General features: G+C 30.7%; 3 protein-coding genes across 9 annotated transcripts; all 3 read right to left on the bottom strand.

Annotated features, from left to right (window-relative positions):
- Positions 1 to 8,322: 8,322 nt before the first annotated feature.
- LOC122270486 (uncharacterized) lies at positions 8,323 to 39,917 on the bottom strand. The gene is made up of 13 exons (XM_087168904.1): positions 39,777 to 39,917; positions 38,776 to 38,903; positions 37,145 to 37,263; positions 35,010 to 35,170; positions 34,821 to 34,919; positions 31,452 to 31,548; positions 30,014 to 30,077; positions 28,007 to 28,068; positions 20,247 to 21,242; positions 17,575 to 20,084; positions 10,744 to 10,814; positions 9,713 to 9,788; positions 8,323 to 8,469 (listed from the first exon to the last, which is right to left on the bottom strand). The coding sequence occupies exons 1-13, from the start codon at positions 39,915 to 39,917 to the stop codon at positions 8,323 to 8,325; spliced, it is 4,671 nt and encodes a 1,556-aa protein (XP_087025030.1).
- A 21,899-nt stretch (positions 39,918 to 61,816) lies between these two features.
- LOC107436614 (uncharacterized) lies at positions 61,817 to 85,989 on the bottom strand. The gene is made up of 13 exons (XM_043047970.3): positions 85,816 to 85,989; positions 83,650 to 83,852; positions 81,805 to 81,955; positions 80,907 to 81,034; positions 78,125 to 78,243; positions 75,151 to 75,311; positions 74,965 to 75,063; positions 71,711 to 71,807; positions 68,805 to 68,868; positions 65,244 to 65,310; positions 64,135 to 64,205; positions 63,184 to 63,259; positions 61,817 to 62,120 (listed from the first exon to the last, which is right to left on the bottom strand). Exons 1-13 carry the CDS (start codon positions 85,987 to 85,989, stop codon positions 61,950 to 61,952), a joined length of 1,581 nt encoding a protein of 526 aa, XP_042903904.2. The 3' UTR covers positions 61,817 to 61,949.
- Positions 85,990 to 99,274: 13,285 nt separating this feature from the next.
- On the bottom strand, positions 99,275 to 142,081 carry LOC107436671 (diacylglycerol lipase-beta). Of its 7 annotated transcripts, none has more exons than XM_016048482.3 (13): positions 141,809 to 142,081; positions 134,503 to 134,632; positions 130,755 to 130,877; positions 129,043 to 129,202; positions 123,408 to 123,548; positions 122,668 to 122,822; positions 121,836 to 121,926; positions 118,427 to 118,550; positions 116,947 to 117,085; positions 114,231 to 114,855; positions 112,816 to 112,938; positions 111,826 to 111,905; positions 99,275 to 99,538 (listed from the first exon to the last, which is right to left on the bottom strand). In XM_016048482.3, exons 3-13 carry the CDS (start codon positions 130,847 to 130,849, stop codon positions 99,391 to 99,393), a joined length of 1,881 nt encoding a protein of 626 aa, XP_015903968.1. In that variant the 5' UTR covers positions 130,850 to 130,877; positions 134,503 to 134,632; positions 141,809 to 142,081; the 3' UTR covers positions 99,275 to 99,390. The 7 variants fall into 7 exon arrangements, with proteins under 7 accessions (XP_015903968.1, XP_015903953.1, XP_015903943.1 ...); XM_016048467.4 differs by lacking the exon at positions 141,809 to 142,081 and adding an exon at positions 137,293 to 137,433; XM_016048457.4 differs by lacking the exon at positions 141,809 to 142,081 and adding an exon at positions 136,817 to 137,170.
- Between the last annotated feature and the right edge of the window lie 2,098 nt (positions 142,082 to 144,179).

The raw sequence follows: 144,179 nt of genomic DNA, 5'->3' as shown, positions 1-144,179 counted from the left end.
GTCCTAGATGGCCATAGATGGCGCCACTTAAAACATAAGAAAAGCACCTTCGACCTTAAAAATTCGCTTGATTCCCGTACAGGCTTGCTGGTATTGCTAGCTTGCTGGTATTGGCAGTGGCATAAGTAGCAACAACAGACACAGTAGGATTATTATCATCGAAATTATCGAGAACACCTCAAAGGATTAAACCTTATTTATCTTTTAGTGGTTAATACACTGGTGGAAAAAAAATCCCAACAGCAAGAAAAAATTATTGCAGAGTTATGAAATTTCAGCAATGCGTTTGTCCGAGTAACATATTTAATTGAATAAAGCTTCAAGATCACATGTTAATGCAATTAAGAGAAAAACCATTAACGTGAAATACCGGTACATTAATAACCGGTGTAACCACTAGAATTTTGAATGCAAACGGGAATGCATTGCGTCATAAAGATGTCGTATGTCTCTTTCTATAATGGAGATCCATACCTGTTTATCTAGCAGTTTGTGGATGACGTTGGATTTGTCATCCAATGACGTCCCATACGTGTTTGATTGGTGAAGGATCGGGTGTTCTAACAGAACAAGGCAACACGTCGTCATTGAGCATATTGGATTACAGACGCAGTATGAGTGTGAGCGTTATCCTGTTGGAAAGTATCCAAGTATTCCAGAGAAGGCTGCTCATGAACGGCAACAAAACAGGTTGAATCATCATGTTGACTTACAAATTTGCAGTGAAGATGCGTGGAATAACCACGAGAGTGCTCCTACTGTCATAGGGAATTGCTCATAACTACTCCAGGTGTAGGTCCAGTGTGTCTAGGCCGGAGATAGTTGGAAGCTGGTGCTCACTTGGTCTCCGTCTAACCAATATACGGCTTGTTACATGACCCCAAGGCAGAACCGACTTTCATCAGAAAACACGTTAGATCTCCACTCTGTACTCCAGTGAGCTCTAACTCGACATCACTCACGTCGTAAACGGCAGGGGCTCGGAGTGAGTGGAATGAAAGCTACAGGGCGTCTCTCTCGGAGCTGTACCTGAAGTAGCCGATTTGTAACAGTTCGTCGTGTCTCAGCAGTGCCAACTGCAGCTCGAATTTCTGATGCAGACGCAGTACGGTGTGCCATAGCTATACTCAGTAACAAGGCGGTCTTATCTCTGAGTAGTGTCACGGGGCCACCCAGAACACAGTATTTTTAAAGCAGTACCTTCACTCGACCACAGCTACAAACAATCATGCACAATGTATACATTTCTCTCCAGTCTATTTGCAATTTACCACCTTCCTGTTGCTCCATTGCACAACCACGTTCAAAGTGCTTTCAAAATGAAGATGCTTTCTAAAGACATTCTTGACTAACAGCTACTCACTATGTCAAACGAAACGAACGAATGTTTAACGAAAAAAAACGCTTACGAACTATAGAACACGTATTTGAAGCAATCCTGATTTGCATGTTCACGGTGGCGCTTCTAGCGCCAAACTCATGAATCAAGCGCGAAATTTGAATAGACATCAACTTTTTAAGTTGTATAAACAAGCCTACTAAATTTAGTTTATCTAGCACAACTCCTTTTTGGTGTTTGTGAATTTTTTTCAGTAATAACTTCACAGGATTTTAATCATCTGTATGACTTACACTCTTTCCATTTTAACTCCTAAACTTTCATCTTCATTTCTTTCTCAATTTTTAGATACTGTGGGGAGAGTCATATCGACAATGTCAACATTCATCTATGAAATGGTACTCCAATATAGAATCGAGTTAACATGTCCTATATACTAGTGATTGGAAATGTATTTTTGGAGTGATAGATACACTACAGTACTCCCCCACCAGAATTTTATCTGTGACAGAATTCGGTGAATGAGATACCACTAGATGATTCATTGCTGTTTTGTGAGAAGCTGGGGAGAGCAGTATTAAGAACACCGTACTTTTTGCTGATCATGAGAGCTGTATTAAGTTCGCGGTCGTGGTTGCTCCTTTGTGGTCATTAGTAGTCGAGTGTATGCAGGCCGACGTTGTGTGTGATTGAGACTGAGTAGCAACATTGCGAGCAGGTGGATAATGTCGCAGTCACAAGTAGCTAGTTAACTGATTAATTTGGGCAATCCATCGAATTAGGGGAGTTTATTTTGAAGTGGGAATCTTTGTCAAGGTAGGCGTGCTCTCATCAATTCCGAAGGTCACCAATGTGTCATATTGACAATGTCAGCATTCATCTATGAAAAGGTACTCCAACATAGAACCGAGTTAACAGGTCTTATATACTAGTGAAATGAAATTATATTTTTGTAGTGTTAGATACACTAAAATACTTTGATTCTCTTGCTTTGAACCTAAATTTGACTTTAATTTAACTTTGGGATTTCAGATTTTGCTATTTTAACATCTGATTATAAATTTGTAATTTTAACATTTAATTATTTATTTGTTGTGATATTTCTCTGATTTTATTTGATTGTTTTTAATTGTTACATTTATATTTGCTGTAGAATCCTTACATGTCTCTAGTTGTATGTTATAGCTGCGATCCTGCAAAATTTTTATGGCATAATTTTTTGAATTGGTATCTTTCACCGTATGCGTTTCAATAGGGGGGAGGGTGGGATATTGAATGCTTACTCTTGTATCAAACAATTAAGTTTTTTGAAGATATTCCTGGCAATTAATAACAATAATTCGTCGACTGAATTTGACATTTCTTTAAATTAAGCCCCCGGCCCCCTCCCCAAAAATAGCTATATTGAGATTCGGATTAAAAATATTTACTAAATCATTGTATTAGTTATTTAATAGTGAAATAATTGACTAGTAAGATTTTATTTATCTTAAATGGGTTCAGATACTTTTTCTTAAAAAAATATCTTATTTTTAAAAGACAATTAGTAGTATTTTTGCAATGATTTTTTAATGTTAATGTGATGGGAAATTTTTTTTTTTTTTGTTACCCAGTTTTTTTGTAAAATTGCATAAAATAAAAATAAGTAGAATGTTTAAGCAAAGTAAGGTAAAACAACGTTTAAGAGCACAAAAAATTTTAAGAAAGCAGACAGCTGTTTCGGATGCTCAAAGGGCAACCTTCATCAGTGCAACAGAGAGAAATAAGAGAAAACAGCGTAAATATATATAGAAAGATGACGTCACAAGAGGGTTTAGAGCAACGGCCAATAGGAGGGAAGGGCGAGTGGATGACGACGAATAGGGAGCAAGGAACAAAAAAAAAGGGGGGGTTAGTTAGGTTTAATCATAGATTTCCAAACAGGAGAAAGATAAGGAACGCTAGATAGGTCATTGACCAACAGTTTGGAATTTTTGAAAATATGAAAAGACTCGTAAAAATCTAAATTAAATATTGAGGAACAATTTTGAATGACTTTAGAAGAAGAAAAATTAAAATTATGATTAGAGTCCCAACAATAAAGTTGGGACTCTAATCATAATTTTAATAAACAACAGCCACAGTGCTTTCGATGCCAGGGCTTCGGCCATACTCAGAGAACTTGTACCAGCCAGCCTCGATGTATGAAATGTGCAGAAATGCACTACTCGTACGAATGTGTTAAGGATAAAGCTTCTCCCGCCAAGTGCTGCAACTGCGAGGGAAATCACACCTCCAACTTCACTGGGTGCGAGGCCCGCCCCAGTCAAAAAAGACCTCAGACCAAGCCCACACCTGCAACTACAGCTCACAGATTAGTTTCACTAGTGAAAGAATTGCAGGAGCTACTCAAAAATCAAGAAGTGACAAGATTACTACAATCTCTACTCAATGGGGACTCCCCATCTCAATGATGATCATCCCACCTTCACTCAGCCCTACTCCAATGATGAACTGAACTTTCTCAGACATTTTATTTCGAACTTTCTAAACATATGACTCCCAAGCATATGTCTACTCAGAATCGATGAATCGGTTGGTGGCCCTGCGGGCCAAATACTGAGTTCCTACTCATACCAAGCACCAAGCGCTCCGCACCATAACCAGGACGGCCGGGTCGCTGTGCTAGCAGAGAAACACTAAATACACAATCACAACTCAAACCCTGTAAATATCTTGTAAATAATGTACATAGCTTATTTTACTTTCCCTGCTCATATTTTATAATTGTATTTTTTATTCTTATATTCATTTGACAAACAAGAATTAGTTCAATGTGCTCTATATCATAATCTTATGACTTCGGAGTTCGCTCCTACCCCTCTTCATTATTGTTTGTCTTATTATATTATATATGCCTTTTAAGCTCATGTTTTACAGAATATGATGAATCGGTTGGTGGCCCTTCGGGCCAAATACCGAGCTCTCACTAGCACCAAGCCAAGAAGAGAAGGAAGAAAAAGAAGACCAAAGCAGCCAAGAAAATCAAAGCCTCTCCCCCAGCTAAGCCTACTGCCTGCCAACCACCTTCCACTGCTCTTCCACCGCCGGAGTCACCCCCACCAGCCCCGATGGAAACCACCGAGGAAGCTCCCACTGACGCTGCACCTTCCAGGCCCTTCTTAGGGCCAGCAAATAAAGCTGAGAATAACACTAAATTCCTGAAAGTGCTTCTTCGTGGCCTCCCGAGGGACTTCGATCCAGATTTAATTTCCCTTGAATTAGGGAAATTGAATATAGAGACTCATAAGATCATCCAGTTCAAGAGGAGGGTGGGTGGAGCCTATCGGCTCCTCCCACTTTTCCTAGTGATCCTACCCAGGCTGACCAACCACACGAAAGTGTTCTTCACAGACAGAATCAAAGACATCCCGGTCAGCGTTGAGCGGTTCTACGGCGGCCGTCGGCCGATACAGTGTTTCCGCTGTCAGGCATTTGGACACACACAGCTCTCTTGCACAAGCCCTCCAAAGTGCATGAAGTGTGCCGAAGGGCACCACTCATTTCAATGCAAGAAGCCAAGGGACACTCCTGAAACTTGTTGCAATTGCAACAAAAATCACACCTCCAATTTCTCAGGGTGCGAGGCCCGCCCCTGTAGAAAAAATCAAAGACAGAAGAAGACCACCCCAGCATCATCTGCACATAGAATGGTCTCCTTAATTAAAGAACTACAAGAATTGCTTAAAGACGAAGAAGTCTTGTCGCTTCTCCAGTCACTCTTACCCCAATCTTCCCTTATTGCCACATCATCTTCGATGAAGAAGTAGATAGCCCGCTGGGCTAGGAACTTTGAAAAATAGAATTGATATCGGATATCGGTTATTTCTCTCTGTTGCACTGATGAAGGTTGCCCTTTGAGCATCCGAAACAGCTGTCTGCTGTCTTAAAATTTTTTGTGCTCTTAAACGTTGTTTTACCTTACTTTGTATTCCAGCACAAAGGTCGCCCTTTTGTGTATTTAGAATGTTTAAGCGTTTTTTAAAACCTCTTATAATGAATGATTTTTTATGCATAGTTACCGCATTATAACGACTTACACTGAAGCCAATGAACAATTGTGTAACTTTTTGTAAACTTGTAAAATAAATATACAATTTCCATATTTTCCACAATTGACGAGTAGTAGAAACACTTCCATGAATCATCAGGCAATCAAACTGCTTTTTCTCTCGTTTCTCTATAGTCATTTAACAGATTTATATAACGGTTTTGTCCCTTTCTCTCTTAAATATATTTTTACCTCTAACGTGCAAAATTTTCTTGCCTTACTGCCTGAAAAGGTTTCTAAAACTACGCTTTAAGAGACGTCTTTACAGAGGATTTTTTAAATTAGGTCCATATTTTCAAAAGTGCCATATTTTGGAAAAAAAAGAAGGTAGATTTACATACTTATATCATAATTCTAAAGATACGATTATAAGCAAAATAGGTTAAACATTTATATAGCCCTAATATATAAGAGCGAAATTGTAAATGTTTTAACCCTTTGTTGTTGTATTTTGCTGACACTTTATGGAAATGTGTGGTTAAAATCAGTCGCAAAGGGTTAAAATAATAATAATATATAGTGTTTTTTTCAAACTAGCTATGTTTTAAAATATTTTCCTGCAAATACATTAGTCTTTAAGAAAACAAAAATATTAAAAAAACTTTCATAAATATGATCTCATCACCGTCTTTAATCATTGAAAGAAATGCAATCTTGCGAGATTTATGTTTAGTTTTTTTTCGCCATTTTTTCCCTATAACTATATTTTGCAATCATTTTGTATGTATCACTATTTTGTAATTATCTTTGTAATTATTCTCCTATAATACTTATGAACAAAATCAGCAACAAAAACTCTAGGTCAGAACAATAACTCTTTCATCATTTGACTAACTGATTGATTGCTTCTGATCATTAATATTTCATTAGAATTATTGGTGTTTCATTTCCAACTGATTGCTCGATAATCCTATCCATAATTAATCAAAATGCAAATTATTAATTAATTTGGAGAAAACGTTAATATTAATTTTATTTTCTTGATGGTTCTTATTTGACAGAATGGTACCTAATTTGCAAATTTCTCTAACGTGCTTCAACATGTTGAATGCCATGGGGTCACCGGTGACCGACACTGAGTTTGTTCGTAGTGCCACAGGGGTCACCGGTGACAGGCAAAACACATAATTCGTGTAAATTTTTAAATTTTATATTATCGAATTTTATAAATTTTTAATTTTTTTAAATATTTTTTTATATTATTGTTACTAAAATGGTTTTAAGAAATAAATGCAATATAGAACACACAGAAATAGTTTTATTTATATACACAGAGATGCCAATTTGATCCGGACAGCGAATAAATATTTTCAAGTGATAGTTTATTATTTGTGATTCTTGGTTTAATAAATTCACTTTAGTAGATTTTTATCCACCATTATTTCAGCAAAATTTTAAACATAATTTCAAAATATCCAAATGAAAATAAATAATTAGAAGATAACTTTAGGACTAAACAATGACGAAGTTCTTTTTTTTTTCAATATTTTGCTTGCATTTTGATATTTTGATTTTTTTTTTCAGCACTTGAAACTTCATGACTTGCGTTAGTTTTGCCTAAACTCACTTTTTTCTTTCTTTTAAATTTTAAATTAGTAATGGAGGTAAAAGAGAATTTCCGACGGAAAGATTCTCCCGGGGTATTGCGTCCTCTTTAGACATGGACATAAGTTTAACCCTCTGAGCGTTAGTACCGACTGTTTTAGAATTTTTAGTTGCAAGCTTCCTTGCAAAAGAAAAAAAAAAAAAAAAAAAAAAACCCGGTTTCCTCAACGTTATTCTAGGGGAAAGTGGTGCGTAGAAGGGGAGTGGTTCAGTGGAGAGTGGTGCATAGAAGTTGTGTGGTACAATGGGAGAGTGGTGAGTAGAAGGGGAGAGATTCAATGGGAGAATGGTGGGTAGATGGGGAGTATAAGTTCAATAGGAGGAAATTCTTCCGCGCAATTTTATCCAGGGACTCAACGCTTGGAGGCTTATTTAGTATCATACACGGCAATATTTTTACTTGTGTTACAAATAACGCAAGTAAAAAGAAAAAGAGTACATACTGGTAATTCGTTACTTTTTATATTTTATACTTATACTTGTTTCTTCGTTACTTTTTCTCGAAAAACGCACTGCAGATAATTATAAAAAATAATCAAAGAGTCCATTCTCTTATTAGAATTATATATGCAAAAGAAATTTCATGTTTATTAAAGTAATAATTTTTTTTATGTCTCTTTAAATACTTTTAGGCAGACACGGGTATCTCTCAACAAAACAAAATACTTATGTTTCAATATAAAACCAGTTTTAGATAAATCACGCAGTGTAACTATATTATAAGAAATTCCTCAAAATGGCAATTTTCGAATTAGAATTACATATGCTATTGAAATTGCTAAATTTTTTATTGAATAACGTTTTTAAAATTTTTAAAGAAATATTTCAATGCAAATATGTTTTTTTTTTCGGAAACTATGTCAGCCACATTCTAACATCAAAAAAAGTTTTAGGAAAATCATGTCGAGCAAAAAACTATAAAAATTAACACTTTGATCTGCTACCAGGCAGAAATGGGTATGGCACCCACATTTAAAAAAAAAGAGTTTAGAATTTTTGTCGCCTTAATTTAAAATTGTAAGAAAGTCACGAAATGTCCAACTTCATATTAGAATTACATATGCAATGTGAATTACGTGTTTTGAACTAAATAATATATTTTTTTTAAAATTCATAAAAACACTTTTAGGCATATATGGGTATTTGAAGAAAATATGACATCAATATTTTAGACCAGAAACCAGTTTTAAATTATTTAAGAATATAGAAAATGGGCATTATGTCCACCCTCATATTAAGCAAAGCCAGCAAGGCAATGGCCTCATGCAAGGTCAGAAGATTTTTTTGATTAAAGATTTTGAACTGATGAGTATTTGAATCGTCCTCTTCTCCAAAGATGACATACGATGTTTGCAAGAGATTCAAAAAGAGAGATGAAGCCCAATCCCAGCCACAGTCCCAAATATCCTCCAATGTAGCTGAATAGTTCCACACTCTATAAAACGAAATTCTGAATTTATTACAAATTAAGTATTAGTCATGCATTAAAAAATAATTTTTTGTGTTCCGAAAAACCCATAATAATAAAAGGAATTCCATCAAATCGTTTTTTATGTCTTAGTCACTCGGAAATATTCGATAACGTTTTTTGTCTCGCTTAAATATAGTAAGAGAGAACGGTGTTTGTCGAATGTTAATCATAACGCTAAACTTAATTTCTACCTTTTAGCGATTAGAAGGGAAATTGAAGCGCACGAGCTGTGAGGTTCAAATAACGTTAACATTATAGATAGGGGGAAGGGGGAACCATAACGCTTTGCAAAATCTCTCAATTAATTTACTTCCCCAATCTGCACACTTTTTTATGTTGTTCTTGACAAGAGTTTTAAAAATATATTTGAAGGGTGGTGATCATGGAAAAGGAATATGTTTTTACTTTGTTCAAGAATTTAAAATTTATAGTCTGCTTCCCCCGAGCACATCCTTGATTGTCTAAAATTTTATTTCATTCTCTTACGAACATATTTGCTCGATAGAGGAACATTTTGGAGCAATTTTGGTGTGTAACTTTGTCAAAGCGTTTAGAGTCATGGATTTAATATAGCTGAGGCTATATTGTGAAGGTTTAGAAACAACAGCAGCAACAAGACGTATAGTATTCGGAACGTAACTTTCTTTTTTAGTGTTCAATTGTTGCATTTATTTATTGTTAATTCTGAAAAATAAACATTGTTGAAGATCGTTGCATATTTATTTATTGTTAATTCTGAAAAAATAAACATCGTTTAAACATGTTGCATTTATTTATTATTAATTCTGAAAAATAAGTATCGTTGAAGAACGTTGCATTTATTTGTTGTTAATTCTGAAAAAATAAACATCGTTGAAGAACTTTGCATTTATTCATTTTTAATTCTAACATAATAAGCATCGTTGAAGAACGTTGCATTTATTTATTTTTTATTCTGAAAAAATAAACATCGTTGAAGAACGTTGCATTTATTCATTGTTAATTCTGAAAAATAAGTATCGTTGAAGAGCGTTGCATTTATTTATTGTTAATTCTGAAAAAATAAACATCATTGAAGAACGTTGCGTTTATTTATTGTTAATTCTGAAAAATAAACAAACATCGTTGAAGAATGTTGCATTTATTTATTGTTAACTCTGAAAAAATAAACTTCGTTGAAGAACGTTATTGTTTAATATTTTCTGAAATGAGGGTGACACTAACGTACCTGATATTGCTGGTTATAGATTTGACGTCGTAATCGAAATCTTTCGAAAGAGAATGTTACTTTTATCTGTTTTAACCTGAAAGAAAATATGATAAAATTATTATTTACATAATAAGTAAATAATAATTTTACATAGCCATTCTCACAAACTATTTCTGAAATTCTCCGTTGTTTTATTGATTAAATTTTTCAAATGAAAAATAATAAAGATAATTTCGCTCGACGTCTGTTTTTGATAATTTTTCGGAAATAAAATTTTGTGAAAAAACCCTTGTATCATAGAAATATTGAAAAAGCAAAATACTAACGAGAAATTCTATTTTAAATTTTAAAAAATTTAAAATGACACAAAAACAGATATTGTGTAACTCATTATTATGTTTTTCTCCTCGAATAATATTCAATTTTCATAACTGCTGTGAGTTAGCAACAGTTGCACATGACTGTTAGGTCAAGTTTAGCCTATCTTAAACCGGCGCTCTCTGTACTAATTATGAAAATGGCGCAAAAGTTCAATCTACATGGAAAAAAGCCACAGCTTTGAGAAAACAAAAGAGTTTGTGGTCTAATTTTTTAACATTTAAAAACTTACACCAAAGCTGCATTATCTGGGCTCATAAAAATGTGAAAAAATACTAATTAGACATTGATTTTGATAATTTATTCTTGGTTAGAAAGATCACTAATTTCGCCAAAATTAGTTATTTTTAAAAATGTTTAATAACTTTTGAAATATTTATATTATTTGTCCATTCTATAGCTCATACAATTCGTCTCGACAAATTATAAAATATAATTTTTGTAAATATAAGCTTTTAAATTAATTCTAATTAGGAAATATAGGCTAATAAATATAATATAATCATTAAATATAGTTAGAAAATATAAGCTTTGTGTCAAGTTCAAGGCACTTAAACTGTGCCTATCACCATTTTCCTTGGCGAAAGAACTTGGAAAAACCATGTTAAGTAACTTATGGGGAAAGAGTTAAGCCGAGCCATAAGTTGAAAGCTTTTCTTAAATGTACTTACCTACAATTTTCTACCGATCCATAAGCGTAAGAACTATTTTCCAATTCATTCATTCTATCGATCATTGTACACTGAAAAAGAGAGTGAATGTTTGTTGCCAGTAGTGGAAAACATTATGTTTAACTAAGATTTCGATAATAATTCTTTATGTGAAACAACTACCGCACCAGTAGCATTTCGATATTAGAATATCTTTTTAATATTTCTCTAGAAATGTTCAAAATTTCATATCCCCCTTTTCTCTCTCTCTCTGTATATATGTTGCTGTTGCTAATCTCGGAATCGTCTATATATATATATATATATATATATATATATATATATATATATATATATATATATATAAGCAATTAACACAACGGTAGATTTTAAAATATTAAATTATAGCATTATTTATTTAACAAATAGCATGATTTGTAAATAAAGGAAAAAGTTGATTTTAATGATATTTTATTTGTATACATTTTCGTTTTATTATAGCATGATATCCGTGATGCAGCTGATTCGCAAATTGACGTATAAAATAAATTAAATTTTAATATATATATATATATATATATATATATATATATATATATATATATATATATATATATATATATATATATATATATATATGCTGGGGGATACAGCTATCGACAATGTCAACCGTCATCTCTCAAAGGGGGGATAGCCTGACAGATATCTTCTCGTAGAATCGAGTCAACATGTCTTACATACCTGTGAATTTAATAATTGTAGCGATATTTACTCAACATTATTATCCCACCAGAATTTTTCTATTATAGTATTCGATGAATGAATACCACTAGTTGATTCATTGCTGGCTTGCGAGAGGTCGGGTAGCTGTTATAAGATCACCGGACTTTAAATGCTAGTCGTAAGAGCTGTATTAAGACCACGGTTGTGGGGATGTGTTGCTATTATGGTTACACAAGGCAAGGAAAACATTGCCCTAGACAAATCAAGGGTTAAGCTCTTTTTTTATGAGATTTTTTTAATGCAATGCCCTGCTGCTTTCTTTTCCCTTCCCTTTTTTTAGCCTCAGAACACCACGCAAAAATCTACCTACCTTCATTTAGAAACAAAGGAATACTCTGCACAGCACTTTTTTTCTTAATACTTGATGCAGAAATATCCTTCTCTTTTAAATGAATAAAAAAAGTGAATTTGTGATGCAAATGACCGCTTGCTATTAATTACTTTTGTTTTTTACTTTTTTCTTAATATTTGATGCAGAAATGTTTTTCCCTAATAAATTGATATTTAAAAATAAAAAAAAAAAAAAAAAAAAAAAACTAAGAATTTGTGATGGAAATGACTGTTTGCTATTAATTACTTTTATTTATGAATTTTTTCTTCACACTTGATGCAGAAATCTTTTTCCCTAATAAACTGATATTTAAAAATAAATAAATAAATAAAAACTAAGAATTTGTGATGAAAATGATCGCTTGCTATTAATTACTTTTATTTTTTACTTTTTTCTTAAAATGTGATGAAGCAATGTTTTTCCCTTCTAAATTGGTATTTAAAAATAAATAACCGGTCTACCGGTCTAAAGTTTGCGAAAATTTTGAAATCTACAAAGAAAAGGTGTAAATTCAAATGTTCATAGAACTGCGAAAAATCATTCAAATTGCATGAAAATTTGATATGTTCTAAAGTGAACCCTCTACAGTTAGTTACATATAATCAAATTGCAATACTTTGTTTTTTGCGAACTGAATCCAGCTTTTCATCATGAGTTGTTTTAATGTCGAAAATTTTTTTTGTACTTTCTGTTAATTGAGAATAGTTATTTGAACCATCCTATGTAAGTTCTCAAAATTTCAGATCGATTTCATTTTATTTTGACGAAGTTATAGAATTTTGAAAAATATGTGTACTTTTCTCGATTTTTGAGCATTCCACATATACAGTCTTTTGGTCTATACATCTTCTACCAAAGAACTTTTTAATTTTAATGTTTTCTATATTTTCAAATAATTAATATTTATTATAAAACAAATATTCTTATTCATTATTGTAATTATTAGTGTTTATATTTATTGTTTATATTTATTACTTATATGTATTAGTTTTGCTGCGATATTTTTACTTTACATTAAATTAAAATAATAGTTATAACAATAATTACATAAATAATTCTAAAAAAATAATAACAATAGTATAAAAAATTTGCTTTTTTACTAAACTATTTTATTTACAACAGGTCAAATATTTAACATATTCTTATTCGTATTTTGTAATTAAATAAATTAACATTTAAATCTTAGATTCCTCGAACCATCCACCTTTTGCTTTTATTATAGCCCTACATATGCGTGACATTCGTTCTAACAAACCATTAATCACTTCAAGTGATATAGAGTTCCATTCCTGTTGCAAAATGTCCCATAACTCATTTCGATTCGAAATATCAGAGCATCGAATTTTTCGATCCAAATGATCCCATAAAAGTTCAATCGGGTTACAATCAGGACTCTGAGCTGGCCACGTCATAATTTTCAATCGGTCTTCGTTTTCTTTTTTTTTTTAAATTATTTTTGCATAATTTTGACGTGTGCTTGGGATTATTGTCTTGCTGAAATACAAAATTAGGACCGCCAACTTTTTCACCCGAAGGAATAGCATGACATTGCAAAATAGAATGGTACTTTTTTTGGTCCACTATTCCATCTATTTGAATTAAATCTCCTACAGTATCGTTTCCAAAACATCCCCAAACCATTATGCCACCCCCTCCGCGCTTAAACGTTGGTCGAATGCAATTTGGTTGCATTCGTTCTCCTACTCGACGCCTTACAAACATGCGACGTTTGGTCCCAAAAATGTCAAATCTTGATTCATCAGTCCATAGTACACTTTTCCAATCTGCGATTGACCAATGCTGATGTTTGCGAGCACATTCTAATCGCAGTATTTTATTTTTGGGTCTAAGAAGAGGTTTCTTTGCTGCGACACGAAACTTTTCGCCAGAATACGCCAGCTTTACGCAAACGCTGTTTTATTGTTGAAGTTGAAACTTTTTCTGAACCTGGGAATAATTTACACTTCAGTTGTGCAGGTGTATCGAATCTATTTTTTAAACTTGTAACAATAATTTTTCAATCATCTCGATTTGATGTAATCTTCAGCCTTCCGGAATGTGTATGATCAACGTAGAGTCCTGTTTCATTGAACTTTTTAATTGTAGAATGAACGCATGCTAATGAAACGTTTTCTAATGCAGCGATTTTGTCTATAATGTGACCTGCTTTTCTTAATGATACTGTAGCTGCACGTTTTTCAGTTGATATTTCTTTTTTAGGAGACATATTTATAACGTTGCTTCAAATAAAATAATTCAATCGTAAAAAAATTAGTCAATGAAATTTTATAGTACATTCTCAGGGCCGGATTAAGACCTGTTGAGGCCCTAAGCACTGAAAATATTTTGGTGCCCTCCCCCCCTCTAACAATAAAAAATATATCTAGTACTAAATCACGTTTTAATTCAAAATATAAAATCAAATTTTTTTTGTAAAAAAAAAATATTTATTCAAATTAAATAAAAAAAAATTTTTTTAAATAATATAATCAATTGAAAACTTTTCAATTAATATTAAAAAAATAACTTATGTTTGTGTGTATGTGCAAAAAAGCAAACACTTTGAATAACTTATGATCTAAAGTTTGAACTTTTATTTACTAAGTCTCAAAATACTTTAATTTAGAAAAACAGACACGTACTTTTCCTAAAAAAAGCATACCTTTTTCTTTTCTTCAATAGATTCGAATTCTTGACTCTCGAAATAAATGACCATATCTCGAGAATTTTTCAAACGAACTAAAAAATTTTAGCACACAATAATAAAATTCATTTACCTAAAAATAGTTCCTTGTCGAAAATAATTTGTAAGAAGTATTAATCATTTTATATTATTTTATTTATTAAGAGAATAATTGAAAAAACTTTAAATTGAAAATTTAACAAATGTCATTTTAAATGACAAAATACAAAATTTAATCTGTACTAAATCAATTAAATAAACCTGAACTTTCAATTTTAAAAAAGTTATATATTTAACATTTAATTTCTCAAGTACTTTTCGACAGATTTTGTTCAAATTTTGTATTTTACTATTTAAATTAATATTATTTAAAATTATGTAATAATTTGTTTTAGGTTAATGAATTTTATTAAGTGCACAAATTTTTCAATTCGTTTCAAAAGTTCTCGAGACATAGCGAAATGCTTAAAAACTGCAATTAAATAAAGGAGCCCAATTTTTCAACCTAAAAAAACTTTTGGGATCTTAATTTCCATGTTGTGAATACCATCCATATTTTGAGAGACAAATATCCAAATTCAACAACATATACATATGTTTTCGCTTTTCAACTTAAAGCAATTCTAATAGGGTAAATACACCGAAGATTTATTACTATTATTAGTGAATATAACCTTTTTCTCGTTTTCTTGATGGCACAGGAAAACTACTCAATAATTACCAAGGGGTAAGTAACAAAAATATATTTAAATAGTTAACATGATAAATACGGTACAATGGTTGACTTTTCTACTACTACATTACAATAGTGATGTGCTTGCTTTTTTACAAAATCTTAGTTTGCAGTTACGGTTACAATCTAATGATAAACTCCGCCATCTATCGGTGGTTCAATAACACAGGGTTCCCACTCTATGATGAGATTGAAATTCAAGGACTTTCCAGGACTTTTCAAGGACCTCAACAAAATTTTCAAGGACCTTAATCTAAGACCAATTTTAAAAATTATTCTCTTCTATTTTACTAGAAGCAATAATGCTTGTTGTGGCAATAATTAATTTCAAATATAATACCTAAATGCTTTGCTTATATAGAGAGAAGAAAGTATATGTATTATGGACTAAAATTTATATTTTTTCAAAAACAACCATACTGGTTTTACATATTAATTCACAAAATCATTTTCAGCACAATCTATAACTAATGGTAATGAGGTGTTAATGGTGAAATCCTTTAATCCTGTGCATTTCCATGTGAAGGCTGCATGAAAGACAGAGCTAAATCTTAGGTATTCCATATTCCATGACTATTCCATAACCTCCACCTCTCCTCTATTAAACATCGTTTCTGAAATTATTCATCCATAATTCACACAACCTTCTCTAAATGTTATGCAGCAACAATTCTTTCTGAAAATAAAAATTAGAAGGAACATATCCCATTTTCACCATGTTTAAAAGCATTATTCGTTATGTGTAATCCACAACTGCCAATGAATATGACCTGGTGGGAATATTTCTCTTTTAATTCACACTGAAGCTTCTAATAGAATTTCCAATTGACATAGGGTCCATCCATGGATAATTGAAGTATTTTAGAGAGCTTTTAACCATCATCCATGCATTTGTAAAAAGAGGACAAAATATTTTCTGCAGTTCCATGATCCATAAATTGGGAAGTAAGATACTTAGTGTAAACTTTATTATCAATTCCTTACCATAATGTCCATCTGCTTAGATTGTAGAGACTGACTTAACGTCTCATCAAAGAGTACAGCGTAGCAATCAACATTCTTCAGCTCATTTATAAGAATCCCATTGAAGTATAGTGCCAATCCAAAGGAGCCCAAATAGGCTCACTTTGTGGCACTACAAAAAAATTGTCTCGCTATCAGCAAATCAGCTATCAGCAAACATTTTGGAGAACAATTTACTAATCCCTTCACAGGAGTTACATGAATAATTACTAGTGATGCATTTCAGACTCCAGAGAATTTCAGCATCAAGCACATTCCTTTTGACCAGATAAGAAGACAATGTTACCTCGGCCACTAAAGTTTCTGTTTCACATGGGGCACACGATGTTGAAGGAGTATTTACACCAGATGAATTAGATGTTGATGTCTTTGGAAAAAGAGAACTCAAGGCATGAGATTGCTTTTTTGTTTTACCTTTCTTTGATGTGTGATTTCAGAGCAGATTCTTCCATTTTCGCGATATCGATCTCCTTCATGCATAATCGGCACTTGGCTCTGAACTTCTTTTCGGGCATCGATAAAATCCATTCTTTATAAGCTTGATTATCCATCCATTGGGGATTAAAATAGCACTTCCCAGGCATAACTAGTCTAAACTACATAACACAAATACGAAGCCGTGCCTTTGCGAATACGCTTTACAATAAAGGTTTGAAATGACGCAAATGTAAGGACAAGTGAGGATGGTAAAACGCCAAATTTATTGAAAACTACAAGGTATATATTGTTACGAAATTCGAGAGTATTCCAGTTTCGATGAGAAAAAAGAAGATCTAAGCATATGCGACAGAAGATGAAGTGGAGTCTCGCCCCGAACGCATTGATTGTCTGCTGTGCTCAGTGCGCTTGGCAGACACCAAGACGCTAGGCCCGGTTAGAAACGGTGGCGTTAAAAACCACGTGAGAGAGCTCGGGAACAAAACAGAAAGAACCAGGAAGATCCGCGGGTGTTTTATAAAAAGGGCCGCCGGCAGTATTGGACAAATTCAAGGACCTATCAAGTTTTTCAAGGACCTAAGACGTTTTTCAAGCACTTTCAAGGACCTAAATTTAGCACAAAAAAATTCAAGGACTTTCAAGGACTCTCAAGGACCGTGGGAACCCTGTAACATGTATTTCTACAAACTCCCCATCATGGACGGGGACGTCCATAATATCTAGTAAGATTAAAGGAAAAATGACAAATAGAAAGAAAAACATTAAAGTTCAACATGAATCAAATTTTTAAGCATTATTTAAAATTTCAAAAGGATATAACAGTTGAACGGGACGTCTGATCCGACTTCCACTAGTCCTTACGAGACAGCTCCGGACTTTGCCATCCCGTCCAGGGTAGACTTCTTCGATTACTCCAAGGCTCCAAAGTAATTTATTCTTTTGGGCACCTTCGATCAAGACAACGTCCTGGACTTGAAGGTTCCGTTGATTTTCTGAAGTTGTCAACCGATGCGCAGTTTTTAGGAGAAGAACATACTGTTCTTTCCATTTGGTCCAAAAATTTTGTAAGAGTCTCATCTGGAACAGTTTCCTTTTGATTAAGGAAGAACGATTTGAGTGTTCAAAAAGAGTTCCGGTGTAATATAACGGAAGCTCGATTTTCTTCTGAGGCAATAAAAAATGAGCAGGAGTCAAAGGTTCGGGTTCATTTAAGTCAGAATAAACGAAGCTTAAAGGGCGTTGGTTTAACACTGATTCTATATCTGTTAAGATTGTTGTTAATTCCTCAAAAGTAAGAAGAGATTTAGATAGGGTCTTGCGTAAGCATTCCTTCACCGATTTCACTAATCTCTCATAGAAACCTCCCCACCATGCAGCTCGTTCCATGATAAATTTCCACTTGATCCTTTTATTTGCTATAAAATTTTGAATCTTTGGATCTTGAATCAAGTTAAAAATGAGTTGAAGTTCTTTATTTGCGCTTTTAAAGGTTTTTGCATTATCGCTATACATGGTTTGGACAATTCCTCGTCTGGAAATAAACCTACGCAAGGCTAATATAAATTTTTCTGTACTTAGATTTGAAACTAATTCTAAGTGTAACGCTCTTGTTACTGCGCAAGTAAACAAACATATATAGGCTTTTTCAGGAGTATTCGATGTTTTAGCATATATCGGACCTGCAAAGTCCACCCCGCAAACTGAGAATGGTGGAGATTCTGAAACTCGATCTTTAGGTAGGGGACTGGTTATTTGTTTAGCAGGTAGAGCTGAATATTTGCGACATATTATGCAATTCTTTATTATTTTCTTTATAAGCTGCCGACCTCTAGCGATCCAAAACCGATTTCTAATTTTAGAAAGGGTGGCAGAAACACCACCATGAAATATTCCTTCGTGGTCATTTCTAATCAACAGTTCCGTAAATTTACATTTATTTGGAAGTAAGATAGGGTGTTTTTGTTCAAGATCAAATTCCGAATTTTCCAATCTGCCTCCTATTCTTAAAACCTTTTTATCATCCAAAAAGGGGGCAAAACTTCTAATGGAAGAATTCTTGTCAATTTCTTTTTCACTTTCTAAGGCCGATATTTCGGAATGATAAGCTTTTCTTTGCTCAAATTTTATCCAAAACTCTTCTGCTTCTTCAATTTCAGATGATGTGAGTAGTCCCTTAGTGGTAGATTGTTTTCTTATCTTTGAAATAAAACGTCTAATCCATGCTGTTATCCTCAAAAATTTTAAAAAGCAACTATAATTCTCCGGATTAATTCTTAGGTCATTGGAAGATGTACTAAAGCAGAAACTTGGAATTTCCTCTTTCTTCTTTCTGAATTCCAGGAGATTTTCTTCCAGGGATGTTTCAAAAGTCTGAGGCCAACTGTCAACACGTTTTTTGAGGAAAGGGGGTCCTTCCCACCAAAAAGTGTTGTTAATCAATTCGGATGCTTTTAGTCCTCTCGAAACTAAGTCTGTCGGGTTTTCTTTGCCGGGGCAGTGGAACCAATGTTCAGGATCTGTTAATTGTTGAATCTTAACTACGCGGTTTTTTACGAAGGGTTTAAATCGGTTGGGTAAACCTCTAATCCAGAAGTAAGTGATGGATGAATCAGTCCAAAATTTTTGTGTAAGTTTAAGCTTTAAGTTTTTTACCAAATTATTGCTCAATCGAGCAGCTAAAAGGGCAGCCATCAATTCAAGTCTGGTTAATGACAGACTTTTGAGGGGAGATACTCTACTTTTGGATGCAACAAATGATGTATATATCTTATCTGAGTTTGTAACAATTCTCAAATACGCGACACAGCCGTATGCTTTCAAACTAGCATCAGAAAATATGTGTAGCTGTATATCCTGTATACTATCTCCAAGAGCATCCCTTAAATAGTAACGTGGTATTTCAATGTCTTTTAATTTTTTAACACCATTGCACCAATCCTGAAAATCACGAGCAATTTCTTGAGGGAGTTCTTCATCCCAATCAATTCCAGCGCACCAAACTGCTTGAATTAAACACTTTATGGTTACTACAAAGGGGCTCAAATATCCTATTGGGTCGAATATACGACCAGCAGCTTTCAGCAAAAATCTTTTTGTGTGTCTCCCTTCAGATAAAAATTCGATAAGATGTTTAGTATCAAAATAAAAAATGTCTGTGTCACTATTCCACCCTATCCCAAGTACTTTATGCTCAGAAGGTATTAAGTCTGAATTTTCTATGGTGTGATCAATTTGAATGTTATTAGTTTCCCATAAGTCTATAAGAGGTTTCGAATTTGAATTCCATTTTCTAAGTTGCATACCCGCATCTTCAAAAATTTTAATAGCTTCCTGACTGAAACTAAAAGCTTTATCTACATTATCCTCGCATCCTATCACATCGTCCACATACAATGATTCTCTTATAATTTTTATAGTTTGAGGATATGTTTTTTCATAATTCTTCAAATGAAATTTTATAGTTGCCGCAAGAAGGAAGGGACTAGAAGTAAGTCCAAATAAAACACGAGTAAATCGATAAATTTTAATCTTACCTTCATCAAAGGGAGGTTCCATCCAGATAAATCTGGTCGCATCTCGATCTTCCTCCACAATTTCGATATTAAGGAAAGCTTGTTTCAAATCTGCAACAAAAGCTATCTCTTTGTTCCTAAAATTTATTAGAATATCAAAAATATCATTAGTTAATTTGGGACCAGTGTATAAACAATCATTTAGCGAACAGGATTCAGCTGAGTGAGACGATGCGTCATAAACAATTCGAAGTTTTGTAGTTTGTCGCTCTTCTTTAATAACCGCCCTGTGGGGAAGATAAAATATAGTTTTATCATTTGAATATTGTGTGTCAGGAATTTCTTCAATAATACCCTCTGCAAGATATGATTCTATGGTTTGTCTATATTCATTAAGTAACCAAGGGTTCTTTTCGAATTTGTGTACAAGATGGTGGAGTCTCTTAAGGGCAACATCATAATTTGATTTTAAGTTGTCAATCAATTCTAATTTCCAGGGCAATTTAATTTTATAACGTTTATCAAATGTAATGGAAGACTCAAACTCTTGAACTATTGTTTCTTCCTCGTTATCAGTAATAGGCGAATCAGGTAAGATCCCAATGGACTCAAGATCAAAAAATTGTCTAATTAAAGTCTCATCACCTCTGTTAACAACTACGTTCATAGCGATTAGACTGTTTATTTTATTTATGTGTCCATAAATACACCAACCGAAGATTGTTTCTACCGCTACCAATTTATTTTCAAGTCTATGGATTCGGCCAGTCACTATATCAAAATAAAAATCCGATCCGATTAAAATCATAACATCTTTAGTTTCGTTTTGAAAATCATCCGCAAGTTGAACTGTTTTTAAAAATTCGTAATCCTTAACAATGTTTTTGTTTGGAGAAGGCAGCTGAGTTGCACAAATAGTGTCAGTTTCTACGGCTTCTATATCTATTTTATAATTAGGATCTTCCCTATTTCTTAATCGGATGCTAACTACATTAAACAATTTAGTTTGGGGTTGCTCTGATCCAAAAGAATTAATCGACAATTTTTCTTTTCTAATTACTGGCAAATTTAATCTTTTTACCAATTTATTTGTTATGAAAGTCCGTTGACTTCCATTATCAAGAAAAATTGTAACATTTTCTTGTTTGTTTTTATTTTCCGCAATGATTGAACAAGTTTGTAATAAAATGGGATTCGAATTTTGTTTATGTTTTAATTTATTCTCGCAAGAAGAAATGGCCGAAACAATTTCTAAATTTTCCTTAGAATTCTCTCTATCGTTTAAAGTTTTTGTTTGTTTATTTTCCTCTAACTTAAAGCAAATCGCTTTTGAGTGTCTCCGATTACAAAAAACACATTTCTTCTTACTGTAACAATCAATTAACCGATGATTTGGTTTTAAGCAAAGAAAGCAGAGTCTCTGCTTAATCAAAATATTTTTTCTTTCTTCTACTGTGAGAGTATCACATTTCTCAGATTCATGGTCACCCCCACAAAATACACATTTATTAATTCTCGTTGCGGTCGCGCATAATTCATGAGCGGATGTTATTTCTTTTTGTGGGTGCGGCCTTGATCTAAATTTATCTTCTTTTTGATTATTCGAACATTTTATATTTGCAATGGCGGTGGTTTTTTCGCGACTTTTTATTTCTTCACTTAAAAATTTTAGAAGGGCTTTTAAATCCCAATTATCCCCCTTCTCTTTCCTACTAAAGTCTAAAGTTATTTCTGATGGGAGTACCTTTAAAATTATCGGCGTTAATAAATTTCCATAAGATGCCGAATCAATTCCTAGCGATTCTAAATTTCTAATTTCGATTTCTACTCGATCGAATAATTTTCGCAATCCAAAAGTATCAGAGTTATGTTTTATTGGTGTAATATTCAATAATTGGCCTAAATGAGCATTTATAAGCAAGTTTTTCTGTCCAAACCGATCTTTCAACAAATTAAGAGCTGCTTTATAATTATCATCCGTTAAAGAAAATCCCGAAATTGCTTTTGAAGCTGCTCCTCCAACAAAACTTTTTAGATAAATTAGTTTTTCAATATTTGAAAGATACGGATTTTTATCAATTGAATTTTCGAACTGGCCGATAAATTCCAACCATGAATTTGGATCTCCGAAATATTTGTTTACAGTTAATTTTGGTAGTTTTATCGTGCATTTGTTTACTTCTGTTTGATTTACAGTCTGAGAGCTAGTTACACCATTTAAATTAGAACTAGTTGAGGGAGTGGCACTAATTTGCTGAATCTTCTGTTTAATTTTACATTTATAGTTAATCAAATCTTCTACATATGTTTCAGAGGATTCAACTTCCTTTTCGATATCTTTAACATCTAGTTCTTTCATTATCTCTTTATTTATTAATTTTATGTTCAACATTTTCTCACTTAATTGTTCTAAAGATGTTTCTAATTCATATATTGTCAAATTATCAAAGTTTTTATCTAAGTTAGTGAGAAATTTAGTAGTAGAACTTTTCAAAGCTCTTCTTTTCATTTTAAGTTTTTCTATATCCATGATATATCCAAATATAATATTTCTCAATCAAAATAAACTTACCCCTTTTTTCTGGCTTTCTTTTATCCACTAAAATTCGATTCTATTCTTATCTTCAGTGCATTGCCTTTCTCGGCATCGATGCACCAGTTTCGCTTTTCAACTTAAAGCAATTCTAATAGGGTAAATACACCGAAGATTTATTACTATTATTAGTGAATATAACCTTTTTCTCGTTTTCTTGATGGCACAGGAAAACTACTCAATAATTACCAAGGGGTAAGTAACAAAAATATATTTAAATAGTTAACATGATAAATACGGTACAATGGTTGACTTTTCTACTACTACATTACAATAGTGATGTGCTTGCTTTTTTACAAAATCTTAGTTTGCAGTTACGGTTACAATCTAATGATAAACTCCGCCATCTATCAGTGGTTCAATAACATGTATTTCTACATATGTAGGTAGAGGAAGCACGTTTGCCCGATTTCATAACTTAAAAAAATATCTTCTGCACCAACTAATCAGCATATTTTAAGTTTGGCCCTCAAACCATTTAGATTGAGATCTAGCAAGTTAAAATCCGATCATTAAATCAAGAGTTATTCAGGTTTTTTACTTTTTTTATTTTACGCACTGTATATAATAACACATAACTTTTACAAATAATAATGCTTTTCATTATTCCTTTTTCCTTATTAAACCTAATATATTAATAATGATAGGAAGAGAAATGAAGGGAAAAAATAGTGATGAGTAATTTTATAAATGCAACAATTATCTTAAATGATCCCATAAAATTTGGATTAAAAATCAGAAATGAACTTACTTCATAATAACAACTCACTCTAGATTGCATCTGTGGAAAACAGAACTAATTATATAATAGAATTATTACTATTTTGTTTAATATTTTGGACATTCTCGTAGTTAGTTTACCTGTCAAAGTCAAAGGTACAGAAGAGCTTAAGAGCAATAAATAACTATCAATTAAATCTTAATTTGACTAGTAAAAACATGACCTTTTAGAAAAAATGATAGAAATCACTTAAAACTACTGCATAAGTGATAGCAATAACTTTGGTCTGAAAAAGCTGTTACAGTAAATAAAAACTTTGTCCTCAATAAGTAAATAAATGCATAAACAAAATACTTTAAATAACTATAAATTCAATGATCAGATTTTCATTTACAAAATCAGAACATTCGTGTTTTTATAGTACAAAACAAAAACATAAGTATGGCAACAATGAATATAGTCTGAAAACTAAACTTAAATAATAATCAGTAGAAAATAACAAACCATAATTTTTTTTAATTTATTCACTTTTTTTCGTGTTACGATATTTTTTATTCCTGTATGCATACACGTACATAATACCACATTAGTTTTATAGAAAATAATTTTAGGATTGGAAAAATATAATCCTTAGAAACGTAAACAGAAGTATTGTATGTAATTTTATTAAACCAACATTTATCTTAAACCTACTAAAATCTATTTTGCCTAAAAAAATTTTATGTATTAAATATTTTACATATTCTTTACAACATTTAAAGACAAATTCGTAAAATAAATCGAAGTAAAATGCGTGTATTGTTACCTAAAATTTTTATTTTAAATCGAATAACTATTTTAATTATAACGTCATAGAATGAAATTTATTTCGATAAGATCAATCATTTAAAAAATTTAATTACTTCTTGAAACTTATAATACGGCATCATCCCCTCTTAAAAAATGCGTCACATTGTATTTTTAACAAAAACTTGAAATTTGTTTTTATTACTTTTGAGTATTATTGTGTAATAGCATGCTTAAAGTGTTAAAAAAAAATTATATAATTTTTAATAATTGTAATTTTATTTTTACATTTAAGTTTAATTAATTTTTTATTATTAAAATATAATAATTCTTTAGGAAAATTAAACTCTTCACTTATATTGATTTAGACACAATCAATGTTGATCGATAAATAATAATTATTGATAAAATTATTTGAAGGGTTTAGCTACTACCTGAAGCAACATCAGCTTTACACTATTAAAGCATGCTTTCAAAAGCAATAATTTAGAATAATGTTTTAGTAGAATAAACTTTTTCTGTGCATTCATGTAGGATTCAGTGCACTCACATTCTGTGCATTCACGTATACACAGGGGTGTGTAAATACGAGAAATTAATTACTAATAGTAGCATAAACAATGTTATTGGTTAAAAATTATGTCAATCAAGAAACTTTTCTTTTCCTAGACCTCCCACTTTCTCCAATCTTATAAGTCACCATTTATTTGTATCTCAACCCCCCCCCCCGCGAAAGGAGGACAATTTGAATTTTTCTGAGATATGCACCCTTTTTTCTTTGGAAAAAAAAAAGAAGGGGGAATGAGTCCCCTATAGGATGCTTAAAGATATCTGAGATGAAAGGATGTTCTCTGTCTGTAGTAAATCAATTGGTTACACTTGTCTTGTCTTTAAAGTGTTTCTTCTCAGAAAATATTGGTGACAATCACGGTGGTCCTTTTCAGGAACCTTCGAATTCATGGAATCGAATGCTGGCAATATACAGCTTTTGTTGTTTTACGTCGGGATTGTTTGTTATAGGCAGAAAACAAGATCAGGTTAAATTGAACCACGTTTCCCATAAGTCTGTTACTTATAATAAAATAACAGGGAACAACAATATTTTTCCCACTCGTTTTTGCAGAATGACCAATTTTTATTTTAAGAAAAAGTTAAATGGATAATGGAAATACCTTAACTAATTATTTATTTATTTCAATCTGATTTACACACAAGCTGCAAGTAAAAATTAAGCACAACTATTAAATTTTTTTTTAGTGACAGAAATAATATTATTATATTCAAAATATTTACGTGTTCAGATTATCCTCATAATAAAAGTTGATGAAATTACACACATATATTGCATATATATATAATCATTATCGTTAGGGATTTTCCTTATTAGTCATTAAACATATTTTAAAATTCAATTAATAAAAATATCTTTCTTAAATTTGCTATTTATTTTTAATTTGAAATTTTCAGTACTTTTCTTATTTCTTAATTATAATTTTTACAAATTTCGTTACAAGATGCACAAAATATAGTTTACTTGCACTAAACAAAATTCAATGATTGAAAATTTGATTTTATTGCTACTTATTTCTTACATTTGCTTTCAAAATTAAATTAGTTTTAATGGGTACTCTTCTTAACGTATTTTTCACCGTCAACGAACATCCGGTTCACATTGAGAATTTACACATTGTGCTCAACTTTTATAACATTTGTATTTATACAAGACTCTAAGGATTTTTTTTTCACATCAAAAATCACATTTTTTACATCATACCATTGCATCAAAATTTTGTAAATCAAATTTTTTTTCATAAAAATATCAAATTGCCGGAGTATTAACTTGCTACAACTGCGAAAAATATTCTGTAAACATGAATCGTAGCAGTATGTTATGGAATCATTGTAATGGATAAATAAATAGAGCTTTTATCGCATAGAAATTCACTTCCTAATTTCATTAGAAGACCGAAAATTTTGATACAAAACATCTTTCGTTTTTTTTTTTCTTTTATTATGTGAAATTTCGTACTTAGAAATGGTTGTTATCTACTCTTAAAATGGAAGCTCAAAATAATAAATTTATTATCAATGTTTCAAAAAAAAAAAAAAAAAATTATGTACTGCGAACATTTAGTTAGACTTTGTGGTGCCCCCCTATCCTCTGGTGCCCTAAGCACGTGCTTACTGTGCTTAATGGTTAATCCGGCCTTGGTTACATTCTTCAAATTAACAATAAACATCGTTTCGTTTGCAAGAGCAAACAAATTTTCGATGAAAGGTGACTGTTCGGTCTTAAGCGAAACGCCATCTGTTGTAATTGTTTCGAACTTGTCAGTTGCTCTTGAGCTCTTGTTTGAGCCAGTCGTGGCTACCATTGCAATAGTGCAATGATTTTGGTTTGATTATTTACATTGTTAAATAAAGTATTGTTTGTTAAACTTCTAGTATTCAATGAAACACCTCATTGTGTACAATCGTGTACCGTGACAACTATGAGACATTGTTTTAATTATATTCATAATAAATTCTTTGTAATAACAATAATTACAATAATGAATAAGAATATTTGTTTTATAATAAATATTAATTATTTGAAAATATAGAAATTATTAAAATCAAAAAGTTCTTTGGTAGAAGATGTATAGACCAAAAGACTGCATATGTGGAATGCTCAAAAATCGAGAAAAGTACACATGTTTTTCAAAATTCTATAACTTCGTCAAAAAAAAAAAAAAAAATCAAATCGATCTGAAATTTTGAGGGCTTACATAGAACTGTTCAAATAACTATTTTCCATTAACAGAAAGTACAATTTTTTTTTTTGCAAGTTTGGCAATTGTTCAAACTTAACAAATTGTTTCACCATAAAAACAACCCATGATGAAAAGCTGGATTCAGCTCGAAAAAAACAAGGTATTGATATTTGATCATACGTAACTAGTTGTAGAGGGTTCACTTTAGAACACATCAATGAATTGAATGATCAATTTGAATGATTTTTCGCAGATCTATGAACATTTGAATTTAGACTTTTTCTTTGTAGATTTCAAAATTTTCGCAAACTTTTGACCGGTAGTGTACATAAAAACGAAGAATTTGTGATGCAAATGTTCGTTTGCTATTAATTACTTTTATTTTTTACTTTTTTCTTAACACTTGATGAAGAAGTCTCCTTCCTTTCGGAAAAGATTTTTTAAAAAAATTACTAAATAAATAAAAAATAAGAATCTGCGATGTAAGTCATCCGTTTGCTGTAGTTATTTCTTATTTTTGTTTTGTGCTTAAAATTTGATGCAGAATTTTCTCACCCTTCTGAATTATTTTTTTAAAAAATGAAAAAATAAGAATCTGCTATACTAATGTCTTTCAAGATTTTTTGTTGACTTTTTATTTCTGTCTTAAAACTTTATGCAGAAGTATCCTTCCCAGCTAAATTAATTTTTTTAAAAAATAACTAAGAATTTGTGATACGCATGTCCGTTTGCTCCAATACTTGCTACAGAACTCCACCTCGTCTTCTGAATTGATTTAGATATAGTACGGGGACATTCTGTAAAGCAAATTTATGATGTTTTTTATCTGAGTTACTGTACAGTGTTTCACGCAAGCGAAAACAAAACATATTAAAAAGAAATATCATAATTGAGAAATTCATAATTATACAATGTCTCTTTACCAAACCTGAATCAAATTCTTCTTTTGAACCATGCTTTTCACGATATTCAACTTCATATTTTTTCTCACTTAAATAAGAAAAATATAAATACTATTATCTTGGAATAAAGCAATAAGCATAAACGCACAATTATAAAGAATAGAGAAGAATTCTTAGTTGCAAGTTGCATGAAAGTAGATAGCAACAAAAACAACAACAACAACAATAATAATAATAATATATATATATATATATATATATATATATATATATATATATATATATATATATATATATATATATATATATATATATATATATATATATATATATATATATATATATATATATATATATATATATATATATATATATATATATATATATATATATATATATATTACGTTACGTTTTTGAAAAGTGCACTTATGAAATTAAATAATTTAAAATAAATAGTAAGTGAAATAAAAAAAACGCGTAATTAAAAAAAAGCAAAATTAATGGAATAAAGTATTTTTTCATTTTGAGGAACCGTAAAAAGAACGTTTCACTCTTATTGGTTTCAATGATTCCTAATCAGTTTTCGTAATGGGTACAACCGCTGCGGTAACTTGTACTGTTTTAATTGGAACAAAATATGCTAATAAGAAACCAAAATAATTCACACAGACTTTCTTTATGGCTCTTTAAAAGGGATCAGAAGTGAGGATTGTGGTGTAAATTTTGACTAGTACGAATCACCGTTAAGTTTATCTGGTTTTCATCAATATTAAAATTTTATATTAAAATTCAACTTTATTATTTTCACTTTATTTTGTAACCTTCGTTGAACAGCCGACCAGATTTCGAGTGTACGACTACTAATGTTCAATTTCGCAGCCTTCTAATTTGAACCAAATTCAGAAGACGAGGGGGAAGTGCTGGGAGGAATTTGCCTTCGTTTTGGACTTTTTAATGGAACTAACTCGCATTTGCGTTACATAGAGAGGAAAACCTCGAAAATCTCCCACGGTTAGCTTCATGCAAGAGGATTCTAACCCATGATTTGTCTACCACTGAGTATGTCTTTCATGAGCACTGTGGTGTGAGCCAGCCATCGCTGGAATTCGAACTCGGTTCACCTCACTGGGAGGCGAATGTTCTATCGCCTGAGGAACCACGGCTCAAACCTTATTAATTATGGCTTTTAAATTATCCAGTATGATATTATTACCTTGCACACATCCAGTTTTGGAGCCAATCCAAGGCAACTAAGAAATAAAACGCGCATTTGTACTTAGCAAGAACGTTCCATAAAATGACCTCATCTTCCTCTATTTATGCTTCTATATTCATATTTTGTAAATATGGCTAACCTGTTAGAAAAATATTTGAAATTATTTTTGAAAGATGCCAGTACGGGAAAGTACATATGAATTTGCTACTCGATTTATATTTCACATTTTGTTTTTTATTCCGTATTTTCTTGAATTTTTATTATATATTTTTTGTTTTATATGTTTTGTTTTGCATTTTTTGCTTAATTTGTTCTTTTTTCGTTTAAAATTTTTTGGCGCTTTTCATATTAATGTATTGATGTGTTTTGGTTTGACTATTTTAATATACTATTATAAAGCACTTTTTTGAGGACATAATCGTGTGAGGTGATGACGAGATTATATCTTTTTTTATTTTGTTTTCCTTTTTTTAATTTTTCAATTTTTCATTTTTTTAAAAATTTTTTAAATACTTTATTTTGTTATTTTTTAAATTATTTCTCCTTTAAAAAATATATATATTCCTTTCAACGTTTTCTCTCTCTGTCTCTGTATATATATGTCTCTGTATATTCAGGTTTAATTAATGATGATTTTTTTTATTCCTGATTGGTTGCTGTCAACTGAAGTATAATCCTAAGGAATCGTAATTAATAATCGTTTTTTGCACAAAGATTATATAAAAATCATATAAAAATAATCATAAAACCTGTACTCCTGTAAACATTTTTGTACATTATTTTGCATATCAATAATGAAGATTTAGGAAATACTTACTAGCAGGCAGGCTGGCATTTCTTTGTACAGTTTTTGATAATCTCATCTGTAGCCGTAATTTCATCTGCAATATTTAAAGTACGTTTAATCAATCTATACTTGTTCGAGGATTACAATCTCTATTCAGCTTTAACAACAATTAAAGAGAAAGATCCCGTGAATAATTTTATAGAAAGACTTTGTTTTAAATAAATGATAATAATTAATAAAAATATATATATATCTATTTATACGGCACGCTAGTTTTTTTATCGATAAGATAACGTCAGTTGAAAGCACTTCCATTGATATTGCAATAAACTTTCGTTACAAAGATTGCTGATATAACAATAACTCCCTCTACTACAAAAATATTTTGTGGTACCGTTGAATTTGATGTTGTTCTCCATTCCATGTTGTGATATCCTCTAACTCTAAAATAATAAACCTCTGTGGAGCGACTTTTTTTAATATGATGTATTATGATATTTTAATTTTTAAATACTGAAAAAAATTCGTATTTTTTTAGTATTTTCTGACAAGAGAATATTCACTGATGATTTTATGCTTGTCCTTTTTACTAATGTTGAAAGGACTATTGTTCAGATTTCAATACAACACCATTTTTTACATAGGTTAAAACCACCCAAAGTTAATGCCTCCCTGAGCTGCTAGATGTTACAGATGCAGCGAATTTAACAGTTTCGAAGTTATGAGCATGTTATGCTTAAATATTTAGACAATAAGGATGAAAGTAATTATAAAATACAATCGATAAAAGTAATTATAAAACCAAACAATACAACTACTAGTCTTGAAGTTATGAATATGTTATGCGTAATGAATAGTAATAAAGGTGATAAATCGGTAAAAGTAACGATAAAAATAAACAATAAAACTAACAGTTTCGAAGTTATGAGCATGTTATGCTTAAATATTTAACCTATTGATCTATGAAAGTAACGAAAAAACTAATTTATAAATCTACAAGTTTCAAAGTTATGAACATGTTATGCTTAATTAATAATAATAAATGCGATAAAAGTAACGATAAAACTAAACAACAAATCTAGCAGTTTCAAAGTTATCAGCATATTTTGCTTAATTTTTAGACGATAAGTCGATAAATCGATAAAAGTAATTATAAAACTGAAGGATAAAACTATCAGTTTTGGAGTTATGAACATGTTATGCTTAATTAATAATAATAAAGACGATAAATCGATTTCATAAGGCGATAAAAGTAGCGATAAAAATAAACAATAAAACTAACAGTTTCAAAGTTAAGAGCATTTGTTATGCTTAAATATTTAGACGATAAGACGGTACATAATTATCATATATGCATTAATAAGTAAAACTTCAGAGTGATGTTTGCTCTAAAAATCAAGAACAAATAACTTATAACAAATAACTTAAAAATCAAGAACAATTTACTTATTTATGTATTAATACTTACATTCACAAAGCTCTTCTGTATGAGAATAGAAAACGTTGGCTCCAACACATTTGTCCAACGATCTGACAGTGGTCAATTTACAATGTTCAATACACTCCTTTAAAATTTAAAACAATAGTTAATTCATTCTGAAAATGTAGTATTAAATTTACTCAATTAGTGTTTAAGAAGCATTCTTTTAATACGTTATATTAGCACTTTACAAAATTTAGAAGCATATTTTTCACCAGGTTAAAAAATCGCAACTGTTGCCAATGCCGCTGTTTTGGATTGTCAATTTTGCGTTACCATTGCGCAAAAAACTGTAAGACATAATTCGACATTATGGATATGTGTCGAAAAATATACAGAAAATGCGATGAAACCATCTATGTGCACCATGTAAACCCATTTACGTGCGCCTTCTAAAACTATCGATGTGCACCATCCAAAACCATTCATGTGAATCATTTGAAATCATTTATGTGCAACGATTCTGACGTCATATATTACGAATTTCCCTTTAACAGTTCTTTTTCCTGTGGAAGAAAATTTATGGAAGTTTCTTTACGTTCTAAATATTTTTCTTTCTTTATATAAAAAAGGTGATGAAAAATTAGTAAATCATTCTACAAATAATCAAAACTAATATATAAGATGTAAATGTATATCCAAAATAGTATATTTAATGCTTGAAGAATTTGATTGTAAAGCTAAATTTCCTTTTCTTAATACTAATTATTTTTATAAAATTGTCATTAAATGCAGAAAATGAATGTAAATAAAAATATTTTTTACTAATACACTATCTGTGTCGATAAAAACCATAAGCGCGGCCACTGTTTTGGGTGAACAACTTTACGTTACATTTTGCTTTGCTGCGTAAAAACTATAAAACTTATACCCAAAACCTTACGGTAACCTTGTGTTGGAATTATTCTCACGAAAATGTTTGTATTAATAATCTTTTTTTAAATATAGCAAAAATATTATTGCAGTTTCAAACCCTTCATCCTGAAAGGATTAGGAATTATTTCTTAAAGTTTTTTTAAAAAGTATTTTCACTTAGGTAAAATGGTCACTTAGGTCTATAATGACGTTTTAGTTGGCCTCACACTAGCGATAGGATCAAATAGGAGATGGAAGTGTTTCAAAATTGGAAAATATTTTCTCGATTTTATTCTAGGCACAAATGCACATGTTTAAGAAAATGGAAGTAGAAAAATATGAGCCATTTTGTATCAAATTTAGCAACTAAACAAGGAATTTCGTTCTTACTTTTCCTTACTTATTAAAACACTACGCAAATCATTATGGGCTAAGTCCCGGTCTTCGGGTCGGGATCATGACACATGTAACTTCTTCGGCGATGCTGTATTCAGATTTATCATTAAAAAAAAGTGAGTTTTAAAGTGCTTATAGAGTAAGTTTATTACAACGATTATAAGTTTTTAGGTCAAGTGGCAACCTTGTGAGAACAACTATTGACTCTTTAAATCTTTTCAAGAAAGATAAATTCAATAAGATGTTCCAAGTGATTTATGCAAATGGACAAATGGACGATATCACATTACGAATTTATGTTCGTACTGTGTTTATTGCAAATTATTGTTCTTTTTCTTAAAAAAAGAACTATTGTTCTTGTTTTTAGAAAAAGAACAAAAAGATAAATTTAATAAGATGTTCCAAGTGATTTATACAAATGGACGATATCAAATTACGAATTTACGTTCGTATGTGTTTATTACAAATTATTGTTCTTTTTCTTAGAAAAAGAACAAAAAAAGAACAAAAAAGATAAATTTAATAAGATGTTCCAAGTGATTTATGCAAATGGACGATATCACATAACGAATTTAAGTTCGTAATGTGTTTATAACAAATTATTGTTCGTTTTTTTTAGAAAAAGAACTATTGCTCTTTTTTTAGAAAAAGAACAAAAAAAAGAACTAAAAAGATAAATTTAATAAGATGATCCAAGTTATTTATTTTAATGGACGATATCACATTACGCATTTATGTTCGTAATGTGATTATCACGAATTATAGTTCTTTTTTTCTTCTTCTTATTTCTTTTTTTTTTAAAAAAAAGAGCAAAAAAAGAACAAAAAAGATAAATTTAATAAGATGTTCCAAGATCTAAATACTAATATTAAGGTTGTTTTCAAAGGTTTTCCTGTCATAAAGATCAACGTTAATAAAAAAACACATAAAAAAACACACGTTAATAAAAAAGCAACAAAAACATTCCTGTAATTTTAAATTGTAATTGTAAAATAAAAAAGCCTTTGTGATCCAATTTTTGTAATGTTTGAAATGTTATTTCAGCTATACATTCCCAGATGGTAGGCAACCGAAATGCAAACTTTGTATTTTTCATTTTTGGTTGTCATAAAAATGTTGAGTAATTTATCCTTTTTTAAACATAATTGAAATATTAGTATGCGAAGTTTGTTTTCTTAAAGATCAAATAAAGGTATGATAAAAACTTCACAAAATAGGAAAGTCCTATCTTTGTCCAGGTTCTTATTTGTGTTAAAAACTTAATGATCTGACCAATCTTCACTTTTACAGTGTTAACTCAAGTAATCCTACTTTCAGTGATGGTCATAAAATCTAAAATAAACCTTCAGGAGGTGAATTTATTCTAGGTTTGAGAACGTTTTCTATTCTTGATTTGCAAATGATGATTCATCCTTGATATCAGAAAGTTTCTCTACCCTTGTTTTGTAAGGGCAGGCTCAAACCCGAAATAAAGGGGCTGCTTATGCAAGCTTAATGCGAATCTCATACCACGCAAACAAGCATAGTTGAATTAAACATTGTTTCAAATTTGCGTGGTTCATTTTCTAATAATTTATAAACTTTGTTGGGTTTTGTGATAAATGTTGTTACTGACATTAAAATCAATCTTACACTGATGACTGGGTTGTTTTGGAATCACAAAATATACAAAAAAAAATATATAAAGCTAAATTAATTGTTTTTAAAAAATTTTACAAAAAAATTACGTAAGTTATTTGTTTACTATAAATCACGAGCATAGTTTGAAATTAAAATACAGAAGTTGTTCACATTATATCACGAAATAGTACTTTCATATCGTTTAAAATTAAAATAGACAAGTTATTTGTTCACTTTAAATCACGAGATTGTACTGTCATAAAAATACACGAGTTGTTCACCTAAAAACACGCGATAGTAATTTGATACAGTTTAAATTTGAAATACGTAAGTTATTTGTAGACTTTAAATCACGAAATAGTACTAAAATTAAAATACATAAGTTATTTATTCTCTCTAAATCACAAGATAGTACTTTTATATAGTTTAAAGTTAATTCCAGTTCAAGGTAATCAGACAGTGGATTTATGAGCTAACTTAACTTACTGATTGTGTAAGAGGTCCAGTCCCATTTTTTGCTCTCCATGAAGAAACATAGTCGTAGCAGTTGGTGCTGTAAGGTGGTTTAATTCTTATAATTTCATTCTGAAGCAGAAAGTAGCAAAAAGAATTTGTTTTTTATGAAATAATTTTCTAGTTTAATGTCAACTAATATTGAATAAAATCAGTGATTACCAGTGAAACATCACCATTGTATTGCTTTCCTCCTTCCATAACGTATCCCTCTACAAATGGGTTTACTAACTGCATTCTGTTATGAACAACTGCATGCACAATAACTGGATCAAATGTAAAGAAGTAGTCTTCGGGTTTAGTATCAATGATCAAGTATATTTCTAAGGAAAGAAAAATGGGTAAGAACAGAGTTTAACCCGGCCATCCAAAACACAAAACTCTATCAGCAAAAGATTATTAAGTACCCTCCTCTTCGTTAGTGGTAAAAAGTTTAGGTTTTTGTGGTATAAAGGTAAATACTGAAATATCACTGTTGAGACAAATGAGGTTTTTTTTTCTCTGTGTATCTTTTTCCGTTGAATCGATTGAAATCAATTTGGGGAAATAAGTCCAATAGTTTGGAAGTTATAAAGGTTTTATGTTCAAAAAGAATATTTGAGATATGTTTAGAAATGGTTAGATTGTATCAATTTTCACATCTGGCACTGCTGTATAAAAAATGTAACGCCTTATGTACTCTATCAGGCTGAAACTAAAGAAACCATATACGAAGCAGTAAGAAATCTAGAAATGCAGTCTATTTCTAACTTAAACTTATTTAAATTTTTGACATTGCTGCGTAGTTGCTAACTAGACAAGTGAGGTAACATTTAATGTTTATTCTGTTACCCTTAACGATATGAAATGAGGCTTATCGACCAGTTGAAAAATGAATTTGTTCTTTTAAATCAAGAATCTAAAAATTACGGCTATTGAGCCAGAACAGGCTTACAAACATCAACCTTCCGGCCAACTTTTTTGGCTCTATTGTATAATTGAGGCGTTGAACAGCATACCCATTTTTGGGTTTACGGCTATCAATATTCAACTCCACGCCCTTGTAATTTTGAACTCAACTCAGACAAGGACTGCATTGTTACGACCATGGAAAATTGTTTGATGGCATCACTAGCATTTGCGTCAAAGTCATGGAAGGGAAAACCACAAAACCCCCCACGGTTAGCTCCACGGCAAGGGGATCACTGAAAATATTGTACGTTAGCACTGTGGTCGGGGAAAGCTGGGAGCAGAATATGTATCGACCAGCCCACGGTGGAATTCGCTTCTGTGTCATCACATTGGGAAACACGCGCTCTTTTTCCTGGGCCACCAGACTCTGCTTTTTAGCTGCTTGGAAAATTTTTGAAATAGCTATTGCAATGAAAAGGCCATAAATTTTGCTGGAACTTATGAGATCAATTTTGAAAATTGTATTGCTATCCATCACAGAACTCTAGCTGAAATGTGGAGCATTCTAGCATTCTAACCTCAAAATTTTGTAAGTGATCGAAATTTTATAAATCCCACTCCTACATGCACAAAAGCAAATTGCATAAAAATGATTGACATGTCTAATAATTTATTCATTTTCAAATATTTTTTTCAAAATTTTTTTTAAAATTGATACTAGGTTCTTAAAAATTTTTTTTTGACATTTTCTTTTCATGTTCAATCTAATTTTGTAAAATAGATTCATTTCTTTCTTAAAGCTTCTGCATTGCTTAAAAAAAGTCCTCGCATACATCTCAGACAGCAGTGCAATCTTCATTTTAATGTCAGCAACAAGGTTTTCAAATGATTAGCAGATAAACCATACAAGCTTGAAACAGTGTTAAATTTAACTATGCTAGCATACTCGTTTTGAGTTTCTCATTAAGCTTGAATAAACAACCCTTTTATATAAAGAGCGAATCTGTCTTTTCAAAACTAGGCTAAAAAAAACCTTCTGAAATCGAGGTTGAATCATTATTGTCATATTAAGAACAGAAAGCGTTCTCAAATTGAGGATGAATTCTGTCTCTCAAGGTTTATTTTATATTTTATGACCATCACTGAAAGAAAGCTTATTTGCGCCGGTTTTTACATACTTATTTTAGCATTTTAAAAGTGAAGGTGGCCCTGATTATTAAATTTTCAACACAAAAAATGTCGCATTTGAGAGACTGGATAACGTTAGAATGAAAAAAGAAAAAGCTAAATTTTAAAAAATATGAACATTAAGAGATATTTTAAAGCTAGGTTATGCCATGGATTCATTCGTAAATGAAAAAATAATAATAAAAAAGAAACGTTCATAAAATATTTTGAAGACATACTTAACGAATTCGCGTAAATTTCTTCTTCAAAATCCGGTTTTTCTTTAGCTGAAGCAATGGTGATGCAGATATTGGGATAATTTTCAACATCAGTAAAAGGTGTCCCGGTTAAACTGTCACTGTAAGTAATTGAAATCATCTTAACGTGAATGTTATTCAAAATAAAAATATGCATCAAATGTAAATGAGTGTTCATGTAACAGATCAAAAATATTTGAATATATTTTTTGCCGCTCTCACAATATTCAGAAATTCCTATTTGAAATCTGAAAAATTGTAAAAAAGAAATACTTTGTTTTCCTCATGTTTCAAGGTTTTTACATAATTTTTTTTTAAATCTCCTCTACCATGGTATTGGCAAGTTTTTGCTATTTCTCCCCTATAGTATTACATCTTTGTATCCCAAATGGCGGCTCAATTTCAGATAGATGGGCCAGGTTGTTTGGGAAGTAAAGGCAGTCTGTGCACCCTGCTGACCATATTGCCACAATCATGCTGTTGGTCGTGAAGTTGTGAAGCAATAACCTCCATGACTCCCCTCCCTACTTGGCCGAAACGGGCTGTTGCAGCAAACTGGAGAGGTTGAAAAGTCATATTTACCGAAACCATGGTAACAGAAAGGTAAAAATGAGGAGAATGAGGAAATCGTGTAATCTTGAGACACCTATTCTATTTGCGAGGACTATAGCTGGGGTATTTAAACCTTTTTACATTTGAAATTAAGTTTTTTTATTTTTACATAATTAAAAAAAAGAGTCGTGATGGCACTGAACTATTACAAGAAAAGAAATAGTTACAGAAATGCGTTACTTGATTAAAAAAATTGAAATAAGAATTAAATTGAGACCTTAAACGAAGCAAAGTATGGTTTTGTAAGGGCTACAAGGAAACATGTGTCATTTATCATTAAAAACCTTCGCAGGTGGAGAGCTAGGGGTCGTAAATTCGATCCCTAGCTCTCCAGCTTGCCTCATTCATCTCTAGCTCGGCAGCGTGATACACAACCGGCGTGCAGATTAAGTCCGTTACGACTGAAAGTCTATTAGCAGATTGTGTTGTTAAAGTTTTGAGAGAGGTGTTTAAGCTCAGAGGCATAGACCAAGTCACCTAACAAGAGAAAAAATGACATGGAATACCCACCTTGGCCGTTAAGATATAGCTCCCTGTAAAACGAGGCCAGATACTTGGCTATGGTTAGGTGATATTATATGTGCCATTTAAAATAAGGGTCCATTGAATAAAAACATTGTTACAAATTTATAAGTATTTGGTAATGATAAAATAATTTAAAAGCACATGAAAATAACTTACTGTGTTTTTAAATTATACGCAATTTGATTATACTGTGCATTTATGTTATTGAAGTGCATTCTAATGATTAAAAAGGCTTATTTAAAGAGTTATAAACTAGAAAGTTATACACTACATGTTTAAATTTTTGTCACATTTGCCATAGTATTTTTTTAAAATCATCTCCGCAATAGTTTTTAGGAAATATTCTACTGATTTTTGGCATCCTGGGGATACCAATGTATATGAATGATGCCTTCGACCAACTATTTTAATCACTATATTTCCGTTGAATGCCTCCATGGCATTCAACGTGTTAATACACATTACTTATTTCTTACCTGCAACCCTTTGCACTGCGACTACCGTATGCCATCTCGCAATCAATATCCATTTTCGGAAAAAACTCAACAGCTTCGAACCAAGATCTCGAGTCTGTCACCTGATCGTATTCATCCCTTTTTGGTATCTGCAAATGGGTTCATACTATTTATTAATTTTTTTTACTGTTTATTCCTTAAAGAAAAGACTATTTTTAATTATAAAAATATAAAGACAGGATAATAGAATTTTTATTTAAAAAACTAAATTCTTTCATGTATTTGCAATAACTAAGTTTAGATCTTAAATGTTTCGAATAAATATTTTTTTGTTAAGAAAGAACTAGGCTATAAAAGTAAATGATGAATAAAAGTTTAAGTGATGGAAATGACATGAACTAATGTATGAAAGAATCGGTAAAATTAATTAATTAATAAATGGGAAAAATCTATCTATGAATTAATCAATAGGTGAATTAACGCGTTCGTGAATCAGCGAATCAACGAAGAAGACTGTAAAAAGGACGAAGCAGGGAATGGAGGAAAATCAGCGAGAGCGGTTGAAACAGCGAATCTATTACTGTAAGTGGAAAAACGTATTTTGAATCAGTAAACTGGTGAAACAGTTTACAAATAAAGGATTAAAGTTTTGTAAACCAAAAGCTATCTTGACGACAGTTGTAACAGCACAAATTAGCAAACCGGTGAAACAGTTTATATATAACGAATTAAGATTTTATAATCCTAAAGCTTCTGTGACAACAGTTGAAGCACCACGAATCAGTATAACAGCGTAACTGCTTACAAATAAGGAATTAAAGTTTTATAAACTTTAATAGGATTTTGTGACGACAGTTGTAACACCACAAATCAACAAACCAGCGAAAAGTTTACAAATAAAGAATTAAACTTTTATAAACCAAAAGCTTTAGAACAACAGTCTTAACACCACGCAAGGATGTTATTAAAAGAAAACTATCATGAATTCATTAAAGAAATTCAAATGCTTAATGCATACTTACTCCCATTTCTATTGCAGTATAATTACGAGGAACTCCTTCTACTGCACGAATACTGAAGCAGTACAGGGGATATTTTTCGCAGAACGTTATGGGGTCTTCAAAAAATGTACATGATGCATTGCGTTTGGCACAGAATTTCATTCGACTGAATCTAAACAGAGGGAAAAAAAACTTTTAATGGAAGATAGTCTTAAAAAAAAAGTATTCTTAAACTTTACTGAATTCGATAGAATGCATACTTAATAATATATTTTAATATTTTCCGAACTATGAATCAAAGCTGGTATAAGTATAAACATCTTGTATTAATATGCGTGATTTAGTACCGGGTATCCCAGAAATTACTGACTTAAAAAAACAATTATTCGTTTGACGCAGATGGGACACCGGTGTCCTTTTATATATATATATATATATATTTCTTACGGTCTAATAGTAACTATAAAAATCTGTTGGATTATAGGAATTATATTTTAAATATCAATTTAAGAAAAAAGTACTTAGAAATTTTTTTCATTCTTATAAAATTTATCAATAATTAATTTTGTAAATTAAAGAAATTTCAATGCTCAATAATTCTTTCGGATCTAAATGACTGCAAATAAGGCAAATATGAAAAATTATTGTTGGATGTGAGCCGTGCTTTTAAGTATTTACCTTTCACGCAGAAAAAAGCACTAGTGTTTCTATACTGCATCTTATAATCATAAATTGTATAAATGCTAAACGTAATATTTTTCACTTATTTTGACCTAATACAAATTAATACAAAATAATGAAAAAAAAGTATGAAAAATATGCTATAATAAAAGAGACATCAATGTACTGTTTGCTGCCTTCTGCTCAAGAAACCACTAATTGTTCATATCAAATTTAAAAAAACAAACAGTTTTTTTTCTTTACTATACGTTCACCTAAAGATGACAAACTGTAGTTAAGAAACTATAAAATAATATTTTGCGATGAATCTCTGGCCATTAAAACCGCATTGAGCTTTTTCAGACCCATTCTAGTTGCATGGGTCTATGCTGCTTTTGTCCTCCTCCGTGTTGTTGATTATTCTCTTTTTTGTTTGTTTGAATTTACGTCGCACTAGAGCTGCCAGTGGGCTATTGGCGCCGGTCTGGGAAACGTCCCTGAGGATGATCCGAAGACATGCCATCACAATTTAGATCCTCTGCAGAGGTGATGGCACCCCCACTTCGGTAGCCCGACGATCTTCACGCGAAGTCGAGCACTTTACGGTAGAACAGTTTAGCGAGGACCAATACCGCACACTCTCGGTCCCTACACAGACTTATCCAAGTGGTCACCCATCCGCCCACTGTCCACAGTCAGTGATGCTTGGCTTCGGTGGTTGATTATTTTGAAAACACTGTTTTAACTTTTTCAAGCTACCAGCGCCATCTATTTACAAACATAGTATCTGATTTTAAAACTTGAAAAGAATGAAAAGCAGCAAGCCATGCATTATTTTGCTTTTTTTTTTCCGTTTTATTTAATCAATGTTTCATATTATCGTTCATTTTTTGGGAAAGCTTGCTAAATTTAAATGCATTTCAATGCCTAAAGAAATGAAATTCGATGTCAAAAACATCTTGCAAAAGAAGGTAAAAAGTAACATATTTGGAATTTTAAATTGAAAACATATTTTTTTTAAGAGATTAAAAATTTATAAAAAAGCTAAAAGTTACTACATTTAAATGCATTTTAATACATAAAGAAATGAGATTCTGTGAAATTTTAAGTCAGAAACATATTTCTGAAAAAAAAAGTGCAGATACTTAATATTTGGAATTCTACATTAAAAATATATTTAAAAAAAATTAAAATTAAAACTTATAAAGAGGCAAAAAGTTACTAAATTTAAATGCATTTTAAAACATAAGGAAATGTCATAAAAGAAACATCTTGTTAAACAAATAATGAGAGAGAAAGCAAAAATCATGTATAAAGCAATTAAATAATACTACAATTTCAAAGGAAAGTTGCGCAATGCTGCAGAAATTCCATAAGAAAATTGAAACTATTGGAATACAAATTAGTTCGGTCCGTTTTCAAAAGAGGGCTCAGGCTGTTATGAATGTTTCATAGTGACAGCTGGTTTCGGTGGTTTCAGAGAGGTTAGACATCTGTCAATAATATTCAGTTTATATTGCTTTGAATATCATTCAAAACTCCTAATTTTTACTTTGTTGAATATGTCAAATTTTGTGGTAATTTTATGTTTTTACTTTAATTGGAAGAAAAATGCAGCTGAAGCGCATCGAATGCTTGTAGAAGTTTATGGTGACAATGCTCCAACTAATAAATTATGTAGGGAATGATTTCGACGTTTCAAGAATGGTGAATGAAGAATGATGTCACTATGTGAATGGTGAATGATATACTATGAGCTGCTACAACCTGGTGATTCCATTACGGGTGGTCGGTATAGGCTACAATTGATTCGTTTGAGCCGTGCATTTCGAGAAAAACGGCCGGAATACGAGCAAAGACATGACAAAGCTATTCTTTTGCATGATAACGGTCGGCCTCATGTCACAAAAGTCTTAAAAAGTTATTTGGAAAAGCTCAAGTGGGGTATTTTACTGCCCCCGCCGTATTCACCGGACATCGCTCCTTCTGATTACTGGTTATTCCGACGGATGCAGCACGATTTGGCAGGTCACCGGTCCACTTCTTTCACGGAAATCGAAAATTGGCTCCTAACTTGGATCGCATCAAATGACGAAACAATATTTCTACATGGAATTCGAAAATTGACTGAGAGGTTAGAAAAGTAGCAGCCAGCGATGGACAATACTTTAATTAAGCTGTTCATTCATTTTGTTCTGAAATAAATGCTTTTTTGACCACAAAAAAAAGGACCGAACTCATTTGTACTCCCAATAATAGAATCTAAAGAAAGTTGGAAAAAACATATTTATAATTCTGCATTAAAAAATGTTTTTCTTAGTAAATTAAAAAGCGAAAAGTTACTAAATTTAAAAACATTTTAATACGTAAAGAAAATGTTCATGTCAGAAATATATTGCAAACGAAAGTGAAATATGACATATTTAAAGTTCTACATTAAAGAAATTTAAAAAAAAACTTAAACAAACACTACTAAAAAAATTAAACAAGCACAACTAAAAAATTAACAAAAAACTATTTTAAAAGATAAATAAAGGTATACAACAAATTTTAAATAAAAATTGTGATCGCTTTATTACGATCACTGGTCACCCATTGGTCAAATGTTTTTTTTATTTTCTGGATTGACTCCGTTAAACGCCATAACATTTCAAATCATGGGTTTCAAAAACTGTCTCAATGGATGTTTGTCGTCGGATTGGTTTTCAAATCCTGCCTATGTACGTGTTTCAAGACGTCACAAAATACTTTTCCTTCTTCAGTATTCATATTTACAGGTATAGGACAAAATAATAGGAACACCTGTGAAAAAATGAAAATATTTTATTAATAAGGAGTTGGGCCACCTTTGGCCTGAATGACAGCTTGCATTCGACGTGGGATTGACAAATAAAGGTCTTGAACAAAGTTCATTGGAATTTGCAGTCATTCCTCCTGCAGGGCTGTCTCGAGTTCAGAGAGTGTGCGCGGAGGAGGAAACCGAGCACGGACTTTTTTCTCCAAAAAACCCCACAAAGGCTCAATGATATTGAGATCAGGGGACTGAGGACACCACGTTAGATGGTCCACTTCATCATTATGCTCATTTATCCATGTTTGAACACAGTGAGTCGTGTGAACTGGGGCGTTGTCAATTAGGAACACAGGACGTTCTCCCGGAAAGAGAGTATGAAGCATAGGGTGAAGATGATCTGCAAGAATGCTTCGGTAATGGTCCCCTTTGACCACCCCCTCAAGACAACGAGAGGCCCCAATCCACGGGCAGATATAGTGCCCCACACCATCACAGAACCACCTCCATGTTTCACGGTTGGAACCAGGCAGTCAACATGCAATGCTTCTGCCGACGTTCGCCACACGAACACACGTCCGGTGGTCTGGAATAGTGTAAAAGAGGATTCGTCAGACCAGATGACTTGATCCCATTGCAGTTGTGTCCATTTTAGGTGGTCTTGGCACCACTGTAGTCTCATCAAAGCATTCCGCGCTGAAACTAACGGTTTTGGAATAACTACTCTGCCATGAATGTTAGCAGCATGCAACTCCCTTTGAATAGTTTTCATGGATACAGGGTTCTGAAGGTGGGTATTCATCTCGGATGTTATCACCGGCAGTGTAGTCTTGCGTTTTCGAGCGACGATCCTCTTCAACACCCGTCTATCACGGTCTGACAACTTCGACTTCCTGCCGCTGTTGTGCCTCGCCGAAGACACAATACCCAACTTTGTGCATGCCGACAGAGTCCTTGATACAGTAGTCCTTGAAACACCTACAAGGTTCGCTGTTCTGGACACGGACGCTCCAGTCAGGCGAGATCCGATTATCATGCCTCTTTTAAGGTCAGAGAGGTCGGACATAATCTCGTTTTGCTGGAAACAGATTTTTCTCATGCAAATCTCACACTGCCAAATGCTAGACAGATACCTTGCCTTTCATCACCACTAGGTGGCACATTCTTGCGACACGTGCCCGCCGCTTATTGGACGGTCGAGAACGATTCCATTCTTTCACAGGTGTTCCTATTATTTTGTCCTATACCTGTATATTGAAATCACCGTCAAACCAGTAATTGTAAGTTAATAATAAAAAGAATATAAAAATGCTTTAAACTATTGTTATGTAAATACATTAAAAATGCCTGCTGGTGAAAATAATAAGAAATAAAAGTTATAACAAGCTTTTTTTCAAACCATTGCGGGCTAAAGAACACTATTATAATTATTAAAAAAAACGAAATTATCAAACAGCAGCGGTAGCCATAGCAACGCAATGACGACGCTGCTCACTGTTTACTATCACTGTTACTCTTGAACACATTTGAAAAGTGTGATGACGTCTAAATAGGGTGCGCGCGCCATCCAACACAAGACAATACCCATTTTGCCAATGAGTAAAAATTAAAAACGTATGAAGAAAGTGAAAAACTACTAAATTTAAGTGCATTTTAACACAGAATTAAAGAAATGCGCATTGCCTATTTCTGCTGCATAAAGTAATGGCGGGAAGATCGACTTCAAAAGGGCTACTTTCTTCCACGTCTACAGTTGTGGGATACGTAAGATAATGTTGCAGAAAATCGTAAGTTTGGTAGAAAAATCCTATGAAACAACCTAAGAATATCACTGCATTCCAAACTAATTTTTTCCCTCTACCACTTTTCATTTTTTCTCTTCTTTCCTGAAAGAAAATCCACAACAATTATTATTTTATTTCTTAACCGTCGTTGAACAGCTGATACAATTTTGGGTTTACGACTACTAGTATTCAACTCAGTAGCCGAGTAATTTTAAACCCAACGCGGAAGACAAGGGAATTCCTGAATCAAGTATTGGGAGAAATTTGACTTCCTGGAAGATTTTTTGATAGAATTACCTTGCATTTGCGTTACTTGAGGAGGAAAACCACGGAAACCTCGCACGGTTAGCCTGACTGCAAGAGAAATTTTACCCATTATCCGCCTACCACTGAGGATATTTTACGTCAGCACTGTGGTCTAGGCGAGGGGGGTGCGGAATTTGTATCGACCAGCCATCGCTGGGATTCGAACCCGGTTCGCATCATTGGAAGACTAACGCTCTTTCCCCTAATAGTTGCGTCTCATTTAATATTTTTTTTATGTTGATATTTTTCTAAATGCAGTAGTCATTTTGTTAGAAAAATGCATAACAATTTTAATTTTATGTGCACACAAAATCTTATGAAACAAACTGTATTATGAGTTAAACAAAAATTAAAAGTCAAAATTTAAAAGTTTGATGAAACAGGCTGTTTCATAATTTTGTTTAAATTTACGCTGGTTACTTAATATTTATAAAATTAACGCATACGAGAGATGTTTTTTAACAACATTAGGTGCGTTCATAAAACCTATTTTTTTTTAACTGTAGTATATGTTTTTACCAACTTTGCTATAATACTTTCTTTATTTACTAATTTTTCCTCTCCTCTTATATGCATTTCACGAGCTTAGGCGAGAATAAAGAGTTTAAAACTGTTGTATCTAGAAACATTGGTATTTATAATTTTGTACCAGCAGCTGGAGAAGAAGTGAAGTGATTATGCCTAACCAAGTGATTAAAATCAGATATTTTTCCTTACCAAACGAATGGATATTTTAAATACAACTTTTGCATGCTTCACTTTATGCATGAAGTTTAAAGTCAAGTTCTAAATCATTAAACGAATATCTTTGACTGTAGTTCATAATAGTATATTGGAAGTAATTTGCACCAAATAATAACAATTGTAAAATGGTAAATAAGATCAGATACTGATGTAAATAACTTTGTCTTTAATATCACGAAGAATTACAATAATAATAATTAAAATAACAATAATAATTAAAAATTGCTGCTGCCTTCTGGTAACAAAATATCCAAATTTTGCGACCCCCCCCCCCAAAAAAAAACAACGGCCTACAATTGCCATATTAGTTTTTTCTTTCCTGCTTTAAATTACAAAGAAAAGCACAAATGTAATATTAACAGTACAGGTAAATACCTTTTAATTAGGAATGCAAAAATATTTATAGGACTACACCAGCTTACTTATAACTTACACCAATTTTATGCTGATGACAACCAAACCAATATGAAAATTAATGTGGGAAAACTGGATCCAACCATGTGATTTTCTGGCCAATTAAAATGCACCGACAACAATGGATAGCTGAGACATCATCCTTAGATTTTTATGTATAGTGAGAAATTACAGTAAAAAGAAATACCTGTATTGATAAAATAGGTTGATCAGTCATTATGTCCGGTTGGTCAAAATTGATTACGCAATCACTTCGTTTCTTGATGTCGATCATCGAAATAGTCTTCAATGAGGGAGTGGAACTTCCCGGCACTGTATGCGGATGATTGACCTTCTTCACAATTACTCTAATTTTTTTGACGGCTTGACGTCTTTGTTCCATGACCTTTTCCTAATAAAAAATATGCTTTTTATGATGATACGTAATTATACTGCTTTTTTTTATTGAAATACCAACATTAATATATATTTTCAAATGCGAAAGAAATAATATAAAGCCACAGTAAGCATCCACTATAACGACAATTAATTATATTAGACGATTTTGCCATTATAATGAGCTTGTCTCTATAAGCAAATACACAAACTTTGGTAATAACACTACTAAAAAAATTTTAAATGGAGAAATTTACCTCTTTTTCGTTTATTTTGGGTAGTTATTCCAATTTAAAATACATATTTATACACTGGTGTGCAAAACTTAAGCAACAAGTGGTTGTTCGGCCACAGCTCCCCAACAATGTATAAGATAGCCATGAAATTGCAGTATAATATATACGTAATTCAGTAGAAAGAATATTTGTATGCAAATTTTAGAAATAAAACGTCGCAGTTGATGTAAGTGTACGTAAACCTTGTGGGTCAGCGCGCGCAGGTCAAAGCTGTGATAAAAGGATGAAGAGCACCGTAGTTAAAGACATTCGCTGTAAGGGCAAGTGATTTGTTTTGTGAAACATGTCTTCAAGAAATCATTTAGACGACTTTACTCGAGGAAGAATGATTGGGAAGCTTGAAGAGGGACGTAGTGTGACCAGTGTCGCCGAAGAGTTCGGGATCAACAAAAGTGTTGTTTCTCGTGATTGGAATGCCTTTAAAACTACTGATACAGCTGTTCGGAAGGTAGGTGGTGGCCATCCAAGGAAAACAACACCAAGAGATGACCGTTACATTGTCCTCCAGGCGAAAAGAAACCGTTTTTAGTCAGCGAGCGCCATATCTCAGCAACTGTGCACAGCCACAGGACGACAAGTATCAAGATTTACAGTGGCCAGACGCCTCCACAAAGGTGGCTTATTTGCTAGACGTCCTGAACGCTGCATCCTTTTAAAAGTTAGCCATCGGCGGCATCGTTTAGAGTGGTGCAGAGAACACGAAACCTGGACACCCCATCAATGGAGTCGCGTCCTCTTCACAGATGAGAGTCGTTTTAGTGCTACAACCGATTCTCAACGTCAGTTGATCTGGAGAGAGGTTGGAGCTCGATTTCATCCCAATAACATCGCGGAAAGAGATCGTTACGGTGGTCTCGGAGTTGTCTGGGGTGGCATTATGTTGAACGGGCGGACTGAGCTTCAGATCTTCGACCGAGGTTCTGTTAACTGGAGACCGCTACTGCAATGAGGTAATCCTACCCCATGTGCGTCTGTTCCGAGGGGCCATTGGACCAGACTTCATTTTTATGGATGACAATGCCCGGCCACACCGTACTGCTAATGTTCAAGAGCTACTGGAAAGTAAAGATATCGCACGAATGGATTGGCCAGCGTACTCTCCAGATCTAAATCCCATAGAGCACGTTGTGGGATGCATTAGGGAGACGTCTTGCGACGCGACGGTATCCTCCTGGTAACACCTATCAGCTGAAAGATGCGTTAAAGGAGGAATGGAGACGTTCACCCCAAGAACTCCTGGATAATCTGGTGCTTAGCCTGGAGAGACGATGCCAAGCAACAATCACAGTAAGGGGAGGGCATATCCCATACTAGGGAACATCTGCTAGTTGTACTTACGCTTCTTCAGGCAATCATGTGTAGCGCCACTATATGTCAAATAAAGCCTTTTTTTGTTCCATACCCTACTTTAAGCTTTATATTCATTTCTGCGCCATTATTCTTTTACCGTCAATTAAGTAGAACAGTGAATGTTGAATAGTACGTTGTCATAATGCGATGTAAAGGAGCATGATGGATAAATGGCCAATAAAAAATCAACTCTTTTGAAGTGGATGGTAAGATTTATAAAAATAGCAGAATTAATTTTCTTTTGTAAGGCCGAAGATAATATAACCGGTGGTGGCACGCACATTGCCTGATAAATTTAAGGTATTAAAATAGTCACAAAGAAACAGTACACGTTTTTCGATTTTCTGCGTTCATTTCAGACATAAATAAACCTTTTTCGTACAACGCTGTTCACTTAGAGAGCAGAAAAACGTAATTCCCTAAAAGGTTTTGACGTAATAACGAAAGGCTAATAATTTTGACTCGCTATAAACGTGCAAATTTTGTATCTTTAAAATTAAGGATTTTAACATTGATTTGGAAATTTGCTGTCATAGCGGATTTCGAGTAGTATGCAATGCTTGTTATATCGAGCTTTTACCATACTTTTTGAATGTAGAGTATTGCTAATCAAGTCTAGAATTAAAAAAATAAATAAAAGTCATTTTATAATTGTAATTAATTAAAGTCATTTGAACTAAAATTGATACTTCTTACCACGAAACATGATAGATCTTTCCATGGAATTGATACTTCTTACAATGGAACGTGATAGAGCTTTCTATGGAATTGATATTTCTTAGTATGGAATATGATAGAACTTTCCATGGAATTGATATTTTTTAGTTTGGAACATGATAGAACTTTCCATGGAACTGATATTTCTTAGTATGGAACATAAAAGAAATTTCAATGGAATTGATATTTCTTAGTATGGAATATGATAGAACTTTCCATAGAAGTGATATTTCTTAGTATGGAATATGATAGAACTTTCCATGGAATTGATATTTCTTAGCATGAAATATGATAGAACTTTCCATGGAATTGATACTTCTTGGTATGTAATATGATAGAACTTTCTATGGAATTGATACATCTTACAACAGAAATGATTTTTTCCATTCTCAAATCGTTATGTTATAATTTTAAAGATACTAATACAAACTTGATCATTTTATTTCTTTGCCATAAAGTTTAAAATAAAAGATAAATACAGAAATAGTTTTAGCATCAATTTTAAAATACAAAGTGTTCAATTTGAGAGTGCATATTATTAGATTTTAAAAAGAATTTCAAGTTATTCACTTTGTAATTATGAGTTTTTTTCTTTCTATCTAAAATGAACCGCTAAAAATTTAGCTCCTTAAAATTTTGAGTGATTGATAATTATCAACAGTGATGACGTTTAATTTAATGGAGTTTATTGGTCAGAAGAAAAATATGCAAAAAGCTTTTAATTAGTTCAAAATATTTTCCATTAATGAGTAATGAAAGAAAAAGAAATTTCAAAGTTATACTAAGTGGTGAAAGAGCAGAATTGAGACTACACAAGCAGATACACTACAGTTTGTTTAGATTATAATAAGGGGGGAACTTTTTCAGAAACGGAACGAAGACATGTGGAAAAAATTACAAACAAGTTATAACAAATAAAAAAGGAATTTGGTTATAACAAAGGTTATAACAAAGAATTAAGTTATTGCAAAAATAATCAAGCAAAATAATGGAAGAGAAAAAAATTAGTACTGTAGGATAGTGTGAGTAATGCTGGGGCTGCGAAAAATGAAAAAAAAGTTAAAACAAGAAGTGATTCACAGAAATTTAGATCAATATCTAGAAGCCAGAGTTGAAAAATTTTATCAGACGGGAAAAAAAGTCGAAAGAACCGAAGCTGTATTATGGCTGTTTCCTTGGATTTTCCGCATTTTTTACACTGCGTTAGTTCTATTTATATAAAGCAGAGAGTTAACCTTTTTTTCACTTGAATTTATTCTGTATTTGAACTTATATATAGTCATAAATAACAAAACTCAATAAGCGAAAAATTTCAAAATTCAATTAGATGAAGTTCAGAATAAAATTTATAAAAATTCTAAATGCACTCATTGCCACAAAAATTTGCGCAAATAGAAAAAGTTGCCTACACTTTACAGCAGCACACTTAGTGCAGCTCAGGGTGAAGCAACGCACTCAACAGCACATCTCAGAGTGAGAATTTATAAAAATTCTAAATACACTCTTTTCCACCAAAATTAGCACACCTAGAAAGAGTTGCCTACTCAGTACAGCAGCACACCGCTTCTGTGGGTGTGATGGTAAGGAATGCCATCACATATGACACATGATGAACCCTTTCCACTGCACCATGACAATCCAGTGGAAAGTTTAAGACACCCTTTAGCCACATGAGCTGACATTCGAAGTAGGCTCCCAGAAGACAGTTTTCAATAAAATAACGCTCAGCCACACACAACAAGGGTGTCACAGGAAAGCCTTCAGCATATCATCACCCTTTACTCGTCTGCTTTATCCCCAGATTTGTGACTGAATGAGCATATGTGGTACTACTTGGGACGGCAAATTGACCAGCCTCCGAGTTTTGTCAATTTAACTGCATTTTACAGCAAGTTTGGAACGAGATGTCGCAGGATATCATAAGGGACTTGTATACTTCAATGTTCGACCGTATTGCATCCTCCATTCACGTTAGAGGTAGCCAAAGAGGATACTAAAATCTCAATACTAAAACCTTTTCTGCAATAAATGATTATTTTGCTTCGATTTTTAATCTCCTATTTATATCAACGTTGTACTTACGAGAGTAAAATTGCGTTTTATTCTGACAATTCTTTCTAGGGGAGGTAATTTTTATGGTAATGAGTATATTATAACTCAAAAATTTGCTTATTCAAAAATGTTTTAATTGCAAAACAGTTCACCTTTTGGTTTTTTCTTAAGGTCCAGAGCGAGTCCTTGAGGTTCTTAAGTCATGACCTCTCACTCAATCCACTACTTTAAATTGACTTTTTTTTTTAAACAGAATACAATTATTCGTATGCGTGTAACACATTAACTTCTTTAAGTGGTTCATTCAATTATTTTCTAAATAAATTGAGAGTATATAAATGTTTATTTTTCTTAGGTCAACGGAATAATTGATCTTCAAAATACGTGGATATGCTTCGACTAACTTTTAAGACGCGAAATCAATATTTTTAGAGGCGCACATACGTAAATTTTATCTTGTAACAATGTATCTTTTTTTCTGCTAATTAAAAACACTGTCGTTTTTATAATAATGAACTACGGTGACCTTATTATACAATTATTGAAGCAATTTGATTATCACGCTAGTCATATTTGATCATATGCAAATGGTGTTAACCCAAAACACTTGAATAACAATTCAATAATCAATCATCAGAAGAATGCTTCTAGTTTGGGATTGGGCAATTAACAAACTTGAACGTTGAATTGTATCTTCATCATTAATATGATACTTAATAAATAAGTCATGTTGATGCTTTGGCAAAGCTGTAAATCTTTTAAAGAAAGAGTAAATACTTAAAACTTATTTTCATAATAATAAGCAAACTAGTTCAGTTGAATCTTTAAACATGAAAACGGCATTCAAATTTGAAGGCCTTATTTTGAAAAAAATTTAAGGCAAAAACGTTTCTTATGAGACATCAGACACTTTCTTTTTAGAAATGTAATTTTAGAGGTTGACAAGGGTAAAAATGGTTCAAAATGGTTTTTATGGCTGTGAGTATATTGTGATTGACATATTTGCTTATTAAAATGCTTCAATTGCAAAACAGTGGTAGGATAATAATGCTAGATACCTAACATCATTATAATAACAATTGATCGTACTTACTTGATTAAAAAATTCATTCCCTTTAAAAATATATTAATTGGAAATAACAGTCTCGGCTTCTACTGTTTCATCTTGTTTTATTTTTCATCTTATTTCACTCTCAGGGACTGTTGTTTTTCTAGTTTTGTTTTTCACTTTTATTTTTTTTCATTTCTCGATGGCAACTTTGCTTTTTATATTTCAGATTAATTTCGCTTCTCAGTTTCGTCTGGCAAGCCTCCAGCTAGTCATGTAGAGTAAGAAAAAGTACACATTGAGGGTTGTAAATTGATATGTAGGAAAGAAACAATAAAAATGCTACCAAAATCTGCAGAACCACGTCTGCAGATTTTGCACCTTAGCAATTAACCTTAGTTATCTTGTTAGGAAAATGGGAATGGGTTAAACATCAATATTAGTTTGATCATGTTTTGAACATTCTTCTCTTTTTCCTTCGGCAATTAATCAGGTTTCGATGTCTTTAGCTCCACCTTCTATATATCCGTTGAATTTAAACAGGAATTTATGTCTTTATTTTCTCTCTCTTAAATGTTATTTTTCGAGCCTCTCAATGTCCTTTTATTTCAATTTTTGAGGAAGTGTCCTTTTATTTCAATTTTCAATTTTGAATTTTTTTATATATGTTACCGGCAAAGTATGAAATCCGACATTGTATAGAATGCCTAAAATTAGCCGGCAAAGTATGAAGTGATTTATATTTCACGCATTTCCTATGCATTCTATGGATTGCCAAATGAGAAACCGGAAAAGTATAAAATACATCTCCCATTCGTTTCAAATATCACTTGGGAAGGCTCGTGACTTTTAACGCGTGGCTCGTGATTTTTGACTAATAACAAAAATTATTTTTTTACTGTGCTACATGGGAATGGAGAAATTTAGTGAAATGTAATTCAAGCCTGCCATGTTGCAACAAGTAGGTTAATTTCATATTTTTTTATATGAAAATTTTGTTTCCCTTAATAAGAAAGGCTTAAATTTTGTTTCGCATAACTTTTTAATTTTCTTTCCTCATTTTCAATAAATGTTTTTCAATGGCACTCTCAGTATTTTTTCAGAATAACATTTTTATTTTTGAGAAATGCATGTTACTGTGAATGACCGAAATCGGTAGTTTTACATTTATTCGATATTTTAATACTTACTGACGATAGATTAGAAGAAATATCAGTGTAGGGTATACCGGGCAGTGGCACTTTACCGTAAAAAACATCAGTGTAGGGTATACCGGGCAAATGTATACCTGGCAATGGCACTTAACTAGAACTAGTATGACTGGACCTCTGGTAAATGTCCGAAATATATTTGAGGACTAGTTAAGCGCTATTGCCTGGTATACATTTGCCCAGTATTCCCTACACTGTTGTTTTTTAAGGTTCAGTGCCACTGCCCGGAATACATTTGCCCTTTATACCCTACACTGATGGTTTTTTAAGGTCAATTGTCATTGCCCGGTATATATTTGCCCGATACTCCAAACACTGATGTTTCTTCTAATCTATCGTATGTATGTATTAAAATATCGAATAAATGTAATTATATTCACGAATAAATTAATATCAAATCGGATGTAATAAATCTTTCGGACATTCACCAAAGCGACTATGTGATTGTCAACATTCACCGGTAAAAGTCAACAACCACCGATTTCGCTCATTCACAGTAACATGCACATCATTTACATAATAACCTCATCAGGACGTTTATTTCATACTTTGTCTAAATAGCATCCGGTATTGTATAGAATGCTTAGGCATTCCATACAATGCCTAGGCAAAGTAATGTAATACTTCTCACATTTCATACTTTGCCTGAAAACGTCAAGCATTCTATACAATGCCTAGTCATTCTATACAATGCCGGCGTTTCATACTTTGCCGGTAACATATATAAAAAACAAAAACAAATTAAGGGTGGTAATTGAAAACCGAAAGTCAAATTTTTTCCAAACCTAACGATGAAAAATGATACCAAAACTCCTTTCATCTTGGAATTTAAAGAGCGTTAAAAAAGATGAAACTTTTTACTTAATCTTCTGTCATAGCGCATTGTAAAACAAAGATACCAAGCATCAGTGTTTCTGGTTTTTAGATGTAAGGGTCGCCGGAATAGTTTTGTTGGTAAGACGTTGGGCTCATGTTCACGAGAACGTTTAGTTCGAATCAGTTCTGTGGAAAAATCCACGTGTATTAAATGGTGGCTGGTGCGCGTTACAATCTGTCGAGATCATAAAGTCCTCCAAGTTCCCATAACAAATCAGTACCTCTTGGGGAACTGAATGGACCGATTGGAGGTAGGTCGTTCTCTGGTTTAAGACAAAATTATGATTCATGAATGAATGAAGTGTGATTGGGTTTTCCCTATAAAACGGGCTGTGACGTGTGTGTTGAAAGTCGTATTCTTGGCCATAGTTAACTTTGCTGAAAATGTAAGAAATGCTCGCTCTGCCTTAATTCGCTTGATTCAAATGTAGGCTTTCTGGTATTGGCAAGTGGCATAAGTAACAACAACAGACACAGTAGGAGTATTATCATCGAAATTATCGAGAGCACCTCAAAAGATTAAACCTTATTTACCTTTCAGTGCTTAATACATTGATCTAAAAAAATCCCAACAGCAAGAAAAAAATATGGCAGAGTAATGAAATTGAGAGTGATAATCGAGACTGAGTAGCAACAGCGCGAGCAGGTAGATAATGTCGCAGTCACAAGTAGCTAGTCAACTGTCAATGTGGACAATCCATCGATGTAGGCTTATTAAAATCGATGTTGGAGTCTCTGTCATGGTAGGCGTGTTCACACTGAGTCTAGAGGTCGCCAATGTGTGAAGAGTCATATCGAACACGTCAACATTCATCTATGAAAAGGTATTCTAACATAAGAATCGAGTTAACATGTCTTATATACTAGTGAATCAGAATCGGATTTTTGTAGTGGAAGATACACTACAGTACTTTGATTCTCTTGCTTTGAACCTAGATTTGACTTTAATTTAACTTTGGGATTCTAGATTTTGCTATTTGAACGTTTGATTATAACTTTGTAATTTTAACACTTAATTATTTATGTATTGTGATACTTGTTTGATTTTACTTTCATTAATTTTAATGCCACTTTGTGATTGTAACATTTTAATTTGTTGTAAAATCTTTACATGTCTCTAGTTGTATGTTATTGCTGCGATCCTGCATAATTTTTATTGCATAATTTTTTGAATTGGTATCTTTCACCGCATGCGTTTCATTTGGGTGGGGGGGGGGGGAGGAGGGTCGAATATCAAATGCTTTCTCTTGTATGAAATAATAAAATTTTTTAAAGATATTCTTGGCAATTAATAACAATAATTTGTTGATTGAATTTGACATTTCTTTAAACTAAGCACCCCCCGCCCCCCCCAAAAAATAGCTATATTGAGATTCTAATTAAAAATATTTACAAAATCATTGTATTAGTTATTTAGTAATGAAATAATTGACTAGTAAGATTTTATTTATCTTAAATGGGTTCAGATATTTTTTCTTGAAAAAAAAGAACATCTTATTTTTAAATGATAATTAGCAGTATTTGTGTCACTTTTCTTATGTTGATGTGATGAGAAAAAAAAACTTTTTTTGTTACCCAGTTTTTTTTTGTGAAATTGTATAAAATAAAAAGAAACATAATGTTTAGTGTTAAAACCTCTAATAATAAAAGATTTTTTATGCATAGTTACTGCATTATATGGACTTACACTGTAGCCAATAAACAATTGTGTAATTTTTTGTAAAATTGCAAAATAAATTTAAAATTTTCATATTTTTACCAATTGAGTCGTAGAAACACTTCCGCGTATGTTCAGGCAATCAAACTGGTTTCTCTCTCGTTTTTCTATAGTCATTTGACAGATTTATGTAACGTTTTTGTCCCTTTCTCTCTTAAATATATTTTTTACCACTAACGAGAAAGTTTTCTTGCCTTACTGCTTGGAAAAGATTCTAAAAATGCGCATTAAGGGAGGTCTTCACAGAAGACTTTTTAAATTAGGTCTATATTTTTAAAAGTGTCATATTTTGAAAAAAAAGTAGATTTACATACTTGTATTATAATTCTAAAGATACGATTATAAGCAAAATAGGTTAAACATATATATAACCCAAATATATAAGGCCGAATATGTTAATGTTTTAACCATTTGCGATTGTATTTTGTTGACACTTTATGGAAATGTGTAGTTAAGATCAGTTGCAAAGGGTTAAACTAATATAGTGTTTATTTATCTATCCATGATTTAAAATATTTTTCTGAAAATACATTAGTCTTTAAGAAAACAGAAATATTTAAAAAAAAAACTTTCATAAATGTGATCTTATCCCCGTCTTTAATCATTGAAAGAAACGCAATCCTGCGTGATTTATGTTTAGTTTTTTTTTCTCAATTTTTTCCCTTTAACTTTATTATTTATCTTTGTAATCAATCTTCTATATTATTCTATTGATGTTTTGAATTCATAATTCGAATTTTGCCTGAATCGGCATAATATAGAAAATAAAATAATGCGATTTAACTGAAATTTGTGAAGAGTGTAAAATTGTAATTAAAAAAATGTAAATAAAATGGGATAGTTGTCTCGAATAAATTTTAAGTTGTAAGGCATAGAATTCTTTACATCGATTTAAGGAATGTAATTTCAAATGGCAAAATACAAAATTTGAGCAAAACTGGTCGAATAGCTCCTGAGAAATTGAATTTAAAAAAATATGACTTCTTTAAAATTTGATTTTTCACGAACTATTGAACTTCATATAAAGAACAATTTGAGTTGATATGCGAAATCTGTTTAATTCTATCTGCAAGTTCATAATATTTCTAATAGAGTATGATTGTTTCCGCGAATGACCCACATCAAGAGTATGTCGACATTCACCGAGTCGCTTTAATGACTGACCGAAATATTTGTTATATTCGATTTAATATAAATTTATTTGATGATATTATTACATTTATTCAATATTATACTATCTGTTGCGGATAGAGTAGGAGAAACATCAGTGTTCGGAGTACCAGTTAAATGTATACTGGGCAGTGGCTCTTAAACCTTAAAAAAAATTAAATAGGGCATACTGGGCAGTGGCATCGAGCCTTAAAAATCATTAATGTAGAGCATACCGGGCAAATGTATACCGGGTAGTGGCATTTAACTAGATCTAGAATATATTTCAGACATTTACCAAAGCGACTATGATTGTCAACATTTGCCGGTGGAAGTCAACAACCAATTTAAGTCATTTACAGTGGTATCTTCTTTTTTATTATTGGTATATATTTTATATTGACTGTCTCGCTTTAATTTTATAAGGAAATAAATATGAAAGTTCTGCCTTTATTACTTTTAAATGATGTGTCAAATTTAAGGTAAAGTATCCAAAGCTGTTATACGATACAAAAAAACCATAAATAATAAAAGGTTGTCAAAGCATATATATAAAAATCAACCACAGTTTCAAAAGGCTATAAAGATGTCAAAGTTGACGACACTTCACTTATTTTTCCACTGAGAATCCATTACTGATCAACCTCTTACAGATGCAACCAATAGAAATGCGTTTTTATTTGGGACTGGAGTACAAATTGTCCAACAGAAATAGGGCAAACGGAAATAGATTGAATAATAATGAAACACTGATCTTTTTCAGCCTCTGACTTGGACATCTATATTCCATGTAAAAAAAATTTGGAGATTTGAAAAACAGATTTTCATTATTTTTAATATACCTTTTCGTAAAGTTTATGTTAGAGACACAACTTCTAACACGTTTTCTTTTTCACATTTGGTTTTTAAGTTACTAAGTACTTATTTTTTTTTACTGAGTTTTAACACTTTAAAAACAATATGTATGAGTTGAATGCTTGACTATCTCTAACAGAACAAGAAAGCCTTTTTTCTTTATTTGTGTTTTTTGCCTAAATTGTTAATTTAAGGAGGAAACAGCTCACATCCATTTTGTTTCACTAATTATTAAGCTAGTGTTTAGGTGTATTTTAATTAAACGAACTTAATTTATGAATGAGTTTCGTATGCTTCAAATTTTGCGGAAATTCTATTACTGTAGGTCATAACAGATATTGAACTATCTGAAATCTTTAAATCACCATAGTACCATAAAAAAACAAGAAGAAAGACAAAATGTTTCTCTTTCTAAAATGATTCTTATTTTCTCCCTTCTCCCGTTTTTCGCGTAATAATTAACAGGGGGAATAACTAGAATAACAGGGGGAAATTTGCAGATAAATAATTTAATAAATAAACAAAGCCGATAGTTAAGCAATTTTACAATGGTGCTTTCCCTCAATTTAAAAGTTCAATTTTCAGCGTTTTAAGATGTTTTCAGCAAAGTTAAAAATTTGCCCTTTTCCTAAGTGCCCCTTAAAAGACGGGCAAATAATGCTGCTTTTTTCTAATTTGCCCCTATAATACTAATAATGCCTCCTGTCTAAAGGAGCTATTATTTGTATTATAGGAAAATCGAGCGACTAGCAGAGGAGGACAGGTTAAGAAATTATCCGTGCATTGCTTTGTAAAACATTGTATTGTATTAAATCAGTATGTATTGTATTCTATTACACGATTATATTTTTTAAAATTTTTTATAACCGCCGTTGAACTGCCGACCCAATTTTTTGGGTTTACGACTACTAATGTTCAACTCCATAGCCCTTGTAATTTTGAGCCTAATCCAGAAGACAAGGGAACTCCTAGATAAAGTATTATGAGAAATTGTCCTTCGTGGCGGACTTTCTGATGGAACTAACCCGCATTTGCGTTACATGGAGAGGAAGACCACGAGAACCTCCCATGCTCAGCCTAACGGCAAAGAGACAGTAACCCATGAACCGTCTACCATTGAGGATATTTCACGTCAGCATTATGGTCACCGGATGCGGATTCGTTCCGACCAGTCATCGCTGAGGATTCGGCTCACCTCATTGGAAGGTGAACGCTCTATCCCCTGAAAAATCGCGGCTCTATACCATTGTATTGTATTAAACCAGTATGTCCGTATAAAACATTGTACATACTGTATTATTAGTACTAGCTTTGTAAAATCGGCCACGTGGCCCTAATTAATAAAAGGTTTTTGCTGTTTCTTTATTCAAAGAGAAAACTAATAAGTCGATTTTTTTTGTTGGTCTTTTCTGTGAAAACAGTCAGTAAATGAATGCAAAAATATGCAATTTAATGATAATACACAAATAGATTAGGTTGTGTACTTAATACGTTTAGTTGTCTACGGGAGAAAAAATAAAAAATATCTCATTAATGTATATCCAAATATTAAGGACACTTTAACACGCTATGCATTACTAATCAGTTTTCCTTAAATGGTAAGAGTTTTATTTAAATGAATTATCTCCATAGAAATTTTCATGATCGATTTTTGTTAAAATATCTATGAATAATCAGTCAGTATTTATAATAATTAACAGGAGAACCAAAAATTACTTAAAATGAGGCACTAGATATAGTCTAATTACAGCACAATGCCTATACATTCTGCTGAAAATCAGCGTTAAAAGGACGCCATACCACGGGAAAAATCTTTCGTTGCTAAATCTTTTTCACAACATGACTAATTTAAAATTTTAAGTAGAGAAAAAGTGAGCTCAGAAAAACCTTATGCAAGCCATGAAGTTTAAAGAATTGAAAATAAGTTTTCAAAATATCAAAATGAAAATAAATAATCAGAAGATAACTTTAGGATAGTCACTTCACTTTTCACATCACTCGCTTCAATTTCACGATTATCACTTTCACTTTTTCACTTCTACAAGATTTTAAGTAGAGTAAAAGTGAGTTCAGACAAACCTTGAGTAAGCCATGAAGTTTTAAGAATTGAAAATAGATTGTTAAAATATCAAAAGAGGAAAATAAATAATAAGAAGATAACTTTAGGATTACGCAATAGCGAAGTTCTCTTCCAATAATTTGCTTGCATTTTGATAGTTTGATGTTTTTTCTTCAGCACTTGAAACTGCATGGCTTACGTTAGTTTTGCCTAAACTCACTTTTTTCTTTCTCTTAAATTTTAAATTAGTAATGGAGGTGAAAGAGAATTTGCAGGGAAAAGATCATCCCGGGATATGACGTCCTCTTAAGACACGGATATTAGTTTAACCCTCTGAGCGTTAGTTCCGAATTTCTTCCGAATTTTTAATAGCAAGCTGCCGTGCATTAGAAAACCAGTTTCCTCGACGTTATTCAATGGGAGAGAGGTGCGTAGACGGGGAGTGGTTAAATGGAAGAGTGGTGAGTAGAAGGGGAGTGGCTCAATGGGAGAGTGGTGCGTAGAAGGGGAGTGGCTCAATGGAAGAGTGGTGAGTAGGAGGGGAGTGGCTCAATGGGAGAGTGGTGCGTAGAAGGGGAGTGGCTCAATGGGAGAGTGGTGAGTAGAAGGGGAGTGGCTCAATGGGAGAGAGGTGAGTAGAAGGGGAGTGGCTCAATGGGAGAGTGGTGCGTAGAAGGGGAGTGGTTCAATGGGAGGAAATTTTTCCGAATAATTTTATCCAGGGACTCAGCGCTTGGAAGTTTAATTAGTATCATACATGGCAATATTTTTACTTGTGTTACAACTAACGCTAGTTATTCGTTACTTTTTAAATTCTGTACTTTTACTTGCTTCTTCGTTACTTTTTCTCGAAACACGCAGTGCAAATAATTATGAGAAATAATCAAAGACTCCATTCTCTTACTAGAGTTATACATGCAAAAGAAATTTCTTGTTTTTAAAATAATCCTTTTTTTTTTAAATTTTATGTTTCAATAAATACTTCTAGGCAGATATGGGTATCTCTTAAAAACATGGTACTCATGTTTCAATATAAAACCAGTTTAAGATAAATCACGCAGCTTAGAAATATTATAAAAAAATCCTCAAAATGTCCATTTTCTAATTAGAATTAAATATGCAAATGAAATTGCGTAATTTTTATTAAATAACATTTTAAAGAAAAATTATTCAAATACTTCTATGCAAACACAGGTATTTTCGAAAACTATCTCAGCCACATTCTAATATCGAAGAAAGATTTAGGAAAACCATGTCGTGCAAAAAACTATAAAACCAAACATTTTGATTTACTACCAGGCAGAAATGGGTATTTTTTTGGAAAATATGACACCCACATTTCAAAAAGAAATGAGTTTAGAATTGCTGCCGTAAAAAAAGTCACGAAATATCCAGCCTTATAATAGAATTATATATGCAATGTAAATTCTGGATGCTGTGCTTGCTCAGAAGTAATTCAGACGCGCATTCCTCAAATTTACCCTAACTGCAGAAAAAAAGAAGCACTCTACTTCATTAGGGAAGGAGGGAAGGAGTTTTGAATTTAAGTGTAAGTTTTTAAAAAATAGTTCTTGTTACTGAATAAAGCTACTAAGAATATTTAAATTCCTCTCCTCTGTCATTTTAAAAAAATCCGACAACATTTAGATGATTTTTCAGTTTTATTAATACTTTTTGTAAATATAGACAAAACATTATGAAAAAATAAAATATAGGTTTAAATTAATAACAAAACAGGATGTCTAAGTGTAAAATGCATTATAGAAAATCAAGAAGCAAGTAAGAAGAAGCTATTTGGAAGAAGATTTTTTAGATTGAAGATTTTGAACTGATGAGTATTTGACTCGTCTTGTTCTCCAAAGATAACATACGATGTTTGTAAGGGATTCAAAAAGAGAGATGAGGCCCAATCCCAGCCACAGTCCCAAATATCCTCCAATGTAGCTGAATAGTTCTACTCTCTATAAAACGAAATTCAGACTTTATTACATTTATAAGTATTAGTAATGCATTAAAAAAGAATTTTTTGTGTTCAGAAAAATCCATAACAATGAAATGAATTTCATCAAATTGATTTTTTATGCCTCCAATTTTTACTAGTCATTCGAAAATGTTCGATAATGTTTTTTGCCTCTCTTAAATATATTAAGAGAATGCTAATCATAACGCTAAACTTACTTTCTACCTCTTAGCGGTTAGTAGGGAAATGTAAGCGCACGAGCTGTGAGGCTCAAATAATGTTGACATTATAGATAGGGGGAACCATAACGCTTTGCAAAATCTCTCAATTTACTTCCCCAATCTGTACACTTTTTAACGGTATTTTTGACAAGAGTTTTAGATTTGAAGGGTGGTGATCATGGAAAAAGAATATGTTTTTACTTTGTTCTAGAATTTACAAATTATAGTCCCCCGAACACATCTTTGATTGTCTAGAATTTTCTTTCGTTCTCTTTCGGACATTCTTGGAGGACATTTTCGCTCTCTTGGAGGACATTCTCTTGCGACCAATTTTGGTGTGTGACTTTGAGCGTTTGGAGTCATGGATTTGATATAGCTGAGGCTATATTATGAAGGATTAGAAACAACAGCAGCTACAAAACTAATAGTAACTTTTTTTTAGTGTTTAATTGTTGCATTTATTTATTGTTAATTCTGAAAAACAAACATCGTTTAAGAAAGTTGCATTTATTTATTGTTAATTCTGAAAAATAAGCATCGTTGAAGAACGTTGCATTTATTCATTGTTCATTCTGAAATAATAAGCATCGTTGAAGAACTTTGCATTTATTTATTTTTAATTCTAAAATAATAAGCATCGTTGAAGAACGTTGCATTTATTCATTGTTCATTCTGAAATAATAAGCATCGTTGAAGAACTTTGCATTTATTTATTTTTAATTCTAAAATAATAAGCATCGTTGAAGAACGTTGCATTTATTCATTGTTAATTCTGAAAAAATAAACATCGTTGAAGAGCGTTATTGTTTGATATTTTCAGAAATGAGGGTGACAGGAACGTACCTGATATTGCTGATTATAGATTTGACGTCTTAATCGAAACCTTCCAAAAGAGAATGTCACTTTTATCTGTTTTAACCTGAAAGAAATTATGATTAAATTATTATTTACACAATAAGTAAAAACACGCAATGTGATCTTTAGACATTCTTACAAACTATTTCTGAAATTCTCCGTTGTTTTACTGAGTAAATTTTTTTAAAATGGAAAATAATAAGCATTATTTTCATCTATGCCTGTTGTTGATAATTTTTCGGAAATAAAATTTTGTGAAAAAAGCATTGTAATACAGAAATAATGAAAAAGCAAAATACTAACGAGAAATCTTATTTTAAATTTTTTTAACAATTTAAAATGACACAAAAAACAGACATTGTGCAACCCAATATTACGTTTTTTTTCTAATAATATTCTATTTTCATAACTGCTGTGAGTTAGCAACAGTTTTTCATGACTGTTAGGTTAAGTTTAGCCTATCTTTAACTGGCGCTCTCCATGCCAGTTATGAAAATGGCGCAAAAGTTCGATCAAAATGGAGAAAAGTCACAGCTTTTAGAAAACAATAGACTTTATGGTCTAATTTTTTAACATTTAAAAACTTACATCAAAGCTGCATTATTTGGACTCATAAAAAGGTGAAAAAATACTAATTAGACTTTGATTTTGATAATTTATTCTAGGTTAGAAAATTTCGCCAAAATTAGTGATTTTTAAAAATGCTTAATAACTTTTAAAATATTTAAATTATTTGTCCATTCTAAAGTTCATATAATTCATTTCGACAAATTGGAAAATATAATTTAAAATTATAGCTTTGTTTCAAGTAAAAGGCACTTACACTGTGCCTTTCATTATTTTCCTTGGCGAAAGAACTTCGAAAAACCATGTTAAGTAATTTATGGGTAAAGAGTTAAGCCGAACCATAGGCTCAAAGCTTTTCTTAAATGTACTTACCTACAATTTTCTACCGATCCATAAGCGTAAGAACTATTTTCCAATTCATTCATTCTATTGATCACTGTACACTGAAAAAGAGAGTGAATGTTTGATGCAAGTAGTGGAAAACATTGTGTTCAATTAAGATTTCGATAATAATTCTTTATGTGAAACAACTACCGCACCAATAACATTTCGATATCATAATATCTTTTTAATATTTCTCTAGAGATGTTCATCATATCCCCCTTTACTAAAAATCTACCTATCTTCATTTAAAAACAAAAGAATACTCTGCACTGCACTTTTTTTGTCTTAATACTTGATGCAGAAATATCCTTCTTTTTTAAATGGATTCTTTAAAAAAAATGAATTTGATATGCAAATGACCGTTTGCTGTTAATTACATTTATTTTTTTACTTTTTTCTTAAGACTTGATGAAGAAATGTTTTTTCCTTCAAAATTGATATTTAAAAATAAATAAAAACTAAGAATCTGTGGTGCAAATACCTGTTTGCTCTGATTTAGCATCATTATTTTATTTTTGTCTAAAAACTTGAGGCAGAAGTATCCTTCCATTCTGGAAAGATTTTTAAAAAAATAAGTAAATAAGTAAAAAAATAAATAAAAATTAAGAATTTGCAATGCAAGTCATTCGTTTGCTGTAGCTCTTTGTTATAATTTTTATTTTTGGGTCAAAATTTGATGCAGATTTAGCTCTTCCTTCTGAATTGATTTTTAAATAAAAAAGAAAAAATAATAATCTGTCACACCAATGTCCGTTTGCTATGAGTTTTTATGTTATTTCTTTATTTTTGTCTTAAAACTTTTTGCAGAAGTATCCTTTCGGTCTAAATTAATTTCTTTAAAAAAAACTAAGAATTTGTGATGCTCATGTCCGTTTGCCCCAATACTTGCCACGAAAGTCCACCTTGTCTTCTGAATTGATTTAAAAACTACAAGAACATTCCGTAAAACAAATTTTTTATGTTATTTTTTTATTCGAGTACTTTACAGTGTTTCACGCAAGCAAAAACGAAACAAATATAAAAGAAATATCATAATTGAGAAATTCATCATTAAACAGAAATAATGAGAAATTCATAATTAAACAATGTCTCCTTACAATACTTGAATCAAATTCTTCTTTTGAACCATGCTTTTCACGATATCCAACTTCATATTTTCTCTCGCTTAAATAAAAAAAATAAAAAATAAAAATACTATTATCTTGGAGTAAAACAATAAGCATAAACACACAATTATAAAGAATACAGAGGAATTCCTTGCTCAGAAATGTTGCAAAATAACATAACATAATAAAAATAATATAATAAAAATAATTTAATATTAAATAAAATTAAAATAAAGAAAATAATATAATAAAAGTAATATAATAAGAATAATATAATATTAAATAAAATAAAAATAAATAAAATAATATAAAAATAAACATAAAAAATTTTAAAAAAATTAATAATAATTTCGGTAAAAAAAGACAAAAGATGTGCTTTCTAATATTGCATCAATATAGCCAAAGCAAAATATACCAATACAATAGTGCGATATATATTATTCTTAAAAGATTTCCTTCTATTCCAACCACGAACTCATTTGTTCGGGTCGCATTCATTTCATCGACAGGTCAGTTCCCGACACCACTTCATCGACAGACTATTCCCTCGACTTGGTCATTTCGTCGACGGACCGTTTCCTCGACAGGGTCGTTTCGGCGACAGGCTATTTCGTCGATAGGGCAATTTCGTCAACAAGTCATTTCGTCGACAGGGTCATATTTCGTCGTGAGGATCATTTCGTCGACAGGGTCATTTCATCGACAGGGTCATTTAGTTATTTTATATAGTTAATTTTGTTTGTAGCTACGATTCACATTTATTTCATTCAAAGTTGTTTGAATATTTGTGTAAAGATTCTTAAACGTGAAATTTTCTGTAATTGATTTTTTGCTGCTCTACCTTTGAAATTAAAGTTTGAATGAATGTAATAAGATTTTATGAATCCCCTAAGGGCTCATGGCGGAGGAGTAAGCTTCTGTTTAAAGTAGTTTTCAAAATGAAATATACATGGCAGCACAAAGTCACGTGATTATTAAATGTTAATATTTTTTTTTCTGTATTATGTAATTTAGTTCTCTATGTGTTATGTCTGAATAAAGTTGTGTTATTAAAAACGTCATGGTAATTTCAAAGTGATTATTTCTCCAAGAAGATTACCTTTTACACATTTGTTCTATTGAAACCATGCATTTATTATGCTAAAGTTAAGTTTTTGAAAAGTGCTCTTATAAGTAATTTAGAATAAATGGTAAGTGAAATAAAAAAAACGTTGTGTAATTAAAAAAAAAGCAAAATTAATGGATTTAAGTATTTCTTCATTTTGAGGAACCGTAAAAAGAACGTTTTAGTCTTATTAGTTTCAGTGATTCCTAATCAGTTTTCGTAATGGCTACTACCGCTGCTGTAACTAGTAATGTTTTAATTGGAACAAAATATGCTAATAATGAAACCAAAATAATTCACACAGGTTCGTTGGTAATAGGTTTTTTTATGGCTCTTTAAAAGGGATCAGAAGTGAAGACAATTGCTTGATAGTGGTGTAAATTTTGATTATTACAAATCACCGTTAAGTTTACCCGGTTTTAATCAATATTAAAACTTTATATTAAAATTCATCTTTATTATTTTCACTTTATTTTGCAACCTTCGTTGAACAGCCGACCAGATTTCGAGTTTACGACTTCCAATGTTCAACTCCACAGCCTTCTAATTTGAACCAAATTCAGAAGACGAGGGGGAAGTACTGGGAGGAAATATTCCTCCGTTTTGGACTTTTTGATGGAACTAACTCGCATTTGAGTTACATGGAGAGGAAAACGACGAAAACCTCCCACGGTTAGCTTGATGCCAGAGGATTCTAACCCATGATCTGTATACCACTGAGTATATTTTTTCGTGAGCAGTATGGTATGAGCCGGGACACCAGCCATCACTGGAATTCAAACCTGGTTTACCTCACTGGGAGGCGAATGTTCTATTGCCTGAGAAACCACGGCTCAAACCTTATTAATTTTATTACCGTCATTGAACAGCTGACCCAATTTTATTGGTTTACGACTACTAATGTTCAACTCAATAGCCTTGTAATTTTGAACCCAATCTAGAAGACAAGGGAACTCCTGGGTCGAGTGCTGGGACAAATTTACCTTCGTGGTGAACTTTTTGATGGAGCTAAACCGCATTTGCGTTACATGGAGAAGAAGACCACGAAATCCTCCCACGGTTAGCCTGATGGCAAGGGGACTCCAACCCATGATCCGTCTATCACTGAGGATAGTTCACGTCAGCACTGTGGTTGCTGCAAGCAGTATGCGGAATCCGTATCGACTGGGATTCGAACCCAGTTCACCTCATTGGAAGGCGAACGCTCTATCTCCTGAGCCATCGTGACTCAAACCTTATCAATTTCATTTTATTTTATAACCGTCGTTGAACAGCCGACCCAATTTCATGGGTTTACGACTACTAACGTTCAACTCCGTAGCCTTGTAATTTTGAACCAATCCAGAAGACAAGGAAACTCCTGGATCCCCCAGAGGTATTGATTTGCTGTGGGAACATGGAGGACTTTGAGACTCGACAGATTTAACGTGCATCAGTCACCATTTACTACACGGGGAGTCTTCGGTCGGCGAGGATCGAACCCACGACCTCTTGGATATGGGCCCAGCGCCCTACCGACCAGGCTATCCCGGCCCCAAACCTTATTAATTATGCATTTTGAATTATCCAGTATAATATTATGACCTTGCACACATCCAGTTTCGGAGCCAATCCAAGGTAACTAAGAAATCAAACGCGCTTCAGTACTTCAGCAAGAACGTTCAGTAAAATGACCCCATTTTCCTCTATTTATGCTTCTATATTCATATTTTGTAAATCTGGCTAACTTGTTAGAAAAATATTTGAATTTTGACAGATGCCAGTGCGTGGAAGTACATATGAATTCGCTACTCTATTTACATTTTGTGTTTTATTCCGTAATTTCTTAAATTTTTTAAAATTATTTTTTGCTTAATTTGTTCTTTTTTTGTTTCAAATTTTTAAGGTGCTTATTATATTATTTTATTGATGTATTTTGCTTTGACTATATTAATATAATATTAGAAAGCAAATTTTTGAGGACATAATCGCTTGAGGTGATGACGAGATTATATCTTTTCCTTATTTTGTTTTCCGGTTCTTCAATTTTTAAATTGTTTATTTTTTAAAATTTTTTTTAAATATTTCATTTTACTATTTTTTTTAATTATTTCTCTTCTAAAAAATCTTTATATTCCTTTCAACGTTTTCTCTCTCTGTATATATGTATATATATAAATATATAATATATATATATATATATATATATATATATATATATATATATATATATATATATATATATTCAGGTTTAATTAATGATTATTTTTTATTTTCTGATTAGTTGCTGTCAAATAAAGTATAATCATAATCAATGTCAGCTAATATCTTTTCGCACAAAGATTATATAAAAATCATATAAAAATAATCGTAATACCTGTACTTATTAATACTTCTGTAAAAATTTTTGTGCATTATTTTGCATATTAGTAATAAAGTTGCCCCTTGAAAATTTAAGAAATACTTACTAGCAGGCAGGCTGGCATTTCTGTGTGCAGTCTTTGATAATCTCATCTGTAGCCGTAATTTCATCTGTAATATTTAAAGCACGTTTAATCAATCTATATTTGTTCGCGGACTACAATTTCAATTCAGGTTTAACAACAATTAAAGTGAAAGATCCCGTGAATAATTTTAGTAAAATACGTTTTTTTAAGTAAATGATAATAATTAATAAAAATACACATTTATTTATAGGACACGCTAACTTTTTTTTTTATCGATAAGATAACGTCAGTTGAACATACTTCCATTGATATTGCTATAAACTCTCGCTACAACTATAGCTGATATAACAATAACTCCCTCTACTACAAAAACATTTTGTGATACCGTTGAATTTGATGTCCTCCATTCCATGTTGTGATATTCTCTAACTCTAAAACATTAAACCTCTGCTGAACGATTTTTGTATTATGATATATTATGATATTTCAATTTTTAAATAGGGAAAAATATTTTTTTGGTCCTTTCCGACAAGAGAATATTCACTGATGATTTTGTGCTTATCGTTTTTACTAATGTTGAAAGGACTATTGTTCAGATTTCAATACACCATTCTTTACTTAGGTTAAAACCACCCAAAGTTATGCCTCCTTTTGCTGCTAGATGTCACAGATGTAGCGAATTTAACAGTTTCAAAGTTATTAGCATGTTATACTTAATTATTTACATAAGGCGATATATCGATAAAAGTAACGATAAACCTAAAATATAAAACTACCAGTTTCGAAGTTATGAGCATGATATGCTTAAATATTTAGACGATAAGCTGATAAATCGATAAAAGTAATTATAAAACTAAGCAATAAAACTACCAGTTTTGAAATAATGAACATGTTATGCTTAATTGATTAATAATAAAGGCGATAAATCGATGAAAGTAATGGCAAAAATTAAGCAATAAAACTAACAGTTTCGAAGTTATGAGCATGTTACGCTTGAATATTTAGGCTATAGATCTATGAAAGGAATGACAAAACTAAACAATAAAACTACTAGTTTCGAAGTTATGAACATGTTATGCTTAATTAATAATAATAAAGGCGATAAATCGATCTAATAAGGCGATAAAAGCAACGATAAAAATAAACAATAAAGCTAACAGTTTCAAAGTTATGAGCATATTATCTATACATAATAATAAAAGCGGCTGTGTGTGTGTGTGTGTGTCTGTAATCACAATATATCGCCCCAGAAGCCTCGCCCAGGCTCGAAACTCGACACATAATTGTGTTTTGACATAATGAAGAAGTATTTTTTTTCTTTTTCAAAAATTTGGATTAGTTTTTTAGTTATCAGTCATTTTGTAAGAAAATCTATGCTTTTTCGTCTTCAAAGAGCCATATTCAAAAAACTATTAAAAAATGCATATCTCTTATAAATGTATGCTAATGCGAACCTTACAAATGAAACATTAATTTTCGACAACTTAAACCAATAATATACGAAGGAATTAATAATTTAATTGTAAGGTTCGCATTAGTTTACATTTATCAAAGTGGATAAAACTTTAACTTTTGTACTAAAAATGTGGCAACATATTAGATACGTAAATAGAACGCTACGCTTTGATATATTTATCGCTGTTCATAATTGTTATAATAAGTTTTTCTTCTTCTTTCCACTCTCTTTTTTTTTTCTTAAGCGAAGACGATAAGGGAAAATTATACTTGAGGATGCCCCTTGGCGAAATTGGTGACTTATGTTTGGCGCTATTCCTGTTTGCGCGGAACACCGTGGTAACAGAAATAACGGCCGAAACATAATGATATTTCAAAAAACATTGGAAAATTTCAACAAAACATCGGATAAAGCTTGCAATGAACCCAATATAAGCAAAATTAATAAATCCAATAAAAAGGATTTTGAATCGAAGCAAAAATTAATGGAGTAGGTGCAGAAAGAAAAGGAAAAAAACAACAACTCACTTCTTCATTAAGCTTGAATATTCTCAGATTTAGGTGCACAGAATTATCTAATAACAGTTAGATACTGTCTAAATTTATCGTGAATAGAATCTGTGTACCTCCATCGTCACATAAATTCGGCGAAATATGAATCGAAAATGGCGTTTGTGGTACCGAACTGGTGATGACATTTTTTTATAAAGTCCCTTTTTATGACTGCCCACATACCTTCGATCTTATTGACCAGAAGTAAAAGTAACCTTACCAGCCGGTATCTAACGAAGAACTAATGGACCTCTGAAATTACGTATACCGTTGAACATTAATAACGCTAAAATCTAAACCGTTGAGAATCACGATTGGGTTTCAACATCGCCCAGCTTGGCGATCACAACTTGGCGAGAATCAAGGGGCACCCTCAAATATAGTCTACCCGACGTTAATTTTTGTAGCGATATAGAAATAGAAATTGATACCATAAAAAAATTATAGAGAAATAGATACCATAAGAAATTAATTCGTTTTCGTGTTCTTTTCATGTATTTAAAGCAACTTTTGTATGCTTTTACAATTTCTGAGGCCTTTTTTTAAGAAAAAAAAAACAAGTCTCCACCTGATAGTTATATTATAGGTTAGGTTACCATAGCAAAGTTACATCTTCAAACATCCTCAAGAGCTATAACACATCTGCAGCAGAACTGGATATGAAGACAAAATTGCAGAACAGAAACACTTTAATTGTCCACTAATCTTCAGATTTCCTGCTATGTTTTAAAAAACTTTATTTGTGGAAACCTTTAGCGTGGCGGACAGCTGGCCGCCTTTGCGGCTAGTACTTAAATATTAAGACGATGAATAATTATCATATATACATTAATAAGTAAAATTTCTTAACGATGTTTGCTCTAAAAATCAAAAACAAATGAGACTGTAAAATTTTACTTATTTATGTATTTATTACTTACGTTCACAAAGCTCTTCTGTATGAGAATAGAAAATGTTGGCACCAACACATTTGTCCAACGATCTGACAGTTGTCAATTTACAATGTTCAATACACTCCTTTAAAAATTGAACAAAAAGTTAATTCATTCTGAAAATGTAAAATTAAATTTACTCAATTAATGTTTTAGAAGCATACTTTCAATAAGTTATTTTAGTACTTTACAAAATTTAGACGCATATTTTTCTCCGGGTTGAAAAATCGTAAGTGATGCCAATCCCGCTGTTTTGGATTCTCAACTTTACTTTACCATTGCGCAAAAAAACTGTAAGACATAAATTCGACATTATGGATATGTGTAGAAAACTATATATCAGAAATGCGATGAAACCATCTATGTGCACCATCTAAACCCATTTATGTGCACCTTCTGAAACCATCTGTATGCATCATCTAAAACCATTCATGTGAACCATCTGGAACCATCTATGTGGAACGATTCTGACATCATGTACATTGCAAATTTCCCTATTACAGTTTATTTTCCTGTGGAAGAAAATTTATGGAAGTTTCTTTACGTTCTAAATATTTTTATTTCTTTATATAAACGAGGTGTTGGAAAATTATCAAATCATTCAACAAACAATCAAAACTAACATCCAAGACATAAATGTATATCCAAAATAGTATATTTAATGTTTGAAGAATTTAATTGCAAAGCTAAACTTCGTTTTTTAAAACTTATTATTTTTATAAAATGTTCATTGAATGTAGAAAACGAATGTAAATAAAAAGAATTTACTAATATGTTGATAAAAACCATAAGCACGATCACTGTTTCGGGTGAACAACTTTACGTTTCATTTTGTTTTGCTGCGTAAATACTACTAAACTTATAGCAACATATACATGTAGTAAGATGAAATAAAAAAATAATATTCGATAATTAGTTTTAGATAGAATAACTGTTAAATTTGTGGTAAAAAAAATACCGTGCAGATGGGGAATTTCGCTTTTGCTTTTTCTTACTTATTTCAACACTGAGCAAATCATTACGGGCAAAGTCCCGGTCTTCGGGTTCGGGATCATCACGCATGTTATATATTAGACGATGTCTTCGTATGCAGATCTTTCATCAAAAAAGTGAGTTTTGAAATGCTTACAACGTTAGTTTATTACCACGAGTATAAAATTTTAGTTTCCGTGGCAACCTTGTGAGAGCAACTATTGACTCTTTAAGTCTTTTCAAAAAAGATAAATTTAATAAGATGTTTCAAGTGATTTCTGCAAATGTACGATATCACATTACGAATTTATGTGATTATTACGAATTATTGTTCTTTTTTTCAATAAAGAACAAAAAAAGATAAATTTAATACGCTGTTTCAAGTGATTTATGAAAATGGACGATATCACATTACGAATTTATGTTCATAATGTGATTATTACAAATTATTATTCTTCTTTTTAAAAAAGAACAAAAATGATAAATTTAATACGATGTTTGAAGTGATTTATGAAAATGGACGATATCACATTACGAATTTATGTTCATAACGTGATTATTACAAATTATTATTCTTTTTTTAAAAAAGAACAAAAATGATAAATTTAATAGATGTTTTAAGTGACTTATGAAAATGGACGATATCACATTACGAATCTATGTTTGTAATGCGATTATTACGAATTATTGCGCGGTTATTAAGAAATTTAAAAACACAGTTTAAATTAACAGTTTCTTAAAAAAAGAACAATACTCATAAAAGAAGTTTGAAATATAAATTCAAACGCTACGCCGCTATGTCTTTTTTCTTAAATAGCTTTGCCATTTCCTGAATGCGCCCAGAAAAAAAAATCTTATTGACGATTTGTTGTACATACTGAAGAATGTATGTTTAACCCCCCTTTATTTACCGAAAATAAAAAATATTTACTTACAGCAAATAAGTGCAAGCTTTTGTCACTGATTATTCTTAACTGAAGGCTTTTTAATTAGAGTTCAAGAAAATATTGAGAGTTCATGAAAAGTTATCACATGAAAACTGCATTTCTTCGTACAAACCAACTTGGATTTCTATTTTCATTAATGCATCTAAATAATAATATTAAATTTGTTTTCGAAGGTTTTCCCGCCATAAAGATCAACGTTAAATAAAAAAACAATGTGCTAATTTTATGATTCTTGTAATTTTATAACAGCTATTCATCACTGTTAAATTTTGCCCATTCCTCCTTAACAGCAAAAATATCCCTATTGGAAAACGTCACTATACTTAAAATAAAAAGCATTTGGGACCCAATTTTTGTATTGTTTGAAGCGTTATTTCAGCTATATATTCCCAGATGGTAGACAACTTAAAGGCAAACCTTGTATTTTTCATTTTTATTTGGTTGTCATAAAAAGGTTTACTAATTTATCCATTTTCAAACTTAATCGAAATATTAGTATGCGAAGTTTGTTTTCTTAAAGATAGAATAAAAGCATGCTAAAAACTTTATTAAAAAGAAAAATCATCCTCTTTTAGCGTGTACTGTAAACCTTGTTTTTATCTTTTTTCATTCTATCTTTGTCCAGGTTCTTGTATGCAACATTTTGCTTGTGTTGAAAACCTCATAGCATGTAAATTAGCATAGTGAAATTAAACATTGCTTCAAGTTTGCATCGTTTATTTGCTTATCATTTATAAACCTTGTTGGGTTTTGTGATAAATGTTGTTACTAACATTAAAATTAATCTTACACTGATAACTGGGTTGTTTTGGAATCAAGAAATACACACCAAAAAAAAAAAAAAAAAAAAAAGAAAAGAAAAGGAGAATTATAGCTAATAAGACAGTTTTTAAAAAATTTTATAACGAAAAATGCACAAGTTATTTGTTCACTTTAAATCCCGCGATAGTGCTTTCATATAGTTTAAAATTAAAATACACAAGTTGTTTATTCGCTTCAAATCACGAGATAATACTTTCATTTAGTTTAAAACTAAAATAGACAAGTTAGTTGTTCACTTTAAATCACGAGATAGTACTTTCATACAGTTTAAAATTGAAATACATTAGTTATTTGTTCACTTAAAATTATGAGATAGTTCTACATTTAAAATACACTGGTTACTTCGTCCCTTTAATCACGAGATAGTACTAAAATTAAAATACGCAAGTTATTTGTTCACTTTAAATCACGAGATGGTACTTTAAAATTAATTCTGGTAGTTTAAAATTAATTCCAGTTTAAGGTAATCAGACAGTGGATTTTTGAGAAAACTTAACTTACTGATTGCGTTAGAGGTCCAGTCCCATTATTTGCTCTCCATGAAGAAACATAGTCGTAGCAGTTGGTGCTGTAAGGTGGTTTAATTCTTATAATTTCATTCTGAAGCAGAAAGTAGCAAAAAGTATTTTTTTATGAAATCATTTTCTAGTTTAATGTCAACTAATATTGAATAAAATCAGTGATTACCAGTGAAACATCGCCATTGTATTGCTTTCCTCCTTCCATAACGTATCCTTCCACAAATGGGTTTACTAACTGCATTCTGTTATGAACAACTGCATGCACAACAACTGGATCAAATGGAAAGAAGTAGTCTTCGGGTTTAGTACCAATGATCAAGTCTATTTCTAAGGAAAGAAAAAAGGAGTATGAATAGGGTTTTAACCCGGTCATCCGAAACAACTGCATGCACAACAACTGGATAAAATGGAAAGAAGTAGTCTTCAGGTTTAGTACCAATGATCAAGCCTATTTCTAAGGAAAGAAAAAAGGAGTATGAATAGGGTTTTAACCCGGTCATCCGAAACAACTGCATGCACAACAACTGGATCAAATGGAAAGAAGTAGTCTTCAGGTTTAGTACCAATGATCAAGCCTATTTCTAAGGAAAGAAAAAAGGAGTATGAATAGGGTTTTAACCCGGTCATCCGAAACAACTGCATGCACAACAACTGGATCAAATGGAAAGAAGTAGTCTTCAGGTTTAGTACCAATGATCAAGCCTATTTCTAAGGAAAGAAAAAAGGAGTATGAATAGGGTTTTAACCCGGTCATCCGAAACAACTGCATGCACAACAACTGGATCAAATGGAAAGAAGTAGTCTTCAGGTTTAGTACCAATGATCAAGCCTATTTCTAAGGAAAGAAAAATGAGAAAGAATAGAGTTTTAACCCGGTCATCCAAAACAGAAAACTCTACCAAGCAAGAAATTAATAAGTACCCTCCTCTTCGTGAGTGGTAAAAAGTTCAGGTTTTTGTGGAAAAAGAGTAGATACTGAAATATTACTGTTAAGACAAATGAGTTTTTTTTTCTCGGTGTATGTTTTTCCGCTGAGTCGATTGAAATCAATTTGGGGAGTTTAGGTTTTGTGTTTAATAATCCTAATAGTTTAGAAGTTTAAAGGTTTTGTGTTTAAAAAGAGTGATGTTAAGATTGTATCAATTTACACCTATGGCATTGTAGTATAAAAAATGTAACGTCTTATGTACTTTATCAGGCTGAAACTAAAGAAATCATACACGAAGCAGTAAGATTTCTAGAATTGCAGTCTATTTCTAGCTTATACTTAGTTACATTTTTGACTTCGCTACATGGTTGCTAACTAGACAAGTGAGGTAACAATTAATGTCTATTCTATTACCTTTAATGGTATGAAATGAGGCTTACCGACCAGTTAAAAAAATTTGTTTTTTTTTCTCTTTATATCAAAGAAAAAAAACTTTCGGGCAAACATTATTGGCACCCTTGTAATTTTGAACGCAACTCAGACAAGGGCTGCAATTTTTACGACCATGGAGGATTGTTTAATGGCATCACTAGCATTTGCGACAAAGCCATGGATGGGAAAACCACAAAACCTCCCACGGTTATCTCCACGGCAAGGGAATCGCTGAAAATATTGCACGTTAGCACTGTGGTCGGGGAAAGCAGAGAGCAGATAATGTATTTGTCAGCCAACGCTGGGATTCGATCTTGTATCATCTCAATGGGAGGCACGCGCTCTATTCCCTGAGCCACCAGACTCTGCTTTTTAGCTAATTAGAAAATTTTTGAAATAGCTATTGCAATGAAAAGGCAATAAATTTTGCTGGAATTGATCTGAACAATTTTGAAAATTGTGTCGCTATCCATCACAGAGCTCTGCTGAAATGTGGAGCATTCTAGTATTCTAAGCTCAAAATTTTGTAAGTGATCGAAAATTTATTACTCACTCAAAAAGCCATTAAAAGTATTTAACATGTCTAATAATTTTTTCATTTGAAAAATATTTTTTTAAAAATTTGATTTTAAATCAATACTAGGTATTTTTTCTGACATTCTCGTTTCTTGTTCAAGCTAATTTTGCAAAATAGATCCACTTCTTTATTAAAACTTCTGCATTGCGTAAAAAAGTCATCGCAACTCAGATAGCAGTACAATGTTGATTTTAATGTCAGCAACAAGGTTTGCAAATGATTAGCAGATAAACCATACAAGCTTGAAACAATGTTAAGTTTATCTATACTAGCATACTCGTTTTGAGCTTCGCATTAAGCTTGCATAAACAACCCTTTTATATAAAGAGCGAATCTGTCTTTACAAAACAAGGCTGAAAAAACCTTCTGAAATCAAGGTTGAATCATCATTCCTATATTAAGAACAGAAAGCGTTCTCAAATTGAGGATGAATTCTGCTTCTCAAGGTTTATTTTAGTTTTTATGACCATCACTGAAACGAAGCTTATTTGCGCCGGTTTAAACATGCATATTTTAACACCTTAAAAGTAAAGGTTGACCTGATCATTAAATTTTCAACACAAACAAAATGCTGCATATGAGAGCCTGAACAATGGTAGAATGAAAAAGGAAAAAGCTCAGTAAAAGCTGAAATATTAGATTTTTTTTTCAATATTTAAGGGTACAAGCTTGCCATACTAATATTTCTATTGAGTTTGAGAAAGAATTAATTAGTGAACATTTCTATGTCAACCAAATGAAAATGAAAATTCCATGCTTGCCGCATAGTTGTCTGATATAGTTTGTCGATAGAAAAAAATCCCCTATCCACGAAGTCTGCGGCCATCTGCTGGTATGGAAACAAGAAATAGCGCATTTCAAAGAGGAGGGCTTCTTTCTCCCCTGATTCCTTTTCTCTCGCCGAACCGAGTCGTAACCTGTCTTAACCCAACACTCCTACTTGAAATGGTTAAACCTCGCAACCATAGTCCCAGCTACCTCACTAGACAAATGGTTGCGGGAGTTACTTACATAGACAAACTATATCATGGATTTCTCTGAAAAAAAAACACTGCGATGTTTTGAAGCTCTAATTTTCAAAAATCCTTCGAAATTTTTAAACACTAGAACATAAAGAGATATTTTAAAGCTAGGTTATGCCATGGATTCATTCGTAAATGAAACAATAATAAAAAAAGCTTGTAAAATATTTTGAAGACATACTTAATGAATTCGCGTAAATTTCTTCTTCAAAATCTGGTTTTTCCGTAGCTGAAGCAATGGTGATGCAGATATTGGGATAATTTTCAACATCAGTAAATGGTGTCGGGATTAAACTGTCTCTGTAAGTAATTGAAACCAAGTCAACGCGAATATTATTCAAAATAAATACAGAAGTCAAATGTGAATGAGTGTTCATGTAACAGATCAAAAATATTTGAATATCTTTATTGTCACTCTCCCAATGTTCAGAAATTCCCATTTAAAATATGAAAAGTTGTAGGAAAGAAATAATTTGTTTTGCTCATGTTTCAAGGTTTTCCCACATTTTTCTCTCTCCATTACCATGGTTTCGGCAAATTTTTGCATTTCACTCCCATGGTATCCCCAGTGGCTGCTTAATTTTAGATTGATGGGCGCGAGTTTGTTTGGGAAGTAAAGGCAACCTGTGCACACTTCTGACCATCTTGCCAGAAGCATGCAGTTGGCCTTGAAGTTGTGAAGCCGTAATCTCCATGACCCCCCCCTCTCCCAACGTGGCTCAAACGGGCTGCTGCGGGAATGCTTTTTATTACGTTTCAGTAAGAACTTGAAATAAACTGGAGAGGTTGGAATGTCATATTTACCGAAACCAAGGTAGCAGAAAGGGAAAAATGTGGAGAATGAGGAAATCGTGTAGTCTTGAGACACCTATTCTATTTGCAAGGAGTTTAGTTAAGGGGTTCAACCTTTTTTATATTTGAGATTCAGTTTTTTTATTTTTACATAATTAAAAAAAAAGAGTCGTGATGACACTGAACTATTACAAGAAAAGAAATAGTTACAGAAATGCGTTACTTGATTAAAAAAATTGAAATAAAAATGAAATTGAGACCTTAAACGAAACAAAGTATGGTTTTGCAAGGAACTATGCGTCATTTATCATTAAAAGCCTCCACAGGTGGAGAGCTTGGGGTCATAAATTCGATCCCTAGCTCTTCAGCGTACCTAATTCATCCCTAGCTCGGTAGCGTGCTAGACAACCGGCGTGCTGATTAAGTCCATCATGACTGAAAGTTCACTCACAGATTGTGTTGTTAAAGTTTGGAGAGAGGTGTTTAAGCTCAGAGGCATAGACCAAGTAATCTAACAAGAGAAAAAATGACATGGGATACCCTCCTTGGCCGTTAAGATATAGAGCCCTGTAAAACGAGGTCAGATTCTTGGCCATGGTTAGGCGATATTACATATGCCATTTAAAATAAGGGTCTATTGAATAAAAACATTGTTACAAATTTAAAAATATTTGGATAAGATAAAATAATGTAAAAGCACATAAAAATAACTTACTGCGTTTTCAAATTATACAAAATTTGATTATGCTGTGCATTTATTTTATGGCAGTGCATTCTAATGCTTAAAAAGGCTTATTTAAAGAGTTATAAACTAGAAAGTTATTAACTACATGTCTAAATTTTTGTAAAATTTGCCATAATATTTTTTTAAAATCATCTCAGCTATAGTTAAGAAATACACTACTGATTTTTGGCATCCTGAGGATACCAATGTACAGTGGTGGCCAAAAGTGAGGACATTTTTTGAAAGTTTCATGTTTTCAACTTTGTGAGCTTGTAGAATATATTAATTTTCACTTAAATACAAACCTCTATATATCAAATTGAAGGTAATTTAACGTAGAATTTAATAATAAATACAGTATTACAATATCTGTATTGCAAAAAAGTTAGGCAACTAACAGTAAGATCTATCTTAGATTTGCATTTTTTTAAAGTGATACTTACACAATCAATACTTAATAGGATAACCCTTATTTTTTAAGACAGCTTCACAGCGTCTTTTCATCGAGTGAACGGGAGTTTGAAATTCATCTTTCGTAATCACATGGTGCCAAGAATCAATTATAGCTTCAATAATTTGTCTTTTATTGGACGAACGTTTTTTTCGTACAAGAATTTTCAAACGTCACCACAAATTTTCAATTGGATTGAGATCAGGACTGTTTCCTGGCCATGGTAATATATCTATGCCCTTATTTTGAAAGCATGCTTTGCATACTTTTGCTGTGTGGCATGGAGCTGAATCCTGCTAAAAAATAAATGGTGCGATGTTGGGGAAGAGATCCCTGATGGAAGGTATCAATTTCGGCTTCAGGACAGTTTCGATGTATTTTTGGCATTCAGGCAATCACTTGAATTCGGCCCACACCATCTGCAGACATACATGCCCAAAACATGACATTTGTTGAGTTTTTTGTAGTTAATCAGGATGAAGTGCTTCACCTACTCTACGTCTCAAGTATTTTCTACCATCACTACCAAAGAGCGATATTTTACTCTCATCGCTCCAGATAACTTGCTTCCATTGATTTCCTGACCATTTAATGTGTACCCACTTAACTCGTTTTTCGCGTTGCTTTTGATTTAAATATGTTTTTTACCTTGGAATCTAGCTTGTAGTCCAAATCCTGATAACCTTCTTCTTATTGTTCTTGAACTTACTGCAATACCCGCTGCATTCATTTCACATCTAATGACATCTGATGAAATTTTTCTATCTTGAAGGCATAGCCGTTTAATTTTTCCATCGGCAGTAGAACTTGTGTATTTTTTTCGGCCTGACTTGGTTTTATTTTCCACCAAACAGAACTTTCGGTTTACTCGAATTATGTGTTTTCAATAATTTTGGCTTCACAGGTGACCCCCGTGGCGCTACCAACAAACTCAGTGCCGGTCACCGGTGACTCCCATGGTATTCAACTTGTTAATACTCATTACTCATTTCTTACCTGCAATTCTTTGCACTGCGACTACCGTATGACATCTCGCAACCAATATACATTCTCGGAAAAAACTCAACAGCTTCGGGCCAAGATTTCGAGTCTGTCAATTGATAGTATTCATCCCTTTTTGGTACCTGCAAATGTGTTCATACAGTTAAATTTTTATTTTTTACTGTTTATTCCTTAAAGAAAAGACTATTAATTCTAAAAAAAAGACAAGACAATAGGCTTTTTCTTAAAAACTAAATTCTTTTATGTTCAATAACTAAGTTTAGATTCGAAATTCTTCGAATAAATATTTTTTTTAAAAAACCACTAGGCTATGAAAGTAAATGATGATTAAAAGTTTAAGCGGTGGAAATGACGTGAACCAGTGTATGAACGAATAGATGAACTAACTAATAAACAGGCAAAATCAATCTATGAACTAATCAATAGGTGAATTAACGCGTTCGTGAATCAGCGAATCAATGGAGAAGATTGTAAAAGGACGAATCGGTGATTGGAAGAAAATCAGCGAGTGAAAGAACGGTTGAAACAGTGAATCTTTTACGTAAGTGGAAAAGCGTATTTTTAATCAATAAACTGGTGAAACAGTTTACAAATAAAGGATTGAAGTTTTGTAAACCAAAAGCTATTTTGACGACAGTTGTAACCTCACAAATCAACAAACCAGCGAAAAGTTTGCAAATAAATAATTAAAATTCTATAAACCTAAAGCTTCTGTGACGACAGTTGTAACACAAGGAATCAGTATAACAGCGTAATTGCTTACAAATAAGGAATTAAAGTTTTATAAACCAAAAGGAAAAAGTTTTAAGGAAAAAAAAGGAAAAGTATCATGTTTTAAAGGAAAAGTATCATAAATCGATTAAAGAAATTCTAACGCTTAATACATACTTACTCCCATTTCTATAGCAGTATAATTACGATACATTCCTTCCTCTGCACGTGTACTGAAGCAGTACCGGGGATATTCATCGCAGAAAAGTTTTGAGTCCTCAAAAAATGTACATGATGCATTGCGTTTGGCACAGAATTTCATTCGACTGAATCTAAACAGAGAAAAAAACTTTTAATAGAAAATATTCTTAAAAAAAGTATTTTTAAACTTTACTGAATTCGCTGGAATGCATACTTGAGAATATTTTAAGATTTTCCGAACTATGAATCAAAGCTGATATAAGTATAAGCATTTTGTATTAATGTGCGTGATTTAATACCGGGTATCCGAGAAACTACTGACTTAAAAAAATCAATTAACCCTTTGACGTAGATGGGACACCGGAGTCCTTTTATATATATTTTTTCTAACGCGGTAATTACCAGAAAAAATATATTTTCTCCCTTTTTAATTAAATAAAAAAAACGGTCTAATAGTTACTTCAAAAATCTGTTAGATTATCGGAATTATAAAAGTAGTTTGCATTTTTTTTTTTCATTCATATAAATTTATCGATAATTAATTTTGTAAATTAAAGAGATTTCAATCCTCAATAATTTTTTAAGATCTAAATAACTGCAAATAAGTGCAAGTTTGAAAAATTATTGTTGCTTGAGTCATGCTTCAAAGAATTTACATTTCACGCAGAAAAAGGCACCAGTGTCTCATATTGTATCTCATAATCATAAATTACATAAATGCTAAACATAATATTTTTCACTTTTATTGGTCAAAATTAATACAAAATAATGAAAAAGGTATGAAAAATTTGCTTAGTAAAAATTCTGCGTGAAAGGGTTAAAGGAACACGGAAAGAGACAACAATGTTTGCTGCTTTCTGCTCAAGAACCAACTGATGTTTCTTCACAAATTTTGAAAAAAAAAAGTTACTGCGTGCATCTAAAGATGGCAAACTAGAGATAAGAAACTCTAAGATAATATTTTGCGGTGAATTTCAGGCCATTAAAACTGCATTGAGCTTATTTAGACTCACTCTATTTGTATGGGCCTCTGCTGCTTTTGTCCTCCTCCGCGTTGTTGATTATTTTATAAACACTGTTTAAATTTTTACATGTTAGCAGCACCATTTTTTGACAAACATAGTATCTTATTTTTAAACTTGAAAAGAATGAAAAGTAGCAAACCATGCATTATTTTTCTTTCGTTTCATTCCCCGTTTTATTTAATCAATGTTTCAATGCATTTCCATGCATTTCTCTTGAAATTCTATACCAGAAACATCTTGCTAAAGAAGATAAAAAGTAACAGATTTAGCATAACGAAATGAAATTCTATGCCCTAAAAGAAACATCTTGCTAAAGAAATAATAAAAAGAGAAGTCAAAAATCCCGTATAAAGCAGTTAAATATACTACAATTTCAAGGGAAAGTTGCACAATGTAGCAGAAATTCCATAAGAAAATTGAAACCAATAGAATCTAGCTAAAGAAAGTGAGAAAAATCATATTTATAATTAATTCTACATTAAAAACATATTTTTTCAATAAAAATTAAAAACTTATTATAAAAAGCGAAAAGTTACTAAATTTAAAAAAAAAATTAATAAATAAGGAAAAAGTCCATGTCAGAAATATATTGCTTAAGAAAGTGAAATATAGCATTTAAAATTCCACATTAAAAAAAATCTATTAAAAAAACGTAAATATAACTAAAAAAAACTAAGCAAACACTACTAAAAAAATTAACAAAAATCTACTTAAGAAAATTAAAATTTTATGCAAAAAAAAAGTGAAAAGTTACTAAATTTAAGTACATTTTAACACAAAATTAAAGAAATACAAATTGCCTATTTCTGCTGCATAAAGTAATGGCAGGAAGATGGACTTCAAAAGGGCTGCTTTCTTCCACGTCTACAGTTGTGGGATACGTAAGATAATGTTGCAGAAAATCATAAGTTTGGTAGGAAAATCCTATGATACAACCTAAGAATATCACTGCATTCCAAACTAATTTTTTCCATCTACCACCTTTCATTTCTTCTCTTCTTTCCTGAAAAAAAGTTCACAGCAATTATTATTTTATTTAATAACCGTCGTTGAACAGCCGATACAATTTTGGGTTTACGACTACTAGTGTTCAACTCCATAGCCGAGTAATTTTAAACCCAATGCAGAAGACAAGGGAACCCCTGAATCAAGTCTTGAGAGAATTTTTGACTTCCTGGAGGATTTTTGGATGGAATTACCTCGCATTTGAGTTACATGAGGAGGAAAACCACGAAAACCTCCCTCGGTTAGCCTGGTGGCGAGGGGAATATAACCCATGATTCGTCTACCACTGAGAATATTTTACGATAGCACTGTGGTCGGTGAGAGTTGGATGCGGAATTTGTATCGACCAGCCATCGCTGGGATTCGAACCCGAATGCTCTTCCCACTGATTAAATGCTTCTCATTTATAATTTTTTTTTGATGCTGATATTTTTATAAATGCAGTGGTCATTTTGTTAGGAAAATATAATTTTATGGGAACACATAATCGTATGAAACAAACTGAGCCGTAAGTTAGGCAAAAATTAAAAGTTAAAAGTTTAAAGAAACAGATTGTTTCATAATGCTGTTTAAATTTACGCTGGTTACTTAATATTTTTATAGTTAAAGCATAAGATAGATGCTTTTTAACAACATTAGGTGTTTTCATAAAACCTATATTTTAAGTATAGTATATATTTTTACCTGCTTTTTTCATTTACTAATTTTTTTACCTTTTTTACGCATTTCATGAGCTTATGTGAGAGTAAAGAGTTTAAAGCTATTGTATCTTGAAACAATGGTATTTATAATTGAGTACTTGCAGCTGGAGAAGAAGTGATGTGATAATACCTAACCATGTGATTTAAATCAGATTTAATCTGATACCTGCAAGCGCGTCAAGCATGTGTGTCGAACCTGATTGGCTTCTGAATCAACAAATGCCACAATTTATCTACGATGACGTCCTTCGCAAGTATCCAATTGTTTAAATAGAGAAGTTCTATGAATTACTTGTTCCAAATGTAATATTAACAATGAAATGTGTATAAATCAGATCTTCATGTTTAAAAATTGAAGATTTCAGAGGGTGTTAAATTTTTTTAGGATTTCATTCTAAAACAAACAATATTAAAAAAAAAAAAAAAAAAAAAAAAAAAAAAATTAAAGTAAATTCTTACTTAGATCAACAATGAAAAATTTTATTTTAGTTACTTTTTATTAAATAATCACAATAATTTTTTCTTCCATATAAAACAGAAATTAATTAATTAATTTAATATGAATTAATATTTGAAAAAACTGTAGTAACACCAAGTGTCATCCACTACAAGTTTAAAAAATGTATTTGAACTTGAATGGATGAATGAAAAGTATTTTATTAACGATTTAAAATTTGAACAAGATATGGGGAAAGTGTGAACTAATAGTGGGAACAGAAAAAATAAAAGGCGCATGGTATCGGACAACTATAAAAGTATAAATTTAGTGACGTGGACCACACGTGCTATCACGTAATGTTCTTCATTGAATTTATCTGACACAGAGAATATAAAATATTTATATGTGCGCAATAAATTATTTTTTTTGCTCAAATAGAGCTATAAGTAGGAAATTATCCCTGATATTATCTTTAAAATATGTGAAAACTGAATCACTTATAGTAAAATTTAAAACAATGTCTACCGCTTAACCCATCAGAAAATTCATTTCTTTTTTCGCTCATCCCTATTTAATGAATGAAATAATATTTGAAAAAAACTGTATTAACATCAAGTGTCATGCACTACAAGTTCAAAAAAAAAATGTGTTTGAACTTGAGGGATGAATAAAAAGTATTTTATTAACGATTGAAAGTTTGAGCAAGATATAGGGAGAGAGTGAAACTAAAAGTTGGAATTGAAAAAGTACAAGCATGCGTACAGTGCTAGAAGTATCTAATGGGTGAGCTAACATTGCAAAATAAACCGATACCAACTTACCTGGTATAGCATAATGTGTTGGTTCGTTACCGTATCTTCAATCATCAATCCATTGGATTCAATGTCATTTAAAACAGTTTTTGATATCCTTTTCAACGATTCGGAAGAAGTGTTGGAAGAGTCTTGAGATTGCAAATTTTGTGCTGAATCTTTCTTTGGATCGATAACATCCATCACTTTTTGGGAAAAGAAAATGAATAATATATTATGACCAGTGGTAAAAAAAAACTACATTATTTTTACAGTTTATTACAGCTATTTTATAAATGTAGTTAATTACTACTACTTTTATTTAAATATAGTGACTGCAAACTGTTTTAAGGAGATGAACTTTGTTGGAGAGCTTAATTTACACCTACGTTCAAAATGGTTTTGAATAAGAAATTGGCTTATGCTAAATATAAAAGAATAACTATGAAATATGTATTAATGTTTATACGTTCCAGTTTGTTATTGCAAAACATTTTTTTTTTCGAATTTGTTCCTTCAACTAACCTTCACTTTGTATGCTGTTTTCGACAGCGAATATTTAATTTAAAGAATGCGAAATTATCAAATACTTGCAATTTTTTGATTGATTAATGCTCTTTTACTTCCTCTAGGAAATTAAGTACATCGAAAATACGTTCCATTTCTTGCAAATAGTATCAATGTTTCATGAGTGTGCATTCACGTTTGAAAGTATGACCAAAGTGAGTAATTATGTATTTTTCGTAATGGCTAGTTATATTAGTTATACATGATTTTAAATACGCAATTTCTGTTAAAACTCAGTTGCAGCCTAGGGTCCTTTTCATTGTATCCATTGACGGACCTGCTTAGATTTGTACTCATCAATTTCGAAAATTTAGTTGCTTTAGGAAAGCGATTCTTTTCTAATCTAACCTTAAAAATAGTTGCGAGGAATCGCTGAAAACTACAATTGCTTGTATCGCACTACACAGTACACTACTTTAAAAAAGAAAAGTAGCACACTACACTAACAATTACGAAAAAAAGTAGGGAATACAGAAATTGCAGCGCGCTACTTCCGACTACTGATTATAACATGATACTTTATACATTATTAATCACACTTTTTTTAAAAAAAATAATTTATATAATACATGACTATTTTCTAAGTACGGAAATATAAATAACATATAATTTATTTTCAGATTTCTTATTATTGACTTACAAAATATAACTCTCTGATTTCATTTTGAAGTACGTGTGTCCCTCAGTATTAGCTGTACTAAAAGATATAGGCGATGGATTGCAGGTCGATTTGAATACATTAAATAACAATATCATTTATTTCTCTTTTTTTGTTATGCATAAGAAAAAAATATATCTAGGAATTGAAAGATTTCGTTATCTTTTAGTAAAGTTAAAGTAACGAGCGGACATTACCAGCTGTCAGTGACAGTAGCGAAAAAGGAAAGGATGGTTAGAAGAAGGTTAAATTCTGTAATTCTAAATTTTGTCTTTACAAAACGAGATCAGAAAAACCTTCTGAAATCGAGGATGAATCATCATTCGCAATTCAAGAGTAGAAAGCGTTCTCAAACCGAGAATAAATTCACCATCTCAAGATTCATTTTCGATTTTATGACCATCACTGAAAGAAGGTTTATTCGCAAAGGCTTTATTCTCCCTATTCCCCATCGTGTTTCATGTTCTCCACGGTAGGGGCAGTATTTTTAGAGGTTGTTTCAACTTCCGGTAGAAGAATTTCTGCTGATGTGAACTAAATTGAGTCAATCTACATCTCAACGATCAGTTAATTGCATGTGAATATAGGATAATTTCCCAAAATACTTTTCTTTCATATCTTCATCTGATATTTTAAAGTATGAATAATACATATTTTTCGCAAAACTACCACACAAAAATTAAATTCAGAATAACTGAGTATTCCGAATCTATACAAACAAATCCGGGAAGTAAAAAAAAAAAAAAAAAAAAAAGAAGAAGGAAAAAAAATAGTCATGTCAATGCTATGACGTCAGAATCTCAAGACTTCCGGTAGGGTTTGTTTGCTTTTTTAGGATAAGTGGTGAATATATTTGCTTTAACACTTTAAAAATAAAGGCTGATCTGATCATTAAGTTTTTAACGTAAACAAAATGTTAAATTTTTGAGAATAGACAAGGCTAGAATGAAAAAAGGCAAAAGCAAAGTTTACAGTAAAAGCAAAATAAAATTATTTTTTAGTTTAAAAAAGGAATCATTAGTCAACCTTTTTTTGCTAACGAAATAAAAATGAAATACTACTTTTAACGTTAGGTTGCCTGCCGTTTGGGATACTGAATTGAAAGCATTGAAGTGAAGTCTCTGAGTTATAAAATTTGTTTATCCAAAAGTAATCCCATGAAAAACAAAATTTTCATTATTATGTTTAATTTTATCTTTTAATTTACATAGGATTGAAAAAGCTTTGAATAGTAAGTTATACATAATTTCACACCATTTAACCGGCGTAATTTTAAAGGATTTTTCTAAAATTTGAAGGTTAAATTTGAATTGGTTCGTAAGAAATAAATATTTCGAAAATGCGATTTCTTTCAGATGGCGAATTACGTGAAATCGAAATTAACATTAAGGGGTTAAAATGTTTGACCACTCTCTTGCTTGACTATAGGAACCATATTTACCAAAAATAAGATTATTATTAGTTGTAATTTTTGCGTATTACTAATTAGTAACCCAAAAAGCATGTAACCTTGCGACAACCTTGTGTCGGAACTTTCTTCTTATTGTCACGAAAATGTTTGTGCTAAAAACCTTTTTTCAATGAAGCAAAAATATTGCAGTTTCAAACCTTTCATCCTAAAAGGATTAAAAATTATTTTTCAAAGATTTTTTTTTAAAAAGTACTGTCACTTAGGTAAAATGGTCGCTTAGGTCCATAATGACGTTTACACTGCTGTTAGCTGACGTCACACTGATAGCTGACGTCACACTGGCAATTGGATCAAATTGCATTGTCCATTAAAATTTCAAGACAAGGTGGATTTTAGCTAAGCATACGAGACATTGCGAAAATAAACCTTATAATTACCTAGATTTAAGATTATTTTCACCTTGAGACTAGCTTAATTGAAAGATTTTTTCACGCTAAGACAACCTCAATTTAAGGTTTTTATCGGTTCTTAAAATTTAAGGTTATAGAAGGTTGTTTTCCAAGGTTTTGGATAGGGTTAATGTGCGTAGAACAGAGCAGATTGTCACAGATCTCGTTTTAGAGATAGAAGGTTTACACGTAAACCGCATAACAAACCTTTTTAGGTTTACTTTAAAAGGTTTTTGCCGAGTGAAAATAAACTTTATTTTGCTATCTAGGTAGTAGTATTAATTTTTGCAGGGGCTTAGAATTCAAATCCGTCGAAAAAAATTTTATATTTATTCAGCTTAAGTAGGTTTTGACTTAAGTTATAAAACATGGCTTAAAGCATAGTCTACACTAATTCATTAGTAATATTTCATCCTAGTGCGTGAAAACCAGATCAAGAGCTCATTTTTTAAGGTGCCTTTTTTTGCCTTGAATTTCCGAAATCTTATTAATGGCTATGCATCTATGCTTATACTTAATATTGATATGTCAAACTAATTTATAAGATAAAAATCAAATTTGACTTAATAAATGATGAAATAATATTCTTCAATTATTTAAATAATAAATACACACTTTTAATTAAGTCATTGAAACAGCTATTTTACATAATTTGAATTTAGTGCAATTGTTAAACATAAATTAAAAAGTATTATAGGCCTTAATACCAATTAAACAAAACAGTGTTAAAATCCTTTATTTAAGATTCTATTTTTTAATTAAAATAATTTATTTTAACTTTGTGTTTGCTTGTTTATTTTTATAAGTAACGATATATCAAATCATCTATTTTATGACTTGTCTACACTAAAACGTTGAAATTGTTATAAAAAGATTGCTAACTCTGTTCAAAATGAAGATAAGTTATTGTTTTTGGTAAATTTACAAAAATTATTCGCACCATTAGATAAGATTGAAGAAGTTATTTAAGAATGGATATAAAAATTAGATTTAAAAAAAAAATCAATGAAGATAGATTTAAATAATATAAATACGGAATGGTCACAATAACGTAGCCAGAGGCCGATTATTTTAACTTTATTGTAACTAACGATTACTGTAACTTTAATTGAAATTTTTTATCTAAAAAATATAATTTTGGCGAATTTCCTTGAAACTGTGTTGATAATAAATAAAAGCCTTCATTTTTAATATTTACAATAGCAATTAATTACTTCTTAAATGCACTATGAATAAATTAAGAAAATCAAATAATTACCTACAAAATCCCGAAAAAAGTGTACTTAACGTTTGCAAAAACACTTTCACAGCCATGCACTGGTTCCATGAAATGTGCCATTCGACTTTTTCTAATCCTGTCATATTACTCTCCACATCAAATTATGAAAAAAACAATCGATTTCTGAATCCTGCTACATCCCCTTAATAATGAATTTTATGTTATTCTGTTGAGGTGACGCCCTTGTTGAAGTCCACAGAGAGTAAAGGTCATTATTTTATTTACAATGACCTACGTGGAATTGCACATGTTCTGTATCGTTTAGTATGCAGGTTGTAAGGTGGCACTTTTGTAATTCATCATTCATTAGGCATTGCTCAAGCAGCATAAGTAAAATAATATGTATATATCTAAATCAATCTCCCATGAGATTAAATAGGTCAACGACTGCCAAGTCCATAAATGATCCTAGAAAATTTTCGCGGCAGCCTGAACAAAATTTCTTCAAATACTAGACAAAAAAATTTTTTTTTAAAATTTAATTATTACTCACAATTTGTTTATTATATGCAGAAGTAAAGCATCTATTTCCGTATAAATGAATTCAGTGTTCCATTATTAATTCCAGTTGAAATTTTTTTTTGTATTATTTAATGAGGGAAATAACTGCAAGGGAAAAAATTCTAAGACGCAGGATAAAAACGTAGCATTTTTGGATTTTACAATTAGAAATAACCCTTCAATTTCAGGCCTGTCTTCATCGTAACTATTCGCATGTCTTATAGATGGTTTTATTTTATTTTATAACCCTCGTTGAACAGCCGATCCAATTTTATGGGTTTACGACTACTAATGTTCAACTCCGTAGCCTTGTAATTTTGAACCCAATCCAGAAGACAAGGGAACTCCTGGATCAAGTATTAGGAGAAATTTGCCTTCGTGGATGACTTTTTGATGGAGCTAACCCGTATTTGCGTTATATGGAGAGGAAGACCACAAGATCCTCCCACGGTTAGCCTGACGGCAAGTGAACTCTAACCCATGATCCGTCTACCACTGAGGATATTTCACGTCAAGCAGGATGCGGAATTCGTATCAACTGGGATTCGAAACCGGTTCGCCTCATTGTGAACACTCTATCCCCTGAGCCATCGCGGCTCTCTTATAGATGGTAGGCAGTGTAAAGTTAAGCACAGGTATCGCAAGGGGTTAATATTCGTCTTAAGACTTCCAAGTTAGTACTTTCGATTAATTTTTTCACCAAAGTTTGAAAAAGCGCACCACCTTGTATTGCTTAACATGTTTCTTTTAATCTTGTTCGCCAAAGATAATGGAAAAAAAAGCCACAGTTTAACGGCCTTAGACTTGAAGCAAAGATATCATTTTAAACTATGTATGCAATATTTCTGTAAATAATGATCAGGGCATTAGAACAAACATATAATTTAAATTATTTTTAAAGTTTTTAAACTCTTTTTAAAAAGCCGCCGATTTGGCAATATTTTCCCACCTAGATGAAAATTATAAAAATCGACGCCTTATTTTCATTTTCTTTTGCAAATTTTTATGAGCCCAGATAATGCATAATTAATGATAGCTAGATACTGACAGATATACCCAGATAATGATATTGCATTTAATGCAGCATTGGATTAAGTTTTTAAATATTAAAAAAATTTGAGCACAAAAGCTTTTCTTTTTCAGAAAACTGTGGTTTTTCTCTATATTGACATTTTGCGTCCTTTTCAGAACACAGAAGGCGCCGGCTAAATATAGGCTAAACTTGACCTAACAGTCATAAGTGACTGTTGCAATATCTCAGAAGTTATGAAAATAGCGAATTATTCGTAAAAAAGCTTCATTTCATGAGACGGTAGAGCCTTCGAAAAACAGACTTAATAAATTTAACGCGTTAATAAATAATATTATATAATAATCCATAGTATATTTTAACGTAATATTTTTTAATATGTTTAAATATAATAAATATTTAATATATCTTAATATAATATATTTTGCTCTTAGCTTAATTCGTTTAAATTTAGCAAAAAACGAATTTGGTTAACTCTGCAAGAACCATCAGAAAAAAATTGGAAGAACCATCAGAAAATTTCCAAATAATACTCAAAACATGGTAAACTTTATGCTTTCTTCCTGTTGCTATATTAGTTTTCTTAAATTTATTTAGGGTGCTCCACCATTTAGAATTTATAAATTACAGAAAACGCTTTTAAATGGAAGAATACGCATAAATTTAAACCCAAATTGCAGAAATAAAATTTCCTGGAATCTTAAGCCAGTTCACACATCGCCTCATAAACGTAAAATAAGCGGAGGGATACACCGGAAGTTTTCTTAATTTCTTCCGGTTTTAGGTAGTTTTTAATTATTAACAAATAAATAACGAAACTTATTTAGAGTTAAATTGTTTAAAATTACATGCATTACCGGCAATGTACGTACTGCAGGTATTGTACAGAAAGAAATATAAGAATTAATATTTACTTAACCAAAGTATTAGATACAATGAATAGGTATTGTATAAAATAACAAGTGCTTTTGTTGTGAATGTTACGGGCTAAGTGAGATATGCCCGCATAGCTCACAATGTCTAAATATTGTAACCAATACCAGGCATCTTTGGGCAATGATTCCAGATATAATTTAAATATAGTTAGACAAGAAATAAGAACATATACTTTGCTAAGTTAATATTCACTAAATTATCATAATTAGAGCATTAGTATGTACTTTACTTAGGCATTGTATAGGGACAAATTTTCCTTAAGCAAAATATGAGTTAGGAGATTCCCCGAGAAAGAAACAGTGCAAAATTATTTTTTTCCCTTTCTCGTTTTAAAAAAATATCACTGTGTTGATGACCAGTGCTGATTTTCTTTACTCAATAAATCAATTAGGTACTTGCACTTCAAGAAGACCTCCCATACCCACACATGTGATGTATGACGTCAGCTAATCTTTATCAGCAAAGTGACGTATTAAAGTTGAGCTAAGTTTCTCTACATAAGTTCGAATGTTAATTAACGATAAGTTCATTAAATACAGAACCGTATTGCACATTGAATTAGTTAAAATATAATTCTTTCTCGTCTACTTTATTCATTTAAATTAGATTTATTTTTTGTTTATATATTTAATTGGGTATAATATGAAAAAAGCACAACTACTTCCACTTACTAGGAATAACATTTACCTTTTAGTTTAATTAATAAACTGAGTTTTAAATATGCTTACTAAATTCATAAACTTCGGTAAAACAACAATATAAATTATTTCCAAAGGAACTAGACTAATACAATTCCAACCTGGCGAGTAGCGACTTATAACAAGACACTTCGTTTGATGCTTTTACTTGTTGCTAAAAATCAGGTTCGCAGAAAATGCTGTTTACTAGTTAAATTTAGTAGGAATAACACGATCTGTGACGTAGGCTATAGTATACCCAATTGTTCTGTGACATATTTTTGTTTTCTGTATCTGGCAACTTTGATGCATAACTAGTTTGTTTATGTTCCACGTGGCTTCGTGTATTTGTGTTAAGTCTCTGTGTAAATGTACAGTGAAAGAATTTAAATCTTTGAGAAAGAATCTTTGTGAAAGAATTTAGAATGTGCCACTTAAGATAATTGTTACTTGACGGGCTTGGCTTATTCGAAATAGAATAGAAAGAACAGCTGCTAACGTAAACAAATGTCACGTTTCAACAATCAGTCGAGCTCGAGATACTAATACTACGTCACTTGCAGGTATCCCATTTTTATGAAAGACGAACTTTCATTAGTTGGTTATTATTGACAATATTTAATTATAAGAAACCATCAGTGTAAGATATATCGGGTAAGTGTATACCGGGCCAAAATATCTCTGCTAGATTATATATGGTTATAATACAGAGTGATTAGTACTGACTTAAGCCTTATAATTGTTGAAGTAAAACACATGAACTTAGAGAATGCACCAAGAAACTAGCTCTAGCAAATAATAATCGTAGTCGGACTTTTTATCAACATTCATAAATATTAGGATTCATTTAAAAAATTAGATTACAGCGCTTTTTGATTAAATTAGCTTAATCTGCGTTATTTTCAAAAATTAAGAAACATATTTGCAAAATGGTGAGAAATAATAATAGTCATTGCGTTTTTTTTTTTTTTTTAAAATACTTTTTGCGAACAAATTTTATCTTATTGATACTGTTCTTTAATTTTCACATGTATTTTTCAATCATGCAAAAACACAGCTTCCTACTTAAATTAACATCTTTTAAATCAAATCAAGAAATTGAATGCAAAAGCGGAATGTACATTGAAACATTTAAAAGCAATTACAGTCGTTTATAAAATTTAACTTAGCACGTATTTTAAGGCTTGCAGGTGCAAAAAGGCCTAATTTTGAAAATGAGTATTCTCGTAGTTTCCAATGAACCTGAATTACATCAAACCTTTCTGCATTATAACTTCTGTACATGTTTCATCAATTTAATCAAATAAATTATTTATTTGTACGTTTTTTTGTTCGAACTTGAAGGAGCTGTCTTTTTATGTAATTAGTATCTATTTTACGTATTCAGCTATCGTGACATTTTCATCATCTATTCATAATAATGAGAAGAGAAATTTTGTAAAATAACTAAATATTAGATGAACCAAACACACAGTTCGCGTTCATTTAGTACAAAAAACTTTAATAGATTGATAACATTAAAAAAAGTGTTTTCCTACATCCTAATTTCATCAGATGTCATTTTTAGTACGTTGATTAAGTAAGTACGTAGATTAAGATTTTAGTAATTAAGTACTTAGTAATTTAGTTATTAAGTACGTTGATTAAGATTTTAGTAATTTGATTAAGGTACCTTAATCAAATTAGTATGCGTCGTGTTGAAATATTATTCATGGCATATTTAAGTTAATTTTCCTCTTTAAAAATAAGGTTTATTTTAATCTACCAATAATATTACAGTATATAAAACTAAATTTCAGATGTCTTTATTCCTAATTGTAATATGGGTCCTCTTAACGAAAAAAACCAGTGTGAAAAAGTGTCAAGAGTAATTATGCTTGAGAAAACGCTTAAGAAAATTTAAATATTTTAGCGAAAATGTTTAATTTATTTACCATATAAAGGTGCATAAAAATATTCATCCAGTAATCTTAGACGAAAAAACCCTGGAAGTCTTGCAGCTTTCCTCTGACGTCATAGCAGCTCCAATTAGTGTAAATTTAGGCTCCTCTATAGTGGACATGACATAATGGACTTAATGTAATGATCGACATTCAGTAAATGCGTTGTTTCGATGAGTGCGATGTCCCAATGAAGGCATTTAACCGAATCAGAATCTTGGAGAGTTGTTGGCCACTTAGAGGGGGGCTAAACACAAGTCGAAGTAGCAGAAGCCATTGGAGTTTCACAAAGTGTGATTTCCGGTATCTGAAACCCTTTTTTTTTGGAGATTGGAAATGCAGGTCGAAGATCAGGACAATGGCGTAGACGTGCAACAACGCCCAAATGAAAACCGTTATTCAACGCTAACGGCTCGAAGACACCGAAATATAAATGCCACTCTTCTTCAACAACACTATTGCTCGGCTAATGGCACCACAGTTTCGGCACACTTTCCGAAACCACCTTCACGCTGTAGGTCTGTATGCTCGCCACCAATGGTGTGTATCACGACGTCACGTTAACAGCAAGGCAATAGTCGGTTCCCCCAGTGAATGAGCAACAGAACATGTGAACTGGTGGAGAAAGGAGTGGCGCAATAATCTTTTCTCGGACGAGTCCCGTTTCTCTGTTCTGATAATAGGCGTATTTTCATCTGGTGGGAACGTGGCACTAGAAACAATTCTGCCTTCGTGCACGAAAGTGCAAGATTTGGTTGTGGGGAAATGATGGTCTATATAGAGGGCCAACATATGTTGGCATCTCTATTGATGGGTGCACAGATCTCCATATCATTCGAAATGGAACTCTGACTAGTTGCCGATATTGGGATGAGATCCTGAGACCTACTGTAGTCCCTTACGTTGCAGCAATTGGATATGACTTCATGTTAATGGACGACAATTGCAGGCCACGTCGTGCTGACTTGGTGAATGATTTCCTTTTGGAGGAAGGAATCATACGAATGGAGTGGCCAGCGTGATCTCCGGATATGAACCCAATCGAGCATGTTTGGAACAGACTGAGCAGACAAATTGCTGGACGCCTACCACCCCCATAAATTCTCCAAGAACTGGAAAGAGATCTTCTGGAGGAGTGGGGTAAAATACCCCAGCTCCAGTTCGGAGATTACGACTATCAATGCTCAACCCCATAGTCTTTAATTTTGAACATAATTCAAAAGAAAAGGGAACACCTTGATAAAGACACACTAGTTGTTTAGGACTATTTTAATGGAACTAACCCAAATTTATGTTACATGGAGAGGAAAACTTCCCACTGTTAACCCGAAGGCAAGCTGATTCTAATCCATGACTTGTCATTTGTCTGTCATATAGGATATTTTACGTCAGCACTATGGTTAGTGCAGAACTCATATTTATCAGCTAGTGCAGGGATTCGAACTTTGGTCACTTCATTGGGAGACGTGTTTTATTGGATTATAAATTGAGGTGTTTATGACATAGAGCATTATTTTTTCTCTTTTCGAAGATATTTAAAGCAGGTATGTTTAATAATTTTTCCGGCTTCAAAATTCATTAAGTACTATATTGAGTTCCAATGTTTAACATGAAGCTATAATTGTAAACTTGAAGGGTACATTTAGATCTGATTTGAAATGAAAATAATTTGAATGAATTAAAAGTTGTAACTTATAATCTTGATACCAACGTAGATAATAAAAATTGAAATAAATAAATATTAATATATGTAATTATGTTATATGTAGTTAATTAATATATGTAGTATAACGAGATATTGCAGAGTTAGCTACTTATACTGCATCACATAAATGTAATGGTTGTGATCGGAATTAGTTACAATATTGCATTATTTAGAAAAATCTAATATTCTTCCTTACAATCTAATGCTGGTCTATATAGATTGCAACCTAATTTTGATCAAAACAGTTTATAATCTAATACAGGTAAATGTGATACTAGTTGTGATTGGAATTGGTTACAACTTGATGATTTTGTGGACAACTGAGTTAGCTCAGTAACTTACTGTTACATAGTATTACTCATGTAATGATTAAAACATATATAGTGCAAGTGTTAAGAGGATGGTACCATCCAAGATAGAAATTTGGGGAAAAGGTCACGATGATTATGCAGGATGAAATTAAACATCGCACTGAAGGGACAGGTGGTTCTTAAAGATCAAGTTAAGAGGATCATATAGGAGTAAGTAAGATACATATTTCTGTTATCTTGACTTGTATAAGTTTCAAAGGCTATCATTTGAGTTCTTTCTTTAACAGAATTACTTTTTTTCTGAATACTATTAAGTGAGGTTTTTTCAATTTAATTTACATTTAAGGCAAGTGTGCAAAATAAAAAGCAGAATACCCTGGATAACTTTTGATCTAATGATTGAATCTTCACGTTCAAGGACTTAATCTAAATGGTTTGAGGGGGTGACCTTAAATATGTCAATTAAGTAGTGCTAAAGATATTGTAAGCTACAAAATCAGACACAAAAACGTACTTTCTCCGAATAAATATAGCTTTTTTTGACAGATTTGAATTTCTGGCCCCCAAAATATAGGGAGCATTCTGGAAAATATAGTCCCTATAGTTTGGTCAGGAGAGTGGTTCAAAATTTGAACCTCTTAATGTTAATTTTACTTTTTGCATATTTTACCATACGTTGAGAACTTTTAAAGCGAATCGCAAAATTTTTGCTCGCAATTATAAAATTATTTTATCTTAAGTTAATTCTATACAAAATGTAACTCATAGTAAATATTTATTATCATTCTATTTAATGAAAGTCAAAAATATTTTGAATTGTAAGATCTAAAATTTTTTACATCATTTTAAATGTCAAAATACTAAGTGTAAGTGAAATCTGTCAAACAGTTCCTGAGAATTTTAGAAAAACTTATATTTTTAAAATTCAATTTCTCAGGAATTATCTGACCGATTTCGCACAATTTTTGTATTTTGACATTTAAAACTGCTTTCTTTAAAATAATGTAAAAATTTGCATACCTAACAACTCAAATTTTTTTTTACTATTTTTAAATAGAATAATGAAAAATATTTACTGAAAATTATATTTTGCTTGGAATTAGCTTTGGATAAATACATTTTATAAATGGGTGCAAAAATGTTTAAATTTTCTTAAAAGTTCTTAAGATATTTTATAATACGCTAAGAGTAACATTAATATTAGGGGTTCAAATTTTAGACCGCTCTCCTGACGAAACTATAGGGACAATATTTTGAGGGCCAGAAATCTGAATCTGTCGGAAAAAGGGTATGTTTATTCAGAGAAAGTACGTTTTTGTGCCTGATTTCATAAACTGAAATATTGTTATATTCCATCAGGGGTGATTGTGAGTCTGATTCAACCTGGAAAATTTCTTGAGTAAAATCATTAAAGATGCATAATGTCTTTATAAATTTAAATCATTGATATTTTCAAAACATTGAATCTAAATATATCATATACAGCATAATTTAAATGAATAATTATGTATAAGTTTATTTTTATCTCTAATCACATTTATTATTCCACCAGAAAAAATATTTACAAATGAAAGAAGCCAGTATAAATTCTAGTTCTAATATTTTTAAATAAAATATACCAAGAATTTTTATACATAAATGTGATCAATGATTTCTTGAAACTTCTGGACCAAAGATTTCTGGAGCGCAATTAGGGAAAAATCCGGATTTCTTCTGGAGCACAATCACCTCTGTTCTATATATACTTTTACTTTATTACTCTTATCGTATTTGTGACTACATTACATTAGTCATTACTGAGATTTTTTCATTATGTGACTTAAAAACATACACTATTTTAAAAATAAAAATCATGTAATTTGAAAAGCTTTGAAGCTAATAGAAGTAGTTTTAATTTGTTCTATTTTTTAAATACAATTTCCTCTACAGCTGCATTACATATATTGGAGATCGAGAGTTTCTTAAATGCAAAAATATGTTCAGAATATGTTAAATGTACAGTTGCCGAATCAAATAAGACACAGCTAATTAAAATATATTTTATTTGTTCGTATAAAAGTGTAAAATAGGTGGAAGCAGTTAAAAAGGTATCAATAAATTAAAACAAATTAAAAACGTAACACATGTAAAAGTTTAGAGGATTATTCTGTTGCATTTGCAGTAATATTCATGTCTTCCATGAACCTCTCCAACATAATCTGTATTTTATGAGGCTGATGATCAGAAAACATATCTGGATTCACAATTATTTTGTGAAAGTTGACTCCTGTTACCCAAACTGGTTTACTCCTGAAAATAAGTGAAAATACACTTTTTTGAATAAATGTACAAAATCAGTAAAATTTGAACTGATTAAATTCATCTCATTTAACATGTGCTAAAGCAATCAAAACATCTTTAGAGTAATATGTTTACACATAAATTTGTTTTGTAGATCCAAATAAAATGTATTGTCAGAATTGTTTTAAAAATCTTTGAATATAGAGTGTTCTGTTCTTACTAATCTCAAAATAAATATTTTTTAGAAACCTTCTAAAACGAAAGTTAAAAAAAAAAGAAAAGAGTTTTGACCTTTTAGAGCTATTTAACACATTTCTTCTCTGATAATAAGGAAATGAGATTATCACTATTGATAATATACCTGAGGAATATTTTGTTTAACTCCTTATAAGAATAATTAACCATTTTATTTAGATAAACTAAAAGATTAAGTTCACTAAAAATTCTAAACCAAATTTATTATCACATTCTACTATTATCCTAGTCTTATGACATATAGCATGTGTTGTATAGTATTAAAAACCTAAGACAATACTATACTCAAGGTTTACTGGAAGGAGTTAAAATTGCTCATTCAATAAATGAAATTAATATTGAATATTTTTAATCTATACTTTAATGTATAAGATATATTTTAGCATGTTTAGTTTACCAATCATTTCAAAAGCATTTATTAGAAATGCATCTAAATATTATCCTACGTTAAATAATTTATAGAAATTTCAATTTTTTTTTTATAGAATTTTATTAAATTACATTTTTTTTCTAGTAGAAACAAGAAATTTAAATGATTCCAGACAAGCATATTTTTCATGTATTTTATCAGCAAAATTGAATGAAACAAATCCAAAGATTATAAACGTTTTATTTAATGTTATTGTGAAAAAAAAATTAATTTTCTGAATTATTCTTATTGACTTGTTTTGTCCCGTTTGATTTAGCATAAAAATATATGTCAAGTTATTGACCTACTTGACTAGACAATAATGCTGGATGTTTAAATAGGTACAAGTACAAAATGGTACTTTTTTGTATGTAAATAAAACCGTCATATATTTAAAACTTCTCATATATAATCAATAACACATGTTTACAGCAGCAGACTGCTTAATTCAAAAAAAAAAATCTTGTTACGAAATCTAATGTAGAAACCTGATAAAGCTACTTTGTACTTTAGAATTAGAAGCTAGATAGTCTCTTTATTTTTTTCTTTCCACCAAGCCCTGAGCATGTACCTAGGTTATACAAAACCCTTAACCATAAAGCCCAGGGCTTGGCCACAAGTCCAGCTCCACCCCAGCCAAGGAACGGCCCAGTCATCGGTATTTATTTTGAAATTTTGATGTGTACAAGACAATATTCGCAGAATATAAATACACTGCTGGACAATTGCTAAGGACGGATCACAAATTTGCAATGTAGCATAACATTAACCCTTTGCCAACGGCGGGCACAGCATATGTGCCGCTCAAAAAACTTGCCCTAACAACGGCGAAGGCACAGCAGTTGTGCCGGCTGTTTCCTTCCCCTCAACTTGCTTGACCACCCATTAACCTGTCTTTTCATCGCACTCCTCTTTTAAAAGGCCCTTTTGTTGGGAAAGGAGCTATGAGTACATCAGAGTCTTCTTTGACTTGGCTGAAAGATATTTATGTTTATTTCTATTATTTGGCGAATTTTGAGTGCTTATAAACATTTCATTGTCTTATGAAGCTGCGCTATCTTTATGATAGCTTTGATAGCTGTGCTATCATTACTTATTTTCATTTGAGATCTATTTCATAAAATTATTTATTATTTTGTTTTATTTTCGATTCGGAATCTTTTCTTTATATTAGTATTCCCCATTTGTGTTTAGAACTTTATGAAATTTTCAATTATTTTTTAGTGAAAAAATTTTATTTTCCATATTAAATATTTTATACAAAATTTCATACAAAAATATTTAAGTTTTCAGCTAAAAATTTTTTTAAAAAAATTAAAAAGGTAAACTAATTAAATTTTTATAGTTAAAATGAGCTTCTTTTAAGATCCAAATAATTTAAAAATATAAATGTATTTAGCTTTTCATGGCAAAAAAAAAGAAGGCAGAAAAAACACACACACACACACAAATTTCTTATAGTAAACTAAATTGCGCTTTTTTTTTTATCTAAAAGGAAGAGAACTATTTTTGAAGAATTTATTATTTAAGAAAATTAAGAATGTGGCGTCCAAAACTGAATCTAACTCTCTTTTTCAGATACAGATTGTTTTTGAACTTGTTTAATAAGTAATTAGTAGAAGAATTTAAAATCCTATTATTATTATTATTATCCCTTTTTAGTATATACTGCCAGGAGGAAACTTGATTCATTTCTTTTTCTACCACTTAACCATTTTTAGGCAGAGAAATGACTCAAGAAAAAGCTATTCAAATTCATTTCAAAAAGCTATATATAAACTCAAACATAAATATGATTATGAGTTTGAACTTCAGAAAATTAAAGGAATTCCTAATAGAAAAGAGTGAAAGAACAAGTATAAGTTCTTAATGGTGTATTGAAGGGGAACAGATATAGTTATAAATAACTAAAGATCAATGAATACTTGAAATGCTTGAATTCTCTTTTTAAAAATTAACAATTCTCAAATTTTGTCAGGTATGAGGCATTTTAAAATTAGGCAGAATCCTTTGTGTTTCAAAATAAAGACGATAACGCACCAGACGATACTTTGGAGGTCTGCAAAATTGACATATGAATGGAAGGTTGAGTTCTATATAGATTTTTACTACACAAAACCACCTTTTAAATAATAATGGTTGAAAAGTGAATAAAGTTGCTGTTGTAGATAAAAAAAAAAAGCGGCTCAATAAAAAGGATTGCAGTCTAAAGATAAAATCATTCAAACTGTGCCTATTCTTGATAGTTGTCATGTGTTAGAAAGGCAGAAAAGTTATATTGTGAACATCTATAGGATTGTCTTTAATATTTGACCTTGAACAACAAGTTTACTCTCAATGAAATAATCTTCATTTCTCAAAATGCCACCCATATGATAAACTATTGAACTACATAATGCTCCCCCCCCGCTCTATTCTCTGAGAAACATGCTTTTCTTAAAGCAATCAAAACATCTTTAGAGTAATATGTTTACACATAAATTTGTTTTGTAGATCCAAATAAAATGTATTGTCAGAATTGTTTTAAAAATCTTTGAATATAGAGTGTTCTGTTCTTACTAATCTCAAAATAAATATTTTTTAGAAACCTTCTAAAACGAAAGTTAAAAAAAAAAGAAAAGAGTTTTGACCTTTTAGAGCTATTTAACACATTTCTTCTCTGATAATAAGGAAATGAGATTATCACTATTGATAATATACCTGAGGAATATTTTGTTTAACTCCTTATAAGAATAATTAACCATTTTATTTAGATAAACTAAAAGATTAAGTTCACTAAAAATTCTAAACCAAATTTATTATCACATTCTACTATTATCCTAGTCTTATGACATATAGCATGTGTTGTATAGTATTAAAAACCTAAGACAATACTATACTCAAGGTTTACTGGAAGGAGTTAAAATTGCTCATTCAATAAATGAAATTAATATTGAATATTTTTAATCTATACTTTAATGTATAAGATATATTTTAGCATGTTTAGTTTACCAATCATTTCAAAAGCATTTATTAGAAATGCATCTAAATATTATCCTACGTTAAATAATTTATAGAAATTTCAATTTTTTTTTTATAGAATTTTATTAAATTACATTTTTTTTCTAGTAGAAACAAGAAATTTAAATGATTCCAGACAAGCATATTTTTCATGTATTTTATCAGCAAAATTGAATGAAACAAATCCAAAGATTATAAACGTTTTATTTAATGTTATTGTGAAAAAAAAATTAATTTTCTGAATTATTCTTATTGACTTGTTTTGTCCCGTTTGATTTAGCATAAAAATATATGTCAAGTTATTGACCTACTTGACTAGACAATAATGCTGGATGTTTAAATAGGTACAAGTACAAAATGGTACTTTTTTGTATGTAAATAAAACCGTCATATATTTAAAACTTCTCATATATAATCAATAACACATGTTTACAGCAGCAGACTGCTTAATTCAAAAAAAAAAATCTTGTTACGAAATCTAATGTAGAAACCTGATAAAGCTACTTTGTACTTTAGAATTAGAAGCTAGATAGTCTCTTTATTTTTTTCTTTCCACCAAGCCCTGAGCATGTACCTAGGTTATACAAAACCCTTAACCATAAAGCCCAGGGCTTGGCCACAAGTCCAGCTCCACCCCAGCCAAGGAACGGCCCAGTCATCGGTATTTATTTTGAAATTTTGATGTGTACAAGACAATATTCGCAGAATATAAATACACTGCTGGACAATTGCTAAGGACGGATCACAAATTTGCAATGTAGCATAACATTAACCCTTTGCCAACGGCGGGCACAGCATATGTGCCGCTCAAAAAACTTGCCCTAACAACGGCGAAGGCACAGCAGTTGTGCCGGCTGTTTCCTTCCCCTCAACTTGCTTGACCACCCATTAACCTGTCTTTTCATCGCACTCCTCTTTTAAAAGGCCCTTTTGTTGGGAAAGGAGCTATGAGTACATCAGAGTCTTCTTTGACTTGGCTGAAAGATATTTATGTTTATTTCTATTATTTGGCGAATTTTGAGTGCTTATAAACATTTCATTGTCTTATGAAGCTGCGCTATCTTTATGATAGCTTTGATAGCTGTGCTATCATTACTTATTTTCATTTGAGATCTATTTCATAAAATTATTTATTATTTTGTTTTATTTTCGATTCGGAATCTTTTCTTTATATTAGTATTCCCCATTTGTGTTTAGAACTTTATGAAATTTTCAATTATTTTTTAGTGAAAAAATTTTATTTTCCATATTAAATATTTTATACAAAATTTCATACAAAAATATTTAAGTTTTCAGCTAAAAATTTTTTTAAAAAAATTAAAAAGGTAAACTAATTAAATTTTTATAGTTAAAATGAGCTTCTTTTAAGATCCAAATAATTTAAAAATATAAATGTATTTAGCTTTTCATGGCAAAAAAAAAGAAGGCAGAAAAAACACACACACACACACAAATTTCTTATAGTAAACTAAATTGCGCTTTTTTTTTTATCTAAAAGGAAGAGAACTATTTTTGAAGAATTTATTATTTAAGAAAATTAAGAATGTGGCGTCCAAAACTGAATCTAACTCTCTTTTTCAGATACAGATTGTTTTTGAACTTGTTTAATAAGTAATTAGTAGAAGAATTTAAAATCCTATTATTATTATTATTATTATCCCTTTTTAGTATATACTGCCAGGAGGAAACTTGATTCATTTCTTTTTCTACCACTTAACCATTTTTAGGCAGAGAAATGACTCAAGAAAAAGCTATTCAAATTCATTTCAAAAAGCTATATATAAACTCAAACATAAATATGATTATGAGTTTGAACTTCAGAAAATTAAAGGAATTCCTAATAGAAAAGAGTGAAAGAACAAGTATAAGTTCTTAATGGTGTATTGAAGGGGAACAGATATAGTTATAAATAACTAAAGATCAATGAATACTTGAAATGCTTGAATTCTCTTTTTAAAAATTAACAATTCTCAAATTTTGTCAGGTATGAGGCATTTTAAAATTAGGCAGAATCCTTTGTGTTTCAAAATAAAGACGATAACGCACCAGACGATACTTTGGAGGTCTGCAAAATTGACATATGAATGGAAGGTTGAGTTCTATATAGATTTTTACTACACAAAACCACCTTTTAAATAATAATGGTTGAAAAGTGAATAAAGTTGCTGTTGTAGATAAAAAAAAAAAGCGGCTCAATAAAAAGGATTGCAGTCTAAAGATAAAATCATTCAAACTGTGCCTATTCTTGATAGTTGTCATGTGTTAGAAAGGCAGAAAAGTTATATTGTGAACATCTATAGGATTGTCTTTAATATTTGACCTTGAACAACAAGTTTACTCTCAATGAAATAATCTTCATTTCTCAAAATGCCACCCATATGATAAACTATTGAACTACATAATGCTCCCCCCCCGCTCTATTCTCTGAGAAACATGCTTTTCTTTCTAAGTTTCCACGAAACATTTCTATCCGTACCTTCACAGCTTGCCACAATGTCATTTACTTCTCACAAAATAAATTGTTTCCCTTATTTAGAAAAAAGACAGGATATCGAAACCATTTCAACCTCTCAGTGTTGACTCTTCCATAGGCAAAATAGCAATACCTGCCTCTTTGTTTATCTTCAGAAATATTGATAATATATTTCGGGGTCTGTCACTCTTACAATTTTTAACAATAGCCAATTCCCAACACCTGAGGAAAGGACCACACAATTACCAAAGTAAATGCATGTTTTGCATTCAGTATGTCAATCGAGCTTGTACGGATGTGTCTGATAGATGGCTTGAAACTTTTTATTTTTAATGTATTAGTTGTAAAAGATTTCAGATCAAAAGATACTTTCTTTTGAATTGAACTTTTCAGCTTTTAACAGAAATAAAAATAAGTAAGACTTCTGATTATATTTTAAACAAATTATCAAATCTTTGAATAAACATTATCAAATCTTAGCCATGTTATATTGGATTCAATGAAACATTTAGCATACAATACGTACCGTTATTGAAATTTTAAAGATATTAAATGATCGAGAATTTTGCTTTGAATTTCTTTTATTTTTTAAATTTATTTTATTATTTTTTAATGTGACATAAAATTTTTAGACAAATAGGCGTGAATTTTTGTTACGAAAAATGACAAGTTCATTTTCTATTAGAAAAATAATCGAGACAAAATTGATTAGAATTGTATACACAGAAACTGTCATATGCACGTAATCTCATAAGTATTAGCTACCAGTATTTTTTTTTGAAAAAGGGAAAAAACTGAATATTTTAATAATTTAGAACAAGAATGAAAAATAATGAAGTTATATGAATAAATGTTAAGTTCTGCATACGAAATATTATTGCAGAAACATACTGTTTATTAAAAGGGCTTAAATAATTCGAATTAAACTTATTCAATTTTCTCCAAGAAACAATACTTTAAAATTAATTATATGAAACAAAAATAATAATTAATTAAGTACAATTTTTTATCTCTTATGATATTTGTTTTCAATTTTATAAGAGTGTACTTTATGCGATCGTAAAGGACATAAACAAGTAAAATAGTTAAACAAAATTTGAATAAAAAAAAATTGCATTTGGTATCACTTTTTAAACCGATAAATGAAATAAACTTTCAAAATATATATAAAAAAATTGACGTTAACTGTTTTATTCACATCTCATTTTAAACAGTTTTGAAAACTTCTTTTTTTTTAACAATATCTAATAGGATAAATTTGTTTATAACTTTAAGACAAGAATAAAACCTCAAACAAGGCTCTATTTATCAAAGTATTGTTTTTTTTTTGTAGCGGTCTATTTAAAATTCTTCAAGAATCAAAAACTTCAAAATACGCGTTTTAAAAAAATAAAAAGTTTGAATAATTTGTATAACGTTTGCTTCTTTTTTAGCGAAATTGTTAATATACTTAGAAAAAAAATAGCTATAAATGTTTCTTTTGTAGAAGTTTATTTATAATCATTCAAGAATCAAGATCACTAATAAACACCCTGTTTTTAAATAATAAAAATTTTGAATAATTTATAAAAAAAATTTGCTTGTTTTTTCGAGAAATTGTTAATATATTTAAAAAAAAACTTTTAAAAAATTATGTTAAATTATGTCTGCATTAGAAAAAGATGTAAGCCAAAATATGTATAACTATGCCAAAAATAACTACTGGTCTGCAACCCTGCTTCTTCTCCCTTTAGGAAGCGTGAGGTACAAATTGCAACAAAATATTTCCTATTCATAACCAGTTAAAGTAGTTACCTCCCACTGACTAAGTGGGGGGATGAATTTCGGTAAGAAAGCGCCGTAGTAAGAGGAGAATTTTTTCATCTTTGTTGCCGTAGCCAAAAGGTTAAGCGAGACATGAGGCCCAGTAGGATAAAATATAGTTGCCACATTGTTTAGACGTTAGAATAAAGAATATTCGTTGTTCTGGAAAGTACAAAAGCCATGAAACACCTGAAAGAAAAAAAAAATTAATTTGATTCTGCGTACGAAAAAATGGAACAATGCATCTAAATGTCAGCAGGCAACTTGAAGAAAGGTGTCAGTACGGGATATGTCCACCGTGGAGTGTGATGCAACATTTTACACGTCGTATCATACTTTGCACAACATTATCCAGCAGCTGCTGAGGCAATTTATCCCATTCCTCTATCAGTGCACGGATGAGGGTATTCTTGTTTGCCGGAGGATAGTTTCGACCAGCAAGTTGCCTCCCCAAAGCATCCCAAACATTTTCAATGGGGTTTAGATCTGGAGAACGTGATGGTCATACGAGGCGTTGAATACCCTCGCTGTCTAGACAATCCTGAACAGCGAGTGTTCGATGACATGTTTCGTTGTCGCCCATAAAAACAAATTTATCACCGACAGCACCACGGAAAAGACGAATATGAGGATGTAGAACTTCATCAATGTATCGTTGTCCCGTCATAGTCCCATTCGCAACCACATGCAGGAGCGTGCGGCCATTGATCATGATGTGGGCCCACACCATGACAATGCATGTCGGATATCGGTCCCTTTCCTGGATATTTTCTGGACGATAACCAGTGCCACTCTCGAGCCAGATCAGTTGGCGTCTACAATCCGATGACTGAACCTACTCTCATCTGAGAATAGTACGCATGCCCAGTCCTGTTCAGTTCAATTGTGATGCTCACGACACCATTGCAAACGGGCCGTACGGGGCTGTCTGGTCAATGGGACACACACAACAGGTCTGCGGGCGTATAGTCCTCCTCCCCTCAAACGTCTGGCAACAGTTTTTCGGGAAATCTGCTTTCCTGTGGCAGCAAGAAACTGATTTGTCACCTGCTGAGCTGTGGTGCGCCTGTTCCTTTTTGCCGATAGGACGATGTATCTGTCTTCTGCAGGCGTCGTACTTCTAACACGACCTCCCCCGTGCAGCCTACTACACATTCCAGTAGTTTTAAATGATTTCCACAGTCGTGAAACAACGCTTTGAGCGATGTCGAACTCTTTGGCAACATCTGTTATTTTTCACCTTTCTTCGATCTTTCCAATAATTCGGTCACGCTTAAAATCATCTTAGTGATACCGGAAAGACATGCCGAAAATTTTAAGTTTGTCAACTAAATCTTTCCTGTAAAACTTTGACTTGAAACAACAACTCTCCACACGCGTCAAAACCTTTAAAGCTCTTATCAGCGCTATCACGTGATGAACAGGCGTGGAAAAAATATTTGCATACGCATACCTCTTCTTACTATATCCCGCACTAATTCTAATTTTCCGCATTTTGCTTCCTTTCATTTTGAAGTTGCTATGGATGATAGTGTTATTCGTCCTTAGCAATTGTCCAGCAGTGTAGTTACAGCGTATAAATATAGTGATATAGAATTTGTTAAATAATAATTTCATTGAGACTATGCTAGGTTATATAATAAACACATCAGAGGAAGAAAATAACATAATGATGTGCTAGATAGTCTCTATGCTGAAGCAGAGCACTTTTGATGTGTGTGCAGTACTAGAAATGAGATGGATTGATAGGAAAGATTAAATGATTTTCTACAGCTGCAATGCCAAAAAATATATTGAAGGTACAGGTTTTTCGTAAGTAAATGTTAAAAATATCATATAATGGATTTCAGGATATAACAAGACTTCACAAAAGAATTAAAGGAAAATTTTCAACAGTAATAATTTATCTTCCCATACTCCCACAAAAAGAAACATCCAGTGATGCAACAAACAACAATGAAGGCAGGCCCACTAACTTCACAGTAGCACTTAGCAAGATTGTTGGAAGTACCAAAATTAGTTTCAAAGAACTTTGAAGGCACCAAGTGGTCTCTGCTCAAAGCAAATAGATCATGTCTTGATTAATGCCAGACCACATTGATGTTGGGACATGCAGAGGTGCAAATATCAATTCAGATAGTTCTTTATTTATAGCATAACATATGGATGCAAGAAACTGAAGATCAATCAATGAGAAAAGAATATCATCATCTTACAGCCTCATTTTAGGGCTCTATCTTTTGATTGTTAGATTCTAGTCAGAGGACATTGACAGCACCTGAACTGCTGGTACCTCTTCTCTCCAAACTTCCACACTACAACCAGCAAGAGGTCTTTAAGCCAGGAAAGATTTAACATGCATCTTGTTTTATCGTTCATCAGGGTTGAACACAATACTCCCATCTCTCTAAACAGTGTTGGGAGACACGTTTTACCTAAAATCCACTATAGTGCTGAAGAATCTTCTTCTTTCAAATCCCCATTTCTAGCCTAGCTAGACAAGGTCCATGAGTTTGTTCACCTTCAAAAAGTTCATGGTGGGGTAATGGGAGCCTGCAGACTTTGGCTGGGCATATTGGAGTGGCCTTTAAGCCTTGGGTGGCCCTACCAGGAGTAAAGCTCCCGACATACTTCCCCCACTCTGCCCAGGGTCACTCTCTCGCCACGTTGAGGCAGCCTGATCAGACTTTGAGGGAGCAGTGCTGAAGAATGAATATACTGACTGTGTCGAAAAATTACTGGACATAAATTCGAGGAAGCATTTGCCATACTGCATTGTTGGCCACACTGAGTCAAGTGAGACTGGTTTGATAAAAAAAAAAAATGTGCCAAACTTACTAGCTGTTAGTAATTCTGAAGAATATACAGGAGCCAGGAAAGAAGATAAGAGACTCCACAAGAGAAAGAATTTCTGCAGAAGAAAATCTTAAAATTAAATCATAAATGATCAGAAATCAAACTTCTTTACATTATCATAGGACAAACTAATTTCACCTCTTGAGAGAAATGATATTGAACCAACAATCAATAAGCTCAAAAATAATATCGTCATCTGGTCATTATCTCACTTTTGCAGAGTTTTTAAAACTTAAAACTGAAGGTTTTCATTTTTACAAGCACTTGCACAAAATATATTAGCAATTTGGAGTTCTGAAAAAACTGCCATCAGAATGGAATATTGACATTTTATGCTCCATCCATAAAAAGGGAAGTTCAATGATTTTCTGTGATTATAGAGGTATTAGCCTTTTATGCACCTACAATAAAATCTTCTCCAATATTCCTTATAACGGACTCGGACCCTTTATGAATTTGAAATTGGTAGCTATCAATGTTGGTTTAGAGCCAAAAAATCCACTCTTGACAAAATCTTCTATGTCAGATTCTTGAAAAATCAATTGAGTTTGGTATTGAGACTGAACACTAGTTTATTGAATATACACTAGCATTTGATAGTGCAATTCAGATTTACCTAATGAATTAATTTGAAATTCCAGGCAAATTAATTAGACTTATGATGTGCACAATAAGCAGCACCACCTGTAAAATAAATTCACAGGTGTCATCTATCAGTGGCTTAGATATTAATAACAATATTGTGCTATAAAAGGCTATTCAAGATTCAAATTCACATGAATTCAGCTCTTGGCTTATGTTGATGATATTGTTGCTAGGAGTGTAAAAGTCCTGAGAAAAGTGTTCTCCTCTTTAGATTTGGCTGCTGAATGATACCAAAACCAAATATACAGAATACATGGTGATATGCTTAATCATATGAATATTGACATCATGAGCTTAAAATTGTACTTAGTTTTAATTGCCTTTGATCAACACAAAAAACGACATTACTTCTAAAATGCACAAATTGTATCATCATTGGCCAACTAAACATTTTCGGATATTGCTTTTTTCCAGAAAAAACGAAGTTTTTTATCTATAAAACTCGCATTTGGCCAGTCCTAATACATGGTTCAAAAACTTGTTCCTAATCAAAATTAGACAACACAAAATAGCAGTTTTTTAAAGAAAACTTCTAAGAAGCATTCTTGGTAGTGTGAAAGAAAACGGTGCAAGGCAAAGGTCTTTAAAAAAAGAAAAAGAATAGAATTCTAATAGAGTTCAATATTGTCAAGGGTTTTAAATTTAAAAGAATTAACTGGGCTACTCATGGATGAAAATGATCCAGTTAAGAAAATTTTGGTGTCTAAACACTTCACTAGCAAAAAAAAAAAGGAAGGCCAAAAATATGTGATGGCTCCATTCATTCTGCGGAACCTGATGTTAGAGTGAGCAGGATAAAAGAGAGTTCAGGTTAAGAAACAGGTTGTGAATATAACGATGAAAAGAAAAACTTACCAGTTGTTTTTTTCAAAGTAAAGTATTCGACCAGGTGCAAATAAATGGGATTTACAATAAATAACATCAAGGCTGGAATCCTGAAAAAAAATATTTTTATGAACATCAAAGGGTTGTAATCATTCAAGTATAGAGATATGCTATAATTTTTTTAAAAAATTTTCTGAACAGTATCCTAGAGAAACTTAACTAGAAACGTTTACTTTTCGAATATCATATCAAGAGTTTAAACCAAATCACGTTATTTAATTTAAAATTCAACACACAGAGACCACGACCAAGAAAATCACTGGATTATAAAATCAGCAAATTTAAAAATCAATTCTGCAAAAAGCATATGTAAAAAGCATCATTTAATAAAATCATTGTCATTTTGTAAAATCAAATTTTTGCTTGGCATATGTTTTAAAAATGGAAGAATGTGCTTTTTCTTTTCTGAATAATTAGAATTTTTCTTTTTTCATTTTTTGTAGCATATAAATAACAGATTTCATTCTGTCTCCTATAAGCAAAAAGAACAAAGTCACATATGTGAAACTTATAACTTCTAATTTTATTAATATAATACATGAATAATTCCAGTTTGTGTTTAATTAAAATTTCAAACATAAATTCAGTGAAAATAAAATATAAATGTAGTAAACAATTTGACTTATTCATTTATTACAAACATGATTTTAATAAATTTTGGGCACAGCATTGTAACAATTAGTTATCTTTAATACTTAACTAAATGGTTTTAACCATTTTAAATCGTTAGTATTTCAAAAATAAAAATTGACTCTCATATTCAAATATTAATTTAAAACTTCATAAAAATAGTAGCTATGGCAACAATTATATCAATATCAAGTATTTTCAAAAAGTAAAACTATTATTGTATCCTGAGCTTCATTACAGTACAAATGCATAGTTACAACCTACAATAGTAGGGTTAGACTTAAAAAAAGAAATAAATTAAAATTTGCAGAATTCCATTGATCTACTCACTTGGTCTATGCCTTCCTCATTTACAAAATGTAGGTTATCATGAACTTCTCGAACAGATGTCTTAGGTTTGCTACTGAAATATTTTGCAACATGATACCAACAAGCTGCCATCAGCAGTCTATACTGTAAATAAAATATGATACATATTATAGATACATTTTATTATATTAGCTTTATTTAAATAAACACAGTTTCAGTTTTGTTATAATCAATATCGGTTCTTCACACAACATATTAAAAATATATATATATTTACAATATCTTTGACTAAATTACTACTTTCTTAAAAATCTTTAAGACCACTACGTTTAAAAAGTAAATAATTAATGCTGATATGAATTTTCAATAATAATTTTTTTTTGTACTAATACTAAAATTTGGCTGATTGTCTTTGAATTCTATCCCTGGATATAACGTTAAAAAAAAATGCAGATTTTCTCTTTTATGAACATTATTTTTCAAACCGAATTAAGTACTAATTCAGGAATGTTAATGATCATAATAATAAATAATTATATAATAATAAGGCAGATTATAATATAAGCAGAGATAGACTAAGTATCAGAAAATAATACAGAATATTTTCTAATTAAAGTATACTTAATCATTCTACACAATGATGCGACATATTACTTTTAGCCAAAACACTTCTAAACATAGAAATAAATTTTTTTTAAACTCAGCTGAAAGGATATTAACCACACTGATGTGACTGACTTTCTCGATTAATAATACGATAAAACGTTTCTTTATAAGAAATGAATTCAAAGTACTTATTAATATAAGTTTTAACAGTCTTGAGAAGGCATAAACCTAAATACACCACACCCAAATAGTGGAGCTTCTTAAATGTTTCGTTTTCAATATAAATGTGTCTTACTTCTTATATATAGGCAAAATCTGTAAAAACGAAAGTTCTGTGGTCAGTCACTAAACAGTACCATGGGTTCAGGGACCCGGAGAAAATTTCGTTCCCCTTCAGTTTTTAGTCTAAATTGTGGAAGTGGCCGAACAAATGCGATCCCCTTTGCAGAGGATTAAAATTGAGATGGCATGTCTTTGGATAATCCTAAAGGATGTTTCCCAAACCATAGCCAATAACTCCTTTGCGAAGTAAATAAAGTACCTACCCAAATCTTAATTTTTCTTTACTTCAGAAACTGGGAATGAGGTTAAGCCGGTTCTGTAATGAAAGGAGCTGTCAAGTAACAAACACACTCCAGATCTGATGTTCGCTTAGATTTTGAATTGAGACAAATATTTACATTTTGGATAAAAGCTTCATAACAGCTAAACTTTGTTATGTCACAAAATTAAAGGATCATTTTTTGTCTATTGCACCAATCTATATCATCAGATGGTAAAGAAAAATCATAAACAGAAGTACTGCTTAGATTTTTTCTAAAAATAATTACCTTTGGAACTTTACATTCTTTCAGAGATTCAATTATTTCTTTCCTGAGCTTCCTTCCTGCCTCACCACATAACCGGGGCGACATATCATCTCCCACAACAACAGTGAAAATAAAATCTAAGCTATCTTCTAATCCAGAGAATGATATTGTGCCCATAGGTCCATAAATATAGCACTGCAGATTTGGGTATTTAGGCTTCAATAGGAATCCCAACACAGCCGCTGTGCTACCACCCAAACTATGTCCAGTTACGACAAGTGTGTAGGAAGGATTTTCATTGATAGTTACAACAAGAACGTTTGTGTCATCAATTTTCTTTTGTATGTACACTGCACTTCGTAGAGCACCTCGATGGCATTTTACGAAAGGTCTATCTTCAGATGGCAGGCACAGAGGTTCTGCGTCTATGTCGGTGATTATGTCAGAAAAGGACCCTGTACCACGAATTGCAATGATAATGGATTTTTTCTGGTGATCTAAAGCAACGTAGAAGGCTGGTTCATAGATGTTATTTTCAAAGGAGGCATACACAATGTCAGAGTCAGAAAACTTGGTTATTTTTTGCACTGCAGCAAAGTTGCAATAACAACAGCTGTCTATTTTGCTGGAATCATTTTCACAACACCTGGAATGTGAAAAATTATTCATTTTCAAAAAGATTTATAAAAAATAATCAGTCTAAAAATACAATTTTATGAGTTTAATTTATTACATTTCCTCAATTTATGTTGCTATAAATAATACTGTGAGCTCTTTTTTATTAAGTTTTTAAAGAAGTTAACGACTTTTGAAAATAAATCATATTATTCAGAATCTTCTGACAAACATTGTCATTAAGAATAAAATTAAGTTTAAAACATGCGCTTTTCTAGATTCTGAAAGCTGTTTCTTAATCATAGTAAACAGTAAGTAAAGAAGATGGTTCATTTTCATATAAGTCCCTGAACACATTTTAAACTCAGCAATGAAAATAAAAGATGTGCAATGTTTTTTAGCTGACTTGCTGTAAAATCTATTCTAAAGTTATCCCCAGGAAAAGCCTATCTTGCTGGAAAAGTTGCCATTAAAATGGCAAATGTAAAATATGTATTTAAGCTGCATCCTTTTGTTCTTGAAGAATATCAAAAATTTATAAGGAAATAGTTTACAATTAGCAAAATTTAGAAGGTAATTAGAATGTAGGTAATAAGAACTAAAACATTTGAGTATAAAAGCCCTTTTCCACCTTCCTTATAGTGAAATCTACTTAAGAAATGCTGTAGTTTTTAAACTGCACCATCCACGAACAAATAATATGCAGATAAAGATAAATGCAGATTAATAAGAATGATACATTCCTATTAATCGATTTTTTTTCTAAATATGTGCAAAAGTGGCTTGTCTACTTTTTTTTTAAAGTCTAAATTTTGTACATTAAAAAAAAAATTTTTCTTATGGATCACAGTACTTAATTTTTTTTCAGACTATAAAGGAAAACAGAAAAGTCTCACATACAGAGATTTAATTCTTATACAAGGCAGCTCCAATTCTCTGTACTTGGCAATCTTCAAATCGCTTTGACAGTTCTTTTAACAATGCTCTACAATTTGAGTTACCCTTTCTTGCACATTGGCTACTACTGTGTTTTAGTACAGCTTTGTATAAATGGTGTACTAATTTAGAGTGAAGTTCAGAAAGTATGCAACTTATACATTCTGTGAAACCTTTAATATATTACGATTAAGTTTTTGTTTATACACATTATGATTTGCTATAAAGGAATTTCAATGCTATTTAGAAATTAAATTTGAAACAAAGGGTTCATAGAATCGCCACACATACACAATTACAAATTTAAATGTTTGGTGACAAGTTTAAAGTCTACCATAAACTTCTAAAATGCATAATAGCCAGAGAAAAATGAAAAATAAGCATACCTAGCTGATCTTTTTTGATCAAATGCAACTCTCTTATCAGTTAATTAAGAGGTGTAATTAAAACCAAACTATAGGTCTAAATTGTTATTGAACCTGTGTTAATTAAAAATAATGCAAATTTTTTTTATACGAACCGTTCGTTTCTGCCCAAATTATATTTCAGTTTATGTCAGCTCTTTCGGGAAAAGAGGTTTCATTCAGAAATTTGTAAATGCGTACATTTCAGCATTCATGCTCATGACTGCTCACTCATGTTGTAAATTTCAGTTCTTCGTTATCAATGTGAAAAATAAATTCAGGGTGATTACAACAAGGAAACATTTAAAAAGTAATGAATGGATGAAGAAACAAACTGATTTTACTAATTTTTATCTTCCTATGTATATTTGTAAATGAAAGGAAATCTATCCAGAAGTCAAAATTGACCAACTAAAAGTTAAAGGAAATTAAAACCTTTAAAATTTCCTCTAGCATCATGAAACATTTACAATTTTAAAAATTGGTCTGGTGATAATGCATGATTTGATTAAACAACAGAATTGTATTTTATATGCATAAATATTCTGATGAGTAGATGTCATAAAATGAGTAAATATCCACAATAAGTTTATATCTGTAAATTAAATAGGGCTGGTTAAAAGCATATTTAGAATTTTCCTTCCCAGTTTCTACTCATTCAAAGTTGAGTTTGGTTGGGTAGAAAGAAATTCTTGAATAAAACATATTTTAATAAAAAAAAAACTAAATTCTGACATTAGGAATTAAAAATAAAAACAATACTATTATAATTATATATTTACTTTGTAGGTGATGCAAGTTTAAGAATATTCCATGGTCGAAAAGTATCAAAAAATGCAAGCCAGCCATAAGTGCTTTTTGCAATCCTTAAATAGTAGAGAGCATTTTCTGGTGTCATCCATTCTGGAGTTGATTTCGAACCTGGTGAAATTAATTACAAATCAATATTTATTTTATAGAATATGGACTCTGTGAAATTATTGTCACAGATTCCATATAATTTATGTTTACTTAGACCAGTGATTCTCAACCACTGTGTTGCAGCACTTTTGTGTGCGCTAAATTCTTAAAGTGCACTGCCAAATTTTAGAAATAATATAGTAAAAATTATAATGCCTTTTTTTTATTATAAGTTTAAATTAAAGAAAAGTATATATACATATACATAATATTATACATATATATTTACTTTCTATAATTTTTTCAAGCTTTAACAGCATGAACATCTTTGTTGGTGACAATTTTAATGTATTAAAATAAGTAGAAAATTTAATGACTATTAAAATTATTAATTAAGAAAAGAAAGCCGGCTAAATATTAACTCATAAAAATAAATAAAAGTTAAACAATTAAAACAACTTATGCATTTTATAGTTATAAAAACAAATTCAAAATTATTATCATAAACTATTTTACACAGTGTATTATACGTAAGCAAACAACTTATAAACTTATTTTGTTCTTTGTGTACCATCAAGTTCCAAAATCGCTAAATGTGTGTCGGGGCAAAAAAAGGTTGAGAAGACCATTAAGAGGCGGCTATACTGACGGAGAAACAGCTCGTTGCAAATTCTGTTTTACTTACATTAGTAGTTTAATGTATAGAAAAAAGTGAGTTTCTGGTAAATCATGAAGTTTCAAATTCTAAAAAAGATTTTTCAAAAAATGAAAATGCAAACAAATTATGGCAGTGTCTTGTAATAGGGAAAGAAGGGTGCCATGCCATAATTTGTTTGCATTTTGATCTTTTGAAAAACTTTGTTTTATTAGCAACTGAAATTTCATGGTTTATTCTTAATTTAACTGAACTCACTTTTTTCTCTACTTTAAATGACTAATGTAGATTCCATAGAATTACTTTATTGGAATCCACATTACACAGAACTTGCCATGAACTGTTTTTCCCTCTGTGTAGTGTCCTCTTAATGTGGTATAAGGTATATAAAAAATATTCGGAATTTAAGGCAAGATGTTGCAAGTTGTTTTTCTAAAAAATAATAAAGCCAAAAAATGTATTAGTTATTTATAAATTATTATCTTTACTCAGCTATTAAAACTTTCTGGATTTTTTAATTCAAGAGTTTCTTGGGAGAAAAAGAAGAAATAAAGTCCATTAAAACATTTAAAAATTAGCAGTGCATGACTGAATGATGCAAAACAAATTTATCATATCTTTGTTTAAAGAGAAACAATTAATTAACATTACCCAGTAAAAATAAACTAACTAATAAGTTTACTAAGTTAATGGCAAAAAAAACTTACTTAACCAAGTATCTGATTTTACTGAGTGTTGCATGTTGGGTAAATGCAGCCTCCTTTCTAAAGCATGCTTCTGACTTAAAGTAATGATACCAGCTAAAATATCAGTAGGAACAAGATCAATACCCTGAAAGGCAAAAAAAAAATTTAAACTTTAAACTAGAAAAGTTTATATATTAATTAACTAGTAAAGTATACTAATAAAAATGCATACTTTCATTTTACACTTGATTAGCACAAGTTAAAGTGAATTTATTATTTTTTGATACATGATTGTAAAAATGATTAAATTTTTTTTTGGCTTAGTTTCATAATTTAAATAGCAAAAGCAAAGTAATCCCACAACTGCTTGAATGGGCCAGAGGGGCCATGGTGTTAAGTGATAGTGATTAACGACAATGTGTTCAGCATTGTACACAGGTTGCTCTTACTTCCCAGACAAGCTGGTTCCCATCGATCTGAAGCTGGGTGGGCTTCAAGCCACCACTGAGGATTGAGCCTCAGTCCTTTGATATGACAGTCCAATACCTTAACCGTTGAATCATAGCAACTCAATTTAAACAGCATTTTTTTTTTTAAAATTAAAGATAGGTTTTTCTTTAGCTAGTAGATTATCAGGTTTTGTGGTTCTGGTCTTCTAATGGTTTATATCATACCCTCTTAAAATTAATATAGAAAAGTAATTTGGCTAGTAAATACATATTTTTTGTAAAGATTTATTTTATCCAAGACTGAAATAAAGTCATTTGTACATGTTAAGATGCTTGAATTTTGATAGCGAGCAAACTCAATTTTTTCTTCTTCAAATGAATGATATAATTACCAAAACAGGCATTTTATGTAAGTATTTTAAAATGACAAAAGTAATAAAAGAAAGAATTCACACAGGAAACATATTTATCTAAGCAATGGGTGAAATGATATAAAAATTATTTATAATTGTTGCAAAATTTAATTGGTTTTCAAATACTACATGTTTGCTTTTCTGTCAAAACTTTTTTATTGTTAAAAATTTTTTAAAAAAAAAACTGTTTAACACAATTAAATAAAAAAATAATGTAATAATTTGGCACATTGGAAATTTGTTAAATGACAACAGTAGCAGATATAATTCTCGTTACAGCAAGCTTCTTGTTATAAGTAAATATATATTTAATAAATAATCCCAAGAAACTGAATCAGTAAGATATTACTTGATTAAAAAACTTCTTTCTCTTCCAAAATATACAGATTGAAAATAACAGTTTCAAACACTAAAAAATATGTGCCCATTTCCAAGTTTTGCTGGACATGAATAAGAAGAAAAAGTGATTTGAAATATAAACATAAAGTTGCCAAGGAAAAATAGAAAATAAAGGTGGGAAACAACACAAGAAAAACCTCAGTAGTCAAGAGAGAATAAAAATAAAGATGGTAAAACTGAACAAGAATAACTACCATTGTTTGACTACTGAGGTTTCTCTAGTTCTGTTTCTCACCTTTATTTTACATTTTTTGTTAGAAACTAACTTTACATTTTATATTTCAAATCACTTTTGTTTCTTCTCATTCAACTGTCAGGCAAGTTTTGAAAATGGACACCTAATTTAGATCCCGTGAAACTTGTCATTATTACCAATTGGTATATTTTTCAAGCGAATTTTTTTTTTTTTTTAAAATTCAGTAGCATATATTTAATGATAAGATTTTATTTAATGTTGGTAAAAAGACTAAATATAATATAAATATTTATCTATTTCTTTTCTTTTTGTGTATTTTTATGAAACTTGGTACTTTACGAAGGGCAGAAATGTCTATTACAGAAGTGCTTTAAAAAAAAAAAAAAACGCATTTCTAAATCGTAACAAGATGTAAATAGAAATGAGGTGCGATACCTTTTGACATCATTGATATCAAGAAAAGTTGATTTCAATAACAAGTTATAAAAAAGGAAAATAAGATATGTGGATATGATATATATGTAGTCAAACAAAAGTGTATTCTTTAGAAGTGTGTGACAGGATTTCTAAAAATTGAAGAAAAATTTTATTTTGAAGGAATAGCTTAGTTGGTTGTCACTTAAAATTTTTTTTTATATAAAAATAAGGGATTAAAAATATAAAAAGGAAATTATGTTTGTTTTGTGCAAAGAAATAATATAATAAAATTTTTTAAAAGGAATAATAAATTAGTAATAATAAGAAATAATAATATACATAATAAGAAAATAATAAAATTATAAGAAATAATAAATTTCCTTACTGATTTTTTCTAAAGAAAAGAAATCAATAAGAAAAAAACTAAGGGATTAAAAATGTAAAATGGAAATTTTGCTTATGTGCAAAGAAATAATATAATAATAAATTTCATAAGAAATAAGAAATTAGAAATAATAATATATAATAAAATTATAAGAAATAATAAATTAGTAATAATAAGAAATAATAATATATAATAAAATTATAAGAAATAATAAATTAGTAATAATAAGAAATAATAATATATAATAAAATTATAAGAAATAATAAATTAGTAATAATAAGAAATAATAATATATAATAAAATTATAAGAAATAATAAATTTCCTTATTGATCTTTTCTAAAGAAAAGAAATCAATAAGAAAAAAATAAGGATTAAAAATGTAAAAAGGAAATTTTGTTTGTTTTTCAGCATTTAGAAAATGAATAAATAAAAATTTTTTCTATTCAAAACGTTTTCATATAACCATTAAAACAGAAAACTATTTCCTTCAAAGAAAAAATTTTAACAGAAAAAGGCAATAAATTTATAACTCATACAAAACATGCAACTTTCATAACTTTAATATTAATATTTTGACAAAGACTCTGAAATTAGTCACAATAGAGGACTTCTCGTAATATGCCAGACTCATTATTTTGAGCTTTTACAGTATTTATACATAGCTAGCTATAATCGGAAGCATAAGAAAAATTGCTTAATTTTGTCATTACTGCTTCAACAGACTTTTGAATATTTTTTTAGATTTTCCTTTATTTACATTTAATTCATACAAATTAAAGATAAGAAAGAAAAAAAAATTTGCATAACAGCTATGAAATTGTCGATTTCTTTTACAGTTGCTAAAAATAAATTTATATATAAATATAATTATCACCACATAAATTTAATAAACTATTGCTTTTTTTTAAAAATAAATTTATATTATGAAATATATACTCCTTAAAAATGGTTAGTATCAGGTTCAAACCAATTAAGTGTAGTTACAAATCCTTATTTTAAATACTTTCTAAACTTGTTGACTACTCTGACTTAATATTTTTTGTCTAGAATCTAGCAAAGAATAAAATACCATAAATTTTTAGAATAAAATACCATAATTAGAAAAAATTGCTATTTATAATAACTGATCATTAAGAAAATGAAGAAAAATCTGCTATAAAAGCTACAAACCTTTAAGAAAGAAGCTAAGAAGGAGGAGATTTCAACATAAATGAAATCACTTCGATTACCAATATCTGCACAACAGCAAAAAAGTTTTAACCTAAAAAATTTAAAATTGAGTATTAAAAATGAAAATTAATATATAGATATATATATATATCAGGACAAAAAGCTAAAAATTAAGACAAGTCAGAATAAAATATTTTTATCGGGACTACTATATGAGGAACTAATTTAATTTTAAAACATATATAAGTTTGTGAATGAAGAATTCAATTTAGTTTACGTTTAAATTTAGGAGTGGAAAAAAAACCTCCAAAACCACCTTTCTGCAACACTGTGACAATATAGCATTCAACTGCTTGAAAAGTAAAGCATTTAAATTTGATTATTATACATCATATAAATTATAGATATTGAATTAAATATTACATAATGATTTTTATGGATATTAAATTATAAAATGTAAATAATTTAACTATTATAGTACTTATCCATTTAAATAAAAAAAATAAAACCAAAAACAAGCAAAACGAAATTTTAAATTACTATTTATATTTAAAATTAACATTAAAATTTTAAAACAACCATTTTGATTTATTATTTTGAACTTCTTATTTTAAAATTTGTTTAAATCAATTTTATACTTTAATTGGAGTACTAATCCAACTGTCAATAATTAGCAATAAATGCAATTTGATTACTTAATACAATGTTACACAAGATTGATAATACATTAGTCTCTCTCAAGTGCTTAAGTTATATCAGAGCAGCTTTCCACTTATAATCAAGGGATCTATTTAAAAAAAAAAAAAAATTATGGAATGTAAATAACCCTTACCGGAACTTCCAGATAGATTTAGCTTTCTTAAAAAAATTGAGTGAATTAGAGTTTTGCTCTTTATTCCAATATTTTGAAGAGCCAAGTGAATCATAACCAACTATTATACCCATAGTTAACATTAAAATATAAATCCAAGCAGCAACAGTAGTTACCTATAATATAAAACAAACAAAATCTAACATAAGGTAAAATTCAAAATAATTATATACAAATTGTTATTTAATTTCATAATAAACAAAAAATATTTTTGTGGAAATAGTATAAAAAGTAATTAACTGAAAACTGGAATTAAATACTTAAATATAATAATAAATAATTGTGAAGATTTAAACCAAATAGCAATATCTTTTTAAAACGAGAATTTTCTCCTTGTAATCACAGTTTGAAACAAAATAATTAATTGTTTCAAAATTTTATTTTTATTTTAAAAACATGAAATACATATAGCATTAACTATATTATTAATTTAATGCATTGCTTAATTTTTTAAAATAAAGAGAAAACAATAATCAAATTCTTTTACCAAATTATTTGGATAATCTTTTAGGATAAAGCAAACTTGAACTCATATTAAACTTTTTCCTCACCTTAGTTTGAATAAAAATGTCCCAACTTTTTAGTTATGATGATTTTTAAAAGAATAATTCAATTATATAACAAACCTATAGCAAAAATTTATTTAGAAATGTAAAAGTTTTCAGAAGATGTTTATGTATAACGTGACTGAAAAGGCTTACTTTGACGAAAAGCTCTTTTACAACACACTTTCTATCCATTTCGAACCAGAACCAAATTACACACGAGGCTAAACCAATCTCTACTAGTACAGTAACCACTTTAATATATAAAACTTTAGTTAAACCACTTCTTTTGTGCACCTAAAACAAAGAAAAACAATGAATGAAAAAATAATTACAAAAAAGTGATTTAATTCAGAGTAAGTCAAAATGAATGCCCTAATTTAATAGATGTACAATGCTAGATGATTCATAAAAAATATGCATATATGCTGAGATAATATAAGCAAATTTTGGATAGTTACCAATAGATAGTGCTGGAAGTCCAATTATCATCAGAATTTTTATGAAAACACCTTTATAAAATTGCATTGCAAAAGCTTTATGTAAGAAAAGCAGATAATGCACTCTTAGCTTGGCCACCATAATTCCCAGATCTTACCTCATGCTATTTTTTATCCATGGGGTTCATAAAAAATTGTACCTCCAGGTGCAATGGCCATGACCAATTTGAACACCTCTGCTGTCACAGTGGCTATTGCCAGGATCGAAATAGGCATGTTGCCCGAAGACAGAAGGAGCATAGCACGTTGCCCACATAACAGAAGGAGCACATATTGAATATTTGAGAACATTGAAAATCTGCTTATACTTACTACCTTCTGCAAGTATATTCGTCTCTAATTATCTTATATCTTAGTATATAAGTCAACCTGTTATATAATACAACTCCTATTTTTGATTACTAAATAGCAACTTTCTGGTAAGTCGGGTGTCGATTAATAAAAAAAAGGTATGAAAAATTTTAAAATTAAATAAAAAATTATTTAGTTTACAAGTTAAAACCATTTAACATTTTTCTCTCTGCATATCATACATTTGCCCTCAAAGAAAATGCAAAATTAATCATATATAACATATTAAACTAGTTTTTGAAAGGGGTCAACAATACATTTATTACATCTTGCATAGTGCATCTATGAAATAAAGGCATTCATTTTGACTGACATTATAGGATTATAAATGTAACTGTTAAGATAAAAACTAAGGATTTTTTAATCCTGAAAACCCTTAATTAGCAGTTTGTGTCAGATGTGTCACTAATTACAAGCAAACTTAAATGGTATTGCTTCCATATTATTTTTTAATTATATATTTCAAAAATCATAGTTTGTAAAAAAAAAAGTTCCAATTCTCGCAACTTCTACGATTCTTTAACATAATCCTAGGGACACCTTTTTGGGAACTGCTGATCTACAGAATACTTTTTTAAGCATCTGATGTAACTTTATAGTCTTATAAAAATGAAAATCAATTGTGCAACAGAGCTGACAAATTTTAATTTCATGAAATACAAATTCGCAATTTATGTGGTGGAAAAGAAGAAATAAATATTAAGAAAGGTTTAACAATATTTTTAGACCTAACACACACAAAATTTATCAAAATAGTTAACCTTTTCAAGTGGGCGCAAAAGTAAGAAATCGAGATCCTCTGGTGGGCTCTTTCTGAGACTGGGGGATGAATTCAAGTGTGGTATTGCTTTTATGATGTTTTGTTACTTTTATATATATGTGGTATTGCTTTTATGATGTTTTGTTACTTTTATCTTTGCTGCACTGCTCTGCACTGCTATAATTACTTTAAAGTTTTAGTTTCTCTTTCATAAGTTTTCACCTGCCCTTTTCTGCCCTTAAATAATTTAGCCAAAAATAAAAAAAAAAGAAATAGCAAGTATAGCCCTACTTATTTTGTGGTGGTGGTAACAGCCAATAAGAGTTGAGTATGCTGTGGGGGCTTGGTTAGAGGAGGTGAGAGAAAAGGAAAAGACACACATGGTTTTAGGAGAGCTGAGGTTAAGACACAAAAAATATGAGGATCCTCAACAGCTAAGTTATATTATAAAATTTTCTATCACCCCTTAATTATTTTTTATTTATTTTATATATTAGCAGTGCAGCTTCATAATGTATAATTTCATGTTAATTTTTTTTATGTACCTATTATTAATTGGAGTGAATGCCTTCCTGGAACAAAATTTGTAACTCTAAATATCTTAAATGATCTATATTAAATAAATAGTTTTAACACCTTGCAATTAGTGATCATTCTAATGATCTTTTTCTCTTACTTAAGAGTATATTATTTTTAATTGTTATTCCTTTTTATTCTTATAAAACTGATGAACTGAACATCACCACACAAGAAAGGGAACCGCTAATCCCTAGAACAAGACAAGTGATGAGTGTTAAGCATCCCCGAGAATTTTATTCTCCTTCTGTTATTCTAAACGTCATTTGCTATCTTTTTCACCACCGCAGTTGGGGGTAATAGAAATACCACTGGGGGTGGATTCCAGTTTTTTGTTGACAACTGAGAAAGCGCGGGAAAACTTCTTTGGTGGTTTTATAGGATTCAAGGTAAAAAACTACATTCCGAATGTCACATGTCGACTATTTATAGTGTTTTATAAACATTCAGATTTAATGCGGTGTGTCACTATTTCCTGATTTTATTGTTTTAAATTCTATAAGCAGCACATAATCCTAACCATAGTCCCGAAAAACTATTCATTACGCTAGCTATAAAAATATTATGTGCGCGCAATCACTATATATATGTATATATATATATATATATATTGTTTAAAAATTTTTTTTTGTTCTATCAAATATTTTACATCATATATTAACTTTAAAATTAGTGAAATTGTAGTGTGTCATTGCTTTACATTAATACTTTCAACGTATTATGAAACATTTAAAAATTTTACTGTTTAAAATGTAAAAATATTATTACAGATTTGAAGAATAGTTAAAAAAAACTTTGTTCTTTGGAATATTGTTTCAGCGGGTAACTCAGCTTTTGAAAATTTCTGTTTGGTATCGCTGGCGTTATTTAAATAAGTTATTAAAGTTATATCTATTTTTTTATAAGCTCTTCGATGCCATATTAAAAGGATTGGTTTATTTACATGTTTCCGCAAAAAATAAACAAGCTAATGAGGTGCACAGTGATAATAAACACTCTTTTTTTGAGTTAAAAAACGTCGGAAATTTCAAGGACCAAAGGGAAAAGCTCGATCTACATCCATTTTTCATGTAAATAATGGATAGATCTTCCTCTCTTGCATTTTGGGGATTACTTTGTTTAAAGTGTGAAATCAGTTCTTCCTGAGAGTTATCATGCAGTGAAATCGGGTTATAATGCGAAAAATACCCTTTTGTTCGCGAGTGAAATAGATTTTTCTTTGAATCAATTTTTATATACATGAAGAGTTCTTTTTCGTGGTCATAATTTATTTAATTATAAATATCTATATTATACATTATAAATATCAATATTTTAATTTATAAATATTTGTAACATTGCTGAAAATTTAATATCTCATCGAAAGATAATAAATCTTAGGAAAGAACATAAATAGTTGTAATGTCATATTTTTGTAGACAGGTCTCTTCAGTCTGAATTAATAGTGAATGGATTTAAGTCATAGCCGATGGAAAATAAAATATAGGAAATTTAATTTGATATCAACTCTTTGAATGAATTATTTTATTTTCATCTTTTTGATCTATCGACTTTTGAAAAATACCGGTCACTTCAATAAATGATAAATATTTTTTCTCTTTATTCAGCAGAGTCATTTATTTATTATTGTTATTATTATTATTGATAATAATAATGAAATAAGAAAGCAAGGTAAATGAGGAAAATTTTGCCCTAACTCCCAGCTAATTTGAAAGATCCTCTCTTGTTAAGAAAGTAAGATCATTTCGATTGAAAATTATGTTATCAAATAAATTCTTATTTTATAAATTTTTAAGATTTCTTAAAACATTATAAACTATAATAACTTTGTTAATTATTTAAAAATAAATATACAAAATTTTCTTAATTTTCAAAACAGTATATAAAAGTTTATATCATTCCTTTAAAAAATATTTTATGCGTCAACCGAACTCTAAATTTAAAACACGATTCTTAGTACATTTATCCCTTGAACTCTTAGTTAGAATCTAATATGCGTTCTAAATATCTAGCAAAATTTTTCTTCAACTTCCTTTATGTCTTCTTAAAATAGTTCCAAAAACGCGAAAATTCATAAATATTTCAGTTAATGTGCTTCAGTTGCAAATGATTATCATATAACAATCGGGTTCATTTCTTTTATTTTGCTGCAAATTTCATGAAAAGTAAGCACTTTATCGAAACTGCGTAGCATATATAATTTTTTTCCCTAGCATTTTTACATTTTTTTTAAAAAACATAGTCATTCACAATTGACTTCAACTTACTCCTGTAATAGATTTGTAGAATTTTATTGTTCAAAAATTTAGCTTCAATCTTATAAAAAGATACAAAACTGAGATATTAAAAGAATTCTAGAAACTACAACTGAAAGTTAAACTGTGTGTAGAAAAAAGGAAAGAAACATGAAAATCGCCACAGAAGGATAATGGTTTTCTTAAGAAAGTTAAAAATAGCGTTTATGATTTCAATTTCTTAAACATAGAAAATACATTAGTAATTATAAATTATATATTTATAAGTGTGACATTTAAAATATTTTTGTATCTAAAAGTATAAATACTCTTCGGTAGTATTAAGTATACATATTTCTCTTCGGAAATGCAGATATTTATTTAAAATCATGTAAGAAATTTTTTTTTAAACTGCAGGAATTATAATCAAAATCTTAAAATTCTAATAACTATATTTATACCACGAATTTAAATCAAAACCTAAAAAAAACTATTTATTTGAGTTTATGTAAAGTATATTGCTTTGATATTTTATTTCAATTTGATTTAATTTACTTAAAATAGCGCTTTTCGATTCTGATTATTCCATATTTTTTTATATACAATTGAAAATATTCATTAAATTATATTTGTAATAAAGGAATTAATTTATTCAAAATATAACTCACAAGTAGAACGAAAAAGTTTGTACCAAAAAATGGCAACAATGAAACTGACTAAAAAAGACGTAAGAAAACGGCAGACAAACAAAAAAGTTCCCGAACTTGGTATAGATGTTTGAAGGTAGGTGGGAAATGTAAAGAAACCTTTCTCCCCTTAGCTTAAAAAGGTGAGACCTCTCATAGTGACTAAAACAATAAAACAAATCCCACTGTAACTTGATCCTGTCTCTTAACTGAGGAGGAGATTTTTTCCCCTATTCTTACGCTGAAAGTGTCACATGCCCACCACAGGACCCCAAGATCAGATGTGACAACTGCTGTCACAGCCCCCCGGAAAAGGTTAATAGTATATATTTCATAAATTTTTTCTAAAAATAATCTTTGTTAATAGCATATATATCACAAAAAAGCTCAAAAGACCATAATTGGTTGATTCATGTTAGATTCTCCTACAAAACATAGATGACTATCATGTTTTAATTTAAAGAATGAATACAACTTAAAGAAATTAATAAAGATAATAAACAGTTCTCATTATTAGACAATCTAAAAAAATATATTAGACATTTAAAAAAGAAATTAACAGGCGTGCAGTGAATTTTGGATATAGTAGTTTGTAATTAATTACACTAATATGTTAAACAGTAAACAAAAAAGCATGAAAAGAACAAAAAGTAACAAAATCTAATAAAATTGACATAACTTTACCTCCATAACTGAGCCTCTAGAACTAACAAAACAAACAGCAAAAGAAACAATTGCAGAAACAGAAAGATCTCCAATAATTACAAAAAGAAAATAATTTAGAAGATCTGAGTCATTGCAGTTTTTGATATTCAGCCAAGTAATTGCTAATGAAGTTGATAGCCTGGGAAATAAAATATAAAATGATTTTTTTACTCTATACTTTTGTTTCATACAACTATTTATCCTAATTATTTCATTTTTAACCAAACAAAATTTCTGAATCTAATAAATAATAAACAGAATCTTAAAAATAACGCTTATAACACACTTATATGTATCGCATTTTTAAATTTTATGAGATATGATTATATTCAAATTTAAAATAAATTATTTTTTTTTAAATCATGATATATTTCAATTATTTTAATAAATATTGATTAATAATACATTTTATTCAAGCAAATACAACTAAATTTAAAGACAGGGAAAAGTACACAATTAGTTTTAAGTATTCTTGAAAATTTTCCACATAAATTAATTATATTTCGAAGCGATTTCAAAATAACTTGTTTCAAAGTAAAACAGATAAATGACATTCAATAAATAAAATAAGTAATGTAATCAAATGATATGAGTTTTATGCTTTCAAATAGACTTGAGAATTAGGATTTTTAGTTAGTAACCAATGGCCGATAAGCTCTATTTATTTAGTAGTCACTTTTTCCTCAAATCTAATGAATCGGTAACTGATATTAATAGGTCCTTTTAATTTAATAGATATTTTTGCATACTGCTTTTTGCTTGGATTAAATACTTTAAAAAAAAATCACATTAGAAATACTTTATGACAATAAAAAGATAATTCAACAGCACTATTACAAATATGTAAAAAAATATAGTTGTACATTCTAATTTTGTTGTTGTCACTTATGTCATTTGACAATATCAGCAAACCTGCTTGAGAAATCAAATAATTTTTTAAGGCAGAGGATGAGTTTCTTGTCTTTTCAGTGGCGCCATTTATGGCCAAGAATACGTCTTCAACCACACACACGTCACAATTCATTTATAGGGTGGAGTCATTCATACATCATTCATTCATCCACACATCGTAATTTTGACCTGAGAGCAATCAATCTCCAATTCAGTACTCCACGAAATATTGGTTTTGAGAGCTGGAAGATTTTGTCACCCCGAAAGATTTAACATGCACCAGTCATCATTTAATATCATATAAGATTTTTCAGTTGGCGGGATTCAAGCTCACGTGCTCAAGAACACGAACCCAAAGCCCTACCAACCAGACTGTCCAACCGGACATTCTGTATATAAAGAATTTTATGTAAAAATTTTTGCGAGGAAAAATACATATAATTTCTATATTACAACTTTTAAATATGTGAATTGTTAAAGAACACCCCTTCCACCATAAATCAATGGATACTGAAGTATAATTTTAATTTTGGCAACACTGGAGATTTTAGTGAATTTTTTTTTTTTCAAGTCTCTTTTCTATAGTGATAGACTTTTATCATTAAAGATTTTTAAAAAAGGCAATGGGAAAAGTGGCCAGTTGTTTCTGTAATTTTAGTCATCATGTGACAAGTGGTTATTTTTAAGTAATTATTTAAAAAAAAACATGCATAATGCTTTGTTTAATTTTAATAGACATTGCAGTTAGTCAACCTCTTAAAAAGTTTAAAATATATAATGAAGGAGAAAATGTTACAAACCACATTAATCTTATGAAGGCTTCAACAGCAAATGGTATTACTAAGTCATCATCAGCAATCAGCCATTTCCTCTTGAAGAATATCAATGCAGGCATTTTTTAATAGTTTATGATTCAAATGAATCTAAAATATAGATAAATATTAGAATTGTTCAAGTTATAGTAATACTTAAGTATTCTTTATCAAACTACAATTTTTTTCATAAAAAATAATTTTAAAGATAGATTTTGGGATTATAAAATTTTAAATGCGTTTTGCAACTACTACTAGTGATGGTATTCAAAACATTCAGGAAATAAAAATGTTTCAATATTTTTTAGAAGAAAAAAAAATTAATAATTAAAGATGAAAAATAGTTATTTTTCTTTGAATTACAGCAGTCTGAATTGTTTTTTATTCCTCTCAGGAATTCAAAATATTTGAGACTTAAATTTCTAAAATTATATTCTTTCAAATTGCAGCCAATACTCAATATAACAACCCCTGCGAAACAAAAAAAAAAAAAAAAAGAATACTATAATGTGAATTCGCTTTATCGTATATGCATAAAAATATTGCATTGGATTTATTTTGACAAAAACATGTCACAAAATTGACAATAATCTTTTGTCCATCAAGTGCAAAAACCACGTAATATAATACATAATCCTTGAAGAAACTTAGTTATTTTTTTTTGTAACTACTTCATTAAAAATGTAGTGAAATTAAAATACTTTTTTTAAATAAAAATAATGACTACTTTCGAAAGGTAGTCACTGTTTAACTTTATTAAAAATAAGAATTTTTCTGGAAGTTTTAATTTACACTCAAGTTCAAAATTAAAAAAAATTTGAACATTAAAAGAAAAATTCGTAAAAAGTGATTTAGAATAATAAATTGGCTTATTTATGCAGAAAAATAATTAAGATATATGTTTATATGAGCTAATTTATTATTTTAAACCATTTGTTAATGACTTAATTAACCTCTCCAGTTCAGACAGCTTGTGTTTATGCTCAGCCTAAAAAAAAAAAAAAAAAAAAAAAAAAGTAAAAAAAAAAAATTCGATTATCAAGTGAAAAAAAAAAGTTTGTGTTCAAGCATTTCATACAGTAAAACTGAGTTCTAAAAAGCTGCAACTACTGAATACATGCAAATATGTGGATAGGATCATGTTGAGCTTTTTATTAAATTGGTCAACAAAAATAATTTATAAGATAAAAAAATATGTTTTGCATGAATTGTTGAATAAAGAGTATTTTTATTATAACTATTTACTAATGTTAATTGCATTTTTATTTACAAATTAATTACGCGAATTGCATGCACACTTAAGTATATAGCTACAAACACAAATAAAGCATTGTTAGATTTCTATTAAAAACATTTAATCATAAAACTGTTAAGTCAAATTCAGATCAAAAGTTTAATTACAAAATCGTTTTTATTTCAAATAAAAATAAAAAATTTAACCACAAAATAATTTTCTTAAACACTCTCTCTTGCTTATACAATTTTACTGTATGAGTAAAATTTATAACTTAAGAACGTAATCATTAAATGTAACACTGAAAAAAATCTGTGGTGTTGATGTAATAGAAATCAAAGTTTTAATAAAATATTTTATCTAGCAACAGATAACACTTTATAAAACAAATAAAATAACATTAATCATTTAAATATATCAATAAATAAAGGCAATAATTTTAATAAGACTTCCATTTTCCTTTGCAGAATACAAAGTAGTATATATCCAACTCTGTAGTTACGAGTAAAAACAGAGATGTTAGAAGAATAGCCTTAAGTTCACAATGGGGAAAACAAAAGGAACACCAACTTTTGAATTGTTACTGTTTTTTTTAATTCCTACTATTAGTTACACACTCTCCCTACATCTTGTTCAAATTTTCAATCATTAATAAAATACTTTTTATTCATCCACTCAAGTTCAAATACATTTTTTTTTTGAACTTGTAGTGCATGACACTTGATGTTAATACAGTTTTTTCAAATATTAATTCATTCATTAAATAGGGATGAGCAAAAAAAGAAATGAATTTTCTGATTGGTCAAGCGGTAGACATTGTTTTAAATTTTACTATAAGCGATTCAGTTTTTCACATATTTTAAAAATAAAATCAGTGATAATTTTCAACTTATAGTTCTATTTGAACAAAAAAAATAGTTTATTGTACACATTTAATTATTTTATATTCGCTGTGTCAGATAAATTAAAAGAACAATATGTGGAAGCATGTGTGGTCCATGTCACCATATTTATACTTTTATAGTTGTTTGTTACCATACGCCTTTTTTTTCTTTCAATTCCAACTATTAGTTCATACTCTCTCTATATATATATTTATATATCTTGTTCAGCCGGCCAGGTGGCCGAGCGGTTAGCATGCCTGACTGCGAAGCCAATGGCTGAGGGTTCGAATCCCGCTCTGGGCATGGATGTTTCTCTCTGTGTTGTCCTCTGTTGTGTGTGATGTGTGAATGTGGCCCGCCCTATGAACGGGTTTGTGGCAGTGTGGCGTGGGTAATGTTGCTCGCCTCCGTGACTTAGGTTCACAGGTGCCCACTGGGTAATGCTAAATGAGCAACACTTCCGGCATCTTCCGAGGTGAAGAACGAAAGTTCAAGTGCCTGCCGTTATTAAAACAAATATATATATATATAGATCTTGTTCAAATTTTCAATCGTTAAAAAAATACTTTTCATTCATCCATTGAAGTTCAAATAAAATTTTTTAAACTTGTAGTGGATGACACTTGATGTTAATACAGTTTTTTAAATATTATTTCATTAATTAAATTTAATTAATTTATTTTAATTTTATATGGGAGAAAATTTTTCAATTATTTTATAAAAAGTAACTAAAATAAAATTTTTCTATGTTGACCTAAGTAGGAATTGACTTTAATTTTTTTATATTACTTGTTATAAAGAATCAAACTTAATGGTAATTCTAATATGCTCAGCCACAGCGTCATTTTCATTGCACAGCTGATGAACTAAAAGACTATCATCAATTAGGTTCTAAACATTATTTGTGTTTAACTTTGTTCCTCTTCTAAACTAACGTTAAAAGTAGTTACTAGAAATGGCTACAAACTACTGATTTTCTGCATCAATCTACTAGCTACACTAGATTTTTAGAAAGTAACACACCTATACTACAAAGTATGAAACAAAAAAAAAAAGAGACTATAACAGTTTTGCTACTTGTAGCGTGTAAGTCCTAATTACTGATAATATATTAAAGGTTAAAAATATATTTTAATTATTTCAAACGACATCCTATAATATAATGCATTAACTTTAGTCAGTGAATAGCACTTTTTTTAGATTTTGAATTTTTTCCCCATAAGAACATAGGAGTGAAATCAGAACATATGCCTTTAGAATTACATCCTCATTTTAAATTAAAACTTTATGGATGATGAATATTTTAGTAATTTGTGACTTTGACATTATACCTTGACCCAGTTAAAATTTCTTTTAAAGAATGCATCTTATTTTAAGATTTTTTTTTTAAAGAAAATTACTGAAATTCATTTTACAATTTCTAAAATATCTACATAAAAATTATTTTTAATAAAAAAAGGTTTCAAACAAAACAAAATATGAAATGAACTTAACAGTAATAACAAAGCATAATTAAAAATATTATATACTGATATGCACAAAAAATAAAATACAGAAATGATGAAAATTGAAGCAAAACTGTTAACATTTAAGACATTTTTTCCCCCTCACTACTTACCTAGGTTTAAAAAGTTCTCTTTCTCTTAAAATAGTAGTTGGATCATTTTTTAAAATAAATCGATTAGAGATGAAAAGTCAATCATTTTAAGCTTGTAAAGGAACCACATAACTTAAATTTTAAAATTGATCTGAAAAAAAAAAAAAAACATAAATCAGTAATAAGCTTAAATCATTAGTATGCAGTTCAAATTTTATACCAATTTAATAGAAACATTTATGTAATGAATATGATTTTATGAGAGAGTGTTGAATGATTTGAATGATGAACCATCTGTATTTCTAACTAATCATAAAATAAAAAAGTTCCGAGATGAATTTAATTGTTGTTCTTCTCTAATTTTACATAACTTTTATAAATAGAAGAGTCTATAAAATGTCATGCTTTTTAAATAAAAAAAAAAGAAGTTAAAACTCTCTTAAGAAATAAAAAGCTAATTTTAATTTAAGCTATTATTTACAGCCATACTATTTAAAATGTAATAATTTGCAAGTACAAAAGATTTAACCAGAATTTTAAAACCATAAAATTTCAAGTGGGTAAATATGTAACCAAGGCCATTTTTAAGGGGTAGAAGACAGGGACAATTGTAATAATAATAGTATATTATTTTAAATGATCAAAAGTAAACACCTAAAGTAATCTGTACTGTAGTTTACTTAAGAAAAAAATAACCCTGTCATTTATTTGTAAAAAATATTAAGCAGCAATAATAATCAAAATTAAAAGAAAAATCAGACATTTTGTCAAATAGCTAGAAATAAATAAAAATGTTTTTACTAAGTTTATTTATGATTATCTATTAATCTAGACAAATAAAGTCGATCATGAAAATTTTATAGCTAGACTGCAGAAGAACAGAATTCCACTTTGTTAATTGAAGATACAGGCACAAGAAATTATTACCACGAATAAAGAAAAAAAGGTAAACAGACATACAAAGAGAAAACATGTTTTAAAAACAAGATGCGCTTTGAAAATTTATTGACAGGCAAACATACATTAATTAGGAATGCAATGAATATTCAGCCACTATTCTGTATTTGGCCCTCTTGCCAAATATTTGGCAAAATGGGCCGATTTGGCTAAAGGTTTTTAATGTTTAGTTTTTTCTTTTAATTATATTCAGGCAATTCAATTTTATCGTTTTTTCAACACTTCATATTCTAAAAATTGTTTTTTTGTTGTTATTTTGTTTTAAGTATGTTAACAGGTGAAGCATGTTAACAGAACGTTTTTAACAGACTTTATTCTTTTATAGTCACTTTTTTCTTGTGTGGTAAAACAGATAACTGTAATCTTAAAGTTATACTTCAAAACTATGAATAATTTTCTATTCGTTACCCTTTTGATTTTTTCATCAACTTTTCTTTTTATCAGCGATTTTATTGTGACAGCATTTTCTAACAAGCCTGTCTAATGAACGTTATTATTTTACGTTAACTTTTTTTCTAAAAATACGGCAATGTGAATAAGTTACATTAAGATTTTTAGGTTAAATCTATCGTTTAAAAATTAAGAATTTTATTTTTGTTAGTTTATCTAGCTTTGTCTTTTCAAAAAACTTATGTTTTTATAGACGTTTTTACTATGATGCGGAAATTTAGAGGGTCTTTTTAAAGGCTATAATGTTCTTTTTTCATCTTGAAAATATGGTCCTTGGAAAACTTAAATATTTAGCTTTAAAAATTTTTTTCAAAAATTAAGATTGGTCTTTGTTTTTAATAGGCGTTTCATGATAGCGCTGCATTTTTAAAAGTTTTTCTGTTAGACATTATTTCTCTTAATGTGTTATGGATAGTTTTTGCTCGAAAATATTATTTTTAGCATTAAAGCTTTGTTTTAATAATTAAGATTTCGTTTCTTTCAACTTTAGTGTTTCTTAAAAAATATGCTAGTCAGTTTTTTGTTTATCCTAAATATTTCTAATTATCTTAATATCTAATTATCTATAGTTTATTTAACATTCTATTAGTTTTTTTTCCCTTTACCCCATACCATTAATACAGCAAAATTTTAAATAATGATTAAACTTATTTCAATATAAAAATGATCATTATTGATGATATTTTATTTTAAAAAATGTTGCTATTCGGCCGAATATTCGGTATTCAGCCAAATCACTGTCAGTTACATCCCTACTATTAATGAATGATCAGTTATTAAAGCATTTGCACTTAAATCTGAGAAGATAACTTAATATCAAGATACATAAAAAACTGACCGGAATAAATACTTGCTAGAAAACTTAGAAATTTATAACTGTCATAGAATGAAGCATTTAGCATAGAAATTCAAAACATAGAATAGTTACTTGATATTGCACACTTTTTCAGTTCATCCTTTTAAGGTAGAGATGAAATTACTAATTTCATTTTAAAATTCCAACAAGCCAAGCTTTGAAGATAATTATTTGATGTTTGGGGATTTGAAGAATACTTTCACTTGTAATATGTGTAGAAATATAAAGAATTTAAATTAGACATCCAAAAACTTAGTGATAACATAATGTCAAGACTAGTTTTTTTTAAATTTGTGTGGGAAAATAAATAATTAAACAACGTGAAAAGTAGGACGATAAAAAAGAGAAATGTCAAGGAAAAAGGAAAAACCGCAGGTTGTCAAATTTCATCATAAGCAGACGAACTATACTTGCGGTTCCAGTTATAATTTTATATTTATATATTGTTAAATAAAAAAAAAATTTGCTTACGTCTTCCATTGAAACCTTTTTCAACTTTTATATGAGAAATATTTATATTTTGTTAAATAAAAAAAAATTTTGCTTACTTCTTCCATTGAAACCTTTTTTCACTTTTGTTTGAGAAATAGGGCTATTTCAACTAGTCCATGCGAATCCCGCAGGACCGTGCATATATTTGCAACAACTCGCCGGATGCGGTAGTAATATGTCATACAGTGTGAATGCTTAATAAATTAAGTTGAATGATACCCTCCTGTTTCCACTAGCCCAAGTAAATCCAGATTAAAGCGTAATCTAGATTTCAGTTGGTCACGTGATGGATTAAGTCTGAGTGAACTGGATTACAGTTGATCTAGTTTGAGAAACTAGATTAGCGCGCGCAAATCGAGATTCGTCTTCGAAAACGGAAACAAAAATGGATAAGCAAAGGAAAATGTCTTGGACAGATAGTGAGACGGAGTTGTTAATCAATTTGTGGAAGACGCACCACAATGACTTGCTGAAGGCAAAAAGAAATAAAACTGTTTACGAAAGAATTAGCAACGACATGAAATTTTATTCTTTCAATAAATCATCAGTAGCTATTCAACTAAAGTTGAAGAATTTGACAGCTAAATTTAAGTAAAGCGCGAATCGCTTTGACGGACGATCGCATATGCGAATCACTTCCACTGAGAACGCTACATTACTGTCACTTTTTTCAAGGGGACCCTTTATTAGCTTAGTTATCATTGTGAAACGTGCAATAGAAGAAAGAAAAAAAAAACGGCGCCTCCTGAATAACTTTTGATGTAATTATTGGATCTTAACGTTCTAGGGCTCAATCTTACTGGCTTGAGGGGGTGAAATATGCTAATTAATTAGTGCATACGGTATTTTAATTTACGAAATCAGACACAAAAACGTACTCTTTTATGAATAAACCTACCTTTTTTCGACGGATTCGGATTTCTGACCATCCAAATATAGGAGGGTGCCGCAATTAGGGTACTATGGTCCCCATATATGGGTCAGGAGAGCTGTCCAATGTTTGGACACCTTAATGTTATAATTTTACTTTTTGCGTATGTCTCCATACCTCGAGAACTTTATAAACGAATCAAATATATTTGTGACCCATTCATGACATTCGTTTGCCCAAAGACAATTCAATGCAAAAAATAAATTTTAGTAAATATTTATTATTTTTTATTATTTTATTTAATAATAGTTGGAAAATTTTTGAATTGTAAGGTATATAGTTTTTTTTTATATCATTTTCATTTAACTACTACTATAACTACATAATTTTAAATGACAAAATATAAAAGTTGAGCGAAATCGTTTCTGAGAAATCAAATTTAAAAAAAAATTGCATCTTTACAACTAACATGAAAGCCATAGTTTAGTACTTAAAATGTGTAGTATATATTTTAGTATCTCTTGTGCGATGGGTATTTGTATCCACTGCTTCCTAAGTGTGTTCACATACCTACGCTTAACGTCGTTAGTTGTGAAACAATTTAAGTAAAAGTTCGAAAATGTGTTTTTTAATACTTATAATCTAATGATATGAAGAAAAAAACCTCGATCATTTATTTTATTATTTATACGCGCCAAAAAAAAGCCTGAAATTTTTGTCAGAATTCGGATTGTTAGTGTTATATTATTAAAATGAAAATAATACTAAATATTAATATTAGTGATGACAGATATAGATCATGAATTATAGCTAGGGGTACCAAGGAGGACAAGTCATCATAGTCATTTATAGGGGGATACTTTTTAAAAATATTTCATACAATTTTGTTGTTCAAATCTGTAGATTAGATTTAAAGAATATTTTTTACTATTTAAGTGGACATTTTTGAATATTTTTTTCGGGGGGGGGGGGGGGGGGAGAAAGATTATACTTTTTAGAACCTCTTTTGGTGGAAGATATTTTTCTAGGTAAATTTATTACATCAATAATGCACTATTTTACAATCACGTAAAGTAATAAACAAGAAAAGTGCATTTACAACTTGTGGTCTAGTTGGAAGGGAACGAGAATTTTTTTCGGTGATGGGTGAGACATCAACACCTTTTTTTTGGGGGGGGGGAATCCGTTTTTGGGTGGGGATTATTCTTTTTAGCTAAATTCATCATATCTTCAACTTAAAACTTACATAATAAGAGAAGCACATTTATAACTAGTTGACTGTTGTTGTTGTCTCTTATGTCACTTGTCAAAACTGACAAGCTTATTTTAAAGCTGAAGGACGTGGTTCTTTTTGTTTTCCAGTGGCGCCATCTATGACCAAGAACTCGATTTTGCGACAGACATACGTCACAGCCTGTTTTACAGGGAGATGGTCACATTCACTCACCTTCTATCCATCCGCAGATCGTAATTCTGACCTGAACCAGAACACGATCAATCTCCGATCCAGTACCCCCTTAGGTAATGGTCTGTTATAGGAACTTGGAGGACTTTGTAATCTCGACAGATTTCATGTACACCAGTCACCATTTAGTACACGGGAAGTCTTCGGCCGGTGGGGTTCGAACTCACGACCTTTTGAACATGAGCTAAACGCCCAATCAACCAGGCTATTCTGGTTAAACACTTGGATGAGTTAAACTCAAACATTAGCATTAATTAATATTTTTTGTGGGGGAAGGAAAGATTTGAATTAGGGAAGACTTGTATTTAACTGCTACAAATCATTCTGCGGGCACAACATTTTCAGTTATGCTTAAGAATCGGTTTTCTCTCAGGGAAATGGAAAATAGCCCTGGCATAACAGTTCGGAAAAAGCAAAGTAAAATGAAGCTTTAGAAAATCCGCCGGGAAAAAATATCGAGGCACATAATTGAACCTGGATTAATTAAATATTACGAATTAATTAATTATTATTTTATTTCATTAAATATTCATAAGTTTATCAAATATTATTTTAAAATTAATTAATATACAAAAACTAGTCTGAAATTTGTGGAAACAAATGTTCACATTTAATATTTTTTAGCACTTTTATTTCATATTCTTTCATGAACTTTAAAAATATTTTAATACCAATAATTACACTAATCGTATTGTGATATGATCATCAAATAAAAATAAGATATTTTAAACAATATTTTTTAAAAAATATACTGCATATTATATTGAATTGCATATTATAATGAAATACAGTCGGACCTCTATTAAACGAAGTCGATAAATCCCGATAATATGTTCGTTATATGGAAAATTCGTCAAATAGAAAATCACCATTTGAAATACTTAAACAGGTTTTAAATTCATAAACACGTGACATAATTAAAATAACCTTTTATAAACTTTTATCGTGTAAATTATTATCTTCTATTTATTTTATAAATCAACCATAAAAGAAATCTGCAAGGTAAGCAAGAATAGAGAAAAGCATTATCTAGTGTTACACTATCATGCTACATACATTTTCAACTAAAAAAAAGCTAAATTTATGTACAAAATTATAGTTGTATTTATTATAAAAGTTATTTTAAACATACATTACCACGTGCATTTAATTGCTACTGATAAAATTCATTAATTTTGTTCAAGTTTTTCATTTGAAATGAAAAAAAAAAAAAAAAAAAAAAAAAAAAAGAATAGGGAAAGGGATTTTATTGCTTTCGCCAAAAATTAAGTGACTTCGAAAATCAATTCAAGGTCATTTCCACCACAAAATGCGTAAACAAGTTTGAAATGCTCAGAAATATTTTGGGAAATAGGGAAAGTGGATCTCAAAGAAAAGTTCGTTAAATAGAAAATTCACTTCGCTATTTGGAAGTTATTTTACAAGGAAACTTCCGAAATGTTCTTGGTTCCTCGAAAAATAATCGCAAAATAGAGAAATTCGCAAAATGGAAGTTCCTTAAATAGAAGTCCGACTGTATATCTGCTCTAGGTTTCAATAAAAGTATCAACAATTTCCGGACTATTTGCCGTAAGATGTATCTTTCTCCATAAAAGGAAATTATCTTTATTATCGATCGAAATTTCGATCTTTTCCGAATAGCTAGTGTGCTTAAATTTCGATAGAAACTGTGCCCTTTCCAATACAAGCTACTTTTTTTTTTTTTTTTAAATACTATGAAAATGTATAGCCACTTTTTGGTCCTAAAAACATTTTTTTTTGTTGAAAAACTACGTTTTTCAAATAAACTAAGAAATTGAAAATGGGTTTGCCAGATTTAAAATGGAAAACGTAGGGTAAGTCACTCAGATCACCACCGAATGATAAATTTTTATCACCGCCGATAAACCACATATACCTCTTTTGATAATAATGCACTATTTCTTTTACTTCCGACAAAAATAGAATAATTTTCACCTTTTTTCAATCTACTTGAATAATGTCGCTTTTTCAAGATATTTATTTTAATTTGCTATTTTATGAAATTTGTTATTAATTAAGATATGCTTCGAACTTGTAATAAAAACAATTTGATTACAAATTTAAATTCTTTGTTATTCCTTTGACGATATGCCAAATAGAATTATTTAAGTTCAAAGAATAAGAATTAATCTAGAAGAATAAAACAGGGAAAAAAAAAGCGACCTTGTAATATCTGTTACATCAACTAATAAAGGAAAATGAAATTATTGCTTACCATCTGGAAACGCTGCTTCCTTCATTTTGAAGATATAATTATATTCGTGATAAAACATCGACTGATTTTTCATTTTATTTTTCTTTTATACTTTGTTTCTCAAGATGTTTTTGTAGATATATATTTGAAATTAACATAAACGTGCGAATGAAAGACGTAGAAGTTTGTTTTTCTCCATAGTTCGCCATCCTGTTATTCATGAATGTTCTTAATACAAGTGGTTTTATTTTTCGTTTATTGTGAAATTGGATATAACTTTAAGTGTTATTAATAATAGTAAATTAACATAATTTTTTAGATTTTTAGTTAAGAACCATATCAATATTAAATTTAAAGGAACCGGGCACCTAAAAATGTCGTCAGCCAGCCAGCTTCTTTCTAACTTTTATTTTTAATCTTTGAGGGAGGATAAAGTTGCCAACAATAATTGATCTTACGTTTAAATTAAACTGCAGTTCAATTAGTATTTGCGTTAGAATTATATTAACTGTGATATTGCGACTTTAGCTAAGAATTGCGTAATGTCTGTTTTAACATTGAATACGAGAAACATGATGAAATTAAAATTTAAAATTTTTTAACTTAAAAAATGTTGCTGTGAAATCATGTTGTCAAATAAGTGTCATAGTAAAATAAAATGATTAATGCTTGAAACAGCTTACAATAAAAAGCTACGTCCAGAAGCGTAAAAATGCTTCGGGGCAAAATTGGAAAATTGGCAAGCAGCCAAGATGGGCTAATCGAAAAACCTTAAATAAAAAGGGGTGTACATACAAATAAGAAGCGGATTATTGGGGTCAAAATAGATAGCGTGTAATTTCTGCATAACACCCCTGACAGCGAATCGCCGAGTTTTTTGCCTTCCAAACAGATATTTTTATTTCTGCGTAACCGTTAGTTCATCAAAATTGCACTGGTGATGGATTATAGGTTAGAAACCCCTGGGAGATTTTCGTGGTTTTCTTCCCCATGTAACGTAAATACCGAATAGTTCTATGAAAAAGTCCTCCATTCAGCTAGTTTGTCTGAATGCTTGATCCAAAAGTTCCCTTGTCTTTTGTATTGGGTTTAAAATTGCAAGGCAACGGCGTTAAACATTGATTGTCGAAAACCCCAAAATGAGTCGGCTGTTCAATATATATATATATATATATATATATATATATATGTCAGGTATCTATGCCGAGTTACTTCAAACTACACCATAATGCGATGATGTTGGTTATCATCAACTAATTCAATCAACCATATGATCAATAACAATAACAATAATATTTATTCCTCAATAATAACATGAGTCACATAGACTCTAACCACTTAGGTTCGAACCACACAGGTTTCAGGTTTTACCTAAATACAACCAGTTTCACTTAGAAACTACACATCAACTGACTCACTCTTGATTTACATCCAGAAAGTTCGTTGCTTTTTGTTAAAGAGAGCGACATCTGGCGTATTGACAAAGAGGCTGTATTCTCGCATGTTACAATGTTACACTCGGGCATTCTTTAAGACTTTTAAAATCTGCAATTTTGATGCCGGTTATCCATTCTTCGAAATAATGTTGTAGTTCATAAGCGAAATCTCGCCAAGAAACATTCTGTTCTTTTTTGTGGTAAATAAATTTTTGTCTAAATTGTTCCGGGGAAAGTTTAAAACGTTTCAATAACAAAGTTTTTACGTAATCATAGTTCGAAGTGGATTCTTCTGGCTCTTGAGCTATAATTTGGACGATACTAAGCGGTAAAAGTCCCATTAAATAAGTAACGAATTCTTTTTTATCTATGTTTATTCTCGTAGCTTGGCGTTCAAACAATAACAAATATGTGCTTATATCTGTTTCATTAGCATCAAAACTTTTGATTAATTTAGATAGATCACTAGATTTAAATGTGTCTGTGGTAGTTACATGAGTTCCATTTTGTTTATTTAAATTATCCGATTTTAATTTCTCAAGTTGAATTTCTTGCGCTAATCTTTCTTTTTCATTAGCTAATCTTTCTTTTTCTAGTCTTTCGGAAACAATTGTTTCTAAGAGGTTTTTCGTTACCTCCTCGTTATATTCTTTACATGAAGTTATACATTTAATTATTTCTATAATTTTTGCTGCAGGGGGCACATCAACAGTTAATTCCTCAGCTAATTTAATCAAGTCCTCCTTTCTAGCTCTCGACAGAAAAGTCATTATTTTATTTTACTCTATAATTCACACAGAATAATAGTAAAAAAAATATAGTACTCACAGGTTCGTGATTTTCCTTTATCCAATTACAACTCACACTTCTGACACCATTATGTCAGGTATCTATGCCGAGTTACTTCAAACTACACCATAATGCGATGATGTTGGTTATCATCAACTAATTCAATC

Source organism: Parasteatoda tepidariorum, chromosome 7, assembly GCF_982258835.1.
Source record: "Parasteatoda tepidariorum strain Cologne lab strain chromosome 7, Ptep-v5.0, whole genome shotgun sequence".
In the NCBI taxonomy this organism is placed as follows: domain Eukaryota; kingdom Metazoa; phylum Arthropoda; class Arachnida; order Araneae; family Theridiidae; genus Parasteatoda; species Parasteatoda tepidariorum.
This window is presented reverse-complemented; position numbering and strand designations above follow the sequence as displayed.

Excerpts from the sequence above, each read along its gene's own strand:
- LOC107436671 (XM_016048482.3), bottom strand. The coding sequence starts at position 130,849 with ATGCCTGCATTGATATTCTTCAAGAGGAAATGGCTGATTGCTGATGAT. Across the intron at positions 122,823-123,407 it reads TAAAAGAGCTTTTCGTCAAA|GTAACTACTGTTGCTGCTTG; the intron begins GTAAGCCTTTTC and ends TTTATATTATAG. Across the intron at positions 112,939-114,230 it reads AAGAATGTAAAGTTCCAAAG|TATAGACTGCTGATGGCAGC; the intron begins GTAATTATTTTT and ends TTTTATTTACAG.
- LOC122270486 (XM_087168904.1), bottom strand. The coding sequence starts at position 39,917 with ATGAAATTCTGTGCCAAACGCAATGCATCATGTACATTTTTTGAAGAC. Across the intron at positions 30,078-31,451 it reads TACAGAAGAGCTTTGTGAAT|ATGAAATTACGGCTACAGAT; the intron begins GTAAGTATTAAT and ends TAAATATTGCAG. Across the intron at positions 21,243-28,006 it reads AAAAGAAGAATTTGATTCAG|AGCAACCCCAAACTAAATTG; the intron begins GTTTGGTAAAGA and ends CTTTTGGATCAG.
- LOC107436614 (XM_043047970.3), bottom strand. The coding sequence starts at position 85,989 with ATGGATGTTATCGATCCAAAGAAAGATTCAGCACAAAATTTGCAATCT. Across the intron at positions 83,853-85,815 it reads AACACATTATGCTATACCAG|GAAAGAAGAGAAGAAATGAA; the intron begins GTAAGTTGGTAT and ends ACTTTTTTTCAG. Across the intron at positions 78,244-80,906 it reads CGCAGTGCAAAGAATTGCAG|AGACAGTTTAATCCCGACAC; the intron begins GTAAGAAATGAG and ends AATTACTTACAG.